A 114,999-nucleotide genomic window follows, 5' to 3' on the forward strand; every position below is an offset into this window, starting at 1 on the left:
CTGTCTTGGGTGCCTCGGGATCAAAGAGCATATCAACATCAATTAAAATGTTTTTTAACAATTTGTTGGATTAGTGGTAAAACTGGTTTTCGCCTACTTGATACAGCATTTGACGTATTGGCACAGGGAAAATAAGATTTATTTCATTTTAAAAAAATGTTTTATTTAATTATTTTTTAAATCAAATTTATAACTCCAATACTTCTAACTAACGTAAAATTTTCCAAAGATTACGAGTATGCCAAAATTGAGGCCAAAAAGTGCCACAATGGAAGCCTACGGGGCAAAAACTAACGTTGTAAAATGTTGAGAAAAGTCAAACCAATCTTAGATGTATATAGCACATTTTAAAGTGCTTCAAAAGACCTTTCGAATGCATCTAAGAGAGTTGGAATTGATCAAGTTTTACGCAAATGGGAGCAATTTTATGATTGTTCATGTTTTTTGGACCTTAAACTTCAAAGCCCATTTTACTCCACTTCCCTTTGTCGTAGAGGGCTCATATTTGGCATGTGTTCATCTCATGCATACATGTATAGACAAACAAACGCTGAAAGTTTCATCCAATCGGAGCACCTCAATACGACCTGGTACACATTGGTGAAAAACTCGCTCTTAAAATGATCCAACGATCTTAACCCACAGTGCAGTGCCCGGTACGACGTTCATTAGCATCGCTAAACGTCCTTGAGGCCAATTCGCACACTGCTGCTGGGAACTGTCCAGACTGCCGGCTAAACCTGCCGGAGAGAACGCGGTTCCGAAGAGGGAGGAGGGTGCCGGTGATGTAATATCTGGACCAAAATGGCCAGCCAGCAGTGGTGCGACAGACCGAGTGTTATGCAAACAGTCGGAGACAACCCCCGAGAGTACGAATTCAGGACGGCAAACCTGTGGAAAGTATGCCAGTTTATTGAAGCTGGAAAAGGGAAAAATGTTGTGGGACACCTTAAATAAAAGTTACCGACTTTTTGTAATGCATAATATATCAAGATTTGTCATCAAATTATTATTGAACTATTTTTATAATAAAATTTCAACAAAAGATTTTGTACAGTGCACCCAGCCAGATGCCAAACATTGCAGTGTTAGGACTTCAGGAAGATACATTGGCCAAGGAAATGTGATAAGAAGTTGCGAGAAGTCGCGCACGCCGTCAAAACATGGAAAAATGTTGCGCGCGCAAATCTGTGCGCTGACATAAAAATAAAGCGAAAGAAGCAGCAAAAAAAACTTGACTCGTTATGTTTCATTTTACTACTTTTCTTCAGGCCATTACTATAAAGGCCGTTGATGGTTGCTTTTTCCAGAAAAAAAGAGGGCCTTCGTCGATGATGTTTCGCACATACGCTGACTATGGGATATAATAGTGACACAGTGAACGGATTTGCGACGGGCAGGTTTGGGCTTCGTTACCGTCATCTTTGGCCTCATCGCAGTGAAAGGAGTTTTTCGATGATGATGTACATATTTGGTGGAGGAGGAGTGTTTACTCTATGCCGGCATCAGCTTGATTGGTTAGATAAATATGCAGTGAACTTTTAGAAGCGATCGGTGGAAAATCGGAGATATTTATGGTTTTCCGCAAGCAGTTACGAACTAATGGGCAGGGATGAATCTGCTGAGAAACGTGAACTTATGTTTATTTTGAAATACATTTGTTTTACTACAAATATTTCTTCATAGCTTTTAAGTAGGGTACATGCTGATTCATTTTGATAGGGATATTTGTTGAAATGATTAAAATATTTTCCATTTAAAGCAATTAACATGTATTCTTGAGAAACCAAAATTCGAAGCAATGCAATAAATTAAACAACTTGCACTTACTGGTAAAAAGAAGTAGAAGAAGAAGAAGAAGAAAGGTTAAAAAACAGGTGTTACGATATTTAACAAATCGGTTCTCATTTGAGATGAAGGAACATAAAAATGCACAGAAGAAATTTAAAATTCAATAGTGTGGACCATGATGAATTTTGACCCTGATTTCATCAGATATTCAAATATTTGTCTTTAAATATTTTTAAAATCTGCACTGCAGTGTTCAAGGTCTTTTAAAACCTCTATATCGATTATTCGAATAATTGAATAGACAGAATGTTCATGAATATTCCTATTATTCGGCATAATAAATAACACTTACCCTTGAGATAGGGGGACCAGATCTTCAAAGTTTATGTACCGTCAACTGTGGCGAATTGGGACACATGGGGCGATATGGGACCTCAGTTTTATCCATGTTAGAGCAAAATATTTTGATTTTTCTGGTTGGTTTCGGGTAGAACAGACTTAGACCAACAAAATGTGTACCGTAAGCTGGGGTGAATCGGGACTACAGTCTGAATAGGGACAGCAGTTTTTAGAGAACTTAAAGCTTTTAAATTTGGAAATGGATGTACACATTTTGTTGACCTGAGTCTGTTCTAACCGAATCCAACCAGAAAAATCAAAATATTGTGCTCCAACATGGTTGAAACTGCGGTCCCAATTCGCCCCATGTGTCCCGATTGACCCCAGTTTACGGTACATCAATTTCCAATTTAAAACCATTAAGTGCTCTAAACACTGATGTCCCTATTCAGACTGTAGTCCCGTTTCGCCCCTGATGATTTGTCACATGATGGATCCGGACATAGTTTTAATCACATTTAATGAAATCTGGCTTCTAACAACAACAAAAAATTACACTCAAGAACAATTCCAGCCCAAAACAGGAATTTTTTAGGTACTTTTTTCTCGACCCTCTCCGATTTCAATGAAACTTTGTAGACATGTTATCCTACGCTTATATAAACCATTTTTGTGTATATGGAGCCAGTTACACTCGATAATGACATTTGAGAAGGGCGTAAGTGTTTTCAATATTTTTGTAATTCGTAATTTAAATATTGCTGTATCTCGAAGCCGTTGCTTCTTATCAATAAGTGGTCAAAGACGAACTTGTAGGAAATTTGACGGGCTTTCCGAAAAAAATACAAAGCAAAGCAATCCACTGTAACGACCCCCGGGTCTTTTGTGGTCTCTGTTGCAAGTTTCTGCTCATTTCTAGGCGTCCGAAGATTATGTGTGGTGAGCCACTCAAAACCTCTTTTACGCAAATGGACCGACGTTTTACTTCCCCATCCGATAGAAGGCGTGATCAGGCAAATCTCGTCTCTAAAAATGCCACCGGGTCCGTCTGGGATTGAACCCAGGCCATACTGGGGTTCAAAGGCTATCACGCTAACCACTAATCCACCGGACACCGGAAAAAATACACTGTAACAAAAAAACACAACACTTTTATGAGATTTTTTGATTTTTATGTTTAAAAGTCAAATTTGAAGGTGAGCCCACGATTTTTTTTCGTTCAAAATTTTTGTGAAAATAGCCCAAGATGTAACAAAAAGACTCACGAAAAATGCAGGATGGAGCAACTCACTTAAAATAGTACAAACATCATTTACTGAAACTGTTTTTTTTTTTCAAAAGTGCTCTAAACATCAAAATTTTCAAAAACCAAACATGAGAGTCGATTTTCCAGACAATTTTACATAAAAGTCTCAATATTGACCATTGTCCTAACTCCAATCCTAGTAAAATTACAGCGGTTTTAAATAAATGTTGAAAAAGTAGGGTTTTTGATGATTTTTGCCAATTTCTACACGACAGACTTGATTTTTCAGTCTTGAAAATATTTTTACCGGAAAGCTCGTCCAATTTCCCATAAGTTTGTCTTAGACCACATTTCAATTGGATGTATGGGCTTACAGATATAAGCTAATTTACTGTCCAGGTTACTATACTACACTGAAAAAAATATTATGTTTTCAATTATGAGCAATGTAATTGCAATTGTCTGGAGAATTGACTCTCATGTTCGGTTTTTGAAAATTTTGATGTTTAGAGCACTTTTGAAAAAAAAAACCGTTTCAGTAAATGATTTTTGTATTTTTTTAGGTGAGTTGCTCTATCCTGCAATTTTCGTGAGTCTTTTTGTTACATTTTAGGCTATTTTAACTCATCTTCAAATTTGACTTTTAAACTTAAAAATCAAAAAATCTCATAAATGTGTAGTGTGTTTTTTTTTGTTTCAGTGTATTTTTTCGGAAAGCTCGTCAAATTTCCTACAAGTTTGTTTTTGACCACTTTTTGATACGAAGCAACGGCTTCGAGATACAGCAATATTTAAATTACGAAAACCAAACATATTGAAAACACTTACGCCCTTCTCAAATGTCATTATCGAGTGTAACTGGCTCCATATACACAAAAATGGCTTATATAAGCGTAGGATAACATGTCTACAAAGTTTCATTGAAATCGGAGAGGGTCGGGTACAACCGATTCCCTATTTGACATGGAATTGCTCTCAAGTGATTATAATTAGGGTGAGCAGACCTTCAAATTAAATGACTCATTAGAAAGTTTTCGCAATCCTAACAATGAGTCACATGATGAATCCAACTTCAACTTTTAAAAAGTAAATATTTTTTTGTAAAAAGCTAAATCTTTTGTGAAAAACGCAGATTTTTGATTATATTTCGAGTATCTATGTAAAATAATCATTTAACATATGACACAACATTTGACCAATAGGCTGGGCTGAATTCAAAATTTGAGTTCATTCTGACCACGGCAACCCCTCCCTCTAATCACTTGAAGTTTGAATGGGAAAAATCGTCAAAGTGTATGAAGAAAAGTACAACCGTCTGCGCAAAAAGGGTCCTTTTCAGAAGCTAATAAGTTTTTAGCCAAAAATCTTAAAAATTTCAATTCTTTATTTATACATGTAGAGTAAGGACTGCTCCTTTTAAATTACTACAATCAGAGTTCAAGAATTGAAATTAAAATATGATGTCTTCGGAAAAGTTGTTCAAAATTTTATGAAGATTCTACTCATGAGAATTGATAGAGATTGGACGACTATTCTTCACTGGTAAAAAACGCAAATGGACAAATCACATGGTCACAACAGTTATTTTTTCGAAGACACCAAAGTCAATAATTTTAAATCAACTGTAATCATTAGTAAAGAGCTTTGTAGCTATTTTTGCTTCAAAACTTTGAAATAATTGCTCAAAGTTTCTTGTTTTTAGTATTTTGCTGATGAAAGTCTTCTTGATATATCTATTTCAAATTTGATTAATCGTTGTAATTGGTTTTTCTTGCATTTGTATTTTAAATAATTCCGAATATTTGTAAATTTGTAATCTTTTACATTAAATAAGTTTTAAGTATTTCAATATAAGTTGAGCATAAAATGGCCAGTGAATCCGCTTTGTAAATGCCAGCCCCGACACTCTTTAAGAGAGTTTCTCTCAGGAACTGGGAAATATTTACTTTTTTACTAAAACTATGCATAAAAAACATAAAAAATATATACAGTCTAGACTCGACCTTTCGACCCTGAACCGGAACCGGAAATTTTTAAAACACCAAAATTTGAATATGGTCTGATATACATTAGGCTGGTACAAATATTTTTAAAAGTTTTTGTCACCCCCCCCCCCCCCCCTTCAAAATTGGCCCGAAAAATCAGGGGGCAAAAAAAATATTTTTACAATATACTTCAAAATTTCAATGAAAATTCAAGTGCAACCAGCTGAAATCAAATTAAAATACATTCTCCTGCGTTTAAAATCATTTTTAGCATGTTTGGGTTTATTAAAAAATCTTAAGATTTTTTGAAAATTTGCGATGCAAAATCTTTTTTTTCGATAAAATTTTTGTTTTTGTCAGATCTTAGATTTTTTGAAAACTAATGATTGCAAAACAACTGAACTAGTGTAAAATGCATTTCAAAACACTTTTGTCATTTAAATGTGAAGACTATGGCTTGTTATTTAAATTTTTATATTTTTTTATTTTTTTGCCCTTCCCCCCTTGACCTCGGCCAGGGCCGAGGGACAAAAACTTTTTTAAATATTTGCATCGGCCTTAATCAAATTTAGTTTCGATTAAAATCTTATTTTACCAAAAAAAAATGCGTTGTTGTACGCATATTCTTATCAGTATTCTTATTATTTCCAATTTAAAATATTGAAGTTTATGAAAAAATATATCTTTTCTCCTTTACTTCTTGACTCATCCCTTTATCGCTGAATAGTTGTATTTAAAAAATCCATTTGAATCAAGTGCCTCCAAAAACGATTAACTTTAATTTAAGGTAAACGGAGTAAAAACTGTAAGAAATTTAAATTTAGTTTATTTCTGTACATTTGTAGCCAACAATCCAAGTTTCGTTTTGTTTTGCTATTTTTTTAATCAATGAAATAATTCTGAAAAATAATAATTTAAAATGATAAGAATTCAATTCAAACGAAAACAGTGTATTTGGAACAACAATTTCAAAAAACCTTAAACCTTTCTTATTTAAAAAAGGCAAAAAGACAAAAGCAATAGTTAATTATACGTTGAGTTAGCAACATTGTTGTGTTGCTAATTTTATTTTAAACACTAAACTTAATTATTCCATATATCATATACAGCCTACTATTCGGAACTAGCCGTCGCGTACCGAACGTAACACAACGTGGGACAGATCTGACCCGCGGGACGAAGATTGAAGATTCGGTTATCCAAAGTGATTTTTTTTTGTAATTTGTAAACAAAAGCTTAAATTGAATCAATGTTTGTAAACTTCAACCCTGCTTCACCGGCCTCTCAAAGTGCACCAACATAACCGTAACCGGTTTTACACCTCGTTCTCTAGCCAACGGTATCATGTGTAAAATAGTATTTCTTTAGCACTAAATTCTCTCTTACAATCGACCACGTGCCGTGGGAACAAACTCTCTTGCTCTCGCAGTGAACGAGAGCACACAACAACCTTTAGCTTGCGGCGCACAACAAAAATTTATGTTCTGCTGTTTTGCACGCTCGCACATCGTCCCCCTCGTATGAAAAGTGAGAGTGAAAGCTCTCTCTCTCTTTCTCTTGTTTGTTTACTCAGCCACACTCTCACTCTCGTTCGAGGCGCGAAGCTTTTTTCGCCAACGAGCTTTCGCTCTTGTTCGTTAGAGGTGGTAAGGGTGGCCTCGGCACCATCTGGCCCGTTCCATATATTAAATAGTAGCGGATGTAAACAATCCGCCAGTCAGTGTCAAAAACCTCCCCGGTGAGGACCAAACCGAGTGCCAAGTGTGTTTTGTGCGAGGCGAAACCCGTCCCTCAAAGCAGCGGAAACCATGAAGCCCCGATGGAATCTTGTGGTTAGTGTTTGAAAATTGATAATTTGTTTTATATTAAGGGAAAATAGTTGTGAAAAGGTGAACACATTTGAACATGGTTGGTGAAATTGCAGAAAAAGTTTAAAAATTATTCAAATGCATGTGCATTATGCAATTTGGTGGAATCCGCAGAGGTTTGCTCTGCTCATTAACATGAGGACTCTGAAAACTTGAACTGATGAACGCAAAGTTACCACTGTTTGAGTTGGGAAAGAAGTGTGACTGTGATGATAACACGTTTCTCAATATGATTTGATAACAGCTGTTTGAGAAGATTAAGAAAAAAGTAGTCAAAATCGTCTAAACAAACATTTTTGAATTGTGATAACACGCAGTGAACAATTAATACATGATAAATCAAGTACAAGTGGAAAGTTTGATCGTATCAAACGTAAAATAGAATTTCGTCAAATTACGAACCAAAACCTTTATAAGTAATGATAGTTATCTAATCTCACCCAAGCGAAATTATCAAATGAAACTTAATTTCTCCAAAGCCTGTTAACGAGAGATTTGCACCGGCTTAAGCGACGAACCCGCTGTTTACGTTTAAGAAAAAAAACCAATCCGGTTGTGGATAATGAGATTTTTGTTCCGTTTGTTCGTTATTTTTTCCTTCATGAATTATTCGGAAACACAAACTTTAACATTAAAACCGGCAATTTCTGCAGCTGCTACCACCGACAACTCATATTAATTTGTATGAAATGAGATACTTCTGTCTTCTGCGGTGTGTTGGTGTGCAGAATTATTAAAGGAAGCAAATAGTAAATGGGTGCGCGTGAAAGTGGAAGTTTGATGTGATTTGCGGGCGCCAGCAGATGCGTCTCAATTTTAAACCGGCCGTTGCGCAATCGAGCTTTTAATTGGTTGCGGCTTTGGTGGTTTTTGCGTGCAAACGAAAACTCGGTCGAAAGTGTTTTGATTGCGCGATTATGATTCGCACCTTTTTGCTCTGATTTTGAAGGTCTTTGGAAGAGAAATATAGAGCAGTGGAGGTTTGATGTAATGATGATCTAGTTGATTCGGACGCTCAATCATCGATAGTTAATTAATAGCTCTTGTTTTGCCTGGACTTTTTTTAAAGTAAATGAATAAATAACGTTGAGATAATGTTTTCAAAGCTATAATGGAACTGTTTTTTTTTATTATAATTATCATGAGACATTTCAATCAAGATTTATTTATCAGTTTGATCATTCTCATTTAGGAAAAAGTTACTACATTCCTAAATATTAATTTTTTAATCTAATCTATAACCTAAAATATTTGCTTAATCTCTGATCTAATTTTCATATTGTGAAAACTTTTTCATGTCCGATTTGAAAACTTCTATTTACACAAACGAAAACAACCAATTGTTTATGATTATGTTAAAATAGATTGAAGAAACAATTCAAAATTTCGACTCCGACAATGACTCTGACCATGTCTAATGGAGATGAATCTGACCCCACTGGGTTAGATTCTAACTCCAGCAACAAGTCATAATCTCCTAAATGTTGTTGAAAAAAGCCGATTCTGTTGTAAACTTTGGTTTCTCTGGATTTGTTGTCTTTTGCTTCGACTCAGAGTACTCGAACAATACCAACTTCGACTTCTGACTTGACCGGCTCCGTGGCTCAAAGGTTACGGCTTCTGCCTCACAAGCAGAAGGTTCAGGGATCAAATCCCGGTCGGTACATTTGATATTTGGAATCATGAATTGGAACTTTGAATATGAACAAAAACGGAACTTGAATCAGATGGGATTCGAACTCACACCTTTGGATTGATGGTCTGGGACTCTAACCAGTCGGCCATCTGAAGGTTATCAAACATGATGTATTCTTCTCATATTAAATCCGCTCTGATCCCTGATTTGCCTGAAGGGATTGGGAGTCTTAAGATAGATCAAGGATCCGTCTGGTGCTTGCTTCTATGTTAAGGTGGGGCCGGACAATGCCCAACGACCTCGGAATTGGACCGTTAGGATCTCTGCCATAAAATACATAAAATTAATGACATCTAAAGATACATGACTATTAGACATAGCTGCAAGGATCCTCCAAAACTCTATTTAGATCTTAAACTAAGTTGATGTTCAAAGCTAAACCTGAAAAATAAACTGAATTGAATTGAATTGAATATATTTTTTTTAAATAAAAGCTTAGAATTTTGTATTTGAATATATTAGGTAAAATATCCTGAAAGTGCGAAAATCGTTAGAAAACGTCAATACTTCGAATATGACCACCCCAATCGACAAACAAAAAATATAGGCCTAATTATTTAGACCAAGAAACTCCTACTCCAAATCAGATTAGGCCGTTGCAAATATTTTTTAAAGTACATGTCATTCCCCCAACCCACCCACCCCTCTTCAAAATCGGTCCAAAAAATCAGGGGGATGAAAAAATATTTTTTCATAAAACTTCCAAATTTTTATGGAAATAGAAGTCTCATCAACTAAAAACCAATTGAAACACAATTTCCTGCATTTAAAATCATTTTTAGCATGTCTGGGATCGATCAAAAATATTTTGAATTTTTGTACAATTCCGTTGCACAGTAATGCAAAAAGTTTTTTTCGGCTTAAAAAAAAGGTTCGTCAATACTTAAATATTATGAAAACTAATGATTGCAATACAACTGGGCAGGTGCAATATACATTTTTAAACTTTTTTTTCATTAAAATCTAAATACCATGGCTTGCTATTTAAATTTTCTTATATTTTTTTATTTTTGCAAGAGTCGAGGGACATAAACTTCAAAAAATATTTGCAACGGCCTTACTTTTGATCTGGATCCGGCTGGTTTGACGTAGAATCACCGAATAAAAAGTTTCTGCAATTTTAATATGTTCTTAATAAAATGGAACATTTAATAATAAAAGGACATTTAGAATGCCAAAAAGCGACGGCTAAAATTTGTAAGAAACACAACGACTATTAAAACAGTTGTTTTTCTTACAAATTTCAGCCTCAAAGTGTCACCTCGGCAGTGTTGCGATCCTCACGCACTCACGCGCTCGTGAGCGCTCATTTTTCGCTCATTCGTGAGGAGGAGCGCTGCGCGAGCTAGCTCACGTTTGCCCACGCTCACGTTTGCTCCGATTTTTTCAGCTCGCGTTTGCCCCACGCTCGCGCTCGCGCTCATTTTTCGCTCACGGAGCGCTCACTTTGGAAGTATCGTGAATTGAATCATTTTTCGTTTTTGAGAAAGTTTTTGTTTTTCAATCCTAGTTAGATTTTTTGCTTAAGGCGCAGCATATCAGTGGAAACATCACTTAGGAACATTTTTATATATTAATTGGAATAGCTTATTTTCATTAACTATGTTTTTGAATAACAAATTGGATTCGCAAGGGTCAAATCATATTGGAGACCTACAGTCGAAAAAAACGAAACTATTGGCACTACGCCCCCCGGGGCATGGCCTTCCTCTAACGTGGGATTTCTGCTCCAGCGCCTCTGACGAGACAGGAGAAACCGGGACCGACGTTTTACTTCACCATCCGATAGAAGCTCAGTGGATAAGGCCCTACCTACAGTCAGAGTTGAAAATATAAATATTTTCGAATTAATCGGCATTACCTTAATAATAGTTAAGATAAGCAGAGACAATTGCTGGGGGATGGGTATGAGCGCGTAAACCAAAATGACTTAAAACCTTACAAAACAATGAATTAATTCAAGAAGATTTATGCTGTGGTATGTTCGAGGCAATGTTATGTGCTTGGATGATTAAAATATAACATTAAACTGTTTTATGTACCTGAACAGTTTGTTGACTACCTTTCCAGCGTGCGGGTCAGAATGAGCAACCATTAAAAAAGGTCATTCCGTTTAATAAATCGATCAGTGCTTTGAAACGGCTGATCATTTTTAATAATGTTAATCTATCTCTTTCTCATTCTAGAAAATAGGGTAAAATTGTTGAAACAGTTCTTTTTTTACAAAACAGCCTCCAAATTGCTAATGTTTGAAACAACCCATTTGAATGAAATAATATAAATTGTCATTGTTTTGTTTTACCACATAAAGGGTGGTTCTTCCCCAAGTAAATTATATTTAACACTTCCGCTACCAAGCCTCTGAAAATATTCAATTACAGATTCAATAAATGATTTTTTGAATATGGACATTCTCTAAAATGTTTTGAATATGAGGGATGATTATAACTTTAATTAAGTTTACTGCTGGTTTTTTTAATGTTCCAATAAAACAAATTTTATTTTTTTGTTTTTTTTTTGTGTTTTCAAAACCGCCTTGAGTCCGGATTCTAAAAACTTAAAATAAACATAATTTGTCAATTAATTCAATTTTTTGTACATATCAGTGCGTCATTTCACGTCAATAAATTTACATTAAGAATGGGTTAGCTCTTTGTTAGCTCACTCAAGAATGAATCATTCTATCCCTTGGCTAATTCTGAATTTAAAATAGAACGTATAATTCGGATCGCCGACTAAATCCTTTTCATTGCTTACTTTTGCTTGTTTGATCACTTTCTTGTTTGTTATTGCTGCCTGTGCTGAGATAGTTCTAGAAACTTCGTTTCACACAGGCAGGTGCTTCAACAGGGAAAAACAACTACCTACTTTTGCTCACCAGCTCACATGAGCGCAAAACGCTCCGGTGAGAGTGAGCGAGCACGAGCTACCTGATAAAAACTCACGCTCCAGCTAGAGCGAGCACTCCTTCCGTGAGCGCTCGCTCATTCGCAACCCTGCACCTCGGTTTCAACGAAATTAATTTTGCTGGATTGCTAAACTTTTAAATTGCTGGAAAAAAAACTTAAAAAAAAATCTTACATGGACAATGACCTACCCCAGTACCTACATGTTTTTGACATATCACTCTTAAGCAGGGTTGCCAGGTTGCCAGATAAATCTTGGAGAGCTAGATTTTTCAATTGCTAGCCAGAATAAAGATTTATCCTTCTCTGTGCCAGATATTGACAGATTTTACCAGATTTTTCACGTTATGACCATTTTGAATAACTTTTCGATTAAAATGATCGATTATATGTAATATGTTTTTCTTTAAAAAAAAATAAAAAAATCAGCATTTTTGAGTCCATAAAGTCAGTTAAACAATCTGAATTCTACAAACTTTTCAATTAATTTATATCCTCCCTCCCCTATACCACACAGAATTATTAGATTTTCGTCTGCCAGATTTTTCCAGATTTTTAATCGATACTTTGCCAGATTTTTCAAATTTTGACCCGGCAACCCTGCTCTTAAGACAACTCTTACTGGTTGAATACTACTTGAAAAAAATATTGAAATCCTATTGATGTCACTTCGGTTTACGGTTTCTATTTTATTTAATGTTTAATTTTGATTGCTTTAAGATATAAGATAATGCAATTAAAAAAAAAAGCTATAAAATGTATCAATCGGACCATTTTCTGACAACTCACACACAATCGGAAAATGTTGTCCAAATCCCTCTTTTTTTTTTTTTTGTTCTGAGGAGTAACATTGGTACCTGAGAACGAATCCGAGGTCCAATTTTAAATAATTTACAGCTTGAAATGGTGATGAAATGTTGACTTAATTTCCGAATTGCATTTCTTCTGATTCTCACAACGATAGAAATATATGCTCTGTCCCATGGAAAATGACTGTTTTATGTACAAAAATAATATTTAAATATGCTCATTACTGAATACAAACACACAAACAAAAATAATGATTTATAGCTGGGAGTGGATCCTACAATTTTCTTCAACAAAATGCACAAAACCTTTCCCCTCTTGACATTGAAGGAGGAACAGAAGAAAACGCAGAAACGTTAATAAAGTAATTACCTCGACAGGCAAGCCGCCAGTGAGCCTTACTCCGGCTTTTAAATTCCAACAGACAGAGAACACCTCATCAATCATTTCGATGCTCGATGTTCAAACATTATCAAAAGGCGATGAACTATGAAGCATGCAATACTGGTGAAACAATAAAACTAAATGTTTTAGCAAAATTATGTTGAAATATGTTCAAATTATTATTACCTTTCCAATTAGAAAAGATTATACTTTGTTCTGGACTAAGATTAAGAGAAATTATATCAAATATTTTCAAATTATGAGTGTCGTCTTTCCGTCTTTTTCCATGTGTATTTCTTGAGTAAAATTTCAAACAACCATTAGTCAAATTCCAAACAACCTATTAGTCATTAGTCATTAAGCAGATTGCAGATAGGACCTTTTGAAAAATTAATCGAGATTTGAAAGGCATTTTCAAAATGAAATATTTTAATAAAATTTTGCGCTCTTTTGTAAATTCAGACAAATATTGTACAGTTAAATAGCATTTTATGATTGAAAAATCATGAAAATATTGTTTTTAGAAACTTTTCTAGTATAAAATAATTGCACAAAATCACTCAAACGGTCTCAAAATTACGTACCGATTCAAATCGAATCCTGTTTGCATCAACATCATCAATTATGATGAATCGTTCAAAGATCACGAGGTCATTCGACAATGTTTTGCGCACCTGTTTGGTTGAGCTCCGGAATGGGTTCGCAAATGGTTGTAGATCTTACGTGATGCAATGAGGCAGAGAGATGAAAATCACAACAGATCTTCATTCATCAACAGTGAGCAGAGTGTGCATCATTTGCCCGCATTATGCAATATTTTCGTCGTATCAACTGTCAATCTTAGATGAAGGTGTTTGGACATTTGGCCAATTTTAGCACTTGCACCTTGGGGTATTTTGTGATTGCACTTTTAAACGACAGAAAAAATAGGGTAACGAAAGACAAACTTCCACATGTTGCGACAAATGGTCGTAATGTCACTTGAAAAAGTGCCACTTAATAATGGCCGTAAACTTGAACATATGCAAAGAGAAGGAAATAACCAGCAAAAACCCAACAATGACAAATTAAGTTATGCTGCCAACGAGTACGGCGGTCGTTGACAGCTGGGTTGACGCGGCTTTTTATGGAATGCACCACCCTTAACTACCTTCTAACGACGACTTTTTGCACCGCTACAAATACCCTTGCTGGGAAACTCAGAGTCTGAGTTATTACGTGCAGTTAGATCACAATCTCCGCACGAAGCCCGGCGGGCAGATGATGCCCGGGTTATCGGCAAAATGTCAGGAAAGGCTTTCTTGGGTTCAAAACTGAGGAACGAGCAAAAATTGCGCAACCTTCGCACTATCGTCTTGTCTTCGGAGAGGTTACCTTTTTCCGTGGAATGTTCTTTATCTTGCCGGGTATCAATTGATCGAGATTATGCAAACTGCATCACACGCACGGCAGCATATCGCCCTAGACTTGTGGTCTTAAGGGCGTACCGCTGAGATTATGCACCTTCGGCGAGGAGGTGTTTCACAATGTGTACCGGAGAAATGTGTTCCGACACATGTAACACACGCACCTAGTACACATATTTGAATGTAGGTTGATCATTACCCACGTAGGCCAGGCCGTTGGCGGCGTTCGAACACAGTAAGTGTGAACCTATCTAGATGAATAAATTAGCACTTCTGTGCTAAAAGATGTAAATCATCTGTGCGGTTGATCGGCATAAGGAGGTGCTGTAACCATTTTCGTGTGATCTATGGGTGTAGGAGATCGCGTGCGTAATTGTACAATGTGCATTATATGGATTAAAATTTAGAAGCAATTATCTATTAAAATGCAATCGGATTAGCTTGCATAACATTGATCTCATAAGACTGAGATCTAAAATTACCAACAAATGTTAAATTTATGCTTACTGTAAAATGCTTTCCTGCATCAAAATAATTTTAAAGAATATTTCACAAAGTTTTCAAAAAAATTTGTTAGGAAAATTTGTATATATAAATTTTACTCTGATTGAAAAGTACTTATACAACCGAATCCAACTCTGTGTGTATTCTCAAGTAGCAAATAAAACATCGCTTTTTTGTTGAACAATTGCTGCACAAGCGTTTTTATACGTTAATAATTGATCAAGTGTCATGAAATTTGGTCAATTGTTCAAATCTTGATCAAAAACTAACTTAATCCACCTATGTGGTTGTTGCCTTCCTCACTTTTTACCAACATTTGGTGATATGATGGGTTTGGACACAAATTCTATCTACAGTCGACTCTCTGGTTGTCAATATCCAAGGGACCGTCGAGGAAGAGAATCATCAGTTTACAGAACGATGCAAAATGAAGACTCGATTGAAAATATTTTTTTCTTGATACCCAGCTATAGGAGAGAATCATGGCAACGTCCATCAAACAAAAACAAACTAATGTCAAACACCCTTCAAAGCTTCGTTTCGCCAAGAAAAATGTCTATGCAAGCCATGAGAAAGTGAAATTATTGACAACCGGAAGAGATTTTTAAAGCAAACAGAATCCAAGGGACCGTCGAGGAAGAGATCCTACAAGCAAGGGAAAATATCGAGGAATGAAGATAATTGAAGTATGCAGATTGAAGGGACTGAAGAATTCATCGATAGATGGAGAATTATTGATATCGAGAAGATCGACAGCCAGAGAGTCGACTGTATATATATACAAAATTTCGACGGTTTTGTTCGAACGCGAATCAATTCAACACGGAACGTCCGATCGAGGTGCTCTTTGTTGCGTTGGGTTCGTATGGTAAGTTCGTGAGTCCAAGGAAGGTTCTTACGCCAAAAAGTTACAACTTTAGCCACTCTGGAACCGATTCCAGAAAATTTGCAGATTGTATGGGAAAGGTTAAAATCAAGTTTTGATCACAGGAGGCCGAATAAGCAAAAAAGTCAAAAACGTCAACAAACGAAAAAAGGCAGAACGAAGTTTGTCAGGTAAGGCTTGTTTCTCAATAAAGAAATACACAAATGTCACTTAAGCGGTCATAACTTGAGACTGAGCGTTGCCAGATCTTCAATGTTTTGGACTCATTGGAAAGGTCTTTCGATTACCTATCCAACGATGGGTTGAATGATGGATCCGGACATAGTTTACATACATTTAAGTGAGATCCGGCATCAAAAAAGTACATAAATATCACTTAAGTGGTCATAACTCGAGACAGGGTTGCCAGATCTTCAATGTTTTGGACTCATTAGAAAGGTCTTTTGATTACCTATCCAACGATGGGTTGAATGATGGATCCGGACATAGTTTACATACATTTAAGTGAGATTCGGCATCAAAAAAGTAAATAAATATCACTTAAGCGGTCATAACTCGAGACAGGGTTGCCAGATCTACAATGTTAGGACTCATTGGAAAGGTCTTTTGATAACCTACCCAACGATGGGTTGGATGATGGATCCGGAAATAGTTTACATACATTTAAGTGAGATCCGGCATCAAAAAAGTACATAAATATCACTTAAGTGGTCATAACTCGAGACAGGGTTGCCAGATCTTCAATGTTCTGGACTTATTGGAAAGGTCTTTTGATAACCTATCCAACGATGGGTTGGATAATGGATTCGGACATAGTTTACATACATTTAAGTGAGATCTGGCATCAAAAAAGTACATCAATATCACTTAAGTGGTCATCACTCGAAACAGGGTTGCCAGATCTTCAATGTTTTGGACTCATTGGAAAGGTCTTTTGATTACCTACCCAACGATGGGTTGTATAATGGATCTGGACATAGTTTACATACATTTAAGTGAGATCCGGCATCAAAAAAGTACATAAATATCACTTAAGTGGTCATAGCTTGAGACAGAGTTGCCAGATCTTCAATGTTTTGGACTCATTAGAAAGGTCTTTCAATGACCTATCCAACGATGGGTTGGATAATGGATCCGGACATAGTTTACATACATTTAAGTGAGATCCGGCATCAAAAAAGTACATAAATATCACTTAAGTGGTAATAACTTGAGACAGGGTTGCCAAAACTTCAATGTTTTGAACTCGTTGGAAAGGTCTTTTGATAAACTAACCAACGATGGGTCGGGTGATGGGTCTGGACATAGTTAACATGCATTTATGTGAGATCCGATCCGCAACTTTGACGCTTTTTTATACTTAACTTTTGAACTACTTATCGGATCTTCAAACAATTCAATAGTGCAGTATGGGGTACCAAACCGGATCAAATGCAACTTATTTGACTCAAATCGGATCAGCCAGTGCCGAGAAAACTTGACAAGAATTTTGAGCACCAAGGGGAATACGCACACACATACACACACACACACACACACACACACACAGACATTTGTTCAGTTTTCGATTCTGAGTCGATAGGTATACATGAATATAGGTCTACGAGCTGTTTTTCAAAAGTTCATTTTTCTAGCAGGATTATAGCCTTACCTCAGTGAGGAAGGCAAAAACCGTTCTTCAACATAGTTGTGTAACACAAATGCCAAATCTAGCATAGGATTACAAATAGTTCATTTTGAAGTTAATTCAAGAGTTCTTATCACATATTAAACAAACGTTCTCTATGCAAGTATGACTTGCACATGCAAAACTAATTTAAACCACGCACATTTCTAATGGATGAAGAGATGTTCATCAACAGTAAAACGTGCGCATCTTGAGATGCAAACGATTTTGAGTGCAAACATGTTAAGTAGCTACACTAGATTACGAGCTAGCTAGCTCGAGCTGTTATAAACAAGAGTTAGACATTATCGACAGTACCCACAGATTTTGTTTTATTAAAATTAAAAAAATACTGAATTTTGAATCGTTAAGTTTATGTCACGATAATTTAATGAATTGCTCCGTTTTTTGAGTTTTGATATTTTTGTCTGCCTCAAAAAAAAATGTTAAAAGGTTGGTTAAAGCAAATGATAATTCCAATTTTAAACATTGTTTATCAAACCTTTCGTTTCCTCAATATAAACTTAGCAAAAAAAATTATTTTCGTAACATGATTTTTTCTAAGTGTTACTCATCTAGCTCAATTTTTTGAATTGTTGTTGTCTTGGAAATTGTGGATCATATTTTAGTGTTACGTAAACAACAATGTAGAAAATTTTTCTTATATTCTGAAAAAATAACAAAGAATACAATTCATGCTTATTTGATATAAGTTGTGACCTGTACCTCAGCAATCAAAGAATGGATAAAAAATGTTAAAAAAGGAAAGAAGAGAAAAACTATACTTTTTTATCAGGGTGAAAAAGGTTGGACTTTTAATTTATTAAAAAATGTAAAAAAGTTATAAGTAACTTGAAAACGATGCACTTTAGAAAATATTCACAACTACTCATTGGTGGCAATTTCAGGTCTGAAATCGAAAAAGGTTTTGGAAATCAATCTTTTAATATGTATTTTGACAGTTTCAAAAATACCAATTTCAAAAGGGTAATTCTTCAGCAACTCACACAGCAGTTGCCCCGACCCCTCTTCGATTTGTGTGAAAATTTGTCCTAAGGAGTAACTTTTGTCCCTGATCACGAATTCGAGCTCCATTTTTTCATATAGGGAGCGGCCGTGGCTGACTGGTTACGGTGTTCGCTTTGTAAGCGAATGGTTCTGGGTTCGATGCTCTACTGCTCCCAACGAGAAAGTTAAGAACACATAAATTTGAAATGATGAATATGAACGAAAAATCAAAGTCGCTCGAGGCGGGGTTCGATTCCCCGTCCTTTGGATTGGTAAGCAAAAATGCTAACCACTAGGCCATGACGACTTGGTGGACTGTAATTAGGAATACTGTTACAGAGAGCGAGTTGTGGCGCTATAACCACGGCAAATAGTGTCCAGGGCATTCGTGGAAATACAATGTCCCATCCCAGAGGGTCTCGGAGTACCAAATCTTCTTAGCATGGTGCTCCCAACGAATACAACCAAAAAATGTCGGAGCGTATGGTGGTGTGTCCCCACGCTTCTTCCTTCCCTGTCGAATCAGAATTGTGTTGTTGTTCGAACACTCAGTGCTCAAACTCAACCCAATTACGAGTCTTCTCTGCGATACGGCTTTACGCAGTAGGCCTGGCCGCTTTAACGCTTGTGATGTTTCAATGCATTCCGATGCAATGGCGCACTACAAATGTTAATAAATGACAAGAAGAGTGCTAGGCGTCATCTAACCTTAGGCACTCTCCAGGATCCCTTCGAAAGATTGGCTGCGCTAGGGTCTGATTAGATTAGATTAGATGATCACGAATTCGAGCTCCATTTTTTCATATCTCGTGACGGAGGGGCGGTACGACCTCTTCCATTTTTGAACATGCGAAAAAATACATGTTTTTCAATAATTTGCAGCCTGAAATGGTGATGAGATGGAAATTTGGTGTCAAAGGGACTTTTATGTAAAATTGGACGCCCGATTTGATGGCGTACTCAAAATTCCGAAAATTTGATTTGATGAAAAATAATTCCTTGCATTAAATATTCTGAAATTATGAATGTAAAATACATATTAGACGAAAAATGTAATGGAGCGTGGACAATGGACAAGCCATCCCTTCCCTACATTGTACACAAAGCGTTCATCATCCCGGTACAAGAATCGAACTCACGACCTCTGAATTGGAAATCCAGCACGCCGTTAGTCGAAACCCATCCCCTACTGTCAGTATTCCTAGTGAGCAAATTTGTTCTTTAAATGGATCTGATTTCACCTTCCGCTTACAAAGCGAAACCCGTAACCTCACGGCCAAGATAGCAGCGTCTAAAAAATGCAAAAGATTAATATTCAAAAAAAGTATTCGTGATCTTCCACTATTTTTAAAGTTTTTAATTATGTGAAATTTGGTGCTTGTCATTTTAAAAATATCTGGTAGAATTTTGTTGAAGTCAAAAAATTGCATCAAACCGTCCATTAGCAAATGGTTGCTCGTGTATGTAATATATCCAGTTTTACATAATACAAACCCTTCCATCAAATGCACACGCCATGTCACGTGAGCGTTAATCCAGGGCGACATATTGTGCCAATAATTTGAATACACAAGGAAATGGGAAATAATTATGATGCGATTCAAAGCATATGAAAAAAAATAAAACAAAGTATCGCACACGCATAACAATTTCCATCACGAAAAGCTCGCCCGCCGAGTTGCGATCGGAAAACGAACCTTATTGTTTAACGACAAAGACGACGACGACTAAGTCGAAGCCGGGCTGTGATAATGAATAAACTGCAGTTGAATGAAGAACCAGAGGGCGAAGAAGAAATAGAAGAAAAACATTCCCGCCACGAGACAGAGCATAAACAGCGATTGCGCTTGGCGCTGGCAGTGAAATGCAGTTGAATAACTCTCAAATGTCTTACTTGTTGAGATAGTTTTTTTCAAGAATATTTAAAAAAAAAATATTTTTTGAAATTTATCAGTTTTACTACTTTACTCAAAATAAAAAATAATGAATTAATCTAAAGTCTTTTGCTAATGATTTTGTTAAAAATTTAATAATAAACCAGATCAGGGATACAACAGTGCGTCACTCATGAAAGCGGCCGGTACTACTGAGAGAAATGTTATATTTTTTCACACCGTGATGCATTTTTCCAGGCCCTTCGACGGGGCAGCATAAATTTTATGTAATTGTGCTCAAACAATAATCACGTATTGGTGGGTTTAGGACTTTTCTAGAAAGAGAGAAAAAGACACCCATTTGGACGGAGAGGGTTGGCAGTGGGTGTGTGTGGAGAGCTCCACGCGTAATAATGTATTGTTAATTGTGGCACCACGTGGTTTGAAACCCAAGCAAGCAAAGTGAGTGAGCACGTGGGATTTCAATAAACCAGTCCAGCTTCGAGCCGTTTTGCAGTTGATTCGATCGTAGAAATTACATAAGAGGCGTTTGATGGTGATCTTTCGGAGGTTATTTTATACCGCTGGAAGGGTCGTTTGTGTACATTTTTTTTCTGCTAATTCCAGTAATTTGATACGCTTTAAGTAATGCGTCGAAATAAGCACTTGCCGATTGAGCTATTTCTTATGAGCACTAATTAATTTGTAATTAGATCGCTTTATTGTGCCCGGCAGGAAGTTTATGGTAGCGATGCTTTGATTGATGTTTTTGTTGTTTTTTATTACTTAATGTTTTTTTACCGCATGTAAAGAGATTTCATAACAAAGTTTTTTGTAATATTTAATTTCAATTGATTCAACTTTAACTAAACACACGTTTCTCAAATATAACTCTTTCAGCATGAATTAACAACTCGGATGTGATATTAATTACTTTTCATTTCATTTTAGGAAAAATATCGGTACTGAGAAGTACTTAAGCATCCATTTGACTTGTATCGAAAAGCAATATTCTAAAAGATTCACTGTGCAACACTTTGGCATTTTTTATTTAAAATATATTTTTTGTAACTCAACATCCTTATCCTCAATTCTGGAAACATTAGAATCTATAAAGAATTGTTGAGTTCAACAAACTTGTTTTTATTCGAGTGTTGTTGTTCCGTAATTTTCTACAATTTTGCAATGACACCAAATCGATCAGAAAAAAAAGCTCTCAAAATACCGATTTCGAATGTTTTTTTTAGAATTTGTGTATGGGAAACTGCGAAAACTGTTTTAAGACTAGACGAACTAAAGATCCAAATTCGCCTCTTTGATCGTAGAGAAAATACTCGCAAAGTAGAGGTGGGTAAAAAAAGAGCGAGCCGCTCAAAGAGCCGGTCCACTAGACCTATGGTTTTCAAGAGATTCTTCTCGTTTTTAGTTCATTTTTAATAATTTATAAAAAGACTAATTAAAAAACACATAAAAATTGCATAAAAACTCACACCAATCATTAAAATAGCCTTCTCGTCATTTTTATTTTTTTAAACATCGAAAGAGCCGTTCAAAAGAGCCACTTATTTTAATGAGCGAGCGAAAATAAGCGGCTCCTGAAAAAGAGCGATTTTGCCCACCTCTATCGCAATGTCAAATAAAAAATTACAAAAAATATCAATTTCTTAACATTAATTGCATTTGTTTCAGAGTATCCAAAAAAAAACAATATTTTTTTATTATATGTACTTCATTTGTAGTTTTTTCCTTGCCCCTTTTCCTAACACATGTTTAGAAAACTTGTCAAAACGATTGTAAACTATTTAGAATATAATGCATACCGTTGTTTATACATATTCTATCAAAAAAGGGGTTTCAATCTTTATTTTTTCCCAAATACTGTGTTTTGAGACCACAGTTCCAAAAAAAAAGTTGTGAAACTTCAAATAAAAATAAACCAATTGATATTTTGCAAAATTGTAACAGTACTATAATTGCAATAATGTATAAAGCATTTTGTAGTACTTTTTTATTTTATTTTTTTATTTTGGGCATGCAATTTCATGTTTTCCACTATCTAAAATCTCTGTGATATTTTACTTTAAAAAAACTGATTGTTTTTATAAATCAGTAGAAAAAATAAAATGCGAAATCAGAAAATTAAACCAGAAAAATTGTGGAGATAACAGATAATTTTCAACTTAAGCAAAAAACAAAATTCAAAATTTTTTTATTGTTCAATAGAGACAATAATAAATAGCGTTGTGCAACAGAATCAATTGGAATAATTAAAAAACCTTGAGGCTTAGTTAGTTAGTTGTCTTTATTAAGGAGTCTTTCGGCTATAAACGCTGGTTCAGCTCGGCACCTTGAAGCTTTTAATAATTAAATTTTTGAACTGTAATTGAAACATCAGCTCAATTTTCATCCAATTGCCATTTTCTTGAGAATTTTTTTTTTTTTGATATTTTGGAACTAGATCTGTTTTAGAATATAAAGCACATCTTTAACCAATGAATTATTTTTCTTTAAAATTTTCGGTTTCCTGAAACAAATTTTTGACAGCTCTCAACATTGTTTGTGTTTTGATAACAAACATCTGATCAAAATATGAATTGTGTTCTAAGTGTAAATATGTAGGTGAATTGAAATGGAAATGGAAAACAAGATATAAACAAAACCAAACTGACAAAAAGCACAAACCTTCTCTTCTAGCCTTACATTTATGGTAAAAAATATATTTACAGAAGATACTTTTTACAAAAGCTAGTGTTTTGGAAAAAAAAATGTCTAATTTAATTTTATCTGATCTAAACTGAACTTTGTCAACATCTTGAATGATGCAGTGTCAATTTGTTGAGGATTCCCTGATTATCGTTTTCTTCAAATACTTTTCAAAATATTTGTTCATTTTCGAAAATCTTGCCTCTTCAACCCAGAGTATTGAAGCACATCAATAAGTCACGCGACAACTCATTTTCTTAATCCACTGCATTCACCGCCAACGCATTTCCACAATATTTAACATACCACGGCCCTCAAAAAATATGGAGAAACAAAACAAACCAGACCACTTAAGCTCCAAACAATCATCATCTGCAGGTCACCGTTACATAACCTCGCCGAAATGACTAACCGCCCCGATCATACCGAATCCGGTCACCTTTGTTCCTTCGTCATACCGCTTTTTTTGCACCAGGAGACATATCTAGGTCATCGGTACAACAAGCCAAGTGAAATGACCCCCAAGGCTGAATACCTGCAAAACCCTCACCCACCCGTGCGGATTTGATTGATGTGGTGAACCTTGAGACTTTTTTTTTGGACAGTTGATCGACCCAAAACACACGTGGTTTGCTTGCTTGTTGTTGTCCAGTGGAACCGGTTTATCACGCGGGAACGGAGGGGTAGGGTTATCCAATGCTTTCTTCGTTTGGTCATACCGGTTCCCCAATATCTCCGTGACGTGTCGTTGTTGTACGCGCACGCGAATCCACCTTCCGCTAAACGCTCGATCACGACGACTTTGTGTCGTATAGTGTAGAGTTTAGTAGGTAAGTGAGCCACAGATGAAGACGTCCATTGAGAGGACGTCCATTTCTTCACATGGGAAGACAGGTTTGTTGGTGTTGCTACATGCAGTCTTCTTTTGCCGCTGCTTTGCACGTAAACTGGTGTTACGTAACAACGTAAGATTTAATATCGATTTGCGATGCCGAGTTGGACACGGGGTATGAAATATGTGGGGAAGTGTGTCTTTGGGGTGGGAGTTGAAGGCTGGTCAGTGGGCTAGTTTTGACGATGAGTCAGACGGGATTGGAAGAATTTATTGGAATTTGATTAGGCCATTAAGTTGTTTAGTCCATTGAATAGACAATGTAAGTTTTTATTCATCTGTTTATTTGCTTTTATAAACGACTAAAAATATTCCTGGAGTAAAACATTCAAATTCTTGGAAAATTAAATTCCAACGTAGAATATTTGTTTAAACCCAAGCTAGGAATGACATGAAATTTGCTAATAAATTATATAGTTATCTTTTTTTGAAGACTAAATCATAAACTGAGATCTAATCAAATTATGCTTTAAAGACATTTAAAAAAAACTGTAAATTTCTGGATAAAAATTTTCGGTTCTTTCAATAATTTGTTGAATTCTGCATTATGATGACAATAAAATAATCAACCTCAGGTATACCGCCTGTTTCGATTCCTTAAGCAAAAATAAGTATCTGTGAAAATTTTGAGCAAAATCGGTCAAGGTTTAAGGGTCGCTACATACATCTATACCCAGATAGATCTTAATCTCAACCTCTCAATATTCAAAATACAAAATTCTCTACTGTTGTAACGTCACGCTACACATTCGCTCGTAGAATGGAAATGAAAGCGTAAAATCCTAAAGGGGAGCTGGGGGTAAGACGGCCACCCCACTGTTTTAATAAGTATACTAATGAATATAACTAAAATGTTTAGCAATACTGTTCCTCATGCTAAACAATGCATAGGGAGTCACCTTTGCCAAACATATTGTTTGAAATAGTATAAAAATAGCTCAAAATAAACAAATAGTTTTCGAACTTGAAAAAGGATGCAATTTTCATGAATTACAACTTAGGCATTTGTGTTAGATAACAATATGTTTTCCTGTCTTCATATATTTTTTCATGTTAAATTGAAGTTTTCCCTAGATTATGTCTCTCGCAATGAGCTATTTGCAAAAAATGTTAAAAAAAATAATTTATTTGGGGGCAAGACGGCCACCCGTAGTTTGTAAATTTTATTTGATATAGGTTATATTTTTGACGGTTTTTTTTTTACTATTAGGACCTACTTGTAGATAAGGTAAAGAGCTTTTAATAAAACTATTCATTTTTAATCAAAATGCTGTAAACTACCGTTTCGACAACATTCTTAACTGTGATATAGCAAAACTCATTGAATAGTATGAAATCCTATCAAACATTTCATAAAAATCGCTAATTTAATATTGTTTACATAATTTTGATTTACTTATTCTAATCGAAACACACAAACTAATTATTTTGCATCAAATTGTGTTTGTTTTGTAGTAAAAATTCACAGTTTTACATAAAATGTGGCCGCAATAATATTAAATTTACTGAGCCAAAATATGAAATTTTTTAAACACCATTTTTCTTCACATTTGAAACTTGATTTTTTCAACCAAAATAGTTATGATGTCTGTTCAACCGACCATGTAGGTATTTGAGTGGATTTAGCAAAGTTATTAAGTTAATTTATAGTACTTACCGTCTTACTCCTCATGGGTGGCCGTCTTACCCCGCGTATTTCATGTATATACGATTTCAATTATTTTTTTTTAAATTGCTGAAGAGTTTTGAAAATTGGTTTTTAGACCAACCAATTTATGTCATTTCTACAATGGACTACTAGTAGAACAATATGTACGTAATTTGAGATCAAAATAATCTGTTGTGTAAATTTTATAAGACTTCTCCCTTAGGGTGGCCGTCTTACCCCCATCTCCCCAACCAAAAACTGATTCTTATGGCAAATTTAACGTACTTTCAGAATCTATAAAAATGTGAAGGTCACATTCCGGCGTATGAAATATATTTTATTTGATATTAGAACCCGTCCCAAACTTAAATATTATTACAGATTCCAATTGGAAATTAAATTTTTACAAGTAGTGACTATGGAAAACTAATTTTAAGTCAAATTCAACATTTGCCACATTGATCACTCCGTGACGTTGCAACGATGTGAGAAATAGCGAAATTTCGACCCTTTTTGGTATCTTAAAAATTAATAAGTCATGTTATTATAAACATTTCTAATTGTTAATCCAGCTGCGATTAGTGATTGAGCCAATATAACAACGAATACATAATTAAAATGTTCGACCTATCAGCCAAAACGTGACATTTTTGTCGCCGGAGAATGTGTCTAAGGTGCTTTCTTTTATAGCCATCGAGTCATTGTCAAAAAACTGAAAAAAGAATCGTCGAATCTTTTTTACGTCACGGCACAATGTGTCATAAGCACTTTGACAGCTGGATCTGTTTTGCAAATTCCGAGACCAAGGCAACTTCAACAAAACCCACAGTATTAGAAACTGTGGAGGCCAGCTTTTGTTTCATGTTTCGAGTTTTGTGAAAAACTTACCCTTTATTTCGAAATTTGCAAAATAGTTCCAGCTGTCAAAATACTTATGCGCCCTTTTCAAATGTTGTTCCAGATTTCGTAGTCGCAACACTATGGGCCACGTGGCCTATAACGAGAACAACCCTTTTCTTCAATCAATCCAAAATACGCCTAATTTTAACAACTCATCGCTGTCGTGTTTACTTGTCGTTCGTGCATTTTGGGCCTAATTGAATTAAGAACGTAATTTTGTGCAGTTTACAATGCCTCACCTTGTGACCGTTACAGATCCCCAAATTCGATTTTAATCCTGAGATATTCAATTAAAAACCAAAAAACTCCGAGCATTTTTGTCACTTTTCATATGAAACAAATTTCAATCGTGTCGTGCTAACTTGGCAAACCCTGAAAATTGATGTTAGTGCGACAACTGACCAAAGGGGTTTCAAGTCAAAACGCAATTGACACAGGTACAAGCTCGACGACCGTAAACAATTGTAATTATGACTCGAGACCTCGGCGATCAAATTAAACCAAACTTTGGGAAAAAGCACAGAATGGTCAACCAAACAAAACGTGTTTGCTATTGTTTACATTGCGAGCTCTTGATTTTGTTTATTCAAGGTCAAACATTAAAACGCGTTTTTATCGAAATGTAAAAAAGCGACAAACGACAAGATAGCACGACAGCGTCGAACTGTTCCAAAGACATGAAATCCTCAAAGCTACACAGGTTTTTTTTTAATAAAATCGCAAAAGACACATCCATTCGCAATATCTTATGCTGTCGGAGCTAGTTTCGAGGTCACACAAACGAAAGATTGATCGTGAATTATTACTTATTACCATATCTTGTTATCACACCGCACGTTCAAATGTTACACATTAGCTAATACCATTATGCGATTAGAGATAACCCATAAAATATTTATTAAAAAAAAAAATACTTTGTCTGTCTCCCCCAAACCGCTAAAGGTCACCCTCGGCATAATACTGCACATCGTCGCTTTAGCCAGCGCTAAAGCAGTCATCGACCAGAAAGCCGAGGAGTCGCAAAACAGCAACGTTGTCCAGCAGCAGTTGGCGGTTGGCGCCAGCGCACAGAAACGAATCGGCTATGACTATCCGGCCCCGGCCGACCCGGTCTCGTTTGGTGAACCGGTGGGCGCGGCCCCGCTTATCGAGGAGCTCCACCAGCCGCAACCACTGCCGGTGATTGACGACATCCACGAGCACCACGTGCACGAGGAACATCCGGATCCGGGCTTCTGGAAGAAGAAGCTCATCTGGAAGGAGGGCTGGAAGAAGATCTGGAAGCCTGGGAAGAAGCAAATTTGGAAGCCCGACTGGAAGAAGATCTGGAAACCGATCTGGGTTCCGACGCAGATTCCCGTGTGGAAAGACATTCAGGTAGGGTGAGGGGGTCGTTGGGCGATACGTCCTCCGCTTGGACGAGACCGACTAAGCTATTCTTTACTGTGACGACAATTAGTATTATATACAGAAGGTTTCCCATATAGATTTTAAGACTCACTAGCACGGACTGAACGATTGTAAGTACCCACTTCTAAGCGACTCTGGGATTGTAATGATGGTATAACAAGGTTGGCTCAACTGACTTGAATCTTTGATTTCAAATCAAATGATCACTTACAAAAGGTTGAACTCAAACCAAACAAACTCTTTAACACCTTGGACTAAAGTTTTTCTGCTCGTTCTACTCGATCACTAACCGCAAACCGCCTCCCACCACCCGCAGGTTCCGGCTTGGAAGCAAATCTGGAAACCATGGTGGAACGAAATCCAAGTTCCGGCATGGAAAGAAATCCAAGTTCCGGACTGGAAAAAGATCTGGAAACCCATCTGGGTCCCCATTAAGGTGCCCGCCTGGAAGGACATCCAAGTGCCAGCGTGGAAGCAAATTTGGAAACCGGTTTGGAAGGAAATCCAGGTGCCTGACTGGAAGGAAATTCAAGTGCCGGCGTGGAAGCAATACTGGTATCCGGCCTGGATCAAGGTGGGAGTGCCTGGGGAAAAGTACCTCGGCAAGGATCACGACGGCTGGGAGTACACCAGCCACGACCTTTGGAAAAAGAAACTGGTTTGGAAGTCGGGCTGGAAGAAGATCTGGAAGACAGGTATAGTTTTGATCCTGCGGTGAAATTGCAACTAGATTGGATTGAAACTTTAAATCTGCAAAAGCACAACTCGTTTTAAACTAATTTTATGTTCCCACTTTTTCAATTATTTTAGAACAAAAGCAAATCTGGAAGACTGACAAAAAGCTCGAATGGAAGGCCGCCTGGAAGCAGATTTGGAAGCCGGGCAAGAAGCAAATCTGGGTCGAGGATAAGAAGCTGGCGTGGAAGGAAGCATGGAAGCAGATCTGGCGAACTGAGAAAAAACAGGTTGGTCATTGAAGTCATTTGTTCGGGGCAGGTTATGAAATAGATTGAAATTTAAAAAAAAATATAATGCATGATTGGTTACTAAACTTCCTTCTTTTTATATTTTCAGATCTGGGTTCCACAGAAGAAACTCGAATGGAAGGCTGCCTGGGTCCAAACGTGGAAGCCAAGCAAGAAGTTGATCTGGGTTCCGGACAAGAAGCTGGAGTGGAAGGAAGCCTGGAAGCAGATTTGGGTGCCCGACTGGAAGGAAATCTGGGTCCCAGCGTGGAAGCAAATCTGGAAGCCGGTTTGGATCTCCGAGTGGTTCCCATCGCCGGATCCTCACGAGCACCACCACCACGAAATCGAATCCCACGGTTGGGACCGGAAGGATAGCGCGGCCTCGGCGTCCGCCACCGATGGCTCCACCAAGGTGCTGTTCAAACGCAGTGAGACTTCTGCGGCCCAACCCAAGGCCGTTGAGGCTGCTCCCGGAGCGACTGCCAACATCACGCCTGCCGTGGTGAAAACAGACACGACGGAAAACAAATCCGAGTTCCGGTTTCCGGTCGCGTAAATTGTTACTATTTTAGCTTCTAAGTGACTAAGCTTTAGTTTCCTTCGTACACACAAAGTCGCCTAGCTGATAACTAGAGTTACCCCCCAGTATTTAATTAAACGTTAAGGTGTCGCGTCCTGTAAATACACTAGTGGAATCGAATGAACGCTACGCTAGGTGAGAGATGTAAAGTGATTAGTTAAAACTTTGGTTTACGACAAGAAATACTCGTACTACTCAACGTTTTGCTGCGACCCGCTAGTTAGAAGAAAAAAGAGGTGATAAAAGTGACTGTCCGATTATATCTAGTATCAATTATCTCATTATCTGTCAGAGCTAGGGCAATTTGTTGATTTAAGTTCCATGAAAGCCATCCATTCATCCGTTACCTACCTTTAAGATTGTTAATTTCCTCATGTGATCGGAAAAAAAACTAAACGATTGAATAAAAAAAAATCAAATGAATTATGGTTTTTTAAATTCACTTGAAAGAAAATCTTTTTTCCAAAGCAAACTAGTGAATTTCTCTGAGCAACTTTTTTCTGTTTGCTCAAGCACAAAATATTGATAAAATTAAAGTTCTATCTAACTATAATTAGACCCGTATTTTATGTGTTTGGCCATTAGGGTGACCTACGCCGTGTTAGGGTGGTCTGAAAAATGGCCATTTTCGTCGATTTTTTTTTGATTGGGTACCAAAATTTGCGTATTTTAATTACGGAAATTTTGATACCCAAACATGTACAGGTCATCGCTGAAATTTTTGAGTTATTGCAGTTTTAGTGAAAAAAGTTGATTATTTGTCGTTTTTGCTATTTTAACGTTTTTGCGCGCAGCGCGTCGAATCCTGTTAATGAACCTCACCCATTTTTTATGTTACCGTAAACTGGGGTCAATCGGAACACATGGAGCGAATTGGGACAGCAGTTTTAACCATGTTGGAGCACAATATTTTGATTTTTCTGGTTGGTTTCGGTTAGAACAGACTCAGACCAACAAAATGTGTACATCCAATTCCAAATTTAAAAGCTCTAAGCTCTCTTTTTTTTAAGTGCTCTAAACACTGCTGTCCCTATTCAGACTGTAGTCCCGATTCACCCCAGATTACGGTACTTTAAATTTTCCGATGAATCCTTTAATAGCAGTTTATGCAACAAGTTGCAAAAAGAGGATTTTTTCAGCACGAGTCGTACATTTATCCAACGAGGTTCACCGAGTTGGATAAATACGACGAGTGCTGAAAAAATCAAGTTTTGCAACGAGTTCCATACAACATTTTTTGCAATTTCGAAAAACAATTGTTCGAAAATTGAGTGAAATTTTAAGTCGAATTTTCATGTATTTTGTCAATAAATCGTTTAAATCAAAAAAATGTTGAAAAGTGTTAGTTCAACTTTTCTGTTATTTTTGGTACAAAAAAGTAGGCTATTTCGTCGTTCAAGAATGACAGGAATGGTAAGTAGTTTCACGACGGAATTGCAAAAAAATATTTTCAGACTCTTTGGTTCAGACGCCGTCAAAACGGCATTTTAAGTTTACATATGACTTTTTCAAATGTTTGGATTTGTTTGGTATTATACCTGGTCCTCATTTTTCCTTGAAAGCCAAACTTGTCACCATTCATTTGCGTCCAAGACTCCTTAAATCGGTTAAAATGGAGCGGAGTTATGATTTTGTGAAAATCGACGAAAATTGTCATTTTTCGGACCACCCTAACACGGCGTAGGTCAACCTAATGGCCATACGAAAAAAATCAAATTATTCGCTCTACAGCATTGCCTTGGCGTTCTCGATTACGAGATTCCTACTCGAAAGTAGGCAATTATTGCAAACCTATTTTTACACCTAAGCTTCCATCCACGGGATTCGAACTGACGACCTTTGGATTGTGAGTCCAACTGCCTACCAGCGACTCCACCAGGACAGGACCCAGGGAGACGACTCCTACACCTGGACTGAGCTATCGACCTAACCTCTAGGTTAGACCGGGGCCAACATTTACTTCCCCATCCGACGGAAGGCGTGATCAGACAAATCTCGTCTCAAAATTTGCCACCGGGACCTTCTGGGATCGAACCCAGGCCGACTGGGTGAGAGGCAATCACGCTTACCCCTCCACCACGGTCCCGGCTTGAAAAATAACGGCGAAAAAAAAAATACTGGTCTAATTATTTTGGCCAAGGAACCCTCAGAAAAATTTGGTGCCAAACCGAAGTACTTTTTTTCTTTAACTCTCATATGGAACAGCTGTATAAAAAGCGATGCATGAAGCAAATCGTGTGAAAGATCAATTTTTGATTAGTTAAGGCTTAATGGACCCTCGCTCCGAATCTGCCTGTTATTTTTCCGATTTCCTCTCATCAACACCGAAAAATTCAAGATGGCGGTTGCTTAAAAAACAATAAAAAAAAAGTCTATTGACATTCAATTAACAACTTCAATTTATCTTACTTAAGGTAGCTGAACTCAAATGTGACTCCTAGTTGAAAAAATGTTCGAAGATGTGCAATCCAAAATGGTGGTCAACGTATTTGGAATAATAATCATAGAACACTTTTAAAATGGAAACCCGCCACCGCCATCTTGGTTTGGCATTTTACACGATAAAAAATGGAAAATCGTTGGCTCGATTCTTTAGGTAAAAATAAATAACTTTGCCAATTTTGAGCCAAATCGGTTAAGGATTAAGGGTCGCTTTTTATCGTTGAAACTTGCACGGGAAAATTCAAAAAAATGTATGGGGAAAAGCAAAAAAAAAGCAAAGCAATCCACTTTAACGACCTCCGTTTCTTTTGTGGTCTCTGTTGCAAGTTTCTGCTCATTTCTAGGCGTCCGAAGGTTATGTGTGGTGAGTCATTCAAAACCTCTTATACGCAAATGGACCGACATTTTTCTTCCCCATGCGATAGAAGACCAGGAGGATAAGGCGGGAACCGAACCCGTGCCCCATAGCAACTCAGAGATCGGCAGCCAAAGCCGCTAACCATCGCGCCACGAGGCCCTGCTATGGGGAAAAGCAATAATTTATAAATTTCGCCCAAAATATGGCGTTAAATGTGTTAGATCATTGTCAAGTGTCAACAAACAACATTGTCGATGACGGCAAAACGATCCGAGTTAACCCTGATGAGTTATTAACGATTTAAAGAAGACGTTTCTGCATGAAAAGATTTTTTCTTGACTTCAACGATAAAAAGCGACCCTTAACTCTTAACCGATTTCGCTCAATATATTCAAAGTCACTTATTTTTGCCTAAGGAATTGAATCAGGGGATATCCCTGATGTCGTTTTTTTTTTAATTGTCACCCTATTGCACACTTAACCCCAGGTGTTTGGTCACCTTTGCGTTTGTCACTTTTTAGTTTGTACCCCGTTGTTTTGAAAAAGTCAAACTAAAAGTGACAAACTGTCACTTTTTACACGGGACTAAAACGGTAGCGAATGACCCATAGGGTTAAAGTTCCCCTAATAAAATCAACAACAACAACAACGACTAACACTTACTATCAAACAAAACGTTTAGTAGTAAGTGGAAGCTCTGTGTAGAGAGAGCGTCAAACTAAAAAGTGAGCCTGTTCGTTTGATAATAATTGTTGTTAAACCAACGGTGTTTCAATGAATTCAAGTTCGTTCGGCAATGAAGAAACGATTCTGGAAGCTGTGCAATGCTTAATATAGGGTATTTGTCCCTATTTTGGACCAAGTTCCTATTTTGGATCTACCAAACTTAATTCAACGAAATTAAGCATTTCACCAAACCTGGCAGGGATCCACCACTTGAGAATAATTCATTTTTTCCTCTTAAATTAGAAATAATACATTTAATATATCACTATTATTTATTTGTGTCTTAAAACATCACAATGATTTAGCATATTTGTCGTCCGAATTTGTGCTGAACCGTACGTCAAAAAAGTTTGCCATGTGCTTCAAGATTTCAACCAATCAGAAGGTAGGCCGAAAATATGTACAAAGAAGGTCGTATTCTAGGAGCAATATCCCCAAAATTGGGGCAAAAAATGTTGATAATGTAAGAGCTTAAGCATTAAAAAACCAACTTATTCAAGTAAAACAAACTAGGCTGCCAATAGCAGCCTTTGAGAATACATCAAATTAAAAGTGCGCTCTGCTCAGTAGGCCCAAAATAGGGACAAATACCCTAAATACATTTTTAATTTTAATTTCTATGAGAATAGTGCTAAAGGGGATGGAGGGGCCCAAGACTTTTTGTTAGTTATTCAATGCATCTGTAGACTGAGATATTGAGGAAAAAAAATTAAACTCCGAGCATGAAATGAAGCTTCGACGAAATCGTGCTACCTTAAAGCATCCTTCAATTGCGACAAGTTCTAAAAAATGCTGTTTCATAAATCTTACATGTAAGTCTACTGTTTACACTTTTGATAATAACTCAGTACATACTCAGGCAACCAAAAAAAAACAAGAAAACGACATACAAAAAGTTAGCACTCCCACATCTATTGGCTATTTCGAAGGTTATTTTTGCATTTTTTTTCCTTCTCTGTCCAATTCGTTCTCCTTAGTACCAGTAAAATCTATCCCCATTTTGAACAAATCAGCTGATGAAGGGTAGTCCATATCTCAGCTCAAGATAACAACTGCACCAAAGTCATTGTTAAAGCAACCTAATAAAATGAAATGAAATGAAAAAGTTAGCACGATCAGGTCGAAATGGATGAAAACATAAAAATAATGAAAGCAGTGAAGATCGTGAAAATCGCCTGCATGTATGTTGCTTATGCTTTGATCGCTAAATTGAATTATAGGGGAAATTCTTCTAAATTGTACATCAACTGTTCATCACAGCAAATTTCACTTATTGGATTTCTCATCAAATGAAAGCACTAAAACAATTATTAAAATGTAATACTAACTATATTTGTACATTTGACACGTAACGCAAAGTTAAACGCCCCAACAGTCACGTACCCCCACAACCCTATAGCACTCAGTGCTTGGTCCATCCCGGCGGAGGCTTCGGAATCGGAACCCACTCGCTGACCTGCACCGGTCCCCACACGTGCTTCCACACGGCCACGTACACCTTCTTCTCCTGCCAGGACTTGACCCAGCGCGGTTTCCACACGTAACTCTTCTTCCAAAAGCCCGAAGCGTGGGGTGTCGCGACGACCACATCACGGTGCGCGTGATGCACGTGGTCACCGTGCTCCTGGACAACGTCCTGGTGGTGCAGCTCGGTCTGCAGATGGACCGGGTGGGCGTGCGTGGTGGTGGCATGTGTGTGGAAATCCAGCAGGTGCGGCTCATGGTGGACGTCCACGTGGTGGGCGGTCGCGGTTATTGGATGCAGGTCCACGTGGTGGTGGTGGGAGGTGGTAGTTGTCACCGGGTGAAGATCCACGTGGGCGGCAACGTGGTGCAGTTCCGCAGCAGTGTGCAGATCGTGGTGATGCAACGGATCCTGATGATGGTGCAGCTCATGGTGATGGGTTAGGTCGTGATGCACGGTGGCGCCGTTGGAGGTTGTGGTGAAACTGAGAAAGAAATTTGTTTTGAATTAGTTTTTACTTCTACTTTTAATGTTTTATTCATTGAAATGTTGATCAGTCTCCAACATTCTCATTTGTGCCTGACTCCCTGAATTGTTGATAAACGGATCATTACTGATGAAAATGCAACAATTATATTTTTAAAAAAACTAGCGAAATCGCTAGCGCAGTGCAATCGAACAGACACCATCGAAAGTAAACATCCGATCAGTGCGTTTCCTGTAGCAATGAAAAAAATGAAAAAAGAAAATCGTTTCCTTCATTTCAGCTGAAATTTTGGAGCCAACCGCCAATCATAGCTCTAATGGCACACTGATGCCTCGCACTTACGTCAATTTGTCGAACATCATTTTTCGCGCACTCAAAATTTCGCCTGCGCGGGAAATCAAACAGTTCATAAAAAGCACCCCAGGTTAAGGTTATCGGTTCACCAATTAGAAACCCTGCTTTGTGAAAGTGAAAAGTCGTTAAATTTTATGAGGCAAAAAGATCTGGGGGAAAAAATGTGTGCGAATCAAAAACTAGGAAATTTTAATACGCATTTTTTTTGAATACCAAATTAGAAAATTTCAATTTTTGTATTACATCATTCCACTCAACTACACTGCAAAAGCGTGTAAAAGTCCAAGTTTATTATTTCTCCACCCACGCTAATCACAGCTGCTCGTTAATCGATTTGAGTTGGCCAGTTCGTCGGTTAGATCGGCGCAGGAGAATGTTTACATTTTTGAATGCTAGACTATCATTTCAAAAGGACTTAATGGATAAAAATATTTTTTTAACTTTCAACTTCAGGTAAATTGAACATTTACTATTTATGGAAAATTTTCAGTGGAAATCAAATATCACTCCAAACTTAAAATTCTAAGGTAGTTAAGCACCGGTCATCACTGCATAAAACCTGAATCGCACCAGAATCCAACACTGATGATGCTAAAGTCGTTGCGATGTTTTGGCAGATGGTTAGTCAGTTGGATGTTTGTCCGTTCGACTTTTGAACCTACCATCAGAAGCGCGTCAAACAATTTCGGGAAAACGACTACGTTTTCCAAGATTGTTTGGATTTTAGAATCGTGTGATGACCAGCACAGCAAACAGTAGCAGTCTCGTAAGGTCGAACCTTTAGGACGGTTGAGAGTGAAGGGAAGGGAGTTTTGCACTGAAGTTATGGAATTACGATGGAACAAAATTTGTTATGTAGGGGGGAAAATGTTTGCAACTGCAAACGACCACTTAATTAGATTATGGTGGGTTATTCGAAATATCCTAATTGAATAAGTAATAACTACGTCTTACCTTTCAAGCTCGGTCGTTCCTACGATACTGGATAGTGATAAAGCTAATACTAATGTTGGTAAAAGCATCTGCAATTTAAAAAAAGTAAAGAAGGAAACTTTAATAGATAAAAACAAATTATTCTAAACCAAGTTGTTAATTCTAATGGTTCAAATGGTCTTTCTAAACTTTATTTTTGTGATGATAATTTAAATTAATTTAATTTAATGTCAGTAAAAGCTTGAGTTTCATCAAAGTATGATAAATGTTGGCTTCCTGAACATGCTTTAGTGGATATCCTGACAATAAATAAAATTGTAATTTTCGGATATAAATGCGATGGAATCATCTAAAGCATCCATACGCACCCCTTTACTTTTGCTAGCCCCACAGAATTATGTGGATGCGCATGGTTGCTCTTGATGAAATAGTTAGTTAACTAACATTTTCATGATTTTTTTTTAAATAAAATTAACTGTGCACATCAACCAAGGCTTTAGCACCGAGATTTCTGTATTTCAGTATTTTTTTTAACTACGGTAATTTTTGATGCAATTTTTGTACCCTAAAAAATATTTACAACAAAATTTGACTGATTCTCCAGTCAGATTTTCGGGTCCGTAAGTTTGACAATTTTGGAATAAGAAGACAACAACTTCCTTGGTTGCTGCTTTTCAATTTTAAAATTTAAGCAAAGTATACTTCTTGTGAATTTCGTTCTAACAAAATTTCGTGTGCAAATAAAAAAAAATAATTTCATTCTTCTTTTCTTTTTTAAAAGTTTAACACTTCACCAAATTTAAAGATTTTTGGGAAAGAAATCTCTTTTTCCTTACCATACGGATTTTCAACGCTCAGGCCAGAATTTTTGTAGGGAATTTCACGCATAATACGATTTTTATGGAATTTTAAAAATTTTTGAACATTGAATTGTTTTTTTTTATTTGGTCAAAGCTTTTGTTAATTAGACATTTTAATTTAACTGTGAGTTTGATTTAAAAAGGGAGAGTTTTCTGGGGTTTTCTCAATTCAAACTTGATTATTTATTTTATTTTGTTTTTCGTATGTAAATAGGACCTTTTAAAAAACACTCTGGAATTGTTTTTTTAGACATTCCTTACTAAATATATTTATCCATTAAAAGATCCACAGGCATTCTTAAACTTGTGAAAACCTTTGAACATTTGAGCTAACAAATCTAGATTTTTTCTTAAAGGTCCTATAAACTGTTGAGTTTCACATGTTATAGGACATTTTCAATAAAAAAAACTCTGGGAAAGTGTTCGTGAAAACACTGAGAACATTCGTAAAAGCAAACTTGACATTTCGTAAACTTTTAAACGTTTAAAAAAATGAAGACCATAATGATTTGATTCAAATCACGGTTTATTTTATGAATACTTTTAAACGTGCAAGTCATAAGCACTCTGATAGCATTTTGTGAAATTTGTTAGCTGTAAAAACGACACAGTTTTATATTTGTAATTCTCAAATTTATTTCATTTAATTTATCTAACTATGTAATTCCTTAACAGTTTTTGTTATACAGTAGTTGTTCGGTAACTGGGCGTTGTTTAACTGGGTGCTCGATAACCTAGTTAAAAAACAGACAAAAGTCAAAAAACCAAAACAATGACCGAGGGGTTAATGGATGCAAAAATCATATTCAATAAATAAAAAAACTTTTTTCAAACTTTTCTTTAATTTCAAGTTACAATTAAAGAAATATGATTAGGAAGCATTGTAATTAAATTTGAGAAACTTTTATTTTTATATTTCATACGGAAAATATTATGCATCGGTGGTCCCCTCGTTATTTTTTGTTCAGCCCAGTTAACGAGCAGCATTCAGTGACTGGGCTACGTTCTCAGCCCAGTTACCGAACAACTACTGTACCATGGTGTCATATCGGCAAATGTACGGATTTGTGCTAAAAAAGAGTTGGCAGCTTTTTTTTTAGTTATACAAATTAGATTTGACTATTTTTAGCTGGAAATTTTTTTTACTCTATTGTAAAGTTAAGTTAATAATAATTTCAATGAATTTTGAAACACAAATTTTCAGAATATAATCTGTTTAAATCAATTTTTTCAATTTCATTAGGCATAACAATGTCGAAATTAGTTTTTTGCAATTCCGTCATGAAACTACACACTTTTCCTGTCATTCTTGAACGACGAAATAGCCTACTTTTCTGTACCAAAAATAACAGAATCGAATAGCAACACTTTTCAAAATAAATGCTGAAAAGTTCTACTTTTCAGCACTCAAATGGGTGCTGAAAAGTTGAACTATTCAGCACTTGTTTCGAAAAGTAACACTTTTCGACATTTTTTGAGTTAAACGATTTATTGACAAAATACATGAAAATTTGACCTAAAATTTCACTAAGTGTGTGTTTTTTGGAATTGCAAAAAAATGTTGTATGGAACTCGTTGCAAAACTTGATTTTTTCAGCACTCTTCGTATTTATCCAACTCGGTGAACCTCGTTGGATAAATGTACGACTCGTGCTGAAAAAATCCTCTTTTTGCAACTTGTTGCATAAACTACTATTTTGCTGCATAATGAAAATTATGTTCCTTCAGTGTTTTATTGTAAAATAAGATTGATTTTTTCCAAATCGTTACAACCTGGATGGAAGAAAACAAAACCTTTTTTCTTTATATAAATAGAACAGAATACAATCATAGCTTTACTTTATCTCTGCTAAGCAACAGTGAGAGATACAAAACTATCCTTACACTTACAAACTATTAAAATTTGGAATACTATTGGAAATTCAATAGAAATGTATTTTTTTCAATAGAATATTTCAACAAATTTAACTTGAAAATATTGATGCAAAATCCATGTTTCATTATATTTAAAATAAATATTACTACACCCAAAACTGGGCAGCGCTCGATCGAGAGAAAAATAGCCTCGAGTTGAGAGAATAGTGGTACCATTCACGGACACAAAGAACACAGCTCGAGATGGGCGAGAAAATTTTTCTCTCGAAGCTCATCAGCAAAAACAGTTCATCCGTCAAAACAAAAAACCAAAAGTGCCGACAACGGGAATCGAATCAGAGACCTTTGGCAAACTAACCCAATAGGGGGATGGTCACTATTTTAGACCACGTTTTCCACTTTTCCTCCATCAAAACCGACTACTTTATCGACTTCATTTTGCTGGGCGAGATAGGACGCCGTCTATTTTTAGACGATGACTCCACACTTCCACTTTTGCACTTAAAAAAACCAGATGGCAGCACGATGTAACGCCACCTTGCCTAACTGCCTCGGCCACCACAGTTTGGTGACTAAGAAGTTGTCAGATGTCGATGTATGACTATTGTGAAGATTTATTGTTTCAACCAACAAATGAACACATTTGTTTTAGTGATGAGAGTTGGTAGCATTATTCTTTCGATCTTGGCACTGAGCCCTCAATAAACTTAGAGGGAACGATTCTCTCGACTCTGAATTGTTGATGTATGAAATTTTGAGTCAATTAAAAACAAATAAAGCAACAATTTCAAACATGATGTTGATTTTTTTGGACCGCTTTATTTTTACTATCCTTTAAAATAAGTATTTCAAGATTGCATTGTATTAAAATATAATTTTAACTGTTTTTTTTGTTTTAAATTTTATTCAATCTTATTTCACTTTATAGAGCAAATGAATTTAAAAAAACATTTTACAGAAGTTCAGTAATATCTCTGATTTGATTTTCGAAGGGGAAACTCGGAAAAAAAAATCAAAACAATATTAAATAATCCTACATAATAAAATATCGAAATTCGTCAGTTGATGTTCCTCCTAACACTTATTTAGTGTTTTAATGTTTTTTTTATTTGAATTTTGTTTTAATGAAAATAAAATTTTCAAATTGCCTAGATTATTTCCTAAATCCTTTTACATATTGTGGGTGAATTGTAATTTCCCACCTTTTGATAAAAAATATATTTTTTGCAATTCCGTCTGGAAACTACTTACTTTTCCTGTCATTCTTAACGACGAAATAGCTTTCTTCCCCTATCTATTAGCAATTTCGAAGGTTATTTTGTAATTTTTTTCCTTCCCCTGCTCAATTTTTCTCCGGTGTACCAGTAAACTCTAAACACTGTTTGAATTAGTCAGCTGTTGAAAGGTACCCCATATCTCAGCTTAGGATAATTACTGCACTGATGTTTTTGCCAAAACAATCCAATAAATGAAATGAAATGAAAATGAAATAGCTTTCTTTTCTGTACCAAAAATAACAGAATCGAATAGCAAAACTTTTCAAAATAAATGCTGAAAAGTTCTACTTTTCAGCTCTGAAATGGGTGCTGAAAAGTTGAACTTTTCAGCACTTGTTTCGAAAAGTAACACTTTTCAACATTTTTTTTTTATTTAAACGATTTATTGACAAAATACATGAAAATTTGACTTAGAATTTCACTCAATGGGTGTTTTTCGGAATTGCATAAAATGTTGTATGGAACTCGTCGCAAAACTCGGTGAACCTCGTTGGATAAATGTACGACTCGAGCTGAAAAAATCTTCATTTTGCAACTTGTTGCATAAACTACTATTTTATAATTTGTCTATAAAAAAGAAAACTTATTCATAATGTTTCTATTGATTTATATGGACCAGATTTAGTAATAATTTCAAAGCCCAAAGAAATATTATGATTCACTCCGCAAAATCATAGGCCCCACTTTGATAGTGAAGTGCTCCAGGAATCAATTGTATTTTGATTCAATATTTTGCAAAGAGGTTTGATGAAGGCACCAGCCACACCGTTGGATTAACCCTCTACAGCCCAATTTTTTTTTCTCGAAATTTTTTAGTTTTCCCTTGTTCAGGAGGTCATTTTGAGCAACTTTTGTTCCACAAAAAACTTTGCTTCTTTTGTTTTATGGTTTTCTTGTTTTATTTTTAATATTTTAATTTGCATTTATCTTGTTTTGTTTATGTTTGTTTTTGGTAGTATTAGGCCTATTCTACCACCTTTTATAATTACATTTTGCCTATCTAATTTTTTCACGTTTTTACAGCTACTTTTTTTTTCAATTTTTTGCATGTTTTTTACATTTTGTGCTATAGAATGGCACCATCATCATTTAAAATGCAAAAAAAATGCGTAGAGGCATAGTCTGGGACACTACAAAAATTACTGCAAACTTCTTTTTACTAAAAATATAGGAAATGTTAGTAAAAAACACAGCCAAAGTTGACCCCTAAAAAAATTACATTTTTTTAAACATTGGCAAAGTCACATAAAACAAGTTAAACTTCTAACACTGATTTTTTTTTAAATTTGAAGAGTTCTTCTTTACAATGCTTTTTAAAGATCAAAAACGGTTGGAAAATTGATTTTTGGCGATTTTTTAGATCGAAGCCCGTCTAAAGGCGGGGTTAGGTTGTAGAGGGTTAGGCTAATTGTTTCAACTGAATCATTGATTGAATGCATCAATGTTAAGAACAAGTTAACTTGCTCTTAATTCTAGCACAACTTTTAAAACACATGCATTTTTTTACCACAAAACGAACGATATTTTTTAATCCAGTCCATACAGTTTTAATAATAAGAGTCCTTCAATCACTAATTTTCCGTCACTTTTCACGATCCCAGTTGAAGTAAACTTCTGCTCCTTGCACTTACTTTTCACTTTTCTTTGGTAAACTCCCCAGCAACTATAAACCCAATTCACCCCGATATGTGTCACCTTTGTAATCCTTTCGCAAACTGGTGGTCAGTTTTGGCAAACTTAACTCCTTTATACACAAAGAACAACTCCAAATGCACCACCCCTACATTTACGAAAAGGGGGGACTTGACTTCCGAAATATGTAATTGGAATCGTTCGCGCCAAATCAAACACGATCTGCATCGAGAAAGAGGCGCAAAAACTAAGTCACAAGTACAAGTACACCACACGGAGGGGGCAGCCCGTGCACAACAATGCACCAGGTTGGGTACGCTGGTCATACTAACTAACTAACCACCATCGTCAGCGGATTAAAACATGCTGTTACCTCTTTCTTGCCCGGTGATAAGCATAATCCTCATTGGATATTCCGGGCAAGTATGTGGTGTGACCGAATACTTTGGAGCAGATGATTTAACGGGAAGTATTTTCTTTAGATTTCAATGATTGTTTGCTTTTCTAGAACTAATCAAACATGTTTATACAACTAAGAAAATGTAAACACAAATCTTGTCATTCAAAAATAGATAAAAAAAAAAACAAAGTTTTCATTCAAGTTGAACCGATAAAATATTCAACCCGTGTCCCCGGATGGCCGGACGAATCAACCAAACCGATTAATGCAGGCCAGCACATGCCAAAGGTGCCGCGCCACCCCCATCCAGTTCAACGTATGTCTTTTGCTTCACCTTTGGTTCGCTAAAGACAGTCAAGTGTGGTGTTAAACCCGCTATCGAAAGGGAAATGATCGATGATGGACGGGACGCACAAAAGTACATAAACCGTAGACTTGGGTGAAGCACTCGACTAGACATGTATAATAACTAGATTCGAGGCCTGATATGAATTATTATTGAGTTATTAGCGTTGTAATTTGGTTATTACGTATTGTTTAACGACCGATTATGAGTTTCGTGGTCTTGATCTACTTTTGAAAGGCAATTAACCTTAACCGATTATTATATGTACATGTATTGAAAAATGATCTGCATAAAAAAATGTTTCCTGAGATCCTGAGATATTCCATAAAAACTGAAAAAAAACTCCGTGCATTGTTGTCACTTTTCATATGAGAGGAGTTTCAATCTTGACAAGCTATCTTTACACAGCCTGAAAACTGTTGTAAGTGCGACAATTGGCCAGAGGGATTTTAGGTCAGAACGCGTTTGACACACGTAAATATTTGTAATTATAACTCGGCAACCAAATTCAACCAAACTTTAGGACAATGCACAGAATGATCAACCACACAAAACGTGTTTGTTATTGTTTACATTGCGTGCTCTATTTTTCGTTTATTCAAGGTCAATCAATAAAACGCGTTTTTCACGGAACGTCAAAAAGCGACGTGTGGCAAGTTAGCACGACAGCGTCGATTTCAGCTATTTTACTGAATTACTGAATGCGACTAAATGGAGCCTAACATTTCAAAAGGGCACAAAACTTTTGTAAACAATAGTGCCGCAAACTGGGGTCAATCGGGACACATGGGGCGAATTGGGGCAGCAGTTTTAACCATTTTGGAGCACATTTTTTTGATTTTTCTGGTTGGTTTCGGTTAGAACATACTGAGACCAACAAAATGTGTACATCCATCTACAAATTTAAAAGCTTTAACTTGAAGACTTCCATTATTGCCATGATTTTTCGTTCAAAGATATAAATTTTGCGTCGCAATCAATATTTTGACAAAATTCCTTCTACAAGTTATTCAGAATAGTGCCCTACACATGCTGATTCCTTTTGGTATCGTCAGTGGGGGTGACATTGGGTCTGGGGGTGAGATTGGATCAAACTGATTTTTTACGGATTTTACCATTTCTCAGATTCTTCTCAAAGAAACTGAATTCTGTTAAAAAAATTGTGTAGGGGACATCTTAAGATGACTTCGCTGAAAAAATCTCGTTCCTAGAACAAATCCTGTTATTTTGGCAGCTGTCTAAAAATGGGGTACGTTTTTGGCCAAAAATGACCTCTGAAAAAATCACTTTTCTAATATTTTTGTTGGAATTGCTCGAAAACTACCCAAATGTTTGAAAATCTCCACTTCAAACATTGTAGCATGTCAATACGATTCCCTCGAACAAGAAACACTGTTGGATGACTTGTTTTTACCATATCGTTGTATTTGAGCATCATTTTAGTTTCATTTTCAAACTATTGGCATTTAAGGTAGTGTTCATCAAAATCCTGTCTGTGTGGATCAATCGGACCGCGCACTGGACTCACAATCCAGAGGTCGCTGGTTCGAATCCCGAGGCGGACGCAAAAAATTCTAAGTGTAAAATATAGGTATTCGGTGCCCTCTCCCCGTGCCATACCTTCACACTTAGGAGACCCGGGAGGCGGAGTCTTGTCGCAAAAAGAAAGATACACACCTGTGGAACCGTTGACGAAACCGCAAGGTTTAAGAGGGCCACATTATAAGGTGTTACGTCGATTCCGATTCCGTTCATCAAAATCCACCATGTTTTGGGAAAATGTTGGTAAACTATCTAAGAACAAACCTACGTTGAAAAACTTTCGATGTTATTTGAATTGTTTTTCTTATTAAGAAATTCCGAGAAGTGTATCGTTTTTTGACCCATAGTCACCCCCGCTGACTGTAACGATTATCACATTCCTTGCAAAGTTATGGAAATCGTCATTAATCAATGATTGCCAACTAGGACCTCAATGATTGTACCACAAAATTATATAAATTTTGAAACACATTTGATTTAGACCAAAAACTCTTTCAGTGGCTTCAAGAAGGCAACAACCGGCATATCGACGTCGTCGTGCTATCTTGTCGCACCCGCCATTTTGACGTTCCGAGAAAAACGCGTTTTAATGTTTGACCTTGAATATTCAAAAACGAGAGCACGCAATGTAAACAATAACAAACACGTTTTGTTTGGCTCACCACTCTGTGCATTGTCCCAAAGTTTGGTTCAAGTTGGTTGCTGAAGTCCCGAGTTATAATTACAAATGTTTACGGTAGTCTAGCTTGTACGTGCGACAAACGCATCCTGACTTTCCTGGCCTGAAATCCCTTTGGCCTTTTGTCGCACTTACATCAATTTTCATGGAGTGACAAGATAGCACGACAAGATTGAAACTACTTACATATGTAAAGTGACAAAAATGTACGGAGTTTTTTCGGTTTTTGTTGAATATCTCAGGATTGAAATCGAATTTTGGGGATCTGTGAAGGTCAAAAGGTGAGGCATTGTGAGCTGCACAAAATGGCGTTCTTAAGTCAATTTGGCCCAAAATGCACGTACGACAAGTTAGCACGATGGCGACGATATGCTGATTTATTGTGGTGCAGAAATTCGTTAAATTGATTTCAATAAAAAGAATTTTAGTGTGATGATCAATTTTCTTCGAAAATGATCAACGGTTCACCTTACACGGCGTGTTTTCTGGGCAACCTTATGGGGAAAAAATAGTCATCGCTACTTTCAAATGTGTCTTATAGGAAATTTTCTCAGCTTTCCAATGCTTCTAAGAGCGAAATGTTTCATCGGGAAATTTCTGAGATATCTCTATTTTAAGTTTTTTTCTTTTAAAATCCTTAATCATTTATTGGAAACTTTTCAATAACAGCCCAGGAAACTTGTCAAATGATGTGTTTCATGTGTCATTTACTCATCAAAAAGTGCAAAATAATACATGAAACAACTTTGTAGAACATTTTGAAAATTTAGTTTAACCGAATTTTTGAGTATGTGGGATTTATTCAACTTTTCGCTCTTAGAAGCATTGGAAAGCTGAGAAAATTTCCTATAAGACACATTTGAAAGTAGCGATGACTATTTTTTCCTGAAAAGTTTGTTCTAGAAAACACGCCGTGCTTAAGTGCTCTAAAAATTGCTGTCCCGATTCAGACTGTAGTCCCGATTCGCCCCAGATTACGGCATATCCCTTTCCCCGAATGACAGTTTGCATAAGGTGTGAGAGGGATACACTCTTGTTTACAAAAGTTTTGTGCCTTAATGAAATGGAAAGCACGAAATAATTGTCACTTTAGCTGACATTCATTGCCGAACATGGTCTCATTCCAATTCAACAAAGGTTAGAGAAATATAAAGGCAGCGATCACACTCATAACATAATCAGGATCGGACAAAATAATTGATTGAAATACGATTTTTCTAGGGGTGGTTTAGTTTAAAATGTGAACTGGGAAATAAATGTCTCAGGGTAATTCTTTACCAACTCACACGAAATCGGGAAAATTTGCCCCGACCCCTCTTCGATTTGCGTGAAACTTTGTCCTAAGGGGTAACTTTTGTCCCTGATCACGAATCCGAGGTCCATTTTTTGATATCTCGTGACAGAGGGGCGGTACGACCCCTTCCATTTTCGAACATGCGAAAAAAGAGGTGTTTTTCAATAATTTGCAGCCTGAAACGGTGATGAGATAGAAATTTGGTGTCAAAGGGACCTTTATGTAAAATTAGACGCCCGATTTGATGGCGTACTCAGAATTCCGAAAAAAACGTATTTTTCAAAAAAAAAAACACTAATAAAGTTTTAAAAATTCTCCCATTTTCCGTTACTTGACTGTAAATTTTTTTGGAACATGTCATTTTATGGGAAATTTAATGTACTTTTCGAATCTACATTGACCCAGAAGGGTTATTTTTTTATTTAGAACACAATTTTTCATTTTTAATTTCGTGTTTTTTCTAACTTTGCAGGGTATTTTTTTAGAGTGTAACAATGTTCTACAAAGTTGTAGAGCAGACAATTACAAAAAATGTTGATATATAAACATAAGGGGTTTGCTTATAAACATCACAAGTTATCGCGATTTTACGAAAAAAAGTGGCAGTTTCATTCTCAACTTAATGTTAACATGTTAAGGTACAGTTTGTGACGATACGCTACCTTTCCTTTACTAAGCAATCGATTCCAGAAGGAAAAAGATCACCAGTGTTGGTCCGAGCCGGGATTTAAACCCCGATCTACCGCTTACGAGGCGGAAGCGTTACCACTGGGCTACGTGGCTCGGTCTCATCCTGGGGTAACAATTTGAGAGTTTAATAAATGGTCGCAGTGGACTCATGGCAATCAAACAAAAAAAAAATTGAGAGTTTTGATAATTTCGTCGTTCATGGACACCACTTGACTTATCTTTGAAAAAAAAATCTGAGGATGGAGGGACATCTGCCCCAAGTTACCCCACCCTGTGCACGCTAGTCTCATTAAACTGAGAATTCAGTAAACTGCTACACGTATGCTTAAATTTCAATTGATGAAAATTTTATGAATTTCAGCGGATAAAAATTGTTGTGTTGGTTGTTCCATACTATGGGAAATTCCTGTTAGGCTTCATCCATAAAGTACGTCACGCTAAAATCTGCCAATATTTGCTAATTTTTCATTTCTGAGACGAAATGTATTCATGAAAGTGGGTCAATTTGACATTTTTACAAAAAGTTCATGTCCCGCCCGTGTGGATCAATCGGACCGCGCACTGGACTCACTATCCAGAGGTCGACGGTTCGAATCCCGCGGCGGGTGCTCTAAAATTCTTTGTGTAAATATGGGTATTCGGCGCCGTCGCTCCGTGCCATACTTTCATACACTTAGGAGCCCAGGGCGGCGAAGTCCTTGTAGATAAAAGGAAGACACTAGTGGTTGGTACTAGCAATGGTGGCCGACAGCTATAAAGTCAACTTCGTTTTTTTCATTTTCTAAGCAATTTTTGCTCTGCTTCAGTGATGGAGGCAAAAGTATGAAAAAAACATATTGTTCAACTAATTTCGTTGGTAAAATATTGTTTGAAATCAATAAAGAGAAAATAGGTTCCCAAAATCGTGAACAAGCGTTCATGAAAATGGAAACCACGAACAAAGTGTTCTAATCCCATGGTAGGATTTTGAAAAACGTACCATGACATTTGAACACTTTGTTCGTGACACCCATTTTCATGAACGCTTGTTCACGATTTTGGGAACTCTTTTTCCTCCGTGTGATGTTGTTTCAAATTTTTTTTTAATATGGAATCAAAAGATTCTAAGGGCCATTCCCCAAAATAACCCATTCACTTTTAAAAATAAATAGCAATAATAAGTAATTAAAAAACTTTTTGGGGAATAGGTCAATCTGGGGAATGTAATAGAACCATTCCAAGTTAATTTGTGTTGCTTCTTTTGTGTTGGTACTTATGATAACTGCCAATCTTCAATATATACAGAGACCTTAGATCGAATGCAAACGTGAAAAACCTTTATACTATCACGGGATCGAATAACCTACATTCCCCTAATAAAATCAACAACAACTGCAACAACTTTATACTATCACACATTGCTTACAAAATTATTTTTTTTGTTACTTAATCTAATCTAATCTAATCAGACCCTAGCGCAGCCAATCTTTCGAAGGGATCCTGGAGAGTGCCTTAGGTTAGATGACGCCTAGCACCCTTCTTGTCATTTATTAACATTTGTAGTGCGCCATTGCATCAGAATGCATTGAAACATCACAAGCGTTAAAGCGGCCAGGCCTACTGCGTAAAGCCGTACCGCAGAGATGACTCGTAATTGTGTTGAGTTTGAGCACTGAGTGTTCGAACAACAACACAATTCTGAATCGACAGGGGAGGAAGAAGCGTGGGGACACACCACCATACGCTCCGAGATTTTGGTTGTATTCGTTGGGAGCACCATGCTAAGAAGGTTTAGTACTCCGGGACCCTCTGGGATGGGACATTGTATTCCTCGAATGCCCTGGACACTATTTGCCGTGGTTATAGCGCCACAACTCGCTCTCTGTAACAGTATTCCTGATTCCAATACACGCTCACCAAGTCGACATGGCCTAATGGTTAGCATTTTTGCTTACCAATCTAAAGTACGGGGGTTCCAACTCCGCCTCGAGCGACTTTGATTTTTCGTTCATATTCATCATTTCAAATTTATGTGTTCTTAACTTTCTCGTTGGGAGCAGATGGGCATCGAACCCAGAACCATTCGCTTACAAAGCGAACACCGTAACCAGTCAGCCACGGCCGCTCCTAAAATTATTATTTTTTTGTTACTTAAGTTATTTTTCTGGACCCCATTTGGACACACTCAACCCTGAGGTGCCCAGAAGTCTAGACTCAAGTGGATTACACTCAAATTTTATAAAATTTCCACCTCCTAATGAACTGGCCCACATGCGGGCCGTTTATCTCCCATAAATACAAGACTGATTAAGTCGCGTCCCTGTTGCCATCAATCAGGCATGGTTTTCGGGTTTTGGCCAGTTGAGTTGAGCGAGGAGGCAAAATAAAAGTTGCCGTAATGGAAAGCTACTTAAGACGCATATTTTCTTTTGGCGCTCCTGCCAAGGAGATAGAGATTACTCTAGACTCGACTCTTCTTGTTTTCCACGCCGTTCTGGCCAGACTGGCTGTTTATTCGTGAAAATAGAGTTTTATTTATAGTCGTCGTCCGTCGTGGCCAGCGTGCGCGTTTTTAGGCCAAATGAATTCTATTTGTTGATTTTTGGCACTTTGCTGTGCTGTTTTTGCTCCATTCTTCAAAACCACCCGAGCCGATGACGACGCCTAGGTGTGTGTGTATGTTGTGTTTGGTCGACGCGCTGTCCAATTTGGATTAAAAGCAGATTTATTTGGAGTGAATTTGTTGATGGGACGCTAATTGATTTCAAGTTGAATTATTGGGTTGCTGAAAAATTAATGCTTTTACAAAATTCATGCAAAAAGCGTTATTCTGTTAATTCAATTCCGTAGTAATCTCGTTGAAGAACGTTTTCTATACAATTGGTCTTCAGTAATTTGGAGACGCGTATCAGGTTGTCTAGGCACATGTTATTTTCTTTTCGTTATCACTTTGTCAAACAATGCCATTTTGTTTTCTTTTATTCTTAAAACTTTGGATGAATTATGTTTTTTGGTTTACCACAACCTTTAATTTCATTTTCCAATTGTATTAAGTCCGTTTATATTCGTTGACTTTGCCATCCAGCATATGTCTTTTTTAAATACACTGTTTTTTTTACAAGCGTGACCACATAGTTTACGAATGGCCCACCCAGGGCAATGACATAAGTCTGATGGGAAACAAATTGTATGTTTTATTGTGGCTTTTCCTTCCTAAGTGGGTGTGGTTTACAAAACGTGACGGCGAGACGTATTTTTAGTGATATACTCTCGTCAAAAATGTTGGCCCGTTCGTCACATTTGGGGTGTTGAATTGTGTACCGCTTGGATACTTTTGAGTTCGAGTGACAAACAGCGTTTCGCTGGTCGCAATTTTTAGGATTACATGGCAAACGGGGACGCTATTTTGTTTTCAAAATTCCAACAATACTTCTGCGGGTGTAAACTAGAGCTGCGCGCGGTGATTGATGATGCCTTTGAGTGTTAGATCTGAACCCGTTTAGTGTTGGGTAATAATTTAGGTGCTAAGTGGGGTTTGTCGTTGAGGGAAAACTGAGTTGATTTCAATTTTTTGTATCAATTTTAGTACTTATTATTGTAATGTTTTTTTGGGAGATTAGCCAGAGACCAAACTACTTCAGTTGAGTGTTTGCAATAGAATGAACTTTATTATGGACTGTCGTCCCATTACACCTCCGACTCCCCTATTCGTAGTCTACTGTGATCTGATCTTCGTCGTCTTCCATTATGTTTTCTTTCAAGAAATAAGATGCATGCAGTATATTCATATATTATTTTTAAATTGGAATTGTTTTTTTTTTAGTCATTCAAATATTCACTGTTAAATAGTACAAATATGAACCACAAAATTAACGTCCCAAGTAGCAAAAAAAGTTGTATATTCCTCTGAAACAGATATGCTAGAGTCCCATCCAAAAATGAACATTAAAAAATAACTTTTTGCTGCATTAACTTTTCAAGCTTCAAAGTTTAAATTTTCATGGGGACCATAATTTAACGGAACTTGAACTCTGTTAAAATAACCTTCTCATATAAAAATTACAGAAAGTACTTTATACACGCAAATCCAATATTCGAATTTTTTTATCGTGGCACTAGCGACACTATTATTCGTTTTTCTCCGAACTGTAACAAAATTTCGTTTATTTTTCGTTTAGGGCACTTAAAAGACATGTAGATGAACAATCTTAAGCATTTTTTGAAATTGGTTTTTCGTAAGTAAGTCGAAAACCGATGAGCAACTCTCTACGAAATCGGGCGACTTCAAACATTTTTATTTTTTGTATTTTTTTATTTGACTCAAATTTTGTGGGGGCCTTTCCTATAACCAAATAAGCTATTTGGCGTCATTGGTTTACCCATACAAGTCTCCATACAACTTTGGCTGCTGTACATTAGGGTGCCCAGAAAAAATGACCCCCTGCTCCACAAGCGGAAAACGGTTTATTGGGTTATTTTAAGCATCTGTGCAAATTTTGAGCGAAATTGGTTGAGATTATCCCATTGATACCCGAGCCTAAAGTTGGTGAAAAAATGTTTTTCATACAAAAATGACTTTTTTAAATCGCTAATAACTTTTCAGGATTAAGTTTTACAGCTTTAGTATGTTCTACAAAGTTGTAGAGCATTAAATTTCCAATGAGAATCTCACTTTTGGGAATATTTGGATGTAAGTAGCGCACCGTGTAGACCAAACTGTAAGAAAACTTCACCCCCGAGTATCAATGGGTAAATGTTAACCGATTTTGCTCATATTTGGCCCAGAGTCCTAAAATAGGTCAAGGAACAATATTCAGCTTGTGGAGCGAGGTTTTGAGAAAAAGTCCCGTATTCTGGGCACCCTACTGTCCATACAAAACTGGTATGTAAATATTCAAACAGCTGTAACTTTTGAGTGCATTTTCTGATCAATTTGGTGTTTCGGCAAAGTTATAGGTATTGTTGAGGACTTTTGAGAAAAAAATAGGTACTTGGGAAAAAAATTGCAGATTTTTTTATCAACTTTTTTTCACTAAAACTCAATTTTTCAAAATATGTATTTTTTGATTTTTGAGATTTTTTGATATGTTTTAGGGGACAAAAATCCGCAACTTTTGAGCCATAGAGAAACATGGTCAAAAAATCTGCTGCCGAGTTATGAATTTTTGAAAAAATTGTGATTTTTGGAAAAAATCGAAGTTTCATGCAAAAACAAGTTTGACATTATTTTTTAATGCAAAATTGAATTTGCAATCGAAAAGTACTTCACAGATTTTTTGATAAAGGGCTCCGTTTTCAAGATATATCCACCGAAAGTTTGATTTTAGCGAAATATTTGCAGTTTTTCAATTTTTAAAAATAGTGACCATGAGTGACCATTTCTAAATTTTTTTTTTTTGAAAGGTTCAAAAAATTTGCTATAAAATTGTCTAAGAGACATTGAAGATTGGACCTCGGGTTGCTGAGATAGAGCCGCTTTAAGAAAAAGAAACACGAAAATTGAAGTTTTCTTAATATCACCAAAAAAACACACCATTTTCTAATGACGATCTCTTAGCAACTAATGGTCCGATTTTCAATGTTAGTACATGAAACATTCGTGAAATTTTGCGATCTTTTCGAAAAAAATATTTTGAAATTTTTAAAATCAAGACTAGCATTTTAAATGGGCGTAATATTCAATGTTTAGCCGCAAAATTTCACGAATGTTTCATGTACTAACATTGAAAATCGGACCATTAGTTGCTGAGATATCGTCATTAGAAAATGGTGGGCTGTTTTGGTGAGATTTAGAAAACTTCAATTTTCGTGTTTCTTTTTCTTTAAGCCGCTGTATCTCAACAACCAGAGGTCCAATCTTCAATGTCTCTTAGACAATTTTATAGCAAATTTTTTGAACTTTTCAAAAAAAAACATTTTTAGAAATGGTCACTCATGGTCACTATTTTTAAAAATTGAAAAACTGCAAATATTTCGCTAAAATCAAACTTTCGGTGGCTATATCTTGAAAACGGAGCCCTTTATCAAAAAATCTGTGAAGTACTTTTCGATTGCAAATTCAATTTTGCATTTAAAAATAATGTCAAACTTGTTTTTGCATGAAACTTCGATTTTTTCCAAAAATCACTATTTTTTCAAAAATTTATAACTCGGCAGCAGATTTTTTGACCATGTTTCTCTATGGCTCAAAAGTTGCGGATTTTTGTCCCCTAAAACATATCAAAAAATCTCGAAAATAAAAAAAATACGTATTTTGGGAAATTGAGTTTTAGTGAAAAAAAAAGTTGATAAAAAAATCTGCAATTTTTTTTCCGTGTACCTATTTTTTTCTCAAAAGTCCTCAACAATACCTACAACTTTGCCGAAGACACCAAATTGATCAGAAAATTCACTCAAAAGTTACAGCTGTTTGAATATTTACATACCATTTTTATATGGACAGCAGTCAAAATTGTATGGAGACTTCTATGGGTGAACCAATGTCACAAAATAGCTTATTTGGTCATAGGGAAGGCCCCCACAAAGTTTGAGCCAAATCAAAAAATACAAATAAAATCCATTTCCGGTTTTGGTAGAGAATTGCTCCGATGCAAGAAGGCAATTTTTCAATTTCTGGGATCAATCTTTTATTACGTAACGCCGATGAGGGGGGAGAGGGGGGGGGTCTTAGGCCGTTTTACGCTCCATACAAAATTTTTAAAATTTGTATGGAAATTTTGTTACGAGGAGGGGAGGGTTCTAAAAATTAGATTTTTGCGTTACGTAATAAAAGAACGCTCCCTAAACTAGTCTGAGACATGATATTTTGAAAAAATCGGAATTCGGTACATTAATTTAACATAAAGCACCATGCGTCTCCAGCAAAAAATACTAGGAACTCATTCGATGAAACCGCATGGTGCTTTATCGTAAATTGGTCCCCTTTTTAAAAAAAATCACGTCTCAGAATCCTGTTAACTTAAAGACTTCCATCATAGCCATGATTTTTCGTTCAAAGGTATAAATTTTGCGTCGCTATCAATATTTTGACCCAATTCCTTCTACAAGTTGTTTAGAATAGTGTCCTACACACGCTGATACTTTCTGGTAACGATGATTGTACCACAAAATTATATAAATTTTTAAACACAATTTATTTAGATCAAACATTCCTTCAGCAGCTTCAAGAAGGCAACAACCGGCATATGCTGATTTATTTTGGTGCAGAAATTCGGTAAAATGAATTAAATACTGAGCATTTTAGAGGGATGACCAATTTTCTTCAAAAATGATCCAATACCCATTTAGGGTATTCACCATTTTTGGTTTACGATTACGTAAACATTCTTAACCTTTCGGCAATCGCGCTAGTGTACTTTGAGCACGGTTTGTAAGAACGTTTGTAAGAGAGGCCGATAAACGCGACGTCCGAAAGGTTAAAAATAATAAAAGCCTATTTTTCTATAAACGTAGCGAACTGAAATTGGTTCAGCAGTTCCGATGTAATTTTTTATTTTTTTATTTTTTTTTTCATTGTGATCTTTGCGAAATTATCAAAAAACGTCATTTTTTGGACCATCATACTTCGGATAGGACCAGGGACCAAAAATCAGATTTTTGTCAAAAGGTCTAATTTTGAATCTTCAAAACCAAGTTTTAATCTATTAATTCTTCTCGTAATTCTACGTTGAAAATAAAATGATATTTTGAGTGTTATTGAGCCACATTGTTATTGAGCCAAGTTTTTGTCTTCAAAATTTTCCCTGAAAAAAGAAGGGCATAACAATTTTTGAATAAAATACAAATTTTCAATTTTAAAAATAAATATGATTAATTGTAAACTATTATAAAGAATACATTGATCATCGCTTGTTAATGCATTCTAAATCAAAAATACAGTCATCCCACATATTCGGAACGGTTTCCAGATCGACCAATGTTCAAAAAATCACTTTTACCTTCGTTTGAAAGCTTTTCTGGCGATCTTTCGAATGCTGTGTCGAACATCTGCAAATTTTAACTTTTATATGAAGCTTTTAAAGAATTGCTTTGACCCTTGAAATCCACAAATTCGGAACACTTTTTTCTTACGAATTTAAACAAACTTTGGATCTGTCCAGGAGTACATATTAATTACCAAATAATGACTTCTCACACTGAAACCAATGAAACTCAAGCATAGTGATGTTTTGGTTTGACATGGTTTGATAATTTTTTTTGTGAAAATATCAGTTAAATTCAGGTGTTCCACAATAGTGGGAGGCACAATAACATCCCACAATTATGAAACAGGCCATTTGGAGGCAGTGTTTTGCTGCTCTGGACAAAATAGTCTTGGAATGAAGTTTTTTGTTCAAAAAGTACTGCTTTTACTAGTGAAATAGCAAGATAATGTCCAAATGACGGTTCTAAAAATTCTAAGGTCGACAGAAAAGCTACTTTTGGCATGATATTGACAAATTATCATAAAAGTGTTCCGAATTTGTGGGTGTTCCGAATATGTGGGATGACTGTATACATTTTAATCAATTTACAAATTTTCAATTTTGGGACCACAGATCGGTACAAAACGTAAAAGTTTGTAGCAAATATTTTTTTCATAGATTCATTGATATTTTCAAGATATTTAGCAAATTTTTGATAGCAGCATAATAGTTAGAAACTAAATATTGTTATCAATCAGTAAATAAGTTTTTTTGGATATACGATTTCAGTTTTTAAAAGATTTATCAAATTAATCTTAATAAACTCAATCGAGGTACCAAAATTACGCGATTCACTCCAAATCACATCTTCAGTTCCTCCAATTTGAAGGTTTAACCAACTATTTCCGCAACCGGCAAAACTAAACTAACGCAACACCTCAGCTCGCAGAAAATTTGAGAGTTACGCACTCACAGACCAAGGGACGCGCAATACCGATCGATTGAAAACGCCGTCGCCGCCAAATTGCACTGCACTATTGCAGCAATCAATTTGATTATTACTTTGTTCACGCGGGCCGAGAAAAAAAAATCCGCATTCGATTGCTGCAGTCGAAATTTTCGCCGCTCTTTGTTTCCTCTCAAGCTGTGGAAATGGCCGGGTTTTTGCTCTTGAGTCGAAATTTTCAAGTGGAGATGACGAAGACGGTTTGATGTAGATATGTTCAATTTCAGATTTTGATTGCAGTTTTATGTAGGTATTTTTTATAATTATAATTTATGCATACTTGCCACTTACCTTATGTTCATCTACAGTCACGTTGAGTTTCAAACAAACGTCGACCCAATGTCGTCCCGCAGTCCCATGTGCGCGATTCGGGCGTGCAGTTCCCTCAACTTGGACGCAAACACGTCCATCCGCTGGTCCAACTCTTCGTAGATCGCGTCCTGACTCATCGACTGATTGCGGATCTGCTCGTCCAGCTTGGTCTCGCTGGAGTCCAGCTTCCGCTGCAGTTCCACAATCATGTTGCTCATCTCCTGGAACTTTCGACTGGTGGACGCTTCCAGCTTCTTCAACGCGTGGCTACACTCGCGCTCGTGCTGCTGCTCTAGCTGGTTCAACCGACCCTCGAGCCCATTGATCCGATCCCGGTTCTCCCCCATCAGCTGATCCAGCTGTGCCTCCAGTGCCATGATCCTGCTCTCGATGTTCAGCGATGCACCCGTCGGCAGCTGACCGGTTTTGAGCTTCTTCTTGGATGCCTCACTGACGTTCACCTTCAGGGCGTTGATCTGCTTGACCAACTCGTTTCGGCATCCGGCCAGTTCATTCTTGAGGTACTTGATATCATCTGCCTGCTGGGCCAGTCGTTTCTCGGTGGACTTTGACCCACCGGAAGACTTGCTGTTGACCGCGGCCGAAGCACGCTCGTACTCCTCGCTCAGGCGTTGCTCGTGCAAACTTCGCAAGGCCTTTAGTTCACTGCTGAGTTCGCCGTACGCGTACTGAGTCGCGGTCAGATTCTTCCGTACGTTATTCAGCTCATTGCTGATCTTGTGAATATCGGCGGCCGTGTAAGTCGTCTTATGGCGGCTAAAGTATGACAACCAGCCGGTGTTTTCGTACTCTTCGGGTTGCATTCTGAACCACGCGTATTTTCTTCACAAAGATTTACAGAACGATGATCCCCCTGGGGGAAAACTGTGAGAAATTCTTCAACTTGTTTAACTACACTTCACAAGCTCTTCTTACTGGTATAAGCACAGCAGAGTATTACAATCAAGATCACGATGGTTGAAAGAACGCACATTTCCTGTTGAGAGAAGAAAAAAAAACAAGAATTTTTAACAATATAACAAGAAGGGCCCATGCCCACTCTTCGACAGACAATTGTTCTAGATTTGCTGGGGGGTCATTCATAAATACCGTAATCAAAAAAATCATGCGGGCTTCCCCCCTTTGTATTACAAAAAATTAAAAAAACAGTTAAAAAATCAACAGTAGAAAACCCCTGGGTCTCTACCAACTCACACGAAATCGGGAAAAGTTACCCCGACCCCTCTTCGATTTGCGTGAAACTTTGTCCTAAGAGGTAACTTTTGTCCCTGATCACGAATCCGAAGTCCGTTTTTTGATATCACATGACGGAGGGGCGGTACGACCCCTTCCATTTTTGAACATTCGAAAAAAGAGGTGTTTTTCAATAATTTGCAGCCTGAAACGGTGATGAGATAGAAATTTGGTGTCAAAGGGACTTTTATGTAAAATTAGACGCCCGATTTGATGGCGTACTCAGAATTCCGAAAAAACGTATTTTCATCGAAAAAACAGAAAAAAGGTTTAAAAATTCTCCCATTTTTCGTTACTTGACTGTAAAATTTTTTGGAACTTTTAATTTTATGGAAAATTTAATGTACTTTTCGAATCTATAATGACCCAGAAGAGTATTTTTTCATTTAGAACAAAATTTTTCATTTTAAAATTTCGTGTTTTTTCTAACTTTGCAGGGTTATTTTTTAGAGTTAACAATGTTCTACAAAGTTGTAGAGCAGACAATTACAAAAATTTTGATATATAGACATGCTTATAAACATCATGAGTTATCGTGATTTTCGAAAAAAAGTTTTGAAAAAGTTACTTTTTGCGTTTCTCTTTGTTTCGTCGTCCGTGTCTGTCGCGGGTGACCATGAACGGCCATGATCAACGACGAAACCCCTTATGTCTATATATAAAAATTTTCGTAATTGTCTGCTCTACAACTTTGTAGAACATTGTTACACTCTAAAAAATAACCCTGCAAAGTTAGAAAAAACACGAAATTTTAAAATGAAAATTTTTGTTCTAAACGAAAAAATGACCCTTCTGAATCAATATAGATTCGAAAAGTACATTAAATTTCCCATAAAATGACACGTTCTAAAAAATTTTACAGTCTACAGAGTAACGGAAAATGGGAGAATTTTTTAAACTTTTTTAGTGTTTTTTTCGATGAAAAATACGTTTTTTCGGAAATCGGGCGTCTAATTTTACATAAAAGTCCGTTTGACACCAAATTTCTATCTCATCACCGTTTCAGGCTGCAAATTATTGAAAAACACCTCTTTTTTCGCATGTTCATAAATGGAAGGGGTCGTGCCGCCCCTCCGTCATGAGATATCAAAAAACGGACCTCGGATTCATGATCAGGGACAAAAGGTACCTCTTAGGACAAAGTTTCACGCAAATCGATAAGGGGGCGGGGCAACTGCTGTGTGAGTTGGCGGAGAATTACCCCCCTAATACTATCAACAACAAATAAAAAGAAAACAACAAAAATCAAAAAAAACTCTAAAAATCTAATTTTAAGCTTTTCTATTTTTATCTTTTTCTTAGCAAATTTCGAAGGTTTTTTTAAAATAATTTTTCCTTCCCTTGGAAAAACCATTGTTAGAATATCCAATTACATCAAAATGAACTATAGTACAAATCATAATTAAAAGGTACTCCAAAACTCTATTAGGTTATAAGAATTACTAAATTGTGAATTGATTATTTACTAATAAAAAATTGAATTGAATTGAAAATTCTAAAAATTATGAAAGAAAATCACATAAAAAATTTGAAAGGAAAAACTAAAAAATATTTAGATAAAAAATTAGCAGTAGAGCGTTAGCTTAACTGAATTCTAATTAAAGTGCACTTTTTCTAGAGTTGGCTACGGCCGTTGGGATGAAACTTATATTTGAGATAAACTATAAGCCGTCTAGGACATCGGAAAGTGGGGTAAAACGGACACACCTCCTTTGAAAAAATATTTAAAAAAAAATAAGTTTTTGACAGTAATTTACAAGAGCTATCAAGTTTTACTAAATCAAGAATTTACTTGATTTTTGACCTCTAAATTCAACGCCTGTTTTACTCCACTTGACTTTGTTGAGAAGGTTCACATATAAAGTTTTTTTTCAAAGGTCCACTTAACAAAATTTCATTTTTTTGTTTTTGTGAGTTTTTGAAACCGCTTTGAGTCAGGGTTTAAAAAAAACTAACGTGATCCACCTATGTGGTTGATGCCTTCCTTACTCTTTATCAACAATGGGTAACAAGATGGGTTTGGACAGAAATTTCATCAATTTTATTTTTAGATCCATTCTGGTTCATAAATATCACTTAAGTGGTCAAAACTCGAGACAGGGTTGCCAGATTTTCAATATTTTGGAGTCGTTGGAAAAGTCTTTCGATTACCTAACCAAGGATAGGTCAGATCTGGGTGCTGACAAGACAGAACGCGTAACGTGATTTCCCCACTAATACATCTGCACCTGGGACGGGACGGCTGGATAGAGTCTTCTTTTTGAGTGTTTACGTTTGTATTCTTCTTCTGTTTTTTGCAAGAAAATTCGTGTTCGAAAACAAATATCAAGCAATCTGTGATTCAGATAGCTTGACAATTCAAATTTTCTTGATGATGTTTTTCAACTCAGTGCTCAAGTATGTGGATGACTTGTTGTCTAGTTTCTCCTCGCAGTTTTTTTTTTTTTTTTTTGAATTTGGCTGTTAAAGTTTGCGGTTGGACGTGGGTGGAGAATCCTGAGTTTATATTCCATCGTTTTACGGTGGATCCGTTCATAAGGAGCTGCCGGATACAAATTACTTGAAATGGTTGGCAAATCAAAGATGAGTCAAAAAATGTTCACTTCTTCAATTTTTAATGTGTTTTTTATATGAAAGATTTTTAATTTTCATTTGGATGTGAAAAATGTGATTTTTTTTTTTGTTTTTTTTTTGCGTTTGCCTGCAAGCGAGCCTGCAAGTCATTAAATGGGAGGGGAGATTTTTTTTATCTGCTCCTGTCGTTGTCCCGTTACGCAAAGAAAGTAAATAAATCTTTCCCAGTTCCCCAAAGAGGAGCACGTCGAATTCAACGGCAATTTTTACTCAACTTTAAAGAAAGTCAACATTCCTTAGGTCGCACGCCCTAAGGCGTCAGAATCGAAAGAAATGGCTGGCAAAAATTCAAATTTGTACCAATTCATTCACTTCAAAGAGCATAAAAGTTTGTTTTTCAATTTGTGGCAATGTGTTGAAATAAAGTGCGAAAAAAGTCAAATAGGCTAAACTGTGGCCATTATTTTTGTTTGCTTTTTAAATCCTGTTCTACAATGTTGTTTCTTCACGCCACATTTTAATTTCATGGGAAGCACAGGTTTAATATTGTTCAATCTAGATGACATTTCTATGTGACGCTCAAAAAAAAATAACAATAGTTTTAAATGGGCAAAAGAATAGTCGGTTCATGAAATGTATTGTTTTTTTAAATGAAAATGCTGATAAGTCAACATTCGGTGTACGATAGAAATAAATGCCTTTCAATTGAAAATATTTTAATCAATCTATTAATTCAATTTACAATTATTTGTGAAATTGATTTAAATTTGTTTTATTTTTTTTCAACTCAAATTACAATACTTCTCATTTTCTCCTCATAAGAAAGGACTGGTTTAGGTTGACAGAAGCGGCCATGTTGAAAGTGGTTTAGTTTGACAATAGGTTTTTTTCTCTTTGTTTATCCCATCCCAGATCTGCACTACAGCTGTAAACATAAACAAAGTGGCAGGCTATGTTCAAGCTCAAGCGTGACATATTTTTTGCTGCTGAAAATACTTGTTTTGTTTTTTTTTTTAACCATGTTTAAATTTTCGTTATTCATAGACTAATCGACGGCCAAAAGAGGCCGTTTTGATTCCCACGTTACGAAATATTGCGTCAGAAGTGGGTGGAATTTTGTGAATCAGAAGAACAACCGAATCGAAGTTCCAAGATGGTGTATTTTTGAAGTGCAGTGATAATGTTGGAGTAAGATTATTCAATATTATTTGGCATGTGCCATTCATAGTTATTGATAATTCGTCGCTAACATTTCAAAAAGCGTCATAAACGTAAGTTTTGCGTGAGACATAGCGCTTATTGAAATGTTAGCGACGAATTCACCCAATCTCGAGTTCTACCCTCTTCTTAAGATTTGTTTACTTCGAATACCTCAAAAGCTCGACGCCACCGACAAAATAAATTATAGATCGATTACAATTGGTTCCGCTTTGACAGTTCTAAATTGAGGCCGCTTTGCGAACCACTATTCTGCACCCAGGATCAGATGATGGATCCGGACATCGTTGAAATACATTTAAGTACTTTGGTCAAAATCGGTTCAGCCAGTGCTGAGAAAACTGAGTGACATTATTGGTCACATACACACAGACATTTTTCAGTTTTCGATTCTGAGTCGATATGTATACATCAAGGTGGGTTTTCGAGCTTTAAATAAAAAGTTGATTTTTAGAGCAGGATTTAAAAAACTCTGATTATTTAGCATGAGTAACTCTTTATCTAATGTATAGACCATTAAAAGCAAACAATTTTCTTCCAATTCGGGAAACCTCGATACAAACCGAGACAAATCTAGGAAATTTCTCCATTTTCAAGTCACGCTAATGCAATTTTAATTTTATTAAAAAAAATGAATAAATTTAACAAAACAAACTCTGATAGAACACAATCAGAACATGTTTCCAAAGAAAAGATAATTTTCACATTTTTTTACTCGAACTTTTGCCCCTCCCCGTTAAAAACGTTCCAAAACCAGGCGACAACAATATTTTGAGATTTTGAGAATTTCCGTTGTAAAGTACCGCAAAAAGGTTTTTTTTTTGACAAAAAAAAATATTTTCATTAAAACTAAGAATGTTTGAAAACTAATGATTGCAAACCAAATTAATTGCTGTATAATGGATTTTCCATGCTTTTTTGCATTAAAATGTTTAAATTTTGCCAGAGTCGAGGGACAAAAATTTTGAAAAATATTCACATCGGCCCTAGTTGATTGGAAAATTTAAAATACTTTCTAAAGAATGAATTGAAGATTTTTTAACACTTGTAGCCCCAATGGGGTCAAAAAAGTTGAAAATGCAACTCCACCGGCTCATACAACCCTTGGAAAAAAAGTTGGAAATGCCTTTTTTATTACAGTTTAAGGTAGACGCATCTGTTTTGGATCTACCTTAACGGAGCTGATTTTTGACATTCTTCCGGATCGAAAGCAACAAGAATCATCCAAATCGGTTGAGTTTTCGCCGAGATACAGCCGGATGAAGTTGCATTTCCAACTTTTTTGACCCCCTTGGTGCTTCGCGTAAGTTTTGACCCCGTTGGTGCTACAAGTGTTAAGTGTCGTTTGGTGCTTCACAACTTCAAATTATGAAATAATATACGAATATCTGGTCCTCACAAATCTAATACATACATAAATCGCAAAAATGTAGAATTCCTTCGATACATAAATTCTTGTTCCTTTTTAGGCTTCTCGCAAATCGAGTGACCTATCAGCAATTTTAGGGTTGAAAAATGACTGTACCAGAAAATGGATGAATTCAATACACACTAATGAGCCTAATCCCGTAATAAAAAAGTTATAACTGTGTCTTCAAATTTAAACTGTTTGAACTATTTCAAACTTGAAAAATCCTGTCGGACAATATTTTAGAACTGGTTTTGCCATGCTAAATAAATAGAATACAAACAATACAGTACAATTCCCTTGAACAAGAAACACTGTTGGATGATTTGTTTTTACTATATCTTTGTATTTGAGCATCATTTTAGTTTCATTTGACCCAATGACACGGTGTATATTATGCACTTTTTAACTTTCAAAAAAAACAACTTGTTTGAGTTGAATTCTGCAAAAAAAAAATGACATTATTTTAGTTTTACAGTTTCACAAGCAAATGTGATTCTCATTGTTACAAAAACAATTTATTGAACTACGTTTAAATGTTTGTAAAGGCAAAACAGAATATACCAATCTGCTACTAATTTTTCTGATATATTTAAATTTAACAGGCAATTCTACCCTCTACTTCCTAGCAAAAAAAATCAATAACTTACCACCACAAAACTCTTCAATTACGTGTAACTTTTAACAACGCACGGATATTCCCCATAAATCTGCAAACCACATAAAAACCACACACTCACTGCAGTGCGAGCAAGTTAATAAACTAATTAAGTAGATAATCTTTCTACCGCGATGCACTCTTGTAATCCGGCGTTTGTGGCGTGGCGCAAACTGCCTTTCTGGCGCGTTTCAACGCAAAACAGATTTCCTCGCGCGCGCGGCCGATCGGTTGCGTCTTGTGCGTTTTGAGCGCAGATCAAAAATAAATCTCACTTTCAAACGATCGTGCGATCACAACTTGGTGATGGAGATTTTCCCGGTGATTTTTTCTAACGCGGAGATGTTCACTGTATCGGCTGCCGATGCCGTCTGATGGAACGTCTGCGGGCCAGCATCTCCCGTCCGGTTGTAGGCGCGCGCGGAGTGAAAATTGAGACGTTTCAGAGAAGCGCGCGCCCCCTCGGGGCGAGGTCGTGTGCGAAAGTGAGAAAATTGGAAAATACCTACAGTTGGATCTCGGGGTAGAAGGAGAGGATTTACGTTTTAGTTAATGCTTTTTTATTTTAAAAGATTATTATTGTGGTTTGAATCCTCTGAAGGCTAGCAATTCCTTTGTATCTTATTTTAATACATTTTAAAAACTACCGGGACCCGTGGTGTAAGGGTAAGCTTGGTTGCCTCTCACCCAGTCGGCCTGGGTTCGATCCCAGAAGGTCCCGGTGGCAAATTTTGAGACGAGATTTGTCTGATCACGCCTTCCGTCGAACGGGGAAGTAAATGTTGGCCCCGGTCTAACCTAGAGGTTAGGTCGTTAGCTCCCTGGGTCCTGTCTCGGTGAAATGCTGGTAGGCAGTTGGACTAACTATCCAAAAGTCGTCAGTTCGAATCCCGGGGTGGATGAAAGCTAAAGTGTAAAAAGTGGTTTGCAATTGCCTCAACAATCAAGCCTTCGGACACCTAGTTTCGAGTAGGATTCTCGCAATCGAGAACGCCAAGGCAATGCTGTAGAGCGAATAATTTGATTTTTGAAAAACAGACACTGAAAACACGGAGATATTTTCAGGAAATGTATGTACACAGAAAAAAAATGTTCGTAATGTTCATCAGGAAATGGTGACAGATTTTGTTTAGAAAAAAGTGTAATCTTACATCTGAATAGTCCATCCCGCTAATTCCCAGGATTTTGCCAAAACCGGGAATTCCCGAATCCCGGGATTTTTTGTATTTTGCCCCCGGAAATTTCCGAAATTGGGAAAAAATATCAAATTTTGGTCTGGAAATTCAGGTTTTAACCCTCTCACGCCCATGGTTACTCCAGAGCACCAAAACTTTGAACTCAAATATCTCGGAACTGACACAACTTTTCATGATGCTTTAAGTTGCAGGTGTTCATGTAGAATGTATACTAACATCTCCCCAAATTTCATCAAATTTGGTTAAGCACAAGCAAAGTTACAGTGTGAAATGTAAACAAAAATGGGCCAATTTTAGGGAAATAAATAAGACCTGTTTTCGAAAGCCCGTAAAAAATACCAAACACAAAATTTTATGAAACAAAAAATGTTTTGCTATCATTTGAACCTTGGACAAGAACCCCTGTGAATAACATTGTGAGTTTGGACCGGTTTTAAGTGTTTTTCAACCTTTTTCATTTGGTGCACCAGAGCACCACCTAGGCATATGAACAACTAAATATTCAGGAGCACTTTTTTCTAAATTACAGAAAAAGCTTATTTTTATCAAAACAAAAGTTTATAAACGTTTTGACTATTCATAAACAAGACAAAACATTGTTATTAGACCGATAATTTTATTATTTTCCTCATTTTTCATGAAAATGGTTGTTTGTGGGTTTTGAATGAGCCAATCAAAGAAACCTGAAAATGCAGAGATTTTAGAATTTGTAGTTAATATTTCAGAAATATGGTCTTACAGCAGAATAAGTAGTTTTTAACACATTTCGAAGCGTTTTCAAACAAATGAACCAATAGATTTGAAGAAAACGAGATTTTGTGGTTTAAAAAAAAGTTGCTCATCTTCCTGATGGTGCTCTGGTGCACCACTTCAAATTCTACTTTTTTGCCTCAATTCGATGTTTGTGGGTCCAAGTAAAGTATTCCCTGCATTATTGTACCAAAATTAAGCCATTTACTATTTTTACGATAAGCAAACAGCTCTGGGCGTTAGAGGGTTAATGTGGAAAGAGAGGAACAACGATAAATAATAAATATAAATACAATATTAGGCATATATTAAGTTTTTTTTTCGAAAGGGCCCTATAATCCATTGTATTTCATATGTTTATAGGACCTGTTCAAAAAACTCTAGATATCAGTATTAATTTGACTTATAAGTAGGGTTAGTGAAATTTCACGATTTCGCGGACAGCGTAAAATCCGTGAAATGTTGCTTTTTCCGCGAAATCCCGTGAAATTGTATGTTTGCTTGAAACTGTAACGATATTTCTTAAAATAATTTATCAAACTCAAACAGGAATAAAAATAATCTTAGTAATTATTGCAAAGTTATGCGGTTTAATTATTAACATAGAGTTAGTGATTTTTGACGGCTTAAACTTCGTGAAATTTATCAATTTTCTTTTTTTAAATAACAAAATAGTAAATATTTGATCCATAAAGACTATTTAAGTAAATTTAATTATTTTTCAATTGAAAACTTGATATGAACCGTTTTAAGAATTGTTCAGTTTTTTTCAGTTTTTTAGAAACTTTTTACATTTAATAATATTTTCATTCGTTGTAAAACACATTTTGCTGCTATTTTATTTGAAAGGTATTGTTTCAACAGAAATTCAAATAATCCAGCTTTGTTTTATTCAAAAATGAATGAAGAGTTTTTTTTTTATTTTTAAAATTACCTTTTAAAAACATTTCCGATTTTTTTCTGATTTCGGTTTATTTTCACAATATTTGATTGTTTGGGTGGATGATTCCCGTGAAAGATAAAAAATACACTTTTCTTTGTTTTCTTTTCTCATTTTGAATTAAAAATTTCGATTTCGTTACAAATCATATTCATTTTGTTAATTTAAAATCAATAATTAAGTTTTTGATAAGTGAGATGAAAACTTTAAAAAATATTTTCAATGGGCTAACTGTCGCAGAAAATTCAAATAATTTTACTCATTTTGACTGAACAAGATTAGTTAATCTTGCTTTGATATGAAATTTAATAAAATGCAAATCAGCGAAAATTGTTTATCTCTACTAGTCGAATATTAAAAAAAACAGTTCAGTAAATGAAAAAAATGCATACCCTACATTTTGTTTCAAAAAATATTAAGAGCTCATCCATAAATCAGGTGGAAACAGTTCAGTAAATGAAAAAAATGCATACCCTACATTTTGTTTCAAAAAATATAAAGAGCTCATCCATAAACCAGGTGGAAACTTTTTTGAAAATTAGGAGAATTTTGTTTTTGTGTCACGTTCAAATTAAGTGAAGTTTTTTTTAGTTTATTGAAGAATAATATATAATGAAGCATAACAAGTAGTTTCTGTGATTTAAACATAAGATTTTCAGAGTTATTTTAACATTTTAACAATTAGTACACCAATCACCAAATTAATTGCTCTAAAATCTCCTGTACCTTTTAAGACTGTAGTCCCGATTTTCCCCAGTTGGCAGTAGTGACTTTAAGGGGTTACATACATGTAAATCGGCAAAAATGTCAGAGGTTGCTTTGAGCACAAACTTAAACTTTTTTTAAATCTATTTTCAGGACATTAAAATATACATTTTATTAGTTTACTATTAACAAAATAAAATTTATTTGAAGACATTTGGTTGTATCATTGTCGAGATACAGCTATATGAAGTTAGCCTTAAAAAAAAAAGGGTGCCACGATATCTCAACACTGCCTTGACCAAATCGGCTCAAAATTTTGGTGAAGTCTCGTTAAATCGGTCGTGTGTGTATGACGAAGGCTGATTTTCAAAAAGTTTATTTTTAAAAAAGATAAAAATATTTTTATGTTTTTCATATAAAAAATCAAAAGTTTTTGATTTTTGTATTTAAAAAAATGCAAAATTTCAAAATCTGGCTTCGTCATGCACACGGGATATGTCTTGCGAGTCTTCACCCCAAATTTCAGCCAATTTGGTCCCATCTCGAGATATCGAGATTTAAAATGATTTAAAAAATTTTGTGTAATGGGACCATCCACAAACCACGTGTACACTTTATTGGAAATCTTAATAACCCCCCCCCCCCCCCTCGTGGACAATTTCCATACAAATAACTTTTTTTTTGTATGGAGCGTGGACCTTCCGCCCCCCCCCCCCCTCTAAGGTGTCCACGTGGTTTATGGATGGTCCCAATATGAAATATTGTGATTTCTACATGTATGTAACCCCTTAAGATAATATGTAAAATATCCTTTGTATAAAACATGACTTATTTGTCTAATTACATTTTTTAATTTTTTTTGGAATTTTTCTTGCCATGGCAAAACAAAATGAAAAATATGTATTTATAAGAGACTTATTTAATTTGAATCACATTGGATTACAAATTAGATTAGAAAACAAAGCACAACAAATAACAAACAAAAATCTTTCAAGTATCTAAAAACGTCACGTTATCACGAATAATACACAGCAAAAAAAGTAGTAATCCAGCTGCGTGTAAAAGGCTCGGGTGTAAAATAAATTTGGCATTATTTTATGAAATTCTGTGTAATATTGCACCCTGAAATATGTAGCCCATCAGTATGACAAACCTACTTGACCGACATATCAAGCTGACATATACGTTTATCCTTTCCATTTTACATCGGTCTGATGGCCGAGCGGGCTAAGGCGCCAGTCCTAACTGTTGGTGCTGGGTTTAAGTACCGTTGGTTGCAACTTTTTTTTTTTGTTTACAAAAGTTGTACATGCAACGTGTAATATTAAGTGTATTTTTTGACGAAGGTGATGTGCATGCTTTTGCATGCGATTTTTCCATCGGATTTTTTGCTGTGTAGTATTGAGCTAATTCTATGTTTTTAAGCTTGAAAAACGTGAAAAATATAATGAAAACATACATTTTATTACGGTTTTAAAAATTTCCCGTTTCCCGGGAAATTCAAAACCCGGGAAAATTGGACGTCCTACATCAGGAAATGATGAATTTTCATCATTTTCTGGTGAATATTCAGCAGGTTCACATTTTTTATACATTTTCTGAGTAATAATACTCATAAAAGAGGTAATATTCAACCTACCAAATTTTTTAACTTTCCAAAGTTCAACTTTTTTTTTGCTGTGTAGTTGAATTTGTGTCCATTGAGATGCTTTGTTTGGTTTTGCACCAAAATGCGTCATTTTAAAAAGAAAGCAACTTGAAAATAGGCTCAAAATCACTTTAAAACTCTGTTAACTTCTCGATAAAGGCTCATGACAATGAATTGTCTTTTGCAAAAACATATAATTTTATGTTATAAACAACTCCACAGAGCCGCAAAAATGCAAACATTTTGATTTATCACCAAAAAAGGGCTTTTTTCGACCATTTTATTCAAAAATTGCATATGTCTCGTGTTGATCAAGAGCTAGAAATTTAGCATGTTCAACAAACTTTAATAAAATATTCCTCCTACAATTTTGCCCAAGACACCAAAGCCTTAAGACGTCATCATAAATAGTTAGGTTTTTGTAGACACCCCGGAATGTCATTACCCTGTTTGTCAATAACTTTACAAGATAGCTGTTATCAAGTGCAACATGTTCCGATGGCACTGGCTGGACGTTTTGTTGATTTTTGACTCATTTCTACAGTTTGTACTGAAATGTGACATCTGGTCTGGGTGTGAGATTGGGTCATACAAATTTAAGAAGCTTTGTATGACTCATTAGGGTGTAATTTGGTTGTATGGAAAAAAAAAATAAAGTTGTCCAAATTTAGAGGGCACAGCGCTTTTACAGTTCCTTTTGGGGTCCAAAACAACTCCCTAAAGTTTGGGACCGATTGGTTTAGTCCTCACTTTGCGCAAATCGATTCAATTTTCCATATAAATTGGTATGGGGAAAACAATTATTTTTGGATTTTGATACTTTTCAAATCCACTTTTCATGCTATATCAAAACCGAACTCATATTTGGATGCTCTGGAATGTCCTCTACAACTTTCCCCAAGAGAGTATGGTGATAGCTTGCCCCTAAAAAAAGATACAACGTGTTCAAAACTCGTCTAAAAAATCACGTTTTAGACGAGTTTTGAGGGCGCTATATCTTCTTTCAGGAGCAAGTTAGCACCATACTCTCTACGGCATAGTTGTAGATCACAATCCAGAACATCTGAATATGAGTCCGGTTTTGATATAGCATGAAACTTGGATTTGATAAATACCAAAATCCAAAAAAATGGTTTTCTCCATACAAATTTATATGGTAAATTGAATCGCTTTGCGCAAAGTGAGGACTAAACCAATCGGTCCCAAACTTTGGGGAGTTGTTGAGGACCCCAAAATGAACTGAAAAAGTGCTGTGCTGGAAAATCGATCTTGATATTACACCCTAATTTAATTTTATCTCTTTTATGGTGTAATGTCACTTTTTCAGTCTAAATTGAGGTAAAATTTCATCATAAAAGAGGTAATATTGCACCTTCCAAAATTACAGCTTCCAAATTTACATTATTTTTTACTGTGATTGTCATGCTTGATGAAGGTAGCAAAAGCACTAAAAACATTCAATTCCTAAACATGCCAGGTATCCGCACTACACGAGGCCTCACTGCTTACATTCCCCACACTAACAGTAGCCAAATTCCCGCGCATCGTCGTTACCGTCGCGTACGTAACATTCGCGCGCGCGTTCTCGATTTCGCATGCGCGTCGCCGCACAACACAGTGTGGCATTAGGGTAGCTTCACGCGGTAGCTCTAATACGTGCTGCCAATTTCCCAAATTATGAAGCAATTTCTCCATCAGCAGCAACTTCCCCCAAAAAGGCAGTCATCTCAAAATTGCCAACCAAAAGAGAGTGGAGGGAAACAGAGTAAGAGAGTGAGGAGGGGGTGGCAAAATTTGCCTCACTCCGGCGGGCTGGCTTTCTTTCTTTTTGGACTGTGATCTACTCACATGAACACAACGCAGCGTAATTAACTCTCGCAGGTTTTGTTTATTCGAGTAACCTTGCTTCTTAGAAGAAAATAAAAAAAAACGAGCAGGGGTGAGAAATATATCGACTCCATGGTCCGTGGTAACATAAATCACGTCGTTAAACTCTGGCATGCCTATCGGGCCTTAACGATCGGAAACAGACAATACAGACTCAAAATTTAGTCAAGTTCATTACAAACTAAAAAAAGGTGTCGACGAGATTGAACTTGACCATCTCCTCGAGGTTATCGATACTGCAGCTATTGAAGTATGCTCGCTCGCACTAGCCTATTAATGACTGATTTTAAATCTTTGGAACTTAGCTCCTAACATGACTTGAACACGACTCGCCTAACCTCAGCCCTGGGCTGAGAAGCGCTCATCCTAACATCAAAAAAAATTAAAACATCTTAAAACCAAACATGACTTGAATCGAGAAATAAACCTCCCTATCGGAACGCGTCCCGTAGCGCGTCGTACGTCTGGTGGACGATGTTCCGCTTGCGGGTGAGAAGCTCCGCCACCAGTTCGAATTTGTCCTCGTTGCGCTTGAAGTACTCGTTGGTGTCCCGTTCGAGCTGGGCGATTTTCTCCGGCCGGACCTCCACCATCGACAGGAACTCCGTCAGGTACGGGTTGAACCGGAAGTAGCGACCCGGGGGGAGCAGGTCACTCAGGATGGTGTGGGTTGCTGGCGAATAAATAAAATTGCATTAAAAAAAAAGTTTAAATTAAACAAAATTATATTTTAGATAGTTGCAATCAGCCTGATTTTTTAATGCCTGGTATTTTATTAATTAAACTTCTCTTTTTGTTGTTCTTATTAATTATTCATTTTTTTAAAAACTAGAAAAACAGCATACATGTTCATCGGGTACCTATTTTAGACTAAATTTTACGATAGATTACAGACCCTTTGTTGGTTAGGTAATCGAAATACCTCTCCAATGAGTCTAGAACAATGAAGATCTGGCAACCCTGTCTCATGTTATGACCACTTAAGTGATATTTAATCACTTTTTAGAAGCCGGATCTCACATACATATATATGTAAACAATATCCGGATCCATCATCCGACTTATGGTTGGATAGGTAATCGAGGGAGCTTCCTGATAAGTTCAAAACATTGAAGATCTTCCAAAGAATTAATAATTCAGATGAAAATTATTACGAGATCTTTTATTTATGTCATCCATTTTCAGAAAGTAGTGAGGAAGGCATCAACCACACATGTGGATTACCCTCTACTACCTAACCCCGCCTTTAGACGGGCTTCGATAAAAATCTATTGTTCAACCAATTTTAGATCTTTAAAAGGCATTGGAAAGAAGAACTCTTTAATTTTTTGAAAATTTTAGGGGTTGCAGAATAGTGGTTCGCAAAGCGGCCTCAATTTAGAACTGTCAAAGCGGAACCAATTTACTGTTCGCAAAATGATAACAAGAAGTGGCAAGTATTGTAATCGATCTATAGTTTATTCTGTCGGTGGCGTCGATCTTTTGAGGTATTCGAAGTAAACAAATCTTAAGAAGAGGGTAGAATTCGAGATTGGGTAAATAATTTACCCTATCTCGATTGATAATTATTATCAATATCTATGAATGGCACATGCCAAATAATATTGAATAATCTTACTCCAACATTATCACTGCACTTCAAAAATACACAATCTCGGAAGTTCGATTCGGTTGTTCCAAAATTCCACCCACTTCTGACGCAATATTTCGTTACGTGGAAATCAAAACGGCCTCTTTTGGCCGTCGATTAGTCTATGAACAAAAAAAGTGCGAAGCCCTTAATTTTTCAACGAAAATTTAAACATGAACAGATTTAAAATAAATCAAAACAAGTATTTTCAGCAGCAAAAAATATGTCACGCTTGAGCTTGAACATAGCCTGCCAACTTTGTTTATGTTTACAGCTGTAGTGCAGATGTATAGAGCAATCTACGTGCACATGTATTGCGTATACGTACACGAAAAGAAAGTGAGGTTAAATTTTGTCCGGCCAGCAAAATCAAATGGTGCGCTAGTGTGTGTACGCAAAACGTCATAAAGCTCTATTAGTGGGGAGCAGTGGGGCATTCATTCGGAAATCACGTTACGCATTCTGTCTTTTCAGCACCCAGGTTTTACGTGACTGCCAATGTTTTTTAAAAATGTCATTTTTTAGAGGTCAACTATGGCTGTGTTTTTCACTAACATTTCCTATGTTCTAAGCAGGGCTGTGGAGTCGGAGTCGGAGTCGGAGCCGGAGTCGGTGGAGTCGGGTTTTTTTGGGGACCTGGAGTCGGAGTCGGAGTCGGAGTCGTCAAAACTCGAACAGCTGGAGTCGGAGCCGGAGTCGGAGTCGGCTAAATTTTACGAGCTGGAGTCGGAGTCGGAGTCGGAGCCGAAAATTCCTGATAACCCGGAGTCGGAGTCGGAGTCGGAGTTATCTAAAATTCAACAAAAATTATCTTTTTTTTATTGTTTAGTATTTGTTATAATGCAGGTTAATTCATAAAACTTCTTATTTTTTAATTGTTTTTTAAAGTCGCATGCATTGCGTGGCCATTTTTTTTTTAATAGATTTATCAGATGAGCAATTCTCTATGAAATCGGCCGATTTCAACCTTTTTTATTTTTTGTTTTTTTTTGCTATTTGACTCAAACTTTATGGGGGCCTTCCCACAAGAAGCCATTTTGTGTCAATGATTCACTCATAGTTATCTCAATACAATTTTGGCAGAAGTTCATATAAAAATGGTACGTAAATATTCGAAAATCTGTAACTTAACTTTTCAAGAATTTTTTTTATTTGTTTTGGTGTCTTCGGCAAAGTTGTAGATATTGTAGAAAACTATTAAAAACAGGTACACGGACAAAACATTTGGTGATTTTTTAATTACGTTTTATTTACAAAAAATAAATTTCAGAAAATCAAAATTTTTAAATTTTTGAGTTTTTTTTGTTTTTTTTTTTTCAGGGGACAAAACCCTGCATCAAGCCATCCTGAAGTATGAACCAAAACTTTGCCGACGAGTCATGATTTTTTTTAAATAGTGATTTATGTAAAAATTGAAAACTTGTACTTAACATTTTCTGACCTAATTATTGATGTAAAATCGAATTTGCCATCGAAAAGTATTTTACACATTTTTTGAGTAAGTACACCGTTTTAAAAATATATCCATTCAAAGCAAAATTTTGCCGAAAAATCCGGTTTTTTAATTTTTAAAATAGTGTCCATGATTGTCCATTTCTAAAAATATTGAATGTTTGGCCCTATTAAAATGTTAGTATTCATTAAAAAAATTTCCGAAAAGATCGGAAAATTTCACGAATGTTTCATTTTTCAATATTGAAAATCGGACTGCTGATATATAGACATTAGAAAATGGAGGGTTGTTTGGGTTAGACTTAAAAAAATCAATTTTCCTGTTTCTTTTATCCGCTGTATCTCAGCAACAAGTGGTCAAATCTTCTTAGACGAAATAGTAGGAAATTTTCTGAACTTTTCGATAAAGATATTTTCAGGAATGAACAATCATGGACACTATTTTCGAAAATAAAAAAAAACGGAATTTTTCGGACAATATTTAACTTTGAATACTATATTTTTAAAACGGTACACTTAATAAAAAAAATTGTAAAGTACTTTTCGATTACAAATTCGATTGTATTCGAAAAATGAGGTCGAAAAATTTTAAATACGTGATTTATTTTTTTACAAAAATCACTATTTTTTTAAAATCATAAATCGTCGGCAAAATTTTGGTCCATACTTCTGAATTGATCTTCTAAAATCCCTTAAAAACTGGAGATATTTTTTGATTTCTGTTTCAATTACGTTTAAAACTTGTTACCTGGAAAGTTTTTTTTTCACTTTTGTGATTCGAACTTATTTTCCTTGAGAAAAACATAACAATTAGAGAGTATTTAAGTAATCCTATTCAACAATGTTTTAAAAATAATAGGAAGTCGGTTAGAGTTTGTAGGCCGGAGTTGGAGTTGGAGTCGGAGTCGGTTCGAGCTGAAAGCCGGAGCCGGAGTCGGAGTCGGAGTCGGCTTATCTCAGAAAGCTGGAGTCGGAGTCGGAGTCGGAGTCGGAGTCGTTTGAAACATGACCCGACTCCGCAGCCCTGGTTCTAAGTAAAAATAAGTATGCAGTATTTTTTGTAGTGTCCTAGACTATGCCTCTACGCATTTTTTTTTAAATTTAAATGATAATGGTGCCATTCTATAGTAGAAAACGTGAAAACAGAGAGAATGCGTTACATGATTTTCGAATGATCCCAATTTGTTTACATCTACAAAGTAGGATGCTGTTCAAGCCCAAGCATGACTTTTTTCTTACTGGTAAATGAGCTGTTTTATAAACAGTGTGTTGTCTAGTTTTTGACATTTTTTGTCGGAAAATTGTCGCGTTTCGATCGGTTAGAAGAGATTTTTCTTTTTTATGGTTGAAGAAGGACTGCGGCGAGAGTGTAAAATTGTAAGAGATAAATTCCCTGGCTGATTTATGGTTCTGCGAAAAAAAACATCGCTGATTCTAGCGAAGCTGATCCAACAAACAGAAAAGTTTTTCATTAAACCAGGTTTTCCAACGGAATCAAACAATAATGACAGCTTCTGGAAGGATACAACCGCATCGACTACATAAACAACTTCCATTCATAATTATAAAAATAACGATCTTGCCTTAAACTTTATTAAGATTTCTTGACTTCAACTTCAGGTCTTCAAAAGCCACTCATTTTTCTATATTGAAAAAAAAAAACAATTTTTAATGATCGATAACAATACTCTCAATTTTTAACGAACAGTAAATTGGTTCCACTTTGACAGTTCAAAATTGAGGCCGTTTTGTGAACCACTAATCAGCACCCAGGTGCAAACAATGAAAATTTGAAAAAGTGTCTGTAAATTAAAATTAAAAAAAAACGAGAAATAATATTTGGGCGGTAGTCCATTGCGGGTAGCGAGGCCACGTGGTTACTCAGAAGGATTTTTCGTGTTTTTCAACGTCCATTTTGTAGTGAAAATCCTTTTTTTTTATCCGGTGGAATTTGATTTGATAACTCGATCAAAGAAGAACACGCGAAAAGACCTTCCCTTAGTATAGTTACTCGAAAGGTAACAAGTATTATTGTAACGCGATTCTTTGAGGTGAAACGGGACGCCAGTTCTTGGACAACTTCTGTTCAACTTAAATCAATCACTGAACTCGAAAGATTGCTTGCAATCTTTATATTAATCGTCTGAAACAGACAGAACTTATTTAAGTTTGTTGGAAGTCAACCCTGAGTCTGACTACCTATTCCAATCGAAGGCTGAAGAAAACCGAGCGAGGAGCGAAGGCAAATAAAGAACAAATGGTGGCCACCAACACCACCAACATGCTGGTGCAGCGCCTGGTAGTGTGAGCAAGTGCTGCCAGGAAACTTTCGCTATAAATGCTACTTTTCGTGAGTGTTTGCTTAAAATTTCATCAATTTTGGCAGCACTAAGCAGACCCAAAAGAGCGCTGGAAGAAAAAAGAACTAAGCTGAAAATAGAAAAATGGGCGTGGCCCAATGCACTCGACTGATTAGAATGCACTTTTTAAATATTTTTTTTAAATGCTTGTAAAAGGAATAGCATAACTTTTAATAAAAGTGAAAATAAACAGAAATGTTCACAGAAAGTTGCTCTACTCGTTGGTGTACTCGGTTTTAGTGAATTTCAAGGAACAATCCAGATTATCCAGCATCATTCAAACACGACCGCTTATTAGGCTTAAAATGGGCATATTTCCCCTATATGGTAATATGATATTTTTTTTAAATATACGTAAATATAATATCAAGTCCTTTTGAAATCATGTGCTCTTTCAGAAAAATAAAACATATCCAGTACATTGTTCTGGTAATCTGGAGGGAATCTAGTTGTTTCGTGGAAACAAACTTGCCTTGCGTTTTAAAACAGATAAAACAGATAAACGGGAAATGTCTCATCCGCAGCACCCGAATGCTTGCCTTTAGAATAATACCAGGTCCAGGTCCTAATACCGTTCAACAAACACTTTGATTTTGGGACGCATCATCATTTTCTATGGTGAATCCTGACCAAATACCCAACCATATTAAAAACTTTTCAAGTTCCTGGCATGTATCGCATGGCAGAAAAGATTAAGCTTATTTTTCGGAGCGCAATAGAATTATATATTTTGAAACTCACCTTCCGTATCGGTGGCCGAGTCCAGAATGCGCAGGAACTTGGTCTTCCACGAGCTCGAAAGTGATGCTTCCGCCAGAAAGTTCTCGCTCACAATCTTCCGTCCGTCCTTACCCTCACTAGGTTTCGTTCGCGTCCGACCCGTCCCAAGCGAGACCACACACTGAATGCGCTCGTTTGGCCACAAACACTTGGCCTCGTGAATGGCCACCGTCGTCGGGTTGTTGTACAGAATTCCACCGTCCTGGTGCAGCTGTCCCTCGAGCTGAAAGTCACCAAAGTACGCTGGGGCTGCCGTTGAGGCGCGGACCACTTCCCAGAGGCGGGCCGTGTGACTTCCGGCGTAAACCGACTGGACGTTTAGGGGGAAGGTGTAGTTTCGAAAGACGTGCGCGTCGATGTGCTGGTCGCAGATGGTTGTGGAGACGCAGCAGATCTAGGGGAAGGATTAAGTTTGGTAGAAGAAAGAGTTTGTTGAAGCTTCAATGTTTTACCTTTGGCACGTGCGTTAGCTTGGAGGTGTCGATGATCCGCCAGTAGCCAACGTGTTTCTTCAGCAGCCCTTCCCACATTTCCGCATCGTAATACGCGTGGGACGAAACGAGCCGGGACGCGCCGGCCAGTTTGTCCAGCGTTGACGGCCGGTGAAAGATCGTATGGCTTGTCTTCTTGTACAAGTGAATACACTCATCCAGTGTGACGTTCTTCTCGGAAGCTACGGCAAAAGAAACAAAAACATTAAATCCCATTCAAGTTCATGACCAGTTAAATCACACTGATAAGGAAACCCTCGCAACAACCCACTCTTATCACCATAACTTACCTAGCGCACACACCAAGTTCGCTCCTGCCGAAACTCCACACACGATATCGAACAGGTCGAATATCTTCCGATTCGTCATCTTCTCGAGCTTACGCAGCAGTTCCATCACGATAAGCCCCCGAATGCCTCCTCCATCGATGCTCAATATCCGAATGCCCTGCCCCGGAAGTGGCCCCACATACCCCAGCAGGGTCAACCCAAGCCGGGCACTGTCAACTATGGCCGGATCGGGTGAGTGGCGCAGTTCCTTCAGCAGCTCGATCGCTCCCTCCTGTACGGCGAAGGCCTTCTCCGAGGGAGACCGCTCCAGCTGTTGGACCAACTCGTACAGGACTTGGCGCTGGCGCTCCAGCGGAATGGCCTGGCGGCGCAGATCCAGCAGAGCATGCCGCGTTTGGGACTGGTTCGAGCGCTGCAATTGATCATGTGTGTGATTATTTTGATATTAAATTTTAAATATCATTTATCATTTTTCCATCATTGATACTGTTGTTCTAATCGAGTCCGTCCCATATGTAAAAACAGCAAGCCGAGAAAAACGCAAGTCAAATGTGTCCCGCCCATAAGGTTACGTGTTAGAATTTTACGAAAAAGTGAATTTTCTACGGTTTTCTGGTTACTAAAGTTTATTGGTTTTTCTGATAGTTCACATGATTTCGAACCAAACGGCATAATTAACTCAATATTGACGAAATTACATATGGGATGGACTTGATTTGGGCGGCAGTGCATCGAAACCAAAGCTTCAATATTTTAATTCTTATTCGATATTTAAATATAATTACATAATGAGCATTCCACTTTAGAACCGTAAAAAAGGCAAAAAAAAAAATTTAAAAAGAAATATTAGACTTTGGACAACAAAAATTTGCTGTTTTTCACTGCGTGTTTTCTGGGCAGCCTTTAAAAGAGAAAAATAATCATCGCAATTTTCAAAATTGACAATTTTGAAAAAAATACTTCTCGGCATTCCAATGCTCCAGTAGGGTGGGTCACAAAAGCAAATAGTTGAGCTAGATCGGATAGGCGGCCAGAATATCATAGTTCCATATCTACAGAAGCTCTCCTGAAATTTTCAGCCAATTTGGTTCAGAATTCGAGGTGCCCATTTGATTTCAATTTTGTATTGGATATTGGACCCGTTAGTATGGGGAAAACGGCACTTTTTATAGTTTATTATTCTATAAATCCAAAACTGGACCGAATAACATACTGTGTGAGCTGGTTTATAGAATTTTTATGGGGAACAACTTTGTAGAACATCTCGAAACGATCTGAGCAGAACTGGCTTAGTTATAAGTGGTTTAAGCTAAGTTGTTTCTCCAGGGTTAAATCTAGGACTAAATTATAGTCTTTTTATCATATCGGTCAAAAAAAATTCAAAAACTGCAACCTTCTACAATGTTTTGTCTTGTTTTAAAACACATTATTTGATACGTAAAAATTATTTAAAAAAAACTAAGAAAATAGATATCTCATTAATTTTCCGATGAAACATTTCGCTCTTTGAAGCATCAAAATGTTGAGAAAATTTCTTATAGGGCACTTTTCAAAGTAGCGATGACTATTTTTTCCTGAAAACTTTCTATTTCTATTAAATATTTTATCAATACATTTTTTGAAATATAAGCAGTTCTCTGATAAAAACTTAGGCAAAAAATCTCGTGTAAAGAAAGTTCCTTTTTACAGAGCAATTTTCTCAGATTTCGGTCATTCGTTTTTTTTGTGTTTTTTAATCCGACTGAACCTTTTTTGGTGCCTTCGGTATACTCAAAGAAGCCATTTTGCATCATTAGTTTGTCCATATAATTTTCGATACAAATTTGGCAGCTGTCCATACAAAAACGATGTATGAAAATTCAAAAATCTGTATCTTTTGAAGGAATTTTTTGATCAATTTGGTGTCTTCGGCAAAGTTGTACACAGAAAAAATCCTTTAAATTTACATTATTTATCATGTACCAAAAGGTATCATAATAAATGATGATTTTTTTTTTCAGGTTCATTGGGAATTTACATTAGATTCATTGGAAATTTACATAAGTTTTGAAAATTTACATTAGTTCAAATCAACTAATTCTGGTTGGCCAATTTTTTTCAAAAAATCTAAATATTTGTCGAAAATATTTTTCAACTTCATTTTCCGACGTAAAATCAAATTTGAAATCAAAAAGTACGTTAGTGCAATTTTTATAAAGTGCACCGTTTTCAAGTTATAGCCATTTTTAGGTAACTTTTTTGAAAAAAGTCGCAGTTTTTTTTTTAAATAGTAGACATGTTTGCACACTTCTGAAAAAAAAATTTTGGGGGAAGCTGAGAAAATTCTCTATATTTTGCGTTTTTGAACTTGTGGATACGACCTTAAGTTGCTGAGATATTGCCATGCAAAGATTTAAAAACAGGAAAATTGATGTTTTATAAGTCTCACGCTAACAACCCACCATTTTCTAACGTCGATATCTCAGCAACTACCTAATGGTCCGATTTACAATGTTAAAATATGAAACATTCGTGAAATTTTCCGATCTTTTCAAAAACAATATTTCCAAAAAAATCAAATCAAGACTAACATTTAAAAAGGACGTAATGTTGAATGTTTAGCCGTTTTGAAATGTTAGTCTTGATTTGAAAAAAATGTAAAATTTTGTATTTTATTCCAATTTTAATTCTGTAGCCGGCTGTGGAAAGATAGAACTAAAATCATTTTTAATTTAAGAATGAAGGATAAACAAGGCAAATTTTAAATTGAGATGATTTTACGAGTTTCAAATGATTGATGTTAAGTGAGGTGCTGATTACTTCTTGGCCAGAAAATATATTCTTTAAATAGTTGAAAATCTACACGGATTTAGAAGTAAGTACAATTTATTGAGGAAAAATCAAAATATTTTTTTTGCGTTGATTTAGGCCTTTTCAAAATAAGTCCGAAATTCAGGGGGCAAAAAAAATATTTTTTCAAAAATCTTCAAAATTTTAATGAAAATAGAAGTCAAATCAACTTAAAACAATCTAAAACGTGGTTAGGTTGAGCATCTTTGTATTCACAATCTAAAACGCATTTTTCTGCATTTATAATCACATTTAGCATGTTTGGGCTGGATTGAAAGTATTTTGAATTATTATGAAATTCCAATGTGCAGTACCGCAAAAACTTTTTTTTTTGCAAAAAAATAAATTTTCGTCACCCCCTCCCCCCCCCCCCGCCTCCCCTCCCTCTTGACTTTGGTCAGAGTCGAGGGACATAAACTTCAAAAAATATTTGCAACGGCCTTACTATTGTGTTATTTTGGGTTGGTTTTTTAATATATATTTTTTCCTTTTTCCCGCTGAAGAAAAGTTATCATTTAAACTTGAAAGTTAGGCCGTTGCAAATATTTTCAAAGTTTATGTCGCCCCCCTTCCCTTTTTATGAAAATTCTATTATTTTTGCTTTAATCAGGCTTGGAAATTTACAGAAACTTTTAAGATAATCAGAATATTGTTATAGACGTGCAACAAAAGAATTATGCATGGATGATTAAACAAATTAACACGCCGTCGACAAAGCATTACCTGCAAAATGAGACATTCAAAAATGACCGAAAGGACGACAATAACTCAATAATATTAAGGGGATTTATTCAAGAAAAGAATAAAAATGTACAGCAGAAACACGAACGAAAGGTGTATCGTCGAATTACTGTCGGAATTTTAGTGAAAGTTATTGAACTCATAACTTTGCACAAACGAAGAATTGCAAGACACAATTTGGCAAAGGAAAAACACCAAAACATTGAATCATACCCCCTCCATTACACGAAACGAAATGATCAGGCAAAGGAAAATCGATTTCAAACACTGTACAACCCCGCAGTAGAGGGTGACCAGCTTATATAATTGCCGCGGCTCAAATCATATTTTTAGAAATAAATATATTTAGCAAGACGTGTCCCACAAATCTAATAAATGGGATACCTTTTGATGTTTCGGGAGTTGATCCTGTCCAGTCCATGGTTCGGCCGAGGCAATCCGTGCCCTACTGGCAACTATCGGCAGTCTACTACCTGCAGATCAGAACACACACAACAACAGCATTGTAATCAGCATTGCAGGGCATAGGATTTGGGCAACGGGGTACAAATTTCTACTAAATTTTGCTACTTCAATCACGAACCAATAAAAGCCTTCCAGCCGTTCATGTTCTGCCAACACTGGTCAACAAACTTTCTTTCAACAAACAACTAACTATTCACAAAAAAGGACTCCGCAATCGGATTAGCTAACGCGATGCTCCATACTTGACCACATCCAAGAAAAGTATGAAGATTCAACTTTTTCTTTCCAAATAAAAAAAAACCTTTTTCACAACATCGCACGAATCACGCCACTCACTGACTGACCTGGCAGAATGTTGTTTGTGTTTGATCTTGAAAATCTGCCTGAACTGGTGATGGTGTGTGAGAAATGGGGTGGCACGCAAACTCACAACCACGACGATTTCGTCTTTGTGTTGTGGGTGACAGCATAGCTACGCGTGGTATCAGCATCGGATAGCGGAGCATAAAAATAGAAGAAAATGGAAAGCAAAACATAAACGAGGCGAAATGTTAAGGTAGGTGCACACGATGGAGCACGGTGCAGAAAATGAAGGTTTTGGTGAGTAATGTTTTTGTTTCATTTTGGTAATGTTTTTATGTTTTTTTTTTGTTTAATTTTTTAAGTCTTTTTACATGTTCATTTGTCTGTTTTGATTTGATATTCTAGTTTTAGACTTATTGTACGACTTTCAATCATTACCCAAGTAACCATCCAGCATTAATATAAATCATACATTAGCTCTTCATCAGCATTCACCAACTAGTTAGTCATAAAACAGCTGAGATCAGAACAAATCAGCTCTAAAACAGTTGCTTTAGGCTTTGCTGAAACGCAGCTGAATTAACAAAAACTGGCTAAATTTGGCATCGATTTAGTGTTCAGTAGTAGAAACAGCCAGTTGGAATCCATCTTAGGTTCAACGAAAGACCCCATACCGACTTTAGGCAAACCCGGAATCTACGAGGTATCCTGCGGCCACTGTGATATGAGCTACATTGGACAAACTAAGAGATTGCTGCAAACCAGGTTGGATGAGCATATACACACATATGTCAAAATTGCCATGGAGGAAAAACGGAAAGGATTTGTCCCCCATTTCAAGTCAGCAGTAACCGAACACATCATCGAGGAAAAACATAACATCACAACTAGCGACGCGGTCATCTTAAGACACATCACTAACCCATCGAAGCTGGCTGTCGCTGAAAGTTTGGAAATCTTCAAGGCAGGCAACAAACGTTTACTCAACAAGGATTCAGGTAACGGCTCAACGTGGCTGTTTAAGCTGTTACCTATACAGGCACAAAAGAAGAACAAGGAGGTAGTACCTACAGTAACTACAAATATGGATACACCAGCGATGAACCTTCAGTCGAGAACAGAACACTGATGAAGTCTGCAAGTAGTAGACGAAATACGTATCTGTCAAGATATTAAAAATATATAGCGGAATTAAAAGGAACAACTCGTCTCTTTGTATTCACAGTAATGCATTCTGCTAAAACGCTCAACCAAACCACAATTAGCTGAATTAATGCTATTCCTAGGAACACTGTTGGATTTTTTCCCATTAACTGGCAACACAGTAGAGGTGTGAAAGAGAGAGAATGAAGCAAACGAAAATAAACACATGTCTTACTCGATCATCCCTTCAACTAGAACAACCATCACAAACCGGCGGAGGAAATTTCCGCTGTCAGTTGGTGGCTGAGATTTATCATGATTTCTGGAGTTTTTTTTTTGAAAAGGGCCAATAAACCAAATTTTCAGTTTTTGCTTTTTGGGTGTTTTTTAATACCCCTGACTCAAGGCGGTTTCAAAAACACCCAAAAAGCAAAAACTGGAAATTTGGTTTATTGGACCTTTTCAAAAAAAAACTCCAGATTTCATGCTTTAGCAGGTGCTGTCGATTTTTTCAGTCCTTATCGAAATTTTTCGTAAGAGCTGAATAAATAAAATGAGGACTAATGTTGCGATTATTATCAAAGAGAATCGCTTCTTTTGAAAAATGTAGGTTGGCCTAAAGGTTAAACATTTTCGGGCCTCTTCGGTGCCTAAAGAATAGGTCTATTCCCGTACTGCAGAATTCTGCAATTCTGCACAAAAACGGCAGCAGAGCGTTCCCGTACTTTTCTGCAACAAAAGTAACTTTTCTCTCAGGCAGAACTTCTGCAGTGAGAGAGGTAGAAGTTGCAGCAAAACCGTTCCCGTACTTTTCTGCAAGCTCTCTCTTCCCTTTCTTGTTGAAAAGTTACTGCAATTTGGTGTGATGGATGTTGAGTACACGCTTACATAAAATTTGCAAGTTGGGTGAAATCAAGCATTTTATTATTAGTTGTAATAATAAATGATTTTGGGGTAGTTTTTTTATGTCTGGTTTTATTGAGAACGATTTTTTTATGTTAACGATTTCAGGCTTAGTTCAGTCATGTAAATGATAAAGCGATTTTTTAGTGTTACTATTTTTACCTGATAAAAAATTGAAAGCTTAAGCCATAGTATTACAGCACGGCTAGTACCTCAACTAAAAAAAAGTGCTATAAACACAAATTGTTTTAAAAACTTTTGAAAGACACATTTCTTTTGAGTTCAATAAATTCAAATAAATATTTGTTTAGGATAATATTTTTTTATCTTAAATGGATTTTGAATATACTAAATATATGTGTTAAAATAATAGGTAAATTTAATTGGCAATTAAAAAATTGTACCTTTAACGGTGCTACCAATTTGAACAAAAAAAATATTAATGTAATTTTGTCGAAATTTAAATTCTGAAACTCTGAAATTCTTGAATTCTTAAATTCATAAATTCTCAAATTATTAAATTCTTAAGTTCCTAAATTCTAAAAATTCTTGAATTCTTCGCCATCTTGAATCATAAAAAACACACATATTTTGGAGTCATATTTTAGGTTAGAAACTCAAATTTAGATGATCTAGAGATTGGAAATTTGGACTGTTTCTATTTTATTTATGTTTGAGTTTTAAAATTTTTGATTTACAGAATTTTTTAATTTTACTTATTTTTGAAATTATAATTTCTTAAATTTTCCATTTTATTATTTTTAACTGTAGCTGTTGAATTTTTGGTGTTCTGAACTCATAAATATTCAAACTTTTGTTTTTTTTTATTTACATTTTGTTTTCAACCATTATTTTTTTATTTTGAATTTTTATTTTTTTTTGAAATTTAAAACATTTTGAAATATTTAGTTTATAATTATTTGATTTTTTAACCTTTGAATTTGTGTTTTATTATTCTTTTTTTTCATTTTTATATTTCTCAAATATCTGATATCTGTTTTTTGAAAGTTTCTCAATTTGAAAATATTAGTTTTTTTTAAATATTTTTAACAATGGATTTTGTAATTTCCAGTTTTTTTAATTTAAGTGTTTCAATTATTTTGAGTTTTTGATTCATTTTTATAATTTTGTCAATTTTGCTGCGTCACCATTGTTCTTTCGTGTGACATCCAGTCATAATTTATTTATGTTATCATGAATAATCTTTTAAACATTTTGCAATTAAAACATGTGTTGGTCCCTTCTATATAAAACCTTTGGTTGTCTTTTTTAATCATATTTATTAAATGTACCTGCCGCTCTCATTTTTTTACCTGATGTGAAAAATTTGAGTTGTTTCTAATATTAACTTCTACCTAAGCATAATTAATTTATAGTTACTTAATAAATAATACATCCTTGATTTTTTAAATAAAATGTTGTACTGCATAAAAAATAATATCCCCGTTATAGAGGTAAACTAAACTTAAGAATTCTTTCAATTACTTTTTTTGTGAACCATTTTTTTATATTTTGAAATAATTAAACAACTTTAATGCCCAATTTGAGTAAATCCACTCAGCTGTGTACAATATTGCAGAAAAAGTACTGGAACGCACTACCCAGGCAAAAGTTTTGCGGTTTCTCACCTTGCAGAACTTCTGCAAAAGAGAGAGATGAAGAGAGCGAGCTGAACGGGAACGTGCTGCAAAAAACTGACTTATGCTGGCTGCAGAATTCTGCAGAAGTTGCAGAAATTCTGCAATTCTGCAAGTACGGGAATAGACCTAATCTTCAGAATTCGCCGTGGGTACTGGGGTACTGGTCCTAAAGGAGGAACCTGCCCCAGCAGAGTCTGACGGAGCATATACCACAGAGTTATTTTAGGTATCATGCAAAGTACAAGCTTTTGTAGGTTTAAAAACAGCTGCAGTATATGTGCCTGTTTTTAGGTTTCTTTATGTGTCACTTTTTCATTCTTTTGTAGTTTATCACCTTTTTATATACAGTCCAGACTCGATTATCCGAAGGACTTGGCAAAATTTCAATTCGGATAATCGAATCACAAAAAAAATATCTATTTTTGGTTGTCGAGCTTACATTTTTTAATTTAATAGGGTCTAAAATCGGGTCGCAGAATTCAAACTTGTAGTTAAAAGCAAGAAAATAAAAAAAAAAACAAGAAAACAAATTTTTTTTGCTCATGATTCGATTATTCAAAGTCCCATACAAAACCTTCGGATAGAGGTTGTGAATATCTTTTCACAATCAAAACGAATTAAAAAACATTATGAAAAGGGGATCGAAAGGTGTGAATTTTCTTTACAAAACTGTTATATTTTTTAAGATCTGCTATCAAGTCAGATAAGTTTGAAATTTACACAAAAAAAATCAAGACCCCATTTTTACCTATTGAATATTTTCATTTATTTGGTTTTCCTAAACTGCCGTTCTACGCATAATTGCCCATGTCATTTTTGGACGATTCTGATTTTTTATCATTTTTAAGTTTAGTTTTACGTATGCTTTCAGAAAAACATTTAAAACAACACCAAGTCTGTTTGTCCCATCGTTGAACTTCTACGCATAATTGTCCCACCAAGTAGTTTCTATTACGAAATCATGAGTTTTACGAAGCATTTTATCTTGTTTAGGGCGAATAGGGACCCACGGGACAATTATGCGTAGAAACACAGAAATCGCTCTAAAAATTTCAATCGCGTTTTTCTCAGTTGCCCTTTTTTGAACATGGGACAATTATGTGTAGAACGGCAGTATACAGACCGGAAAAAACACATAATTCTCAGTATTAATCTCAATGATAAATTTTCCGGGAAACCAACGTAGAATTTTGTCAATTCACGAAACCTGGAAGTTTTTCTTCTTCTTCTTCTTTCAAATTTGATCTGTGACGGCAGCGATGGAAGAATTTTTTTCAAAAGAAATTTTTTTGACTCTCACCAAGAGAAAAAAAACAGAAGGGAACGTGGCTCTCTCGCGCACGAAAAATCGGCAAAAGCAAACTCAAAAAATCAACATCTTGATTATTCAGCGGAACACCGATTTCACAACTACTCTTGCAGGTGTAACGTCACACGTTCAAAAAATACCTGTCACTATTCGTAGTTTAACAGTGTATGTAAACAAAACAATAAAATTCACCACAAATCTTCTACTGATTGATTTTTTTTTTCGAAAAGTTCGGGAGCGATTTTCTTTCGCGGGTGAAGAAAATTCGCTAGCGAACAAGATTTTTTGTTGCGATTATTCCATCCCTGTCTGTGAGTTATCCTCAAGCTTATAGACTTTAACAAGGGTCCTGATTTCCGGCTCAAAGATCATAAATCACTCACTCATCGCCGAGCGAATCTTTGCCGACTGGAGTGCGCAACCATTCGCGAGCGAACACGACACGCTGGCTGCCAGCGGCTTGCTCAATCGTGAATTTCTTTTCCTAAACCGTCCGTCAACCCGAGTCATACCTACACAAATATGTTCAGAGAGGAGAGAGCCCAAAAAGATACCAGCGCGGCGCCCACTTGGCCTGTACTACAACAGTTTGCCGTCAATTAGAATTTGGCATGGTAGAGATTGCTGCCAAATGTGTCTCTCATGTTGTGTAAACAACGAAATTTCAAAATATTATTGATATCTTGGATTTTTAGCAATTCCTTCAATGATCACAGCAAAGCCGATCGCACACTTTTTTCAGTCAGCTTAGAGCGACTTAACGAAATCGGTCATTCTGAGCCATTTGCTGTATTACCCGATTGGAATGAGAGGGAGAGCAAAAAGATTGCCCAAAAAGTATCCACGTGGTTTATGGACGGTCCCGTTACAAAGAAAACTAAAAAAATCAAATTTGGTTTAAAATGAGTGCGTTTGGGCCTTTTCATTTGAGTCGATTAAATTTTTTTAAATATTTGTATTCGAAAGATCGAAAAATTTCGAGAAAGTTTTCCTTTTTTAATTTTTCTACAAGGAATAAAAGGCTTTTTGTCATTTGTTATTTTCAAAAATGGTTATTTTGCTTTTTTTTAGTTCGTTGTAAATATTTTTTAAAGTGTTTTTTTCGTTTTTGCCTTTCTTACAGAAGAAAGGTGTAAAGTTTGCTTTTGGAAAAACGCTTTTTTCAGAAATCTTAAAAAAATCGTGCACGGCGGGGAATCGTCCCAGAAAAAAATCCTATTACTAATTTGAAGGTTTTGATGCGCTCTTTCGATTGAATTTTGGCCCGAAACCCGGAACTCAAAGCCTGATTTTTGAGAGCTCTTTTTCTGAAATACTTGGGCGATGTCTGTATCCGCTCTTAAAAATTTGTGTCTTCCATCATTGGAAAACCACTCGTAAAACCCACAATTTTTATATTTCAGATTTGTAGCCGTGGGGTCGGAGACGAACATTTTATTTTTTGATTCACAATTTTCGACCAGTAAATGTGGTCAAAGCCATTTTTAGAGGTATTTTTTGGACTATTTTACAGATATTTTTAAACGAATTCAGTTTCAAACAAAAAGCCATTCGAAAACATGCGCCATAAACTGCTTGGGCCCAAAATTTGAAGCTTTTCCAAAATGTATTTCCAGAGATATAGCCATATTAGTGTTTTTCGTCTTATTTTTACCCTATTTTTTATCATTAAATTTTTGGTTTTGTACAGAATCATATACTGAACATCAATTCGAAGCCCCGGCTCGTTATCGCTCAAAAGATCTACAAGTCGTCGAGTCAATGCATAAACGCCAGCACATTTACGCTTGCGCGTTTTACGCTGCGCGTGAAAGTGTTCTTTCTGGCTTCTCATAATAGATCGACAAAGTGCAATATATACATACACTCAACCCCCGGTGGTTGGTCACTTTTTCGTTTGACACTTTTTTAGTTTGTACCCCGTTGGTTGGTCAAAGTCAAACTAAAAAGTGACGAACTGTCACTTTTTACACGGCGCTCACGCGCACTATCAAAACAAACGTTTGTTAGTGTGTGTGAACTCCGTTTAAAAGGGGGGGACAACATTTGGTGTCAAACCATCGGGGTTTGAGTGTATTCTATTAGTTAATCATAGACTAACATCAAAGACTGAGTACCCTTTTTTTCTAATAATGTCAATCCAATAAGTTTTTCTAAATTAAATATCATTATCTTGTGACCTATTATAATGTACTTCTAAAAAATTGCATTCGAGGTTTAATCTAAAAAGATTAGAAGCTTTAGGTCAAATTTTCACTGGGTGGTATCATTATGTATCTGAAAAAATAATTGCACCGATATATTTTTCTGAGTTTCATCATTTTGTAAGAAAGGCTCTATTTCACCTCTGGTGATATTAAATCGATTTTTTTTTCTGTTACATTGAAATATACCTTCATTTTCAACTAAGTATCAACCAAATAAATTTGAAGACATTTGGTTGGATCCGGCTGGTTTGACGTGGAATTGCGGGTGATTTCTTTTATGAAATAACATATGATGGCACTATTTTGTAGAAATATGATACTATTGAATTTTATTCAACGCAAAAAAAAGTTCAAAAACTGCACTTTCGATAGCACACAGGTACTAAATTGTACTTTTTCATTCTTACAAATCTACCCAAAAAACTCACGACTTCTCCACCGCCAGTCCCTTTGATCGCTTCGGCCCAAGCGTCCGCGTGGTCGTTACCTTCGCCAGCGGTGCAGCGATCTCGTTCATCGTCTCCAGCGCCCGTTTGTTAATCTTGGGCGAAGTGCTACCCTTTTTGCTTCCGCCCCCCTTGGTGGTGACCTTTCTCTTTTTAACCTCCGGCACGGCAGCAACTCGCTCCGCATCTTCTGCGGTGGCGTCGGCGGTTTTGCGCTTCTTGCTCGACCGACGGCGGCTCTTTTCGTTGAGCAGGGCGAGATTTTTGAGCGCCACGTTTTCGTTGCCCAGCTCGGTGAGGTCGGTGTTGGACTCCTGTTCGTCAAGTTGACTCTCTTCGACGCCGATCGATTTGGATGTGGCTGGGCCGGCCGTGGAGTCGGAGGGTTTCTCGACCAGTGGAGCTGCGTCGTCTTCGTCTTCGTCGTGCGCGTCTAAGTCCGCGAGGTCGCCAAACTCGGACGTGGTTTCGTCCACGGGTTGTCCGTCGCACACTTTTCGGATGGCTTCCACGAGGGCCGGTTCGCGAATGCGGAAGTCGCGCACGGTGCCCAGGTGGAGGAGGTAGGTGAGGTCCTTTTTGGTCTTCTTGCTTAGGAGGAGCACAAACTTGTTGAACGTTTCGATGCGGAAAACGACCTTGGGGATGAGCTTCGTCTGGCGGAGGACCTTTTCGCGGTTCCGTTTGGCATCGGTGGTTGATTTGCGCGGTGCGTCCTCGTCGTCGCCGCCGCCCTCCTCCGACTGGCCGAGGATGTTCTCCTCGATGTGCGGAAATAGAAGGTAGATTTTCTCCGCCAGTGGCTTGGACGATTTGATGACCAGGTTGAACCTGTTTGGAGATTGGATTTGATCATTTAATTCGCAGTCTAAGTTGAAGTGGACTTACTTGGTGGAATCGTGAGAGACGGCCGCCACCGCGTGCCGCGTGATAAAGTGCTTCGCCAGGTTAGTCAAACAACCGTACAGACTGATCAGCAGCTTCAGCAGCGCGTCCATGCAGGTTCCGAGCGTGAGCTGCGTGTTGGCCAGGTGCGTTGCCACCGACATGATGTGCACGAGCTGGGAGCACATCGATCGCTCGATGGTCTTCAACTGGTGGAGATCTGTGTACGAGAAAGAAGTTATCAACTAGCTTGTAACTATCAATAAAATTTCCTTGCTAACTTACACTCATCATTTTCGCCCTGACCGTAGATCTTCAACCTGCCGAGCACACTGTTCGTCCTCAGCACGAAATGTTCCACGTCGTCGAGCTGCTGCTTGGTCACACTGCACAGCGCCATCAGCGCTGACTCGACCGTGATCGAGCTGATCGACTTAAGCGCGAAGCTGGGCGCCAACTCTTCTTCGTGAATTTGGCCGTACTTTTTCTCAACCAGCATCGAAACAGTATCAAAATACGCTCCCGTTTGCGTCTTCAACCGCAAATCAAACAAAATTCGATGCACAATCCCGAGCGATTTCACCTTCAACTTGTGGTTCACGCAAAAGTCCTGCAGCCACGAGTAGGCACCGTTAAGGTGCGTAATCTCCAGCCCCTCCGACGTGTACAAAATCTCCAAGCAAACCAACAAACCATGAATCGTCTTCTCCCCAGCCACCTCCAACTCCGCCCCATCCTCGAAAAACCTATCCACAATCCCGTGTAGCGTCTGCAGCAAATCCCCCCGAAAAGCCGTCCCCAGCGAGCAGCTAATCATCCTCAAGAAATCCACAAACTTCCGCTCGTAAACCGCCAGCGCCGTCAGCAGCGCCTGCCGGAAGCACTCCACGGCGGCCAACGCAACCTGCACGTTCCCGTTCGAGCACAGCTCGTTGGTTCGCTTCACGCACCGGTCGTACGCGATCTTGCCGCACTCGCACAGGTGGTGGAATATGCGCTTGCTGTGCTTGATCTGCCAGTACTCGGGCGTGGTGCGGAGCGCCTCCAGCTTCTCGGTGGCCACCCGCAGCACAAACTGGGTAAAGTCACGGTTCGAGCGGAGCGCCTCCAGGTCCTCCTCGGTGGCGTACGCGGTGGAGTCGCTGGAAATAGAAACGGGAGATGATTAGTATGATATCTTGATTTGATTTGATGAGATAACCAACAGGGCCTCAAGGATAACCTATGTAGTAAAGCAAAGCAATCCACTTTAACGACCCCCGGGTATTTTGTGGTCTCTGTTGCAAGTTTCTGCTCATTTCTAGGCGTCCGAAGGTTATGTGTGGTGAGTCACTCAAAACCTCTTTTACGCTAATGGACCGACGTTTTACTTCCCCATCCGATAGAAGGCGTGATCAGGCAAATCTCGTCTCGAAAAATGCCACCGGGTCCGTAGCGTTTGCCTTGGATTACAGTGGCTCAGACTTGAAGGGAGCATTTTTGAATTATTGCCGTATGAGGGGCCAAAAGAGGGTGGTTGAACGTGAACAAGCAAAATCACTCTCAGTGTCCTCAGAGGAAGCGAATGTACTTCCGACAGAAACCTCCAAAAACAATTCGCAATTTTCAGTGTAAGAACGGGCCTTGGCCGATCTTATGCACTAGGTTCCCGACGAACACGCACTGGCCTTACACCTACAACTCACCCTTGCTCTGAGTCAGTACGAGCAACACGCTAGAACACGCTTTGAGTGTTGGGCAAACTTATAGGAAATTGGACGAGCTTTCCGGTAAAAATATTTTCGAGACTGAAAAATCAAGTCTGTTATTTAGAAATTGCAAAACAAAAAATCTATTTTTTCAACATTTTTAGTTTTAAAACCACTGTATCTTCACAAGGATTGGACATAGGACAATGGTCAATATTGAGACTTTTATGTAAAATTGTCTGGAGAATCGATTCCCACTATCGGTTTTTTTTAAATTTGGACGCTTAGACCACTTTTCAGAAAAAAACAGTTTTAGTAATTGATTTTTGTATTTTTTTTAGGAGAGGCATACCATCCTGCATTTTTTGTGAGTCTTTTTGTTACATTTTAGACTATTCTCTCAAAAATTTTGAACGAAAAAAAAATCGTGACATCACCTTTAAATTTAACTTTTAAACTTAAAAATTGCAAAATCTCATTGAATTGGCATGTATTTTTTTTTCAGTGTATTTATTTTTTCAGAAAGCCCGTCCAATTTCCTACAAGTTTGTCTTTGATCACTTTTTGAAACGATGCAACGGCTTTGAGTTACAGTAATTTTTAAATTATGATTGCCAAAACAAGATCAGTTGCGAATAGGTAACAGTCATTGGCCACCAACTGCGCCCGCCATGTCAGTTTGTAGATCTCGATTTTAAGGGAAGGGAACGTTAGTTAGCGCAGGTTGCTACTAGGGCAGCTGATTCACTCTGTGCTTACACCCCACGAGCGCCAGGAACCTGAAAACTTGTTATTAGGATAGGGTGTTTGGTTAGGATTCATCATAGAAGATGATGATGCGACCCAAAATCATAGTGTTTGTTGAAAGGTATTATATTTTATTCTCAAGGCAAACAATCGGATGCTGCGGATGAGACATTTCCCGTTTAACTGTTGTTAAATTTTTAATGAAATGGTTTAATCTTAGACAGCCGGCTGTGGAAAGTTAAAACCAAATAATATTTATTTATAAAATGAGGTGTTAAACGCAATGCTGCAATGATAGCGTAGTCTGATTTTTAATTATATAATCATTTAGTTCATGAACTTGTTACGGAATAGACGCGACGAACTCAACCAGACGCCTTCCGATCTTCTTTCTGTTAGCTAGATAAGGTATTGATTTTCGTTGCCTCTCGAGCTACGATGCTACGAAGCATTTCGAGGATGGGCAAAGCTGATTCTATGTTGTGTCGGTCTAGAATGTTTGTGTTTTTAAAAGCAAATGTGTGGTTTTGTTGGATGCAATGGTTTAGCAATGCTGTGCGTTCGCTAAGTGTTGTTATTTGGGGATCGTCTTGGGGGATACCTGTTTGTCGTAGTCGTTCCAGTGTGTTGAGTGTTGATTTGTGGCCTGATATCCTGGTTCGGAGTTTGTTTTTTGTCATTCCTATGCATTGTTGGTTGCAGTCGCTGCAGGGTATGCTGTAGAAGACATTTACTGAATATGATTTAATAAAAATCGAAACGTTGGAAAAAGTACACAAATAAGTGTTTGAGCTGCTCCATCTCTCCGAAAATCCATCTGAAAATAAAACCAAACATATTTCTTATTTTTTACACAATGAATCATGAGAAATCGTGTCAAAAGCCTTTGGAAAATCTGTAATTCTGTAATTCTGTAATTTCGGAATACATTCGTCCGGCTTCAGCTGAAGATTCATGCTGTCCCATGTTGCATGTTCGAGTGTAGACGGAAAACCTTGCCGCGAGGAGAGGTGAGTGAACCTGTACACGAGCCACCTACGACATAATTCCTCGGGCGGCCCAGGTCAACTCGAAGTTACCCCAGGCACCCCCAGTGCAGGACACATTGGGGTAGAAAACGGATAGATATTTCAGTGAATACAATAATTATGACAATATAGTTTCATATAATCCTTATTCCTTGATCTTACCTTTTGACACTATCAAACCTAGCAATATTACTATTGCATCTTACCATTCCCTTTTGATAGCGTCAACTTCAAACCTTGATCCATTGTGCAATTAACACATAATTTCCGCTATAGTCTTCATGCGGAATCGTCGTCTACTTTCTTCGCTTTATTATCACTGAACCACGGCGCGATATTGTTCTCACATTTTTTGAGCTTCAACGACCGATTGTTATTCACGCACTTATAAAAATACTTGTTCTGTTTCGCGGTTTTGTGAAAAATACACTTGTGTTGGCTGATACAATGACTATTTCGGTCATCGTATGCTCGCAAGGTACATGAAAGAGAAAAAGAGAAAAAATGGGATAAGTACAATGTAAAATAAAATCGAACATTGAATAACAGACTAACACAGAAAGAAAGAATAAAGAAACCTTATTTTGCAACTAGACAGAACTACCAACTTGTAACGAGAAGTTTACAAGTAAACAACTGAAGTTGTGAAATATGGGACAGGACAAACAAACTAGAATAATATAATAAAACAGATGGAACGTACCTTTAATCATATTAGTAACAGTTATGCCCAAATTTCTTACCAATTTTTTTCAGCAGTTATATTTCTACAATAATGTATTGCGATTCCAAGTTTGAAGAATAGAGTACAGCCATCCCTCATATTCGGAACAGTTTACAGATCGGCCAATGTTCAAAAAATCATAGCAAATCGATAATTGAACTTAATGATTCGCTTTTACCTTCATTTTAAAGCTTTTCTTGCGATCTTTCGAATGCTGTATCGAACAACTGCAAATTTTAACTTCTATATCAAGTTTTAGAAGAAAAACTTTTACCCTTGAAATCCACAAATTCGGAACACTTTTTTCTTACGGATGTAAACAAACTTTGGATCTCTCCCGGGGTACATATTTGTAACAAAATAATGACTTCACACACTGCAACCAGTGAAACTCAAGCTTAGTGATGTTTTATCCATGGTCTGTAAACTTTTTTTGTGAAAATATCAGTTAAATTCAGGTGTTCCACAATTGTGGGAGGCACAATAACATACCACAATCATGGAACAGGCAATTTGGAGGCAGTGTTTTGCTGCTCACGATAAAATAGTCTTGAAATGATGTTTTTAAGTTCAAAAAGTACTACTATTATTAGTGAAATAGCAAGAAAATGTCCAAATAAAGGTCTTAAAAATAGTAGGGTCGAGAGAAAAGCTGCATTTGGCATGCTATCAACAAATTATCACAAATGTGTTCCGAATATGTGGGTGTTCCGAATATGTGGGATGACTGTAGTTAAAGTTTGTGAGGTAAGGGACAAGTTATAGCAATAGCAAAATAAATAGATGGATAGATTTTACTAAATTTTATCTTAAAATAATAGGAAAAATCTAGCTTGTTTTGAAAATAGCCAATGCACCAATTGCAAACATACAGCATTTCACGTTCACACCGTATGGAGTAAGTGTGATAAACTATATGTCCACATTCGGCGCATCACCTTTTTCAAAATACAGGAAATGATAGAAGGAAGGCTCCATTATGTAGAGCGGAAGGCTTCTGCAACACTTAGAACTCAGACCAGGCATCCTCTGAAATAAGAGAGAAAGACAAATATTAAAATTGTGGTATTATCACTAAATCCTATCATCCTTTCACCCCCCAAGACATGGTCTATCCTTCGTGCCTTCGTGTCTTGGGTGATGGCGAATTCTACCTAGAATTCACAACAGGACCTCCCTCGGCTCCAGTTTACAACATGACAGCGACGAGAACACAGCCGAATGGGAGTTGACAGTATCAAATGCATGCTATACCCTTTGCTTTGCTGGATACTTACTAATAGCAAAGGGCGAGAGTCCTGCGACTCTCGGCAATCACGAATACTGCCCATTTGCCACATCGTGTCAAAAGCCTTTGGAAAATCTAGCAGAAAAAGCACAACATAACCATTGGAATGGAGGACCATTCCTATGATATGGAGAAAGTAAATTTTGCGTTGAGACGAAGTCAGTACTTTTTTTTAAATTATTCTTTCGAAAACTTTTGAAAGAGCGCAGAAAATACGTAACGACGTTGAAACGATCCTCCAGCAGCGACCGCCTCGCATACATCGGCGTAGAACTTTCGAGTTTCCCTTTCCATATGAAATCATCTCGAAATTTGGAACCTGCAACAATAAGAAGAGCTGAACGGATGAGTATGCTTCGTTCGAGCTCAGTATGGAGAAGGAGAAACTCTTCGCATTGGAACGCTGATGACACCAACGCAAGCTGCCGGAGAGGAGCCAAAACTGGCCATCTCAAAGACAAACGCTACGTGCTGTTTTACGTTCATTCCACAGTGTCACTTGTTTAGTCTAATGAAACATTACGTAGCAATCGTTCACTAAAACGTTACTTAATCCACCCTTAGGTGGTTGGTGCCTTCCTCACATTCGTTGGAAAGGTCATTTAATTACCTATCCAAAGATAGGTCGCATGATATATTTGGACAACGTTTTCATCAAAATATCTGAGATCTGGCCTCCAAAAAGTGTATAAATAACACTTAAGTGCTTATAACTTTTGATAGGGTTGTTGCGGCAACTGGCAACGGTTATTAGGCGAGGTGGACTGTTTCTTCGATCGAGCGGACTGTAAACACTCGCGGATTTGTGGGACTTACTTTCGGACAAATCAAACACGCGGAAGTTCACTTTTCTCTCCAAAAAACTTCTATTTACCGATCTATTTACAAGGTAAGATGTTCTTTCGTTGCGATCCTTCGTGCGACTTGGTTCCTCTTTGTGTTCCTCCGTGCGACTGGCCGCGCACACCTTGCTGCTTGCCTTTGCGCGCGCTTTCTTGCTCGTTGTTTTCTGCTGTCAAGTTGGCAGCGCCGTTCTGTCAGTGGCGCAGGGGTGGGGTTGCGCACACTGCTTCAAACTGCGAATATCTTGGTGAAATCTTCGGCATCGGCCGAACATTCTCCCCCCGGGTTGAAGGCTCGGCTTCTAACATCAATCCCGCTAGAAGAGAATCGGCCGCTGGCCACGCTGGAATTCGTTGGTGGTTAAGGATCTCGGACCAGATGCGCATGCTTCGTCCCGAGCTTGCTGCCATCTGGTGGTGTTCTTCGGTTGGTCGAATGGTTGAGCGGGAGGCAGAGCTCAGCTGCAATCCCGGGTCCCAAACCAAACGGGACTGCTTCTCGTTGTTGGTGAAGATCACGGACTGCAGCAGCTTCTCCGCAAACTTTCTGGCTGCACGGACACGATCGGTTGATCGTGCGACGTTGGCGTTGTATAGCTGGCAGCTGTACGTCTCACTCTTGTGGCTTGGCTTTGTGGCTGCGTCCTCTTGGACGGCTGGTGATGTGCAAACGGGCTGTGCACTGATCGGAGGCGAACGGTCCTCGTCGTTCACTTCGTCGGCTTCGGCTGGTTGCAGTGAGCGAGCTTCCTCGTCCTTCACTGCCTGATTCGTGGTGATATCGAGTTCTTCGTCGAACAGTCTAGCTGTCTCCGGCCTTGGAACAGCTTGCGGGTCATCGGACTCGGTGACTTCTCGCTCTGCGTCGGCTGGTAGCAGTGAACCAAGTTCCACTGGCTGACACCAGCCAACGTCGAGGTCACCGTGGATCCGCTCGTCTGACCGCTGCGTAAGAGTTACGTCCGAATCGCCGGACATGTCGACGTCGCCTCGAACTCTTGTCGAGACTTCGTGTCGAATCACTTCAGGTTCGGCGGGCGGTTGCATCTGGTGATGCATTTCAGAGGGTTTCTCCGGTTGGAGGGATCTTTCTGGCATGCTTTGGTTGGCTTTCAGGTTGGAGTTCGTCTCGTGACTCTGTCCGAGCGGTACTTTACTGGGTGCAAAGCAGTCGGTACACAAGTGGCAACCGTTGCACCGCGTGCACAACGAGTCGCAACGCTCTGTGGTTGCGTTGGATGGGCTCGAGAGGAGTTGGATTGGGGCACATACCTTAGCATCAGCTGCAGCTGGGTCGGTTCTCTCCGGAACATCGCCTTCACCGGCACACTGCTGCGAGGTTGCCAAAGGCTGGGCTTGTTGTTGTTCAGTGTCTTGGACGGGCTGGGACAGCAGTGCGAGACTGAGGGCTACAATCTTGTTGTTGACTCCTTGCAGTAGCCCCTCAATCGTCGCACACTCCATGTCATGGGCGTCTCGCTCATCGGCGAAACTGTCGCACTCCTCAATTTCTCGCAGCACTCGATCAAACTCACCGTAGAATCGCTCGATGTTCTTCGCGAACACCCGGAACTCTGGCAAGGATGGCACTTGCTGGTCTTCTTCAAGGGTGGAAAGTCGGTCTTGGAGTAGCAGGATCTTCAACTTCAGCTGGCGTCGCTTGTTAGCCAACCTCTTCGCGGACCTCGGATGTCCAGCGGGATTCATCTTTTCTGGTGTTTAGTTTCGGGATCTCTAGATTTGAATGTTCCGCCGTGATCGCGCTCGTGGCGACACGACAGCGGCAGCACATCAGCAAAACACTTTCTGCTCGGGTAGTTGCGGCTTCGCAACCGGTATCCGAAACCTTCCTCGCTAGCTCTTGCAGCAGGTCAACTTCAGGACTTTTTATTCGGGGTGTCGCACTTGCTCTTAAGCGAAACACTTTTCTTCGGGATTCTTCGTCGCAGCCACCCTCCCGGAACTCTCCTGCTGACGCTTGCAGCAGGCCCTTTCCGTCGGTGCTGTGGCCTCGACGCGGCTGGATCTGGAACTGGCCCGCTGACGCTTGCAGCCGGACACGTTCCACTGCTTCTTCTTCTACCGTGTGCAGCTGGAGCGACCGCCAAATTCGCAGCGGTACTGCGAACTGGAATGTTCCACGCTTGGGAACCAAACAAAATGGCGTCGCTACGCTCACCGCACACACTCTCACACACAGGTTTTACGCGAACATCTTTTCGCTTTTTTGCGGGCTCTTGCCGCCACTGTTTCCGCCGTTCTTCAGGCCACGGAGTCGCCTTCTAAAACTATCACTTCCGGTCTCGGTTTGGCACTTTATCTGCGGCAAGATGGCATCGTTTGCTTGCTCCTCGCCGAGCGAACGCACTTCTATTCTTCTGCCGGTAACCAACTTCCGGCTCACTTCGCTCCGCTCGACGCGTTTCGCTGATCTTCCCTCTTCCGATCTGACGTTTTGCAGAACACAGACACGCGACACGTTTTCACGCGGAGCACTCGAGACGATCGCGAGATGGAGGATAAGCTTTTCCTCATCCGGAGGCACGCGAGGCGTTTGAATTGATCGCGACTCCAAATTTCTTCTTCTGCGGAATCGAGATTTTCAAAATGGCGACCATCCGGTTGGTCCGCCGCTCACTCGCGAACTTTCGGGTCCTCTGTCCGGTTCGAATGGACCAAATGTTGCGGCAACTGGCAACGGTTATTAGGCGAGGTGGACTGTTTCTTCGATCGAGCGGACTGTAAACACTCGCGGATTTGTGGGACTTACTTTCGGACAAATCAAACACGCGGAAGTTCACTTTTCTCTCCAAAAAACTTCTATTTACCGATCTATTTACAAGGTAAGATGTTCTTTCGTTGCGATCCTTCGTGCGACTTGGTTCCTCTTTGTGTTCCTCCGTGCGAATGGCCGCGCACACCTTGCTGCTTGCCTTTGCGCGCGCTTTCTTGCTCGTTGTTTTCTGCTGTCAAGTTGGCAGCGCCGTTCTGTCAGTGGCGCAGGGGTGGGGTTGCGCACACTGCTTCAAACTGCGAATATCTTGGTGAAATCTTCGGCATCGGCCGAACAAGGGTTGTCAGATTTTCAATGTTTTGGACGCGTTGGAAAGGTCTTTTGATAACCTGTTCAACGACAGGTTGCTTTATAGATCCGGACAACGTTTTCATCATGATATTTTAGATCCGGCTTCCAAAAACTACATAAATAACACTTAAGTGCTAATAACTTTTGATAGGGTTGTCATATCTTCAATGTATTGGTCGCGTTGGAAAGGTCTTTTCAATACCTTTCTAAAAATGTATAACATGTCAGGTTTTCTTACAAAAACCACCCTTTTTACAATCTTCCGAACTTTTGTTAAAATCGTTTTTTTAGCATAACGTTTGAAGTACTTAACTAAACCGCATAATTTTTAATAGCGACTTATGGGACCCCAAGACGGATTGAATGACGCCAAAACGGACAAAATCGGTTCAGCCAATGTCAAGATAATCGAGTGACAATTTTTTGATCAACATCCCACCACACACACAGACATTTGCTCAGAATTTGATTCTGAGTCGATAGGTATACGTGAAGGTGGGTCTAGGAGGTCTAATTGAGAAGTTCAGTTTTCTAGTGATTTTATAGCCTTTCCTCAGTAAGGTGAGGAAGGCAAAAATGTCGGACCCTAAGCTCCTTTCAAAATGTTATGCATTCTAGGTACTTGAAGTGCACATCCGTGTTTGGGAAGTGCTCAATTTTTGCAAACTCAAAAGCACTCAAACGTCAAAATCAGTAGTAATTTCAAGTCAAAATTTACAAAAAGTAGTTAAGGTAACAATAAATATAACAACTTACTCGAACACGATGCGCAGCAGTCGCTCGACCGTCGCCAAATCCCACACATTTTCCGGCCTGAAGGACAAGCTCTTCGCTGAAGACGCTCCCGCAGCTGCCGTCGACGCGATCGTTTCGTTGTTGACCGCCTTCCTGCCTGCTTTTTTCGGTTCCATTTTCTGCAATAAAAAAAAACTCGATTTAGTAGGAAGGCGAATTGAGAATTGAATTTGAAAGAACCTTAATTTTGTCACTGCAATTCTGGTGATGCTTGAAGAGTTTCAACAGATCGCGCAGCGCGCCGTTGTCCGGTTTGGTCTTCCAGATGCAGTAGCTCATGCCGGCTTCGACGGTGTTCAGGTAGTGGCACGCAATGACACAGCTTTTTGGGTCGAGTGTTCCAATCTGTGAGGAAGGAACAATGTTAGAAGGGAGATCTTGGCTTTTAAAACATCAATTTACAATGCCCAAGCTATCCAACGTGACTCCGTCAATTTTGTTCACCACATCTTCGAGCAGCTTCCTTGCCCCATCGCAATCGTGGCCCATGTCCTGCTGCTGATCGGCCAGCGTCATACAGTGCACCATAAACGCGGTTAGCTTGCCCACGTTGTCATAAATCTCCAGCTGCTGATCGCCGGCCGACACGTCCTCGCTCGCGCCCTGTCGATAGCGCACGCACTTTTCAAAGTCAATCTCGAGCGCGCCCTCGAGCGATTCTCCAAAGTACCCACTAAAGTGCCAATCCACAAACTGCAGCACGTGCGGCAGCAGCTTCCCGTTGAACTCGACGGCCCGCCCCAGCGACTCGTACAGCAGCTCGCGAATCTCCACCGTCTGCGTGAAGCAGCGCCTCAGAATGCCCAAAATCTCCAGCGTCAGCATGTCAAAGTGCACGTCCGGATTGTCCGCGCGTCCGAGCGTCGATTGCGACAGCAGCGACATCCCGGAAATGGACAGCTGGGTGAGGTTGCCAGCCGAACCGCCGAGGACGGCCCGCCGCGAGTTGTTGTTCTTGAGCTGTTTGAGCAGGGCGCAAAAGCCAAACACGCCCATCATGCGGGTGCGCATTTCGCTGTGGTGCATGGCCTTGCGCAGAACCTCGATGAACGCGTCCCGGATGGTGTGCGAGATCCGGATCAGCGGAAAGAGGAAGGTGATGATGCGCATCGCGTGGTGGCCGTCGATCTAGAAGAAATGTGAGATTTTGTAGAGGTTTCTTAAAATTTTAGCATAAAAAACTTACCAGCAACAAATACTCCAAAATATAGCTGATCGACGACCCGCACTCGGACAGCGTCAACGCACTCGTCAGGCTCAACGTGATCAAACACTCGGAAAACTGCATCGCCTCCAGCTCCACAAACAGATACTGCTTCAACTTGTCCACGATCCCGTGGCCAAAGATGAACCGCTTCTTGATAAAGTTCTGCAAAAACGCGATCGCGATCGTGTGCAGCTTCGGCTGCTTCTTCGCAATCAACAGCGCAAACCCAAAGTGAATCACACCCGGCGTGACCACCTCCATCCCCTCCTGGCTGTGCTCGGTTAAAATTGTCAAGATTCGGTTCACGTCGGGAACGCCCGAGGAGTCGATCCGTCCTCGGCACCACGCCGACCGCTGGCAGAGCTCGCGCTCGTGTTCGTTCTCGGCGACGAGCCGCACCAGGAAGGCCATCACTTGGGACGAGACGACCTTCATGGTGTCCGGGGTGCGGTTGATCTTGCTCATCGCGATCAGCGCGCTGATGACGAACGGGGTGAGCAGGAACTCCGGCATGTTCTGGAAGGGTTTGAACATGGCGACGACCTGAGCTTCGTCCAGGCGGAATTCGGTTACGTTCGAGAGGTGATACAGGATGGTTTCTTCCGCTTCGCGGAGTTCTTTGTCGGAAACGGGTTCTGGAATAAAATATAATTTGTAGATTTACAAAAACATATGAAGTTTTAAAGATCTTACCAATGCTATCAAAGTCGGTGCTGTCTCCACAGTCGTTCGACGCAATCCTCTTGTAGTAATGCTTGTGAAAGTACTTCTGCAGCGAATAAATCGGCAGAACCAACAAGCTACTATACTTCAGGCACACGTGAAACAGCTGAAACGTCAACGCCGGAATCTCCAGCGCTTCGAGGTGCCTAATGGCGTCACAAACCTTCCCCACCAACAAAGTCGCCTCCTCCCTGCTCAACTGAACCTCCCGAAACATCCCGGTAAACGACGTCAAGATCCCATTCTGAATCTTCATCTTGAACAGCTCGTCCAGCACCTTCTTCCTGTACTCCACCCCCGTCATAATGAACCCATTCACGCTGATCCGGCCCACCTGCTGGCTCAGCAGCGACAGCACATCCGGCAGCAAATCCTTCCAACCCATACACTTGGGATCCCCAGCCCGGATCGACTCCACACAGTACTCCAAGATCTCTACCAGCTGGTCCGGCCCAAACTTGGGCAAATCGAGCACCAGCCGCGAAACAATATCGAACGCAACCTTCGTCGCCAGTTCCACCCGATTCAACTGCTGCAGCACGGCCATCGTGATCTGGAACCGTTTGTCGCTGGTCTTGCTCGAGTGGGTCATCCCCAGCAGGACAAAGTGCCACAGCGTGAACCCATCCGCGCCCCCGATATTCGACGAAACCAGATCCACCAACTCCTTGGTTGGAATCCGTTCCAAAATCTCCTTCAGCTCGTCGTTCTTCTTCTGCTGGCCGAGCTTGATGACGGCCGCGGCAATGTTCGGGACCATTTTAAACAGTATTTATGGCACAAAATCACTCAATTTTAACACATTTTAAACGAAACACCGGACAAGCTCATCAATCCAAGCTGGAATTTAGAAAAATCTATTTCACGAAACAACATGACGGCGAGTTGGATCAACTGTGGTCTTAGCCTTACCCCCCAAAGGAAAAAAAAAAAAAAAAAAAAAAAAACAACATGACAAACGGCAGTTTGCGCGCGCTGTTCAACCTTGTTTACGTTGCGCGGTGTTTTGTTTTGCTCGTGGATTCGAACCGGTTCGGGTCATGTTGCGGCAGTGAAGCTTGTCGTGCGACACTGTTGCAACATCAAGTGAATGTTACGATTTAAGAAATTCATCAGACTGGTGGCAAGCTTGTCAAAAAGTGAACCTCACTTTTGACAGTCCATATAGGGTGAATGCTCCATAAACTGGTTGCACAAAATAGGGTATACAGGCCATTTATAAGTGAATTTGAAAATAAGTTTATTTAATATTTAGGTTTGTAATTTGAAATTGTTATTTATTGTCTAGTTAATTTTTTTTGTTAAGACCGTGCCATGCGGTAAGGCTTCCGCCTCGCAAATGGGAGTTCAGAACCCGGTGCGGACCAACATAGCTGGTGATCGTTTTCCTTCTGGATACGATTTCTAAGTAAAGGAAAGGTAGTTTATCGTCACAAGCTGTACATTATCTTCTTGGAATATTGACATTTAATCTCATTTAACACTAAAATATGTTTATAAAGTTAGCATTAAAAAATGTGAACGATTGATTTCGTCCTCAAAAGGCTGGATAATATTTTATTTTTTCTAGTTATTTATTTTTCGACAAAACATATTTAAAATTATTCATCAAAAACACAATTTGAAATATTTTTTCACAAAAAAAAACTTTTTTTCAATTGCACATTTGCTGGCTCTTTTACCCTATATTTAGCGTCAGAGGGGTAAAGCGACCAAATAGCGGGGTCCACGGTCCAACCAATGTGAGTATCGCGGCCCATACATACAATTTGACAATCTTGCCATCAGGCTGAAATACATATATATCATTTAATTTATATGTTTTTTAACAGAATGGTGGATTGGGTCCTAAAATGAAGCTTAGATTGCTGATATTATTGTGTACAGCGATAAAACTTATTTCGAGGCAAACATTTAATTAGGGCACAAAACCAAAACGTAAACATTCGGGATTATTCCACTATTCCATTCATTAGTACACTTCCTACATGCCCTCCAAGAATCAGATTGATAACAAACAAATTCCTATTGAAAAAATGAAAAACACAAAAGGGCACATAACCATGTTCACTGCAAACCAAAAAAAAAAGTTCAAATGTGCCCTTTTATTTTTTGTTAGGTTTTCGTACTTGAGGAACTTTGTGTGTAATAAAATGAACTTTTCATACATTCTTAACACTAATTCACTTCAAAAAAAAGTTTGGTTTACTTTTCACCAAGGATTTCTGCAGAGAAAAACTTCGTCAAAAAACAATATTTAATACGGTCCCGCGGCTGCCGTTCAGTACACTTCTGAAGAATTTTTATGTTTCACATGCTTTATCTAAACTATTCAATCACAAAACTTCACCAATAATCAAAATTTCTACTGAATTCCTCATTATTTCTAACTAAACAAAAGGGCCCGTAAACATCATTCAAAACAACAATCCGGTGACAGGGCTTTAGTGCTCTTTCAGCTCTCTTTAAAATTGCATTTAGAAAGGTCCCATTATGAACAACAGTTGGAAAGTTAAAAGGGCGCAATAACGATTTTTTTTTTAATTATGAGTTTTATTGCGAAAATCAACAAAAATTAAGAAGCATTTAAGCAGAGTTGAGGATAATGATGTGTTTTATCGTTTTATCAGTAAAAATACCATCAGTCAAGCTTCTTTTTTAAATAGGAATTGAAACAAGTTGTCCACTTTTTGCAAGCGATTTTATTTTCTCGAATCGCGGCTTTTGGTTTTGTGCTCTAATGAAATGTTTGGCTCGATTTTTCTGAGTACAACGACCCAGACGGAAACGGGGGGCGCCTGGCGGGCGTTTTGTCTTGGGCGCTGCGCAAGACGTCTGGCAGATTTTCCCCCCGACTGGCCCAAGATTTTCGCCAGAATTCTGGCGAATATGCAACAAACCGGTCGTGCACGATTGAGGCGAACGAACCGTTTCAACCGATTCAATCGGTTATGCGTTTTGACAGATGGGTTTTGCCAGACACACGCCAGATTTTGCGCCAGATTTTCGCACGACTGCGGGCAATAGAGCAGCACAAATCTGGCAAAAAATCGGACGTATTTCGTGGATTGATTTTCTTCTTGGTTTTCTTCTTTTTATACTGTTTTTCTTGCTGTTTTCTGTAATGAACAAGTTTCTACAAAATGAAATAAATTTAGATACTCTCAGCGTAACAATTAAAGTTTATTAATGTAAAAATATCACGTAAAGAAATAGGGTTAATGAATAAGCAGCTGACTTCAAATAGCGCACCGTCTTTGGCTTTGCCTTTTCCGGCGGATTCAGTAACCACAACCGAAAGTGGTCAACCGTCTCCGGCAAAGTCTCAAGTCTGTCAATCCCGGCTGTGCGGACCGTCCTCCTTCTCGCCCTTCCGGCAGGTTCAGCAGCAACCCGAGCGGTCGTCCGTCGCCATTGGACTCTCCAGCTTTTCTTGAACTCGTCCAACGTCCTGGATGTTCGGACCGTCCTCCTCCTCACCTCTTCCGGCAGGTTCAGCTTTTCGAGGGGGCCAAGGAGATGATCTTGGAATCGGATTCAGAATCTGTGAAAAAGGAACGGAAAGGAAACTTTTAGCTCAATAACTTTGAAATGACGCATCATACTCACAGGTTCTTGAACTTGGCCACGGTCCCGGCTGTGTTGACCGTCCTCCTCCTCGCCTCTTCCGGCAGGTTCAACAGCAGCCCGAGGTGGTCGTCCGTCTCCGATGGACTCTCCAGCTGCTCTTGAACTCGTCCAACGTCCCGGATGTTCGGACCGTCCTCCTCGCCTTTTTCGGCAGGTTCAGCTTTTCGAGGGGGCCAAAGAGATGTTCTTGGAATCTGTGAAAAAGGAAATTTTTAGTTCAATAACTTTGAAAGGACGCATCATACTCACAGGTTCTTGAACTTGGCCACGGTCCCGGCTGTGTTGACCGTCCTCCTCCTCGCCTCTTCCGGCAGGTTCAACAGCAGCCCGAGGTGGTCGTCCGTCTCCGATGGACTCTCCAGCTGTTCTTGAACTCGTCCAACGTCCCGGATGTTCGGACCGTCCTCCTCCTCGCCTCTTCCGGCAGGTTCAACAGCAGCCCGAGGTGGTCGTCCGTTTCCGATGGACTCTCCAGCTGTTCTTGAACTCGTCCAACGTCCCGGATGTTCGGACCGTCCTCCTCACCTCTTCCGGCAGGTTCAGCTTTTCGAGGGGGCCATGGAGATGTTCTTGGAATCTGTGAAAAAGGAACGAAAAGGAAACTTATAGTTCAATAACTTTGAAAGGACGCATCATACTCACAGGTTCTTGAACTTGGCCACGGTCCCGGCTGTGTTGACCGTCCTCCTCCTCACCTCTGCCGGCAGGTTCATCAGCAGCCCGAGGTGGTCGTCCGTCGCCGATGGACTCTCCAGCTGTTCTTGAACTCGTCCAACGTCCCGGATGTTCGGACCGTCGTCCTCTCCACCTCTTCCGGCAGGTTCAACAGCAGCCCGAGGTGGTCGTCCGTCTCCGATGGACTCTCCAGCTGTTCTTGAACTCGTCCAACGTCCCGGATGTTCGGACCGTCGTCCTCCTCACCTCTTCCGGCAGGTTCAACAGCAGCCCGAGGTGGTTGTCCGTTTCCAATGGACTCTCCAGCTTTTCTTGAACTCGTCCAACGTCCCGGATGTTCGGACCGTCCTCCTCGCCTTTTTCGGCAGGTTCAGCTTTTCGAGGGGGCCAAAGAGATGTTCTTGGAATCTGTGAAAAAGGAAATTTTTAGTTCAATAACTTTGAAAGGACGCATCATACTCACAGGTTCTTGAACTTGGCCACGGTCCCGGCTGTGTTGACCGTCCTCCTCCTCGCCTCTTCCGGCAGGTTCAACAGCAGCCCGAGGTGGTCGTCCGTCTCCGATGGACTCTCCAGCTGTTCTTGAACTCGTCCAACGTCCCGGATGTTCGGACCGTCGTCCTCCTCACCTCTGCCGGCAGGTTCAACAGCAGCCCGAGGTGGTCGTCCGTTTCCGATGGACTCTCCAGCTGTTCTTGAACTCGTCCAACGTCCCGGATGTTCGGACCGTCCTCCTCACCTCTTCCGGCAGGTTCAGCTTTTCGAGGGGACCATGGAGATGTTCTTGGAATCTGTGAAAAAGGAACGAAAAGGAAACTTTTAGTTCAATAACTTTGAAAGGACGCATCATACTCACAGGTTCTTGAACTTGGCCACGGTCCCGGCTGTGTTGACCGTCCTCCTCCTCGCCTCTTCCGGCAGGTTCAACAGCAGCCCGAGGTGGTCGTCCGTCTCCGATGGACTCTCCAGCTGCTCTTGAACTCGTCCAACGTCCCGGATGTTCGGACCGTCCTCCTCGCCTTTTTCGGCAGGTTCAGCTTTTCGAGGGGGCCAAAGAGATGTTCTTGGAATCTGTGAAAAAGGAAATTTTTAGTTCAATAACTTTGAAAGGACGCATCATACTCACAGGTTCTTGAACTTGGCCACGGTCCCGGCTGTGTTGACCGTCCTCCTCCTCGCCTCTTCCGGCAGGTTCAACAGCAGCCCGAGGTGGTCGTCCGTCTCCGATGGACTCTCCAGCTGTTCTTGAACTCGTCCAACGTCCCGGATGTTCGGCCCGTCGTCCTCCTCACCTCTGCCGGCAGGTTCAACAGCAGCCCGAGGTGGTCGTCCGTCTCCGATGGACTCTCCAGCTGTTCTTGAACTCGTCCAACGTCCCGGATGTTCGGACCGTCGTCCTCTCCACCTCTTCCGGCAGGTTCAACAGCAGCCCGAGGTGGTTGTCCGTTTCCAATGGACTCTCCAGCTTTTCTTGAACTCGTCCAACGTCCCGGATGTTCGGACCGTCCTCCTCACCTCTTCCGACAGGTTCAGCTTTCGAGGGGGCCAAGGAGATGTTCTTGGAATCGGATTTAGAATCTGTGAAAAAGGAACGGGAAGAAAATTGTTGATGTCTTTGAAATATTGGAAATTTTTAGAATCTGATTTTTTGAAAACTTTAAGTTTTTGAAATTTTTGAAATTCTTAAAATTTTTGAAATTTTTGAAATTTTAAAAATTTAAGAAGTTTTAGAAATTTTTGAAATTTTAGATATTTAAGAAATTTTAGAAATTTTAGAAATTTTGGAAATTTTAGAAATTTTGGAAATTTTAGAAATTTTGGAAATTTTAGAAATTTTAGAAATTTTAGAAATTTTAGAAATTTTAGAAATTTTAGAAATTTAAGAAATGTTAGAAATTTCAGAAATTTTAATTTTTTTAGAAATTTTATAAATTTTATAAATTTTATAAATTTTATAAATTTCATAATTTTTTTTATTTTTTTTAAATTTTATAAATTTTATAAATTTTATAAATTTTATAAATGTTATGAATTTTATAAATTTTTTGAATTTTTTGAAACTTTTGAAATTTTAAAAATTTTAGAAATTTTAGAAATTTTAGAAATTTTATAAATTTTAGAAATTTTATAAATTTTTTAAATTTTTTAAATTTTTTAAATTTTTTAAATTTTATAAATTTTATAAATTTTATAAATTTTATAAATGTTATAAATTTTATAAATTTTATAATTTTTATAAATTTTATAATTTTTTGAAACTTTTGAAATTTTAAAATTTTTAGAAATTTTAGAAATTTTAAAAATTTTAGAAATTTTAAAATTTTTAAAATTTTAGAAATTTTAAAATTTTAAAAATTTTAGAAATTTTAGAAATTTTATAAATATTATAAATTTTATAAATTTTATAAATTTTATAAATTTTATAAATTTCATAAATTTTATAAATTTTATAAATTTTATAAATTTTATAAATTTTATAAATTTTATAAATTTTAGAAAAAAAATTTTCGAACATTTCTAACATTCCTAAAATTCCTTAAAAAATTTAAAATTTCTAAAAATTTTAATACTTCAATTATTTCAAAAATTCCAATAATTTCTAAAATTCAAAAATTGTAAGCATTAAAAAAATTAAAAAATTTCTAAAATTTCTGAAATTTTTAAAATTTGAAAAAAATTCAAAATATCAAAAATTTCATAAAATAAAAAATATCATAGATTTTAAAACTTTCAAACTTTTCAAAATTTTATCAAATTTCTGAAATTTCTCAAATTTTTAAAATTTATAAAAATTTTAACATTTCTAATCAATTTCTAACTTATCAAAAATCTAACATTTCTAACATTCCTAAAATTTTAAAATTTCTTAAAATTTTAAAACTTCAATAATTTCTAAAATTTCAATTTCTAACATATCAAAAATCTAACATTTCTAACATTCCTAAAATTTCTTAAAATTTTAAAACTTCAATAATTTCTAAAATTTCAATTTCTAACATATCAAAAATCTAACATTTCTAACATTCCTAAAATTTCTTAAAATTTTAAAACTTCAATAATTTCTAAAATTTCAATAATTTCTAAAATTCAAAAAATGTAAACATTAAAAAAAATCAAAAAAATCAAAGATTTCAAAAAATTTCAAAATGTCTAAAATTTCTAAAATTTCTTAAATTTTTAAAAATTTTAAAATTTCTAAAATTTGAAAAAAATAAAAATATTAAAAATTTCATAAAATTAAAAAATATCATAGATTTTTAAACTTTCAAAAATTTATCAAATTTCTAAAATTTCTCATACTTTTAAAATTTATAAAAAATTTCACATTTCTATCCAATTTCTAACATATCAAAAATCTTAAAAATTTCAAAGACTTCAAAAAATTTTAATATTTTTAAAATTTAAAAATTTCAATAATTAAAAAAATTTAAAAAAAAATTAAATTTCAAACATTTCAAAAATTTAAACAATTATTTTTCAAAGTTTATGTCGCCCATCACCCCTCTCCCCCTTTAATATTGGCTCAAAAATTCAAGGGGCAAAAACAATATTTTTTCAAAAAACTTCACAACTATTTACAAAGCATTTCCCTGCGTTAATAATCACTTTGAGCATAATTGAAACTCTTCAAAAATATATATTTTTTTTTAATTCCCAAAATTTTAAAATTTTTAAAAAATTCAAAAATTGAGCCAGTGGAGAGAGGGAGGATGGGCGAGATAGACTTTGAAATATTATTGTTTAAATTTTTGATATGTTTGAATTTTTTTATATTTTTTAAGATATTTGAAATTTTTGGAATTTTTTAATCTTAAAAATATTAAAAAAAATTAAAGTCTTTGAAATTTTTAAGATTTTTGATATGTTAAAAATGTTAAAATTTTTAGAAATTTCTTAAAATTTGAGAAATTTTAGAAATTTTTAAAATAAATGAAATTTTTTAATTTTAATAAATTTAAAAAATACATATCTAATCTAATCTAATCTAATCGAACACAAGCGCAGCCAGTCCGAAGAAAGCATCCTGGAAGAACTTGTGGTAAGATTACGCCTCAAGTCCTTTCTTGTCAATATTAATGATTACAGTACATCCGAGTTACCCCGAAAATGTAAAGCAAAAATTAAAGCGGCCAGGCCTACTGCGTTGCATTAACCGCAGAGACAGATTCTGTGAACGGATCACATTTCATAGAATCATCAGGGGAGGAAGGATGCGTGGACATACCGTACCAAACGCTCCGAAACAGTTGTGGTGCGGTGTGTAAGTGTAAATTTGGCAGATAATAATATTTAGGGGCAGGGGGGGGGGGGGGGGGGAGGGGAGGGGGAGGAAATGTGGATAGGAGAAAAGGAAGGTGGGAATGGGATAATATGGATAAATTATTTGATCAATAGAATATTATATAAAATAAGGGAATAAAATCATCTATCAAATACAGTAGTTGTTCGGTAACTGGGCGTTGTTTAACTGGGCTGCTTTTTAACTGGGCGCTCGATAACTGGGCCGTAGCCCAGTTAAAAAGCAGACAAACGTCAAAAAACCAAAACAAACCAAAATGACAGAGGGGTTAATGGATGCAAAAATCATATTCAATAAATAAAAAAACTTTTTTCAAACTTTTGTTTAATTTCAAGAATCAATTAAAGAAATATGAAAAGTAAGCATTGTAAATAGATTTGAGTACCGTAATCTGGGGTGAATCCGGACTACAGTCTGAATAGGGACAACAGTTTTTAGTGCACTTAAAGCTTATAAATTTGGAAATGGATGTACACATTTTGTTGGCCTGAGTCTTTTTTAACCGAAACCAACCAGAAAAATCTAAATTTTTTGCTCCAACATGGTTAAAACTGCTGTCCCAATTCGCCCCATGTGTCCCGATTGACCCCAGTTTACGGTAACTTTTATTTTTATATTTCATCTGGAAAATATTATGCATCGGTGGTCCCCTCGTTATTTTTTGTTCAGCCCAGTTAACGAGCAACATTCGGTGACTGGGCTACGTTCTCAGCCCGGTTACCGAACAACTACTGTAATGATAGATAAAATGGATAGATCTCACCAAGTCAAGATTCAACAGCTCCAGCAGGGTTTGGACTTATCATCAAATGCCACTTGAATCGTAATTCTTCTAAGACTTCTGGACTTGAACAGGACTACAGTAAAGAAGCGGGCAGCAACAATCAAGGTTTCAGTTCTTCCAGCAGCAATCCTGGTACAGCTCGACCGGCAGCAAAGGCATAAGACGCCGCAAGTTGGTACTTCTCACCACACGATGCATTTAGTCTGCTACTGCTGGCCGGATTGGTAGATTGGAACAGGAGCATGATGACCACTTCATAAAGTGCTCCAGCTGTTGCTGATCCTGCCTTCTTATTCGTGTAATCGTCACCCCCATGAAGAGCATCAAGCCAACGAGAAGTTGAATTCTGGGTTTTGATATTCCACTGACACTACCTCAACCGCTACCACCATTAAAATTGTACAGGAACTCCGGTTTAAAAATTGAAATCGAACGTTTTTAAAAAAAATCCAATTCCAAAAATATGACAGCGGAAAAAAATATACGTCTGTTCACGCTCCCAGATTACTTCGATATTTCTTAATAAATTTAAAAAATACATATATTTTTAAATTTTTAAAATTTAAGAGATTTTAGAAATTTAACAGTTTTTTAATTTTAGAAATGATTGAAATTTTAGAAATTATTGAAATTTAAAAATTTTAGAAATTTTAGAAATGTTAAAAATCATAGAAATGTTAGAAATGCTAGAAATGTGTTTATTACCGCAGGGAAATGCTTTGTAAATAGTTTTCAGTTGATTGCACGTGTAATTTCATTGAAATTTTGAAGATTTTTGAAAAATATTGTTTTTGCCTCTTGAATTTTGAGCCTATATTGAAAGTGGGCGACATAAACTTTAAAAATTTTAGAATTTTTTTTTAAGCTTTTGAAATTTTTGGAAAATTTTTCTAAATTTTTTTAAAATTTTTGGAAATTTTGAAATTTTTTGAAATGCTTGAAATTTTTTAATTTTTTTTAATTTTTGATATTTTTGAAATTTTTTAATTTTCAGAAATTTTTAATTTTTTTTAATGTTTACAATTTTTAAAATTTTTGAAATCTTTGAAATTTTTAAAATTTTTAAAATTTTGGAAATTTTAGAAATTTTTGAAACATTAGAAATTTTGGAAATTTTAGAAATTTTTTAAGTTTTAGAAATTTTAGAAATTTTAAAAATTTCAGAAATTTTAGAAATTTTAAAATTTTTAGAAATTTTAGAAATTTCAGAAATTTTAGAATTTTTAGAAATTTTAGAAATTTTAAAAATTTTAGAAATTTTAGAAATTTTAGAAATTTTAGAAATTTTAGAAATTTTAGGAATTTTAGAAATTTTAGAAATTTTAGAAATTTTAAAAATTTTAGAAATTTTAGAAATTTTAGAAATTTTAGAAATTTTAGAAATTTTAGAAATTTTAGAAATTTTAGAAATTTTAGAAATTTTAGAAATTTTAGAAATTTTAGAAATTTTAGAAATTTTAGAAATTCTAGGAATTTTAGGAATTTTATAATTTTTGGAAATTTTAGAAACTTTAATTTTTTTAAATTTTGTGAAATTTTGAATTTTTTTTTAATGTTTACGATTTTTGAATTATAGAAATTATTGAAATTTTAGAAAAATATTGTTTTTGCCCCTTGAATTTTTGAGCCTATATTGGAGGTGGGCGACATAAACTTTGAAAAATTTTATAATTTTTTTTAAACTTTTGAAATTTTTGGAATGTTTTGGAAAGTTTTGAAATTTTTCTGAACTTTTTAAAAAAAAAATGAAATTTTGAATTTTTTTGAAATGTTTGAAATTTTAGAAATTTTTAAAAGCTTTAAAATTTCTGATTTGTTTTTTTTTTATTTTTTTTTATCACAATCTATGCTCGTATGGTTCTTCAAATGTCCCCCAAACGATCACCCCCAAAGGAACCGGCCATGCCGGGTTGTGGCCATTTTCCCCGAGCGACCAATTTGCATTTTTTGTATCACACAATCCATGCTCGTATGGTTTTTCAAATGTCCCCCAAAGGTACCCAAAGTGGCCGTTTTCCCCGAGCGACGATTGCGTATCACAATCCATGCTCATATGATTCTTTAAAGGACCCAAAACGATCACCCCCAAGGGAACCGGCCATGCCGGGTTGTTGCCACTTTTGGCGGAATTTCAACTTTGAAAGTGAATAAAAAAAAACTCACCTTTCTCCCGGCACGAGACCACCAAAATAATCGCGGGGTTCACTCCTAGACACTTCACCACTTCACTAGAAACACATAAACGGACACTCCGAACACGGAACACGGACACGGTAACGGTAGCGGCACTCGGAACAAGCAACACAAAAAAAACGATAATTCCCGGGCGGATGCGGATGCGGACGCGGAACGAGCACGACGTGCACGCGGTTTTTCTCAAGCAGCAATAATTTTGACAATGGCCGATTTTGACAGATGCCAAAACGCATGAGTGTGTGTAAGGCGAATTTTCGCCGAAGAGAAAACCGCAAAAACGGCAAAAACACACCCAGGTCCCAAACCAACCAAGGACACGAACCCAACATAAATAAATAGTGTCTTGAATTACCCCCGACAAACGTCCGCCGCCGCCAGACGCAAGATGTTCTGCCGTCTGGGGACCCTTTGTACGACCACAAAGAGTTTAAAATGGATTTTTAAATCAATTTTGAAAAATTAACCTCGCGGTCCCTCTTGACAGCAAAGCTCCTACTTGACAGCTCGTTCCAAGGGACCATAGTTGATCCATCGAATAAATGTTGTCCTGTCAATTGTTTTTTTGCATTAAAATGAAAAAAAAAAGTGATCAGAAATGGTTTTTAATCGTGTTTTTTACCGTTGTACATAAAAATTTACATAAGGCTTTAATACCCAATAAGACCACAGCGAACAAACTAACTCTCAATGTTTTTTGCGTTTGACAGTTTGCGTAACTCGCAAACAAGCCAATATGTATGCAAGCTGACGTTACTGCAAACAAGCTAACGTTTCTGGCGAACAAACAACGCAGACAAACTGTCAAAATGTGCAAGTTTGTTTGTTTGTTTGCCGTAGTCTAATACCTTCTGACCTGCAATTCCCTTGCCCTTTGTTCGCACTTACCACGACTAGATTGAAACTTCGGATTTTATTGAATATCTCAGGATTGAAATCGATTTTTGTGAATCCCTGAGGGTCAAAAGGTGAGGCATTGTGAGCTGCACAAAATGACGTTATTAACTCAATTTGGCCCAAAATGCACATGCGACAAGTTAGCACGACAGCGACGATTTCTGATAACTGTTTTTGATTTGCAAAAAAAGAATTAATTGACAAGAAAACATTTTACGATGGTCCCCTTGGAACGAGCTGTTTTTCGGAATGT

General features: G+C 37.4%; 5 protein-coding genes across 5 annotated transcripts; 1 reads left to right on the forward strand and 4 right to left on the reverse strand.

Annotated features, from left to right (window-relative positions):
* Positions 1 to 7,053: 7,053 nt before the first annotated feature.
* On the forward strand, positions 7,054 to 29,890 carry LOC120425189 (uncharacterized). The gene is made up of 5 exons (XM_052709001.1): positions 7,054 to 7,193; positions 27,452 to 27,886; positions 28,236 to 28,614; positions 28,730 to 28,884; positions 28,994 to 29,890. The coding sequence occupies exons 1-5, from the start codon at positions 7,170 to 7,172 to the stop codon at positions 29,441 to 29,443; spliced, it is 1,443 nt and encodes a 480-aa protein (XP_052564961.1). The 5' UTR covers positions 7,054 to 7,169; the 3' UTR covers positions 29,444 to 29,890.
* A 4,981-nt stretch (positions 29,891 to 34,871) lies between these two features.
* On the reverse strand, positions 34,872 to 63,530 carry LOC120425204 (myosin-1-like). Its single transcript, XM_039589635.2, has 4 exons — positions 63,133 to 63,530; positions 56,008 to 57,025; positions 36,254 to 36,321; positions 34,872 to 34,942 (listed from the first exon to the last, which is right to left on the reverse strand). The coding sequence occupies exon 2, from the start codon at positions 56,850 to 56,852 to the stop codon at positions 56,037 to 56,039; it is 816 nt and encodes a 271-aa protein (XP_039445569.1). The 5' UTR covers positions 56,853 to 57,025; positions 63,133 to 63,530; the 3' UTR covers positions 34,872 to 34,942; positions 36,254 to 36,321; positions 56,008 to 56,036.
* A 6,717-nt stretch (positions 63,531 to 70,247) lies between these two features.
* On the reverse strand, positions 70,248 to 81,660 carry LOC120425203 (calcium-independent phospholipase A2-gamma-like). Its single transcript, XM_039589634.2, has 6 exons — positions 81,423 to 81,660; positions 81,224 to 81,312; positions 77,270 to 77,681; positions 76,941 to 77,161; positions 76,450 to 76,882; positions 70,248 to 70,939 (listed from the first exon to the last, which is right to left on the reverse strand). The coding sequence occupies exons 1-6, from the start codon at positions 81,445 to 81,447 to the stop codon at positions 70,698 to 70,700; spliced, it is 1,422 nt and encodes a 473-aa protein (XP_039445568.1). The 5' UTR covers positions 81,448 to 81,660; the 3' UTR covers positions 70,248 to 70,697.
* A 7,473-nt stretch (positions 81,661 to 89,133) lies between these two features.
* Positions 89,134 to 103,111, reverse strand: LOC120425202 (Fanconi anemia group I protein-like). Its single transcript, XM_039589633.2, has 8 exons — positions 102,238 to 103,111; positions 101,524 to 102,179; positions 100,740 to 101,465; positions 100,518 to 100,682; positions 100,299 to 100,456; positions 90,426 to 91,282; positions 90,144 to 90,360; positions 89,134 to 90,086 (listed from the first exon to the last, which is right to left on the reverse strand). Exons 1-8 carry the CDS (start codon positions 103,025 to 103,027, stop codon positions 89,234 to 89,236), a joined length of 4,422 nt encoding a protein of 1,473 aa, XP_039445567.1. The 5' UTR covers positions 103,028 to 103,111; the 3' UTR covers positions 89,134 to 89,233.
* Positions 103,112 to 105,426: 2,315 nt separating this feature from the next.
* Positions 105,427 to 111,900, reverse strand: LOC120425187 (uncharacterized). Its single transcript, XM_052706940.1, has 7 exons — positions 111,843 to 111,900; positions 107,926 to 108,150; positions 107,699 to 107,856; positions 107,429 to 107,643; positions 107,312 to 107,363; positions 106,540 to 106,592; positions 105,427 to 105,811 (listed from the first exon to the last, which is right to left on the reverse strand). Exons 1-7 carry the CDS (start codon positions 111,898 to 111,900, stop codon positions 105,805 to 105,807), a joined length of 768 nt encoding a protein of 255 aa, XP_052562900.1. The 3' UTR covers positions 105,427 to 105,804.
* Positions 111,901 to 114,999: the final 3,099 nt, after the last annotated feature.

This window comes from Culex pipiens, chromosome 2 (genome assembly GCF_016801865.2).
Source record: "Culex pipiens pallens isolate TS chromosome 2, TS_CPP_V2, whole genome shotgun sequence".
Classification (NCBI taxonomy): Eukaryota; Metazoa; Arthropoda; class Insecta; order Diptera; family Culicidae; genus Culex; species Culex pipiens.

Coding starts and splice junctions, on each gene's coding strand:
- LOC120425189 (XM_052709001.1), top strand. CDS start 7,170: ATGAAGCCCCGATGGAATCTTGTG. Junction 7,194..27,451: donor AGCCCCGATGGAATCTTGTG/GTTAGTGTTTGA, acceptor AAACCGCTAAAG/GTCACCCTCGGCATAATACT. Junction 28,615..28,729: donor GAAGAAGATCTGGAAGACAG/GTATAGTTTTGA, acceptor CAATTATTTTAG/AACAAAAGCAAATCTGGAAG.
- LOC120425204 (XM_039589635.2), bottom strand. CDS start 56,852: ATGCAACCCGAAGAGTACGAAAACACCGGCTGGTTGTCATACTTTAGC.
- LOC120425203 (XM_039589634.2), bottom strand. CDS start 81,447: ATGAACGGCTGGAAGGCTTTTATTG. Junction 77,682..81,223: donor AACTCCCGAAACATCAAAAG/GTATCCCATTTA, acceptor GATCAATTGCAG/CGCTCGAACCAGTCCCAAAC. Junction 70,940..76,449: donor CTCGGCCACCGATACGGAAG/GTGAGTTTCAAA, acceptor TTTATTCGCCAG/CAACCCACACCATCCTGAGT.
- LOC120425202 (XM_039589633.2), bottom strand. CDS start 103,027: ATGGTCCCGAACATTGCCGCGGCCGTCATCAAGCTCGGCCAGCAGAAG. Junction 102,180..102,237: donor CACCGACTTTGATAGCATTG/GTAAGATCTTTA, acceptor ATTTTATTCCAG/AACCCGTTTCCGACAAAGAA. Junction 101,466..101,523: donor TTTTGGAGTATTTGTTGCTG/GTAAGTTTTTTA, acceptor CATTTCTTCTAG/ATCGACGGCCACCACGCGAT.
- LOC120425187 (XM_052706940.1), bottom strand. CDS start 111,900: ATGCTCCTGTTCCAATCTACCAATCCGGCCAGCAGTAGCAGACTAAAT. Junction 107,364..107,428: donor GTGGCCAAGTTCAAGAACCT/GTGAGTATGATG, acceptor CCTTTTTCACAG/ATTCCAAGAACATCTCCATG. Junction 106,593..107,311: donor AGCTGAACCTGCCGGAAGAG/GTGAGGAGGACG, acceptor CTGCCGGCAGAG/GTGAGGAGGAGGACGGTCAA.